The sequence below is a fragment of the Mustelus asterias genome, chromosome 27 (assembly GCF_964213995.1).
Source record: "Mustelus asterias chromosome 27, sMusAst1.hap1.1, whole genome shotgun sequence".
In the NCBI taxonomy this organism is placed as follows: Eukaryota; Metazoa; Chordata; class Chondrichthyes; order Carcharhiniformes; family Triakidae; genus Mustelus; species Mustelus asterias.
The window spans coordinates 588,064-732,242 of NC_135827.1; the positions used below are offsets into that span (position 1 = coordinate 588,064).

General features: G+C 46.7%; 2 protein-coding genes across 2 annotated transcripts; one reads left to right on the forward strand and one right to left on the reverse strand.

The window, feature by feature from the left end:
* Positions 1-398: 398 nt before the first annotated feature.
* Positions 399-89,307, forward strand: endou (endonuclease, polyU-specific). The gene is made up of 10 exons (XM_078198907.1): positions 399-525; positions 16,074-16,197; positions 17,775-17,779; positions 18,832-18,951; positions 29,570-29,735; positions 51,788-51,990; positions 74,854-74,967; positions 84,584-84,690; positions 87,026-87,168; positions 89,193-89,307. The coding sequence occupies exons 1-10, from the start codon at positions 399-401 to the stop codon at positions 89,305-89,307; spliced, it is 1,224 nt and encodes a 407-aa protein (XP_078055033.1).
* Positions 89,308-102,912: 13,605 nt separating this feature from the next.
* On the reverse strand, positions 102,913-113,328 carry birc5b (baculoviral IAP repeat containing 5b). The gene is made up of 4 exons (XM_078198908.1): positions 113,251-113,328; positions 110,596-110,705; positions 103,456-103,573; positions 102,913-103,023 (listed from the first exon to the last, which is right to left on the reverse strand). Exons 1-4 carry the CDS (start codon positions 113,326-113,328, stop codon positions 102,913-102,915), a joined length of 417 nt encoding a protein of 138 aa, XP_078055034.1.
* Between the last annotated feature and the right edge of the window lie 30,851 nt (positions 113,329-144,179).

Here is a 144,179-nt window from a genome sequence, read left to right on the forward strand (position 1 = left end):
TTTATTATCTATTTCTATGATTGTGAGAGTCTAAGGCATTCATTGTAAATTTAACACGTCAGGTGAGGACAGCCGAGCGGAATGTGCAGCTTGTCACATGTGCAGAATCCTGGATGCTGCCAGAGTCCTGGATGTCCACATGTACGGGAAGTGCTCCCAGCTGGAGAAGCTGGAACTCCGGGTTTTGGAGCAGGAGCTGGAGGCACTGTGGCGTATCCGCAAGGCTGAGAGTTACATGGATAGCACATTTAGAGAGTTACTCACAATGCAGCTCAAGGGACGAGAGGACTCACAATAGCGATAGGAGGTTTCATTAGTCAGGGGAACAGACAGGAGTTTCCGCGGCTGAAGACGTGACTCCAGGATGGTGCATTGCCTCCCTGGTGCCAGGGTCAGGGATGTCGGTGAATGGCTGCATCCTGAATGGGGAGGGTGATGAGTTAGAGGTCGTGGTACATGTTGGTACCAATGGTATGGGCAAAGTGAGGAATGAGATCTTGCATCAAGAATTCAAGGATCTAGGCAGTAGATTAAAAAGCAGGACCTTGATCGTTGCAATCTCTGGGTGGCACAGTGGCAAGCACTGCTTCCTCCCACAGTCCAAAGATGTGCAAGTTGCATGGATTGGCCATGCTAAATTGCCCCTTAGTGTCCCAAGATGTGAGGGTTGGGGGATTAGCAGGGTAAATAAATGGGGTTACAGGGATAGGGTCTTGGTGAGATGCTCTGTTGAAGAGTTGGTACAGACTTGATGGGCTGAATGGCCTCCTTCTGCACTGTAGGGATTCTATGACTAGACATATAGCTTCAGCAATATTCAAGAAGCTCAACGCCATCCAAAACAAAGTAGCCCCTTTGACTGGCATATCATCCACTATCTTAAACATTCTGTCCTTCTGCCATGGTGTGCATCATCTACTATGCCCTGCAGCAACTCACCAAGGCTCCTTCAATGTCACCTCCCAAACCCCCGACCTATACCACCTGGAAGGACAAGAGCAGCAGACACATGGGAACACCACCACCTGCAAGCTCACCCCTAAATCATTCACCATCCTGACTTGGAAATACATTGCTGTTCCTTCACTGCCCAGACCACTTGGAGTGCGGTAGATTATGGTGGCAGCTCACCATCCCCAATTGCCCTCAAGAAGGTGGCGGCAATAAATCTCTGAAGGCAGGGACAAGGAATACATTCACTTTTGGGACTGTGCATCTGGACGGGTAGCTGTGGGATGTACTATATGTACTCCATGTATGCACCCTAACATTTTAAGTAGTTATTTATACTTTCTAAGCAACTGTTTGGTGTTTTTATTTTCCCAGAAGCCTGTTATTTTGTCGATGATATGATATTGTTGAGATATTGTCGAGGTTAATGACTGTTTTCAATCGATTACAGACTTGCAATGCTGTTATTGAATCACTTTTCATTTTTCAGTGACAGAAGCACCTGTGGAACTATCAGGTGGAGAGATAAGATGTTAACTTATTAACCAGACTAACTCGAGCTAGGCTCTCTGATTAACCGTATCTTTGTATGTTGCAGTCTATGAGTTGATTTGTGTTACTGAAATAAACATTGCAGAATAACCCTTACTGAGTTTCATTTGAACCTTATCAAAAGTGATTTTTCAAATTAAATGTAACTTGGTTTGATGATGTGTTCTATAGAATATTAATTTAAGGCATGGTGGCACAGTGGTTAGCGCTGCTGCTTCACAGCACCAGGGACCCGGGTTCAATTTCAACTTCAGGTGACTGTCTCTGTGGAGTTTGCATGTTCTCCCCGTGTCTGCGTGGGTTTCCTCCGGGTGCTCTGGTTTCCTACCACGCTCCAAAGATGTGCGGGTTAGGTGGTTTGACCGTGCTAAATTGTCCATTACTGTCTCACATTGTGTAGGTAAGGTGGAGTAGGGGTTACGGGGATCAGGTGTGGGGGTTGCAGGCCTGGGTAAGATGCTGAGTTATAGAAACGCTACAGTGCAGAAAGAGGCCATTCAGCCCATTGAGTCTGCATTGACAACAATCCCACCCTGGCCCTATTTACCCTGATAGTCCCCCTGACATTAAGAATGTCTTCCCACTGCACTGTAGGAATTCTATGATTCTATAATGTCGTTGGCCGGATATATATATATATATATATAAACCTTTTTGAGAATGCTTTTGCTAAGCAAAGGACACTAGTCTACTGGAGCTAATATGTCACATTTGTGAAAGACATAGGTGGAAATTTCCAGCCATGCTCACTGGCCGGAACTTCCAGTCCCGCTGCTGATGATGAGCCCCACCGCGGGTTCCCTGGTAACAGAGGGTGTGAAAAACAGAAGCCCCATTGACAGTGGTGGATCCAGAAGATCCCACCACTGGCCAATGGCGAGCCGCCTCTGCTGCTGTAAAACAGGTGGTGGCAGTACGGAAAGTCCCGGCCATTTATAGAGATCGGGATTTTCCAGCCCCGATGTTGCAGGACTCACTGCAGGAGATTCAGCCACCCAACCAAAAAACAACTGGCTCTCAGTGGACAATCCCAGTGGCAAGCAGAGCTGGAAAATCCTGCCCAGAGTCCAGAGAGCACTCAGAGACAGTGGCAAGGTAAACCCAGACTGGAACAAGAAGGTATGTCACATTCAACAGCTCTTGGGTCTAAAAATAATCTGGATTTGAATCAATAATCAGAGGGGTTTACCCCCGCTGTCTTTCTCAGAAACCTCTGATTGTGCCTTAAAACGTAACCACCAGACCACATTGCTTTTGATCAAGACTTTGTAAAGAAGGCTCTGACATTCCCAGGTACAGTCCCACTCCATTGAATATCTGAATCAAAGCTCTCACTATCAGACATCTTGTTTATTTTCCATTATTTTCAGATTTGTCTCTTCTTTCAGATTTAAATGATAATAATCGGTTCAGTCATTTTCAAACCATTAAAGTTACAAACTCAGACATGTGCTGAGAATGATATAGTCCCTACAGTGCAGAAAGAGGCCATTCGACCCATCAGACCTGCACCAACCACAATCCCACGCGGGCCCTACCCATAACCCTGGAAAGACGGAGGATGAGGGGTGACCTAATAGACGTGTATAAAATTATGAAAGGCATAGATAGGGTGAATGGTGGGAAGCTTTTCCCCAGGTCGGTGGTGACGGTCACGAGGGGTCATAGGTTCAAGGTGAGGGGGGGGAGGTTTAACACGGATATCAGAAGGACGTATTTTACACAGAGGGTGGTGGGGACCTGGAATGCGCTGCCAGGCAAGGTGGAGGCGGACACACTGGGAACGTTTAGGACTTATCTGGATAGCCACATGAATGGAGTGGGAATGGAGGGATACAAAAGAATGGTCTAGTTTGGACCAGGGAGCGGCGTGGTCTTGGAGGGCCGAAGGGCCTGTTCCTGTGCTGTATTGTTCTTTGTTCTTTGTTGTTCTATAACCCCACATATTCACCCTGCTAATCCCCCTGACACTAAGGGGCAATTTAGCATGGCCAATCAGCCTAACCCGGGCATGTTTAGTTTATTAATTAATTTCTGGGAATATTACATCAGGCAGTGATGTGTGGATTCTCACATTAAATCCCCATCTGGCATTGGCCCAATCATTCCAAGCTGCAATCTGATTGGTCTGCTCTATGAATAAATTACCAATGCCAAAGTACTGGAGCCCAATCCTGGGAGCGTACAGCCTCAGCATGATGTTCACTCTTGTCATTGTCACCGTGTTCCTGTGTTCAGCTGCTTCAGGGGACCCCGAAGCCAGTGAGTATCTGCACCTCTGCACAATATTACAGCGTGTCGTTAATTCCCATTCCACGGCTGAGTGAATGAATCTGGGAATGGGAAGAGTTCTTACTTTCTCGGCTGGCTGGGGTCTCTTGTATGGAGCACTGGCGTCTGCGTGCGGGAGAGCAGAGTAGGGTATGGGTTGAAGTTGAAGGTTGATTACACAGCACCAGAGTGTTAGTCACAAAAACACCGGGTCAGTTCATCATCAGAGTTTCCTTATCAGTTGACATTTATATGGAGGATTGTTGGAGATCTAAGTGGGCTGATAGCAGCTACATGAAGGAGATCACAAATGAAATGTATATCAAGCTGGATAATATATCAAGTTCACAACCGATCAGAGTCAATTAGGGCTGGATTTCCCCAGAGGCAGGGGATATTGAATGGACATATGGCCATCAAGGCTCCATTACATCTCGTCTCACATCAGGATGAGGAGAAGGAACTACTGAACCAGTAAGTTCTTTCTCAGAAGCATCCTTGCTGACCTTTCATAAGAGGTATTCGCATTTCTCTATACCTAGCTAAATGCCAAGGTCGACACAGGTATCTATGGAGACTCCCACTTTTACATACCAACCCTCTATTTGACTCCATATCCAGTTATTCCCAACTGTATAAAATAAATATAGGAGTTGCTGTACATTGAATGTCAAGACCTTTAACTTTTAAGGCTACTGCAGTTCACAAATTATCATTCAGTGAAATCCCAAGTGTTACATTCAATGCTGGTGTCATCATCACAGAGTTTGAGGATTTGCCTTCAGCAATCAAAAAGCTTTGAGAGGCTCATCAGTGAGCTCTTTGATGCTCCCAATGTGGTCTCCTCTGTATCAGAGAGACCAAGCGTAGACTGGGTGATCGTTTTGCTGAGCACATTCGGTCTGTGCACAATCAGGACCCTGACCTTCCGGTTGCTGCCATTTTAACACACGATCCTGCTCCCGTGACCACATGTCTGTCCTTGGCCCTGCTGCAATGTTCCAGTGAAGCTCAACGCAAACTGGAGGAACAGCATCTCATCTTCCGGCTCAGCACTTTACAGCCTTCAGGTCTGATGCACTATCAATCAAGCAAAGACTAGTTTGTATGTGTGGTGAACCATCGTTGGTTCCCACTAGATAGTACTGAGCCAGGGTCTGGCCAGTACTACAAGTATGTATATATGTTGCTGTTGGGGTTAGGGATGGGTTGTTCTACTTGTTGCTGTTGGGGTTAGGGTTGGGTTGTTACACCTTGTATTATAGTTATTGTGGTACATCCCAGTTGGGCTCTGCCTCCTGGGAGAGGTATAAAGGTCTCTGCTCTGTCTGGGACCCCTCAGTCTGGGATCGTGTATATAATTAGTAGCTGCCTTGTTACAGCAAATAAAAGCCTTTATTTCCTGAGCATCAAGCCTCGTGTGTGATAACGCGCATCAGTATGCAAGAACAAATAGGCTTTTATTCGCAAAAGACTTGGAGCACACCCATGCCGATGAACTGGTCCAGAGACTGAGGCAGGGGGGTGGGGAGCAGTCACCTTTACACCTGGACCGGGGGGGGGGGTGGGAGAGTCTCAGGCAGGTCCGGCAGGGGCATGCCCAGGCATGGTCACACACACACACAGGCAATAAGCTTAACCGTGGTTTACCACACGGTCTCAACATTGAGTTCAACAGCTTCAGACTATTTAGCTTGACCTCACCTCGATCCCTTTGTTTCCATTTTATTTAGTTTTTAACTGTTCTCTATCTTTTATTTCTTTATTTTTCTTTGATCCTACTCTTCCCCCTATTTTATCCCCTCTTTCCTTATCTTTTCACCCCCTTTGCTTCCCATTTTTCTCAATTTTACCTCTCTCCCACCCATCTCCCCCCCTTCCCCACACCTTTATCTGTCACAGCTTACCCTCTGATTTCAGCTTCTCAGCCGTTTGACCATTCACACCTTCTCTATGGGCCGCCAATAGCAGTCCTTTCCCCTTGTTTCTGTGGCTATGACTCATCTTCCATTCCTTCACCCTGCAGTATAAATATCTCCCACTTTCTATGCATTTCAGCTTTGACAAAGGGTCATCTGGACTCGAAATGTCAGCTCTTTTCTCTCCTTTCATTGCTGCCAGATTTCCCAGCAATCTCCCTTTTGATTTCAGATTCCAGCATCCGCAGTAATTTGCTTTTAGCTTTGAGAAGCCATCGCGCCCCCCCAATCCCCTGCCTTCATAGAACATAGAACATAGAACATTACAGCGCAGAACAGGCCCTTCGGCCCACGATGTTGCACCGACCAGTTAAAAAAAAACTGTGACCCTCCAACCTAAACCAATTTCTTTTCGTCCATGAACCTATCTACGGATCTCTTAAACGCCCCCAAACTAGGCGCATTTACAACTGATGCTGGCAGGGCATTCCAATCCCTCACCACCCTCTGGGTAAAGAACCTACCCCTGACATCGGTTCTATAACTACCCCCCCTCAATTTAAAGCCATGCCCCCTCGTGCTGGATTTCTCCATCAGAGGAAAAAGGCTATCACTATCCACCCTATCTAAACCTCTAATCATCTTATATGTTTCAATAAGATCCCCTCTTAGCCGCCGCCTTTCCAGCGAAAACAATCCCAAATCCCTCAGCCTCTCCTCATAGGATCTCCCCTCCATACCAGGCAACATCCTGGTAAACCTCCTCTGCACCCTCTCCAAAGCCTCCACATCCTTCCTGTAATGTGGGGACCAGAACTGCACACAGTACTCCAAGTGCGGCCGCACCAGAGTTGTGTACAGTTGCAACATAACGCTACGACTCCTAAATTCAATCCCCCTACCAATAAACGCCAAGACACCATATGCCTTCTTAACAACCTTATCTACTTGATTCCCAACTTTCAGGGATCTATGCACACATACACCTAGATCCCTCTGCTCCTCCACACTATTCAAAGTCCTCCCGTTAGCCCTATACTCAACACATCTGTTATTCCTACCAAAGTGAATTACCTCACACTTCTCCGCATTAAACTCCATCCGCCACCTCTCGGCCCAACTTTGCAACCTGTCTAAGTCTTCCTGCAAACTACGACACCCTTCCTCACTGTCTACCACACCACCGACTTTGGTGTCATCAGCAAATTTGCTAATCCACCCAACTATACCCTCATCCAGATCATTAATAAATATTACAAACAGCAGTGGCCCCAAAACAGATCCCTGAGGTACACCACTTGTAACCGCACTCCATGATGAATATTTACTATCAACCACCACCCTCTGTTTCCTATCCGCTAGCCAATTCCTGATCCAATTTCCTAGATCACCACTATTCAGCACTATTGGCCACACATACACTCCTGAGGTTGTCTGGAATGGATCAGCTTGCCCACTCGTCACACCATATACCTCATAGGTGAGGCTATGTTAGGGTGAACTGTGGGAACCCACTTGGTGATATGCTCGACGCATCTCCCCATCAGCATTGTCACACTCCCAATGGAGAACACCGTGCATTCATATACGGAGATATGGTGTCACTTACGGTATGGTTGGACCCCTTGTTTGTGTCGTCACTGCCTCTGGGAACACCAACATGTTCACACATTTCACACTGCTACTGAAGCATCTGCTGCTTTGCTGATGACACCTGAGGATCTCCTTTTGCTTTGAACTGAGCCTTGTCAGGCCATTGCTAACTCCTCAGAGGGGGAGTTGCTAAAGCTGTCACTGTCTCCATTACCTGTGGAGTATCTGTGCAGTGCTGTGTATCTGGGTGATGGAGGGTGCACTGGAATAAAGTGACAATCCATCCTCTGAGTTTTGCAGTGTAGCAGCAGCTCTGCACTGTTCTTTATCTGCTGCTGTACCTGCTGGGGAGATGTGATTTCAGACATACAGTTGTTCCTTTAACCAAGCTCTGGTCCCACCCCTTGGTCAGGTGCTTCCAGTGGCATTAAAGGGCCACAAAGGCAACACAGGCCACACATTGTCTTGTGTGCAGCAATCGCTTTGCTCATTTTCCATAGCTTCCACACTTGATTTGCCCTCAGAGTCAGGTGGCTCTGCTGTGATCCATTAATCGCCAAAGCCTCGTTTACCATCAGTGTGATCATGGCGATGAAAGGCACTCCACTTCAAGTTCATTGATGATATTTTGACAGTGCTTCTCTTACAAGTATAGACATACGCAGTGTCACTCCTGTTTCATGGCTCTTCCATGCTGCTTTCACTCTGACGCACTGTAACTGTGCAGCACACTGTAGCGAGGATACGCCAATTCCAATACAGCACCTATCCCTGATGGAGCATGGGTTTGGCGTCTGTGTGAATTGTGGATGTTGGGACCAGGTGTTACTCCAGGTACGGATCCACCATCTAGCCTCACATTCTATGGGCACCTTTTAATTTATTCTGGGCTTGCAGTTTGCAATTCTAAACACCACTCACCTGCCCAGAAATCTGCACAGGATCCTGCCCCTGCTGTCTGGCCAACCAGGCCTTCTTGCTGAGACTTGCTGGACTCCACTCACATGCTGGAGAGAGGACATCTCTCCTTTTTCGGACTGCCTGCAGAAGCATCTTCAGAGAGGCAGCATTGAACCCTATTGGAAAGGATTATAAGAGATAGGATTAATAATCACCTAGAAAGGAATAATTTGATTAGGGATAATCAGCACGGTTTTGTGAAGGGTACGTCGTGCCTCACAAACCTTATTGAGTTCTTTGAGAAGGTGACCAAAGACGTGGATGAGGGTAAAGCGGTTGATGTGGTGTATATGGATTTCAGCAAAGCGTTTGATAAGGTTCCCCATGGTAAGCTTTTGCAGAAAATACGGACACATGGGATTGAGGGTGATTTAGTGGTTTGGATCAGGAATTCATAGAAATCATAGAAACCCTACAGTACAGAAAGAGGCCATTCGGCCCATTGAGTCTGCACCGACCACAATCCCACCCAGGCCCTACCCCCATATCCCTAAATATTTTACCCGCTAATCTACGCATCCCAGGACACTAAGGGGCAATTTTAGCATGGCCAATCAACCTAACCCGCACATCATTGGACTGTGGGAGGAAACCGGAGCACCCGGAGGAAACCCACGCAGACACGAGGAGAATGTGCAAACACCACACAGACAGTGACCCAAGCCGGGAATCGAACCCAGGTCCCTGGAGCTGTGAAGCAGCAGTGCTAACCACTGTGCTACCATGCCGCCCTAGCTGTAATTGGCTAGCTGTAAGAAAACAAAGGGTGGTGGTTGATGGAAAATATTCATCCTGGAGTTCAGTTACTAGTGGTGTACCGCAAGGATCTGTTTTGGGGCCACTGCTGTTTGTCATTTTTATTAATGACTTGGATGAGGGCGTGGAAGGATGGATTAGTAAATTTGCTGATGACACTAAAGTCGGTGGAGTTGTAGACAGTGCGGAGGGAAGTGGCAGGTTACAGAGGGACATAGATAAGCTGCAGAGCTGGGCTGAGAGGTGGCAAATGGAGTTTAATGTGGAAAAATGTGAGGTGATTCACTTTGGAAGGAGTAACAGGAATACAGAGTACTGGGCTAATGGTAAGATACTTGGTAGTGTGGATGAACAGAGGGATCTGGGTGTCCATGTGCATAGATCCCTGAAAGTTGGCACCCAGGTTGATAGGGTTGTTAAGAAGGCGTACGGTGTGTTAGCTTTTATTGGTAGAGGGATTGAGTTTCGGAGCCAGGAGGTCATGCTGCAACTGTACAAAACTCTGGTGCGGCCGCATTTGGAGTATTGCGTACAGTTCTGGTCGCCGAATTATAGGAAAGATGTGGAAGTGTTGGAAAGGGTGCAGAGGAGATTTACCTGGATGTTGCCTGGTATGGTGGGAAAATCGTATGAGGAAAGGCTGAGGGGCTTGAGGTTGTTTTCGTTAGAGAGAAGAAGGTTAAGAGGTGACTTAATAGAGGCATACAAGATGATCAGAGGATTAGATAGGGTGGATAGTGAGAGCCTTTTTCCTCGGGTGGTGTTGGCTAGCACGAGGGGACATAGCTTTAAATTGAGGGGTGAGAGATATAGGACAGATGTTAGATGTAGGTTCTTTACTCAGAGAGTAGTAAGGGCGTGGAATGCCCTGCCTGCAGCAGTGGTGGACTCGTCAACGTTGAGAGCGTTCAAGTGGTTATTGGATAAACATATGGATGATATTGGAATAGTGTAGGTTAGAGGGGCTTTAGATTGGTTCCACTGGTCGACGCAACATCGAGGGCCGAAGGGCCTGTACTGCGCTGTAATGTTCTATGTTCTATGTTCTATGCTTGTGCTGAAGCCAATTTTCCACAGCCCTTGCTGTTGTTTGCAGGTCTGCTGCAGCCTGACTGACTGCTGCACCTGGGCCTTTACAAATGGCACCTCCCCATTAGCTGCCCACCACCATTCATTGGCTGGCTCCCCCAACCGCAGCTTTTCATTTGTTCTTAGTTGTAAAATCGCAATGTCCTGCCGCCCACCCTTGCCCGCCCCCCCCACCCGCCCGCCACTAGTTCATCACCTGACCTGACAGCACGGTGGCACAGTGGTTAGCGGTGCTGTCTCACAGCTCCAGGGACCTGGGTTCAATTCCCGGCTTAGGAGACTGTATCTGCGTGGGTTTCCTCCGAGTGCTCCGGTTTCCTCCCACAGTCCAAAGATGTGCAGGTTAGGTTGATTGGCCATGCTAAATTGCCCCTAAGTGTCCCGGGATGTGTAGGTTAGAGGGATTATAGGCCGGTTAGCTTAACTTCTGTGGTAGGGAAAATGCTTGAATCTATCATCAAGGAAGAAATAGCGAGACATCTGGATATAAATTGTCCCATTGGTGAGACGCAGCATGGGTTCATGAAGGGCAGGTCTTGTTTGACTAATTTGGTAGAATTCTTTGAGAACATTACATGTGCAGTGGACAATGGGGAACCTGTAGATGTGGTGTATCTGGATTTCCAGAAGACATTTGACAAGGTGCCGCACCAAAGACTGCTACATAAGATAAGGGTGCACAGTGTTATGGGTAATGTATTAGCATGGATAGAGGATTGGTTAACTAACAGAAAGCAAAGAGTGGGGGAAATGGGTGTTTTTCTGGTTGGTGATCAGTGATTAGTGGTGTGCCTCAGGGATCAGTGTTGGGATCGCAATTGTTTACGATTTACATAGATGATTTGGAGTTGGGGACCAAGTGTAGTGTGTCAAAATTCGCAGATGACACTAAGATAGGTGGAAGAGCAAAGTGTGCAGAGGACACTGAAAGTCTGCAAAGGGATATAGATAGTCTAAGTGAGTGGGCGAGGGTCTGGCAGATGGAGTACAATGTTGGTAAATGTGAGGTCATCCATTTTGGTAGGAATAACAGCAAAATGGACTATTATTTAAATAGTAAAAAATTGCAGCATGCTGCTGTGCAGAGGGACCTGGGTGTCCTTGTGCAGGAATCACAAGGAGTTGGTTTGCAGGTGCAGCAGGTAATTAAGAAGGCAAATGGAATTTTGTCCTTCATTGCTGCAGGGATGGAGTTTAAAAACAGCGAGGTTATGTTGCAGCTGTATAAGGTGCTGGTGAGGCCACACCTGGAGTACTGTGTACAGTTTTGATCCCCTTACTTGAGAAAGGATATACTGACACTGGAGGGGGTGCAGAGGAGATTCACTAGGTTGATTCCGGAGTTTAGAGGGTTGGCTTATGAGGAGAGACTGAGTAGCCTGGGGCTATACTCATTGGAATTCAGAAGAATGAGGGGAGATCTTATAGAAACATATAAGATTATGAAGGGAATAGATAAGATAGAAGCAGGGAAGTTGTTTCCACTGACGGGTGAAACTAGAACTAGGGGGCATAGCCTCAAAATAAGTGGAAACAGATTTAGGACTGAGGAGGAACTTCTTCACACAAAGGATTGTGAATCTGTGGAATTCCCTGCCCAGTGGAGCAGTTGAGGCGACCTCATTGAATGTTTTTAAGGCAAGGATAAATAAATTTTTGAACAGTAAAGGAATTAAGGGTTATGGTGAGCGGGCGGGTAAGTGGAGCTGAGTCCACGAAAAGATCAGCCATGTTCTTATTGAATGGCGGAGCAGGCTCGAGGGGCCAGATGGCCTACTCCTGCTCCTAGTTCTTATGTTCTTATGCTCTTATGATTAGGGGGGTAACTGTGTGGGGTTGTGGGGAGAGGGCCTGGGGTGGGATTGTTGTCAGTGCAGGCTCGATGGGCCGAATGCACTGTAGGGTTTCTATGATTCTATGACCTCAGCTTAATGAATTTTATCATCCGCACATTTAACTAAATGTTAACTTGACTGAAATAAGCAGGTTATGACTCTTCAAAAATGAGGCCAGCAGGATTTGATGTTAGGACTTGATGGAATAATAAAGTATCACTTAAGTGTAAGGGGACATCGGCTTAAGGTGTGTGGGGAAGAGTTTGGAGAGGATGTGTGAGGCAAGTTTTTTTTTTACACAAAGGGTGGTGAATGTCTGGAACGCGCTGCCTGGGGAGGTGGTGGGAACAGGTATAATCGCGGCATTTAAGGGGCAACTAGACGAATACATGAATAGGATGGGAATGGAAGGATATGGACTCTGTAAGTGCATACGGTTTTAGTTTAGACAGGCATCATGATTGACGCAGGCTTGGAGGGCCAAAGGGCCTGTTCCTGTGCTGCACTGTTCTTTGTTCGAAACATAGAAAAACTACAGCACAAAACAGGCCCCTTCAGCCCCACAAGTTGTGCCGAACATATCCCTACCTTCTAGGCCTACCTATAACCCTCCATCCTATTAAGTCCCATGTACACATCCAGGAGTCTCTTAAAAGACCCTATTGAGTTTGCCTCCACCACCACTGACGGCAGCCGATTCCACTCGCCCACCACCCTCTGTGTGAAAAACTTCCCCCCAACATTTCCCCTGTACCTAACCCCCAGCACCTTAAACCTGTGTCCTCTCGTAGCAGCCATTTCCACCCTGGGATAAAGCCTCTGAGAGTCCACCCTATCTATGCCTCTCAACATCTTATATACCTGTATTAGGTCTCCTTTCATCCTACGTCTCTCCAAGGAGAAAAGACCGAGCTCCCTCAGCCCATCCTCATAAGGCATGCCACTCAATCCAGGCAACATCTTTGTAAATCTCCTCTGCACCCTTTCAATCTTTTCCACATCCTTCCTGTAATGAGGTGACCAGAACTGAGCACAGTACTCCAAGTGGGGTCTGACGAGGGTCTTATATAGCTGCATCATTCTCCCCGGACTCCTAAACTCAATCCCTCGATTGATAAAGGCCAGCACACCATACGCCTTCTTAACCACCTCCTCCACCTGCGGGGCTGATTTTAAAGTCCTATGGACCCGGACCCCAAGGTCCTTCTGATCCTCTACAGTACTAAGAGTCTTTCCCTTTATATTGTACTCCTTCATCCCATTTGACCTGCCAAAATGGACCACTACGCATTTATCTGGGTTGAAGTCCATCTGCCACTTCTCCGCCCAGTCTTGCATTCTATCTATGTCCCTCTGTAACTTCTGACATCCCTCCAGACTATCCACAACCCCACCAACCTTCGTGTCGTCGGCAAACTTACCAACCCATCCCTCCACTTCCTCATCCAGGTCATTTATGAAAATGACAAACAGCCAGGGTCCCAGAACAGATCCCTTGGGCACACCACTGGTGACCGACCTCCATTTAGAAAAAGACCCATCTGTACACACTCTCTGCCTCCTTTGGGCAAGCCAGTTCTGGATCCACAAGGCAGCAGCCCCTTGGATCCCATGCCCTCTCACTTTTTCTAGAAGCCTTGCATGGGGGACCTTATCGAACGCCTTGCTAAAATCCATATAAACCACATCTACCGCTTTCTCTTTGTCAATGTGTTTAGTCACATTTTCGAAGAACTCCACCAGGCTCGTAAGGCACGATCTGCCTTTGACAAAGCCATGTTGCGTATTCTTGAGCATACTAAACCTCTCTAAATGCTCAGAAATCTTGTCCCTCAGGATCTTCTCCATCAGCTTACCAACCACTGAGGTTAGACTCACCGGTCGGTAATTTCCTGGGCTATCCCTATTCCCCTTCTTGAAAATAGGAACCACATCCGCAATCCTCCAATCTTCTGGCTCTTCCCCCGTCTCCATCGACGACGCAAAGTTCATCGCCAGAGGCTCTGCAATCTCTTCCCTCGCCTCCCACAGTAACCTGGGGTACATCCCATCCGGACCCGACGACTTATCTATCTTGATGCCATTCAAAGATTCCAGCACAACCTCTTTGTTAAAGTCCACATACTCAATCTTTTCAGTCCACCGCAAGCCCGCAGTACATCCACCCAGGTCCTTCTCCTCTGTGAAAACCGAGGCAAAATACTCATTAAGCACCTCTGCCATTTCTACTGGTTCCGTACAGATTTTCCCGCCTTCACCTTTTATAGGCCCTATTCCTTCACGTCTCATTCTTTTACTCTTCACATATTTATAGAACGCCTTAGGGTTTTCCTTAATCCTTCTTGCCAAGGCCTTCTCGTGACCCCTTCTGGCTCTCCTAATTTCCTTCTTTAGTCCCTTCCTACAAGCCGTATACTCATCTAGATCCCTATCTTCGCCAAGCGCTCTGAACCTTTTGTACGCTTTCCTTTTCTTCTCGACTAGGTCCCGCACAGCTTTCGTGCACCACGGTCCCTTTAACCTACCAACTCCTCCCTGTCTGCTCGGAACGTTGTCCTGTAGAACTCCGGACAGAGTTCTACAGAGTTGTCACATCTCACTCGAGTATTGTCCAAAACCGGTGAACCCAAGATCCATTAACATTGTGTTAAAAACAGAAAACGCTGGAAAGACTCAGCAGGTCCAGCAGCACCTGTGGAGACAGAGTTAGGGAGTGGCCCCGCCTCTCTTCACAGAGGCTGCCATACCTGATGACTCTTTCCAAAACTGTTTTTATTTCAGATTTCCACAACATTTTGCTTCTGTTAATACTGCAATCCTGCCGTTATAGATCACTCTTCAGGGAAGATACTCGTTTGACTATTCATTTTTCCACTCAAAATTGGTTCAAAGGAGGAGGTAATAACCTATCAGTATTGTCACTGGACTAGTAATCCAGAGACCCCGGTTCGGGGTGGCAGGGTGGTTAGCACTGCTGCCTCACAGCACCAGGGACCCGTGTTCGATTCCCGGCTTGGGTCACTGTCTGTGTGGAGTCTGCACGTTCTCTCCATGTCTGCGTGGGTTTCCTCCCGGTGCTCCAGTTTCCTCCCACAATCGGGTTTGGTGGATTGGCTATGCTAAATTGCCCCTTAGTGTCAGGGAACTAGCTCGGGTAAATGCATAGGGTTGTGGGGATAGAGCCTGGGTGGGATTGTGGTTGGTGCAGACTCGATGGGCTGAATAGTCTCCTTCTGCACTGCAGGGATTCTATCTATCTATAAAGCTCCAAGGATTGGAGTTCGAATCCCACCACAGCAGATGGTGAAATTTGAATTCAATAAAAATTTTGAATTAAAAGTCTAATGATATCCATGAAACCATTGTCGGTTGTCGTAAAAACCCATTTGGTTCACTTCAGTAGTCTGGCCCACGTGACTCCAGATTTTGTTGACTGTTAACTGCCCTCTGAAATGGTTGAGCAAACCATTCAGTTCAAGGGCAATTAGGGATGGCCTAGCCAGCGGCACTGACAAATAACAAAACAATGGTGTAAACTTCAAACCCATTAGACTCCCATGCTGCTCTACTGCAAGCCCCCTCCCACTCCCACACTTCTCCCACCCTCTCTGTTCACATCCATCCCCACACCACAACCACCCACACCTCTCCCACCGCCCCCATCATCCACCCACCCCCGCAGCCCTTCCAGCCACCCCCCCCGCTCACATCCTCCACCCATTCACTCCCCCCCACCACAACCACAATCACCCACACACCTCTCCCCCACTCATAACCTACTCCTCCGCTCATATCCTCCACCCACACCACAACAACTCCTCCTACTCCCCTATGCACCTCTTCTCACACGCACACACACACATACAGACACAGACACGCACACACACACACATACAGCAACATACTCCATGTGTTCTCTGCTGCCTGCACCAGTTTCTAGGTGTGATATCAAGGCTTCCTTGGTGATGGTGAACAAGCAAGTCACTTTCCCCCACCCAGAAAATGAAAAGGGTAAAAGCAGGAAATAGGAATACTGTTCCAAATTGTTTATTCCTCCTCGGGCACGGAAACAGAGCTCGTTTCCTCAGGAGATGGGAGCAGGAATAGAAGGGAGACTTAGTCATTGTATTAATCTCTATTTTAACAGGAAGCAAGAACTCATGTGTCAATCGATGTGGAGAACGTGTGAACCACAATTACAGCTGTCAGTGCAATCGTGCATGTGTGAAATACGGGGACTGCTGCTCCGATTACAACTTCTGTCGATGTATGTAAAAAAAACTAACAGAATGTTCAACTACTCACATACAGGAAACATAAAGAGTTTTAGTCAGTGCAGACTGGAGGGGCCGAATGGTCTCCTTCTGCACTGTAGGGATTCTCTGATTCTATTGGTGGCTACAACCCTCTCCCTGAGGCTAAAGCTGACTCTGTCTCGGACTGTGACCTGTGACTGTTTCCAATTACATCACTCGATTCTGCCCCTGCCTCAACTGAGCTGAAACCTTCATACATGCCTTTGCTGTCTCTAAATTTAATCATTCCAACATATTCCTGAAAAGCCTCCGCATCCTTGCTGACCAGAATATAACTCACACCAACCCCTCTATTTCCTTCCACACTCTGGCAGTGCCTCCATGTGAAAATTATCCTTTGTTTTCAAACATCTGCACAGCTTCATCCCTCCCCAACTATGGAAGCTCTTTCAACCCCATAATCCACTGAACTCACTCCATTTCCAGCTTCTTGTTCAATCCAGATTTAATCGCCTGCTTCCTGAACTCTAGAATTCCCCCTTTAAATTATTCTGCTTTGCAGCATCACCTACTGGAAAATGCTCCTTAATGTTTACCCAATTTCTTGTCCTGACTTTCTTTCATAGAATCATACAGTGCAGAAGGAGGCCATTCAGCCCATCGAGTCCGCACCGATCACAATCCCACCCAGGCCCTATCCCCATAACCCCATATATTTACCCTCGCTATTCCTCCTGACACTAAGGGGCAATTTAGCATGGCCAATCCACCTAACCCAGACATCTTTGGACTGTGGGAGGAAACCGGAGCACCCGGAGGAAACCAATGCAGACTCGGGGAGAATGTACAAACTCCACACAGACAACTCTTTCTCTGCTTCTGTCTCCCTCTCGCACTGGCTGTATCTCTTGCACTGGCTTTCTCTCTCTCTGTTTCTGTGTCTCTCTCACACTGGCTCTTTCTCTCTCGCACTGGCTGTATCTCTTGCACTGGCTTTCTCTCTCTCTGTTTCTGTGTCTCTCTCACACTTGCTGTATCTCTTGCACTGGCTTTCTCTCTCTGTTTTGGTGTCTCTTGCGCACTGGCTTTCTCTCGCTGTTTCTGTCTCTCTCGCACTCGTAGATAGTATACACTGCTGCTACTGTTCGTCAGTGGTGGAGGGTTTGAATGTTTGTGGATGTGATGCCAATCAAGCAGACTGCTTTTTCCTGGATGGTGTTGAGTTTCTTGCGTGTTGTTGGAGCTGCATTCATCTGAGCAAGTGGGGTATATTCCATCACACACCTGACTTGTGCCTTGCAGATGGCAGACAGGCTTTGAGGAGTCAGGAAGTGAGTTAGTCGCCACAGGATTCCTAGCCTTTAACCTGCTCTGATGATGATGTAATTGAATGTCAAGGGGCGATGGTTAGATCCTCTCTTCTTGGAGATGGTCACTGCCTGGCACTTGTGTGGCGCGAATGTTACTTACCACATCTTAGCCCAAGCCTGGATATTGTTCAGGTCTTGCTGCATTTGGACTGTTTCAGTATCTGAGGAGTGGCGAGTGACACTGAACCAGTGAACATCCCCACTTCTGACCTTGTGGTGAAGGGAAGGTCACTGATGAAGCAGCTGAAGATGGCTGGGCCCAGGTCACTACCCTGAGGAATTCTCTCCGTCCCTCTCTCTCCGTCCCTCTCTCTCCGTGCCTCTCTCTCTCTGTCTCTCTCTCTCTCTGTCCCTCTCTCTCTGTCCCTCTCTCTCTGTGTCTCTCTCTCTGCGTCTCTCTCTCTGTGTCTCTCTCTCTGCGTCTCTCTCTCTGTGTCTCTCTCTCTGTGTCTCTCTCTCTCTCTGTCCCTCTCGCTCTGTGCCTCTCTCTCTGTCCCCCTCTCTCTCTGTCCCTCTCTCTCTGTCCCCCTCTCTCTCTGTCTCTCCCTCTCTGTCCCCCTCTCTCTCTGTCCCCCTCTCTCTCTGTCCCCCTCTCTCTCTGTCCCCCTCTCTCTCTGTCCCCCTCTCTCTCTGTCCCCCTCTCTCTCTGTCCCCCTCTCTCTCTGTCCCCCTCTCTCTCTGTCCCCCTCTCTCTCTGTCCCCCTCTCTCTCTGTCCCCCTCTCTCTCTGTCCCTCTCTCTCTCTGTCCCTCTCTCTCTCTGTCCCTCTCTCTCTCTGTCCCTCTCTCTCTCTGTCCCTCTCTCTCTGTCCCTCTCTCTCTGTCTCTCGCTCTCTGTCTCTCGCTCTCTGTCTCTCTCTCTCTGTCTCTTCCTTTCTCTGTCTGTATCTCGCTCTGACTGTATTTGCTGTTTCTTTATCTCAGTCTCTGTCTCTCTCTCTCTCATCACTCCCAAATTCTGCCTTTTACTATTTCAATCTCCCTCCAGCTTTCTAGCTCTCACTCTCTGCCTGGGTGTTAAAGTCTGTCTTTCTCTCCCTCGGTCCGTCTCTCGTTCCTGATCTCAGTCTCTCCAGAGCTTGGTCTCTTTAACCGAGCTTTTGCTCAGTTGTTCTCACAACTCTAACTCTTTATATGGTTTGATGTTAAATTTTGTCTAATTATTTTGCCATTATAATGTTCAAACTCAGTCTCCCAGGTGTAGGGTTAGGGAGCTCAGAGGATTGGACTGAAGTATTGATCATGGTTAGAATCTAAATGTGGTCTTTTCAATTACTGCAGCAGATTCATCTTGCAAAGGAAGATGCGGTGAAACTTATAATTCCAAGAATCCTTGTCACTGCAACACCAAATGCAGCCGATACCACAACTGCTGCCAGGATTATTCCTCTCAGTGTGGGGGTAAGAGTTAAACACCAATGAAACAGCACATTCCTCATTTTCCATCTGGAAACACCCTCCTCCCTTTCTCTCTCTCTCTGCCTCTGTCTCTTTCTCTCTCTGCCTCCTTCTTTCTCTCTGATTCTCTACCTCTTTCTCTGCCTCTGTCTCTTTCTCTCTCTCTCTGTGCATAAACTTGGAAGTATTGTGAACTGTGAGGAGGACAATGTGTGGCTTTAAAAATATATAATCAGGTTAGTAGGATAGGCAGCCAAGTAACATTTAATGCAGAAAAATATGAAACAGTTGGAAATGCTAATGTATGACATAGATGGTGTATGTCTGAGATCAGATATGGTCATGTGTTAATCTCTCACTCTCTCGCGAGAGAGAGAGAGAGAGGGAGGTTGGAACAGTATGCTCAGGTGCAACATGCCTACTTTATAACCTGTTTAGCTGTAATATTAATAACAAGCATTGAGCCGGTGCCAGAGTATGACTGCACTCTGTCCAGAACCAAGAACACCTCGAGTCCACAGATAAGAAGAACCATCTCAGAACATGGTAACAGCAGTGGAGATATCAATGTACAAAACACATCGGTGCCATTGATGGAATCACAGAGTGAATGAAAACTCATTAACAGCTCATTCTTACTGCTAAACAGAAGGAGATGACAACTAGAAAGAACTAATGATGACTGCACCTGATTAGGAGTCCCTGTCCCTCCTTCTCCTCCTGCCCCTCTCCCTGCCCCTCTCCCTGCCCCTCTCCCTGCCCATGCTCCTCCTCCACCCACTTGACTATCATGGGGACCAGGAGAAACCCAGCAATGGGAGTTATGGAAACACCATTTAAGAACATAAGAACTAGGAGCAGGAGTAGGCCATCTGGCCCCTCGAGCCTGCTCCACCATTTAATAAGATCATGCCTGATCTTTTTGTGGACTCAGCTCCACTTACCCGCCCGCTCACCATAACCCTTAATTCCTTCACTGTTCAAAAATCTATCTATCCTTGCCTTTAAAACATTCTACGAGGTAGCCTCAACTGCTTCACTGGGCAGGGAATTCCACAGATTCACAACTCTTTGGGTGAAGAAGTTCCTCCTCAACTCAGTCCTAAATCTGTTTCCCCTTATTTCGACGCTATGCCCCTTAGTTCTAGTTTCACCCGCCAATGGAAACAACTTCCCTGCCTTCTTATCTATTCCCTTCATAATCTTATATGCTTCTATAAGATCTCCCCTCATTCTTCTGAATTTCAATGAGTATAGCCCCAGTCTACTCAGTCTCTCCTCATTACCCAACCCTCTCAATCAGTCAGATGAGTACAGCACAGAAAAGGCCTTCCAGTCCATTGCGACTGCCTAATTATTCTAATCCCGTTTTCCAGCACTTGGTCCATAAAAACATAAGAACTTGCAAGTGCAAGTCTAAATGCTTCTTCAATGTTATGAGGGTTTCTGCCTCTCCCACCCTTTCAGGCAGTGAGATCCAGACTCCCACCACCCTCTGGGTGAAATAGTTTTTCCTCACATCCCCTCTAAGTCTCCTGTCCATTCCTTTAAATCTATGCTCCTTAGTCATTGACCCTCCACCAAGGGGAAAAGTTTCTTCCTGTCTACTCTATCAATGCCCCTCAAAATTTTATACATCTCAGTCATGTCCCCCCTCAGTCTCCTCTGCTCCAAGGAAAACAACCCCAGTCTATCCAATCTCTCATCATCACAAAAACTCTCCAGCCCAGGCAACATCCTGGTAAATCTCCTCTGCACCTTTTCCAATGCTATCACATCCCTCCTAAAATGTGGATTCCAGAACTGCACAAAATACTCTAGCTGTGGCCTAACCAACATTTTATATAGTTCCAGCATAACCCCTCTGTTTGCACTTTCTCCCAGTGTCTGCATGGGTTTCTTCTGGATGCTCCAGCTTCCTCCCACAGTCCACAGAGCTGTGTAAGTTACATGGGTCAGCTATGGTAAATGTACAGGGTTATGGGGTTGGAGAATGAGGTGATGAACCTGGATAAGATGCCCTTTCAGAAAGTCAGTGCAGACCCGACGGGCTGAATGACCTCCTCAAACAACAAAGAAACTTACAGCACAGGAACAGGCCCTTCGGCCCTCAAAGCCTGCACCGACCATGCTGCCCCTCCGAAATAAAACCCCCTACCCTTCCAGGGACCATATCCCTCTATTCCCATCCTATTCATGTGTCTGTCATCACGTCCCTTAAAAGTCACTATCGTATCTGCTTCCACTACCTCCCCCGACAGTGTGTTTCAGGCACCCACTACCCTCTGTGTAAAAAACTTGCTACTTACTCAACTTCTTACTGTGTTTACCCCAGTCCAACGCCGGCATCTCCACATCATAAAAAACTTGCCTCATACATCTCCTTTAAACCTTGCCCCACGCACTTAAACCTATGCCCCCTAGTAATTGACTCTTCCACCCTGGGAAAAAGCTTCTGACTATCCACTCTGTCCATGACCTCATAATCTTGTAGACTTCGATCAGGTCGCCCCTCAACCTCTGTCGTTCCAGTGAGAGCAAACGAAGTTTCTCCAACCTCTCCTCATAGCTAATGCCCTCCATACCAGGCAACATCCTGGTAAATCTTTTCTGTACCCTCTCCAAAGCCTCCACATCCTTCCGGTAGTGCGGCGACCAGAATTGAACACTATATTCCAAATGGGGCCTAACTAAGGTTCTACAAAAATTGGCAAGTCAGGTTGCAGCTTTAAACTCAATGCCTTGGCCATGAAGGCAAGCATGCCGTATGCCTTCTTGACTTCCTTCTCTACCTGCATTGTGACCTGTGTACCTGTACACCCAGATCCCTCTGTCTATCAATACTCTTAAGGGTTCTCCCATTTACTATATATTTCCAATCTGTATTAGACCTTCCAAAATGCATTACCTCACATTTGTCCAGATTAAACTCCATCTGCCACCTCTCCGCCCAAGCCTCCAACCGATCTATATCCTACTATATCCTCTGACGGTCCTCATCGCTTTCCGCAAATCCACCAACCTTTGTGTCATCCGCAAACTTATTAATCAAACCAGTTACATTTTCCTCCAAATCATTTATATATATATATATATATTATGAACAGCAAAGATCCCAGCACTGATCCCTAAGGAACGCCAATAGTCAACAGCCCTCCATTCAGAAATGCACCCTTCTACTGCTACCCTCTGCCTTCTATGACCAAGGTAAGAGTTTTAACAACACCAGGTTAAAGTCCAACAGGTTTATTTGGTAGCAAATACCATTAACTTTCGGAGCGCTGCTCCTTCATCAGATGGAGTGGAAATTTGCTCTCAAACAGGGCACAGAGACACAAAAATCAAGCTCCAGAATACTGATTAGAATGCCTGTTGGACTTTAACCTGGTGTTGTTAAAACTCTTACTGTGTTCACCCCAGTCCAACGCCGGCATCTCCACTTCTATGACCAAGCCAATTCTGTATCCATTTTGCAGCTCACCTCTGATCCCATGTGACTTCATCTTCTGCACTAGTCTGCCATGAAGGACCTTCTCCTTTAGGGATTCTAAGTGCATCATCTCACACTTATTAGGACTGAATTCCATTTGCCACTGATCAGCCCACTGACCAACCCGTCTGTATCCTCCTGTAATCTAAGGCTATCCTCCTCACTATTTATCACCCCAGCAAATTTCATATTATCCGCGAACTTAATGATCAACCCTCCTATATTCAAGTCTAAGCCATTTATATAAACCACAAACAGCAAAGACCCCAACACTGATCCCTGCAGGATCCTGCTGGACACAGGTGTCCAGTCTGAAAAACACCCCTCAACCATCACCCTCTGCTTCCTGCCACTCAGCCAATTCTGAATCCAATTTCCTTGAATCCCATGAGCTCAGTGGTGTTCCGCAGGGCTCTGTACTGGGACCTCTGCTATTTGTGATATATATAAATGATTTGGAAGAAGGTGTAACTGGTGTAATCAGCAAGTTTGCGGATGACACGAAGATGGCTGGAATTGCGGATAGCGAAGAGCATTGTCGGGCAATACAGCAGGATATAGATAGGCTGGAAAATTGGGCGGAGAGGTGGCGGATGGAGTTTAATCCAGATAAATGCGAAGTGATGCATTTTGGAAGAAATAATGTAGGGAGGAGTTATACAATAAATGGCAGAGTCATCAGGTGTATAGAAACACAGAGGGACCTAGGTGTGCAAGTCCACAAATCCTTGAAGGTGGCAACACAGGTGGAGAAGGTGGTGAAGAAGGCATATGGTATGCTTGCCTTTATAGGATGGGGTATAGAGTATAAAAGCTGGAGTCTGATGATGCAGCTGTATAGAACGCTGGTTAGGCCACATTTGGAGTACTGCGTCCAGTTCTGGTCGCCGCACTACCAGAAGGACGTGGAGGCATTGGAGAGAGTGCAGAGAAGGTTTACCAGGATGTTGCCTGGTATGGAGGGTCTTAGCTATGAGGAGAGATTGGGTAAACTGGGGTTGTTCTCCTTGGAAAGACGGAGAATGAGGGGAGATCTAATAGAGGTATACAAGATTATGAAGGGTATAGATAGGGTGAACAGTGGGAAGCTTTTTCCCAGGTCGGAGGTGACGATCACGAGGGGTCACGGGCTCAAGGTGAGAGGGGCGAGGTATAACTCAGATATTAGAGGGATGTTTTTTACACAGAGGGTGGTGGGGGCCTGGAATGCGCTGCCAAGTAGGGTGGTGGAGGCAGGCACGCTGACATTGTTTAAGACTTACCTGGATAGTCACATGAGCAGCCTGGGAATGGAGGGATACAAACGATTGGTCTAGTTGGACCAAGGAGCGGCACAGGCTTGGAGGGCCGAAGGGCCTGTTTCCTGTGCTGTACTGTTCTTTGTTCTTTGTTCTTACCTTCGTTTTCAGTCTCCCATTTGGGACCTTATCAAAGTCTTACTGAAGTCAAAGAAGATGATGTCAAATGTATTGCCCTCATCTACACATCTGGTCACCCCTTCGAAAAATTATAGAATCATAGAATTCCCTACAGTGCAGAAGGAGGCCAATCAGCCCATCGAGTCTGCACCGACTCTCCGGCAGTATATCTTATCCAGACCCTATCCCCATAACACCATACATTTACCATGGCTAATCCCCTAATCTACACATCTCGAAACATTAAGGGGCAATTTTGCACAGCCAATTCACCGAATCCACACATCTTTAGATGGTGGGAGGAAACCAGAGCATCCAAAAGAAACCCACATAGACAAGGGGAGAATGTGCAAACTCTACACAGTCACCCGAAGCCAGAATTGAACCTGGGTTCCTGGCGTTGTGAGGCAGCAGTGCTAACCACTGTGCCACCATGCCGCCCCCATCAAGTTGGTCAGAGATGACCTACCCTTAACAAACCCATGCTGACTGTTCCTGATTAATCCCTGCCTCTCCACATGCAGATTAATTCCGTTTCTCAGAATTGCTTCCAATAGTTTCCCCATCACCAAGATTAGATTGATTGGCCTGTAGATTCCTGCTTTATCCCTTCCTCAATAATGATACCACATTGACTGTCCTCCAGTCCCCTGGCACCTCTCCTGTGTAAGAAGTTTAACAACACCAGGTTAAAGTCCAACAGGTTTATTTGGTAGCAAAAGCCACACAAGCGACTACCATAAACACCTCTCCTGTGGCCAGAGAGGGAATGAACATTATTGCCAGCGCCAATGCTATTTCCTCACTTGCCTCACTCCTTACGTACATTTCATCCGGCCCTGGGGATTTATCTAATTTCCTCTTTAAGTTCCCCCTTGCACATTCTATACTCCTTTAGGACTTCTGCTGTTTTGAGCCCTCGATATCTGTCATAAACCTCCCTTTTTCTCTTTAGCCACTATTATATATCCCTCAATATCCAGTGTTAACTGGATTTATTGGTCCCCCCCCCCCCCCCCAACACCTTTGCCCTCTTGTAGGATCTTCTACGTATTGAACAAAAAGGCAAAGAGACAAAGAAAAGTACAGCACAGGAAATGGCCCTTCGGCCTTCCAAGCCCAATCATGATGCCCTAACTAAACTACACAAATAACCTGGCTTAAAAAGTTCTCCTGGACACATTTTAAGAATTCCGTTCCTCTAAACCTTTCACACTATGACTACCCCAGCTGATGTTGGGGAAGTTGAAATCCCCTGATATCATTACCCCATTACTTTTACACTTCTCTGAAATTTCCCTCCATATCTGTTCTTCTATTTCTCTCAGGCTGTTGGGAGCCCGGAGAACACTCCCAGCAATGTGATTGCTCCTTTTTAGTTTTTAGGTTCTATCCATTTGGCTTCATTAGAAGAACCTTCTAAGGTGTCATCCCTCCTTATTCCTATAATTGATTCCCTGGTCAAAATCATGACACCCTGTCCTCTTTTACCTTTTTCCCCATCTTGGTTGAAGATCCTATATCCTGGAATATTGAGCTGCCAATCCTGCCCCTCTCTCAACCATGTCTCAGAGACAGCAATGACATCACACCCCCGTGGTTTAACTTGTGCCTCACTCCAAAGATGTGGGGATTAGGTTGATTGGCCATGTTAAATTGCCCCTTAGCATTCCAGGATGCACAGGTTAGAGGGATTAGCGGGGTAAATATGTGGAGTTACGGGGAAAGGGCCTGAGTGGGACTGTGGTCGGTGCAGATTTGATGGGCCGAATGGCCTCCTTCTGCATTGTGGGGTTTCTATGATTTCTATGATTTCATCTGCCATGTTTGTCAGAGTCCTTGCCTTAAAATAAATACTATCCAATCTCGCCAAACTCCCTTGTGTCCTAATTGACCTATAACCTCTATGCCTTCCTGACTCACTTGTGGTCTCTTCTAATTCTGCCTGTCCATCTCCCTCTACTAAACTTTCACTCAGGATTTTTATCCCTTTTTCTACCTATATCATCAGTGCCAATATGTATCACAATCTCCGTCTGTTCTCCCACCCCCTTCAGGATGCCCTGCCACCGTTCAGTGACATCCCTGACCCTGGCATTAGGGAGGCAACACACCATCCTGGAATCTCTTTTGCGGCCACAGAAGCATCTGTCTGTTCCCCTTACAATTGAATCCCCTCCCACTACAGCCCTGCCGTTCTTCATCCTCCTGTCTTGTGCAGCAGACCCACCCATGGTGCCATGATGTTGGCTGCCATTGCTTTCCCCTCACAGTCACCTCCCTTAACAGTATCCAAACCAGTATATCTGTCAGAAAGTAAAAGTAAAAGTTTATTTATTAGTCACAAGTAAGGCTTACATTAACACTGCAATGAAGTTACTGTGAAATTCCCCGAGTCACCACACTCAGGCGCTTGTTCGGGTCGATGCATCTAACCATCTAATCAGACTGGGAGGAAACTGGAGCATCCGGAGAAATCCATGCAGACACGGGGAGAATGTGCAAACTCCACACAGACAGTGGTCCAAGCCGGGAATCGAACCCAGATCCCTGGCGCTGTGAATTTGCAGTGCTAACCACTGTGCCACCATGTTGCCGACAGGGGGATGGCCACAGAGGACTCCTGTACTACCTGCCTTCCTGTACTCATAGAAATCATAGAAACCCTACAGTACAGAAAGAGGCCATTCGGCCCATCGAGTCTACACCGACCACAATCCCACCCAGACCCTACCCCCATATCCCTACATATTTACCCGCTAATCCCTCTAACCTACCCATCTCAAGACACTAAGGGGCAATTTTAGCACGGCCAATCAACCTAACCCGCACATCTTTGGACAAGTAAGGCTTACATTAACACTGCAATGAAGTTACTGTGAAATTCCCCGAGTCACCACACTCAGGCGCTTGACTACCCTGCCTGATAGTCACCCATTCCCTTTCTGCCTGTTCAGTCTTCATCTGCAGTGCGACCACCTCACTGAACGTGCTCTCCACGACTTGTTCAGCATTGGAGATGCTCCACAGTGAGTCCACCCTCAGCTCCAGCCCCGAAACAGGGTTAGCCAGTAGCTGCAGCTGGAGCCACTTCCTGCACACATGCGCCAGAACTCTACCCGTCATGGAATCGGAGCGGGCGATGGTCCGATAATGGAAATCTCTGTTGACCTCAGGCAGGAATTTCCGGTCTTGTCTGAGAGAGGCCATAAAATCCTGTCCGTGGTCACTAGGGACGGCTGAAGCTTCCATGATTTGTCACATCACACCAGAGGAGCTGCAGGTGGCACTCTCTCCTGCCATGACTACCCCTTATTTACTCCCCTTTTTAACAAACTTTATGCTTTTGTAATGAATGCTATCAATTTACTTGCCTTGTGCGAACTTTACTTCCCTCACTTATATTACTTTATTATAATGACCCTGACTTTCACTTATTTTAACCTCCTTCCCATCCCCCCCACCTCACCTCAGAAATGATTCCATTGACTAATTAGGGATCTTTTTACCAAAGCAAGCTTTATTCATAACACAGTTTAAATATACCTCTAACAAAGTGTAACAGTTTAACTCTTAACCATTAAACAATCTTTAAACACGAAAAGAAACAACTCTTAACTTCTAATTTAATACTATTCAGTTCCAATTAAGGAATATTTCTCTTATAGATTTAAACCCTTCCTTAAAAATAGTTAGCAAATCAAGCATGCTTGCTTTGACCTTTAGTCATAACTGTGGATCTTCCAGAGATATTTTATAGAGAGAGAGATAGAGATGGCAGCTTGTAATCTGTTATCCTTAAACAGCCCTCTCCAGCCACTGAACTCACAAAGCTGCTTTTCTCAACTATAAACCTAGCTCTTCCCATTTTGAGAATCACACGACCATATGACTCTGTATACCCCACTCACCTTTCCATTATTTAGTCATGAAAACACACCAAGGGTCCTCTTCTTTGGTGAACAAAAGTTCATTAAGCCTTTTGCTAAATAAACTCTTCCATGGCTAAAATGGGTAATTGTCCTGCTTTGTAGCATCTGCTGCTTTCCTGCCAAACAAACTGAGCATTTGTAACAAAACCCTGAATCTTAAAGGAGTTCCCCCCTCTTAGACATAACATCTATTAGTAGCACAGTATCATCACCATTCCATGATCACATAGGTGATCACAATTCAAGGTAGAAAACATGAGAAAATACTTATGAAACACGCTCCATCCAAGAATTGGAAATCAAGATGAAGACAAAATTTCAGAGTTCCCAGGGAGGTTACTCGCCCACGCCAATGTTTTCCAATGTGGGTGGGTTGCGGAATGTTGAAAAATGGGTCACCAAAAATGACCCCCAAAGATCGCCTGACCTTTATTTCCATTTTCTCTCTGGGTAAATTCTCACTGCAATACCATCTGTGACTACATGAGGCAGAATAAAGAGGTCAGTGCACTTGGCACCGATTTTCTTTAACTTTCTAGGAAGCTGATTGTAGACATGGATCCTTTGGTTACCCGCAAGAGAGGACCAGAGACAAAAATCGCTGATAAACCGATTGGCTGGGATCCCACATCAGAATCTGCCAGAGAGCATTAGCTGTTCCACTGAGTCCACGACAGGACACATCAGTATGAATGTTAGTGACGGACGGAGTGACAGGGCCTCTGGTGAGCAGCCTGCAGAGTAAAAAACTAAAATCAGGAACAAAGCAGTTTAAAGATAATTTCTTGAGGTATGGTTTTTGCAACACATGACCACTTCCATCTAGAAGGACAAGGGCAGCAGATACATGGGAACACCACCACCTGCAAGTTCCCCTCCAAGCCACTCACCATCCTGACTTGGAAATATATCGCCATTCCTTCACAGTCGCTGATTCAAAATCCTTGAATTCCCTCCCTAACGGCATTGTGGGTCAACCCAGTGCACATGGGCTGCAGCGATTCAAGAAGGCAGCTCACCACCACCTTCTAAGGGCAACTAGGGATGGGCAATAAATGCTGGCCAGCCGGCGACGCCCGTGTCCCACAAATGAATTTTAAAAAATTGTACCAACCAAATCAGGATGCAAAGCCCGCGTTAAAAACAAGCCACGAGTCCATGAGGTTGTCATCATTCTGGATTAGCATCTCCTAGGAATCTCCAGTGCTGAGTAGCACCAACATCCACAAGCAAAATAATGCAGATACTGCAGATCTGAAATCCAAACAGAAAATGCTGGAAAAACTCAGCAGGTCTCGCAGAACCTGTGGGGAAAGAGAGAGAGAGAGAGAGAGTGGCCACTGAGTGGCCTCCTGCACTGTGAGGATCACATAGATCCGATAGTTAATGTTTCGAGTCTATTTACCCTTGTACAGAACAGCCTTGCTATGTCTGTCTAACCTGACTTATTTAATGGGTCAATTAGTTATTAATTACACAACTAAAGTAAATGAAAGTTACGCTTACCTAGCTTGGAGACAAGGGAAGAAGATTCATCAGCCACTGGAGGCTGAGAAAAGATAGACCTCTTATCCCGACACCAAATTCCTGACTTTGCACTCAGTCTATGTCGCACTCAGGCATCATCTCCTTTGTGTCTCCACACTCTATCTCAGTGCCTCTTGTTCTCACGTTCTCTCTCTCTCACTCACTCTCTTTCTACCCCTGTCACTGACTGGGCTTGCAGTCTAGAACATGTGAATTTCCTGGTGTTTGAAGATGTGAATTTTATTAACTTACAGAAAGCAATCCTGGAGCCAGTTTTACCGAAAAGGAAATTCTCGTTGTTTCTGAGCAGCTTTACTCCTTGGACACCAACAAAGCAACAGAGAATGAGGTTCACCTAAATCTTCAAGACTCTGTTCCCAACTCCAAGACTGGCGCTAAGATTGATCTAGCTCAGCAACGGTGAGTGCAGGCACGAGCTTGAAATCATCCGAAACTTGATTGTTCCAAGGCCAGACTGTGAAGGGATTTGATTATGAGAATGTGTTTTAAATCTGAGGCTTTCTCAGACCAGGAGCCAATGTGGCCACTTGCCGTGGGTGGCACAGTGGTGGGCGGCACAGAGGCACTGCTGCCTCGCAGCTCCAGGGACCTGAGTTCAATTCCGGCCTCGGGTCACTGTTTGGGTGGAGTTTGCACATTCTCCCCGTGTCTGTGTGGGTTTCCTCCGGGTGATCCGGTTTCCAAAGATGGGCAGCAACAAAAACGGAAAACGCCGCACCCTCAGACAGTGACTCTGTCTCCGCCGCGCACTCAGACAGTGACTCTGTCTCCGCCGCACTCTCAGACAGTGACTCTGTCTCCGCCGCACCCTCAGACAGTGACTCTGTCTCCGCCGCGCACTCAGACAGTGACTCTGTCTCCGCCGCACTCTCAGACAGTGACTCTGTCTCCGCCGCACCCTCAGACAGTGACTCTGTCTCCGCCGCACTCTCAGACAGTGACTCTGTCTCTGCCGCACTCTCAGACAGTGACTCTGTCTCCGCCGCACCCTCAGACAGTGACTCTGTCTCCGCCGCACTCTCAGACAGTGACTCTGTCTCTGCCGCACTCTCAGACAGTGACTCTGTCTCCGCCGCGCACTCAGACTGCGCTCCAACAATGTGGGCCAATTGGGGCCATTAACTGACCAATTAATGTTCACTCATCCTAACACTATTAGTACATTACTGGCCGATATAGTGTCTAGCCCAACAACCTTCCCTGTGTGGGTGGCTGGCTGTAGTGGGGGTCCACCCCCTTAATGGGCCTGCTGCATCCAATGGGGGCCTCTCCAAGGTGCAATGTCTTCAGATTCCCATCTGTCCCTGACCTTTGTACCCCGACACCCATCCCCCACCCCCCACCCCCTCACCTATGCCTGGCATCCTGGCCACAGTGAAATCCTTGGACTCACCGCTGGCCCCTGCAACAAATATTCAGAATCAAATTAATGAGTTAACAGCACAAATAGAGAGAAAGCAGTACGATTTAGTTGTGATTATTCAGATGAGGTCTCTGTCTGCACTGAGTGCTGCCTGGCTGTGTGAGAGTGCTTTTGGAGTTGGGGGGCCAGCAGGGAGTCAAGCGGCAGAGGCCACAAGGGAGAGTGCTGATTGGGCAGTAAGGGAGAGTGCTGATTGGGCAGTAAGGGAGAGTGCTGATTGGGCAGTAAGGGAGAGTGCTGATTGGGCAGTAAGGGAGAGTGCTGATTGGGCAGTAAGGGAGAGTGCTGATTGGGCAGTAAGAGAGAGTGCTGATTGGGCAGTAAGAGAGAGTGCTGATTGGGCAGTAAGGGAGAGTGCTGATTGGGCAGTAAGAGAGAGTGCTGATTGGGCAGTAAGGGAGAGTGCTGATTGGGCAGTAAGGGAGAGTGCTGATTGGGCAGTAAGGGAGAGTGCTGATTGGGCAGTAAGGGAGAGTGCTGATTGGGCAGTAAGGGAGGGTGCTGATTGGGCAGTAAGGGAGAGTGCTGATTGGGCAGTAAGGGAGAGTGCTGATTGGGCAGTAAGGGAGAGTGCTGATTGGGCAGTAAGGGAGAGTGCTGATTGGACAGTTCGTGCTACTCTTGACTCTCTGAAACTGACAGTGAGTTTTTGTCTTTAAAATAACTTAAAGGTGACATCACAGGAGGGCTGTGATTTGATTGGCTGAAAGGGAGCTTTGCTAAATTTGAAAATCCATTCAAATTGCGTTGAGACTGAGGAAATAAGGAGATATATAATAAAAAAAGTTTAAATTTTAAAAAATTAAAACCGAATTTAAAAACTAATTAAATAAAATAGAGATGGAGGGTCAGGTGATATGTTGTTTATCCATGATGTGGGAGCTTGTGGATTCCACTATGATTCCCAGTGAGCATGTCTGTAGGAAGTGTTGGTTGCTTGAGGAATTCTGGCTCAGAGTGGATGAGCTGGATTCTGAGCTTTGGACATGGTGACACATTAGAGAGGGGGAGAGATACCTGGACACTGTGTTCCAGGAGGCTGTCACACCCCCTTAGATTAAATACCTTGAATTTGGCCAGTAGTCAGGGACAGGAGGTTGTGGCTGCAATTGAGGCACATAGAAGGATCCAGGAGGTAGGGTTGCAGGAGCCTCAGTCATAGAACCATACAATCCCTCCAGTGCAAAAGGAGGCCATTCGGCCCATTGAGTTTGCACCGACCACAATCCCACCCAGCCCCTATCCCCCAACCCCACATATTTACCCTACAGGTCCCTCTGAAACTAAGGGGCAATTTAGCATGGCCAATCATCCTAATCTGCACTTCTTTGGACTGTGGGAGGAAACCAGAGACCCGGAGGAAACGCACGCAGACACGGGGAGAAAGTGTAAACTCCACACAGACAGTGACCTGAGCCGGGAATCGAACCTGGGTCCTTGGCGCTGTGAGGCAGCAGTGCTAACCACTGCACCACCACGCCGCCCCAAAGTCTCTTTACTTGTCCAACAGGTTCGAGGTTCTTGCTCTCTGTGTGAACGGGAGCAGGTACTGCAGGGAGGATGAGCAAACTGACCGCAGCGCCGTGGTACAAGGAGCTGTTCAAGTGGGGGGAGAGAAAAGAAATGTAGTCATAATTGGGGATAGTATAGTTGGGGGCATAGACACTGTTCTCTGTGACCAGGATCGAGAATCCCAAAGGTTGTGTTGCCTGCCTGGTGCTTGGGTTCGGGATATCTCATCTGGGCTGCAGAGGAACTTGGAGTGGGAGAGTAAAGACCCAGTTGTCGTGGTCCACGTAGGTACCAATGATATAGGTAGAAGAGGAACAAAGCTTCTGCTAAGGGAGTATGAATAGCTAGGACTAAATTAAAAAGCAGAACCAAAAAGATAATAATCGAGCTAATTGGCACAGGGTCAATAAGAGATTGGTGTGGGAGGAATGGGTTTGAATTCATGGGACATTGGCACCAGTATTGGGGAAGAGGGGACCTGTTCCGATGGGATGGTCTTCATCTGAATCGTGCTGGGACCAGAGACCTGGCGAATCGTATAACTAGGGCTGTAGATAGGGCTTTAAACTAAATAGTGGGGGGGAGCGCTCAGTTGTACGGGAAATTAGAAAATCAAAGATAAAGGAGAGGGTAGAAGTGCAGGTTAATGATGAGGACTTTCAACTAGTTAAAGGAGCCGAGAGCTCAGGAGAGGTTAGTAAAGTTTCCAGACCACGTAATCGAACAGAGAGTATAGAAGGTGGCAGGAATCTAACCTCAGGAAGAGCACAAATGGTATGAGAAGGGAGGTGGCCCATGCAGAACTGAGGGTGTTGTACCTAAACACGATCAGTATACGGAACAAGGTAAATCAGCTTGTTGCGCACATTGAAATTGGCCGGTACGATGTTGTGGGCATCACAGAGACATGGCTGCAAGGGGATCAGGGCTGGGATTTAAATATCCAAGGATATGTGTCCTATCGAAAGGACAGGCAGATGGGAAAGGAGGTGGGGTTGCATTGTTAGTAAGGAATGAAATTAAATCGATGGCGGCACAATGGCACAGTGGTTAGCACGGCTGCCTCACAGTGCTGGGGACCCGGGTTCGATTCCCAGCTTGGGTCACTGTCTGTGTGGAGTTTGCACATTCTCCTCGTGTCTGCGTGGGTTTTCTCCGGGTGCTCCGGTTTCCTCCCACAGTCCAAAGATGTGCGGGTTAATAGAACATAGAACATAGAACATTACAGCGCAGAACAGGCCCTTCGGCCCACGATGTTGCACCGACCAGTTAAAAAAAAACTGTGACCCTCCAACCTAAACCAATTTCTTTTCGTCCATGAACCTATCTACGGATCTCTTAAACGCCCCCAAACTAGGCGCATTTACTACTGAAGATGTGACTAGACACTTAGATGGGGGAAGAGCGGTTTATATGGATTTGGTAGATGTGGTTTATATGGATTTCAGTAAGGCGTTTGATAAGGTGCCCCATGCAAGGCTTATGGAGAAAGTGAAGGGGCATGGGATACAAGGGGACGTTGCTTTGTGGATTCAGAACTGGCTTACCCACAGAAGGCAAAGAGTGGTTGTAGATGGGTCTTTTTCAGAGTGGAGGTCGGTCACCAGTGGGGTGCCCCAGGGATCTGTTCTGGGACCCTTGCTCTTTGTGATTTTTATAAATGACCTGGATGAGGAAGTGGAAGGATGGGTTGGCAAGTTTGCTGATGACACAAAGGTTGGAGGTATTGTGCATAGTGTAGAGGGATGTCAGCAGTTGCAACGAGACATAGATAAGATGCAAGACTGGGCGGAGAAATGGCAGATGGACTTCAACCCAGATAAGTGTGTGGTGGTTCATTTTGGCAGGTCAAATAGGATGGAAGAATATAATATTAAGGGTAAGACGCTTGGCAGTGTGGAAGAACAGAGGGATCTTGGGGTCCGGGTTCATAGGATGCTCAAAGCAGCATCGCAGGTGGAGGCTGTGGTTAAGAGGGCGTATGGAATACTGGCCTTCATCAATAGAGGAATTGAGTTTAGAAATCGGGAGATAACGCTGCAGCTGTATAGGACCCTGGTCAGATCCCACCTGGAGTACTGTGCCCAGTTCTGGTCGCCTCATTACAGAAAGGATGTGGAAGCCATAGAACAGGTGCAGAGGAGATTTACGAGGATGTTGCCGGGATTAAGTGGTATGCCTTATGAGGATAGGTTGAGAGAGCTAGGTCTATTCTCCTTGGAGAGGTGAAGGATGAGAGGTGACCTGATAGAGGTGTATAAGATGTTGAGAGGTATTGATAGAGTGGATTCTCAGAGGCTTTTACCCAGGGCTGAAATGGTTGTCACGAGAGGCCACAGGTTTAGGGTGTTGGGGAGTAGGTATAGAGGAGATGTTAGGGGTAAGTTTTTCACTCAGAGGGTGGTGGGTGCGTGGAATGGCTGCCGGTAGTGGTGGTGGAAGTGGATTCGATTGAGTCTTTTAAGAGACTTTTGGATCGGTTCATGGAGGTTAGTAAGATAGAGGGTTATAGATGAGCCTAGAAGGTAAGGAAATTGTTCGGCGCAACTTGTGGGCCGAAGGGCCTGTTTGTGCTGTAGCTTTTCTATGTTCTCTATGTTCTATGTTCTATTCCCTGCATCAACCTTCTCTGTTACCTCATCAAAAAAATACAATTTGATTCGTGAAACTTGATCTGCCTTTTACAAATCCATGCTCCCTCTCTTTAATTAACTCAAATTTCTCCAAGTTCCTGTTGATTATTTTCCCCAAATAGTTTATAAAACCTTACTGATGTTATACCGACCAGTCTCTAGTTACTAGAAATGTCCTGACATACTTTCTTGAATAAGGGTGCCACAATCCTCTGGCAACTCTCCCATGATCCTTTGCTATTTGCATCATGGCTTCCTTTAGATTTCTGGGATGCAAGCCATCCAAACTAATTTATCCACTCTAAGCAAACACCGTGGGATTTTACCTTGTATATTTACCTTTGGAGCAGCAACTTATTAAATCACAGAATCATTGAGTCACAAAGCAGAAAAGGCCCTTTGGCTCATCAAGTCTGAACTGACATATGAGGAACACCGTGTTTATTTATTCATATTGACCTCTCACCTGTTCGCATATGGCACTTTGCCCATAGCCCTGAATGTTATGATGTGCCAAATGCACATCCAGATACTTCTTAAAGGATGTGAGGCAACTCGTCTCTACCACCTTCCCAGGCAGCGCATTCCAGACTGTCAGCACTCTCTGGGTAAAAATGTTTTTCCTCACATCCCCCCTAAACATCTTGCCCCTCACCTTGAACCTGTGTCTCTTTGTGACTGAGCCTTCAACTAAGTTCCTTATCCAGTCTGTCCATGCCCTTCATAATTTTGTACACCTCAATCAGGTCACCCCTCATAGAACATAGAACATAGAACATTACAGCGCAGAACAGGCCCTTCGGCCCACGATGTTGCACCGACCAGTTAAAAAAAAACTGTGACCCTCCAACCTAAACCAATTTCTTTTCGTCCATGAACCTATCTACGGATCTCTTAAACGCCCCCAAACTAGGCGCATTTACAACTGATGCTGGCAGGGCATTCCAATCCCTCACCACCCTCTGGGTAAAGAACCTACCCCTGACATCGGTTCTATAACTACCCCCCCTCAATTTAAAGCCATGCCCCCTCGTGCTGGATTTCTCCATCAGAGGAAAAAGGCTATCACTATCCACCCTATCTAAACCTCTAATCATCTTATATGTTTCAATAAGATCCCCTCTTAGCCGCCGCCTTTCCAGCGAAAACAATCCCAAATCCCTCAGCCTCTCCTCATAGGATCTCCCCTCCATACCAGGCAACATCCTGGTAAACCTCCTCTGCACCCTCTCCAAAGCCTCCACATCCTTCCTGTAATGTGGGGACCAGAACTGCACACAGTACTCCAAGTGCGGCCGCACCAGAGTTGTGTACAGTTGCAACATAACGCTACGACTCCTAAATTCAATCCCCCTACCAATAAACGCCAAGACACCATATGCCTTCTTAACAACCTTATCTACTTGATTCCCAACTTTCAGGGATCTATGCACACATACACCTAGATCCCTCTGCTCCTCCACACTATTCAAAGTCCTCCCGTTAGCCCTATACTCAACACATCTGTTATTCCTACCAAAGTGAATTACCTCACACTTCTCCGCATTAAACTCCATCCGCCACCTCTCGGCCCAACTTTGCAACCTGTCTAAGTCTTCCTGCAAACTACGACACCCTTCCTCACTGTCTACCACACCACCGACTTTGGTGTCATCAGCAAATTTGCTAATCCACCCAACTATACCCTCATCCAGATCATTAATAAATATTACAAACAGCAGTGGCCCCAAAACAGATCCCTGAGGTACACCACTTGTAACCGCACTCCATGATGAATATTTACTATCAACCACCACCCTCTGTTTCCTATCCGCTAGCCAATTCCTGATCCAATTTCCTAGATCACCCCCAATCCCATACATCTGCATTTTCTGCAGAAGCCTACCATGGTGAACCTTATCAAACGCCTTACTAAAATCCATATATACCACGTCCACTGCCTTGCCCCCATCCACCTCCTTGGTCACTTTCTCAAAAAACTCAATAAGGTTAGTAAGGCACGACCTACCTGCCACAAAACCATGCTGACTATCACCTATCAATTCATTACTCTCCAAATAACTATAAATCCTATCCCTTATAATTTTTTCCAACATCTTGCCGACAACAGAAGTGAGACTCACCGGTCTATAATTCCCGGGGAAGTCTCTGTTCCCCTTCTTAAACAATGGGACAACATTCGCTAACCTCCAATCTTCTGGTACTATACCAGAGGCCAACGACGACCTGAAGATCAGAGCCAGAGGCTCTGCAATCACTTCTCTTGCCTCCCAGAGAATCCTTGGATAAATCCCATCCGGACCAGGGGATTTATCTATTTTCAGACCCTCCAGAATATCCTGCACATCCTCCTTATCAACTGTAATACTGTCTATTCTACTCCCCTGCAACCCAGTGTCCTCCTCAGCTATATTCATGTCCCCTTGCGTGAACACCGAAGAGAAATATTGGTTCAATGCTTCACCAATCTCCTCCGGTTCCACACATAACTTCCCTCTGCCATCTATAACTGGCCCTAAACTTGCCCTAACCAACCTTCTGTTCTTGACATACCTATAGAACGCCTTAGAATTCTCTTTAACCCTATCCGCCAAAGTCTTCTCATGTCCCCTTTTAGCCCTTCTAAGCTCGCTCTTCAACTCCCTCTTAGCCAATCTAAAGCTTTCTAGTGCACTACCCGAGTGCTCACGTCTCATCCGAACATAAGCCTCCTTTTTCTTTTTAACCAACAAAGAAACTTTTTTGGTGCACCACGGTTCCCTAGCCCTACCAATTCCTCCTTGCCTGACAGGGACATACCTATCACAGACTCGCAGTAGCTGCTCCTTGAAAAAACTCCACATGTCGGACGTTCCCAGTCCCTGTAATCTCCTAGTCCAACCTATGTTTCCTAATTCTCTCCTAATAGCCTCATAATTACCCTTCCCCCAGCTAAAACCATTGGCCCGAGGTTCATGCCTATCCCTTTCCATCACTAAGGTGAATGTAACCGAATTGTGGTCACTATCACCAAAATGCACACCAACTTCCAAGTCTAGCACCTGGTCTGGCTCATTTCCCAGCACCAGATCCAATATAGCCTCACCTCTAGTTGGCCTGTCTACATACTGAGTCAAAAAACCTTCCTGCACGCTTTGAACAAAAACTGACCCCTCTAACGAGCTAGAGCTATAACAATTCCAGTCAATATTAGTCAAGTTAAAATCCCCCATAACAATTGCCCTATTACTTTCACTCCTAAGCAGGATTGACTCCGCAATCCTTTCCTCAACCTCTCTAGAACTTTTAGGAGGTCTATAAAAGACTCCCAACAGGGTGACCTCTCCTCTCCTATTTCTAATCTCCGCCCATACTACCTCAACAGATAAGTCCTCATCAAACCTCCTCTCTGACACTGTGATACAATCTCTGACCAATAATGCTACCCCTCCCCCTCTTCTACCTCCTTCCCTACTTCGACTAAAACATTTGAACCCCGGGACCTGCAGCATCCATTCCTGCCCCTGCTCTATCCATGTCTCTGAAATAGCCACAACATCGAAGTCCCAGGTACTGATCCACGCTGCAAGTTCACCCACTTTATTGCGAATACTTAGGTTGATTGGCCAGGTTAAAAATTGCCCCTTAGAGTCCTGAGATGTGTAGGTTAGAGGGATTCGCGGGTAAATATGTAGGGATATGGGGGTAGGGCCTGGGTGGGATTGTGGTCGGTGCAGACTCGATGGGCCAAATGGCCTCTTTCTGCACTGTAGGGTTTCTATGATTCTATGATAGCAAGAAGCGATATAGGGTCAGAAGGCATAGAATCTGTGTGGGTAGAGTTGAGGAATCACAAAGGCAAAAAGACCCTGATGGGAGTTATGTACAGGCCCCCTAGCAGTAGTCAGGATGTGGGGCAGAAACTAAATCAGGAGATAGAAGAGGCAATATTACAATAATCATGGGGAACTTCAATATGCAGGTGCACTGGGAAAATCAAAAAAAGGAATTTGTGGAATGTCGAAGAGATGGTTTTTTGGAGTAGCTTGTGACAGAGCCTACTAGGGAACAGGCAATTCTGGATTTGGTGATGTGTAATGAGGCAGACTTGATTAGGGAACTTAAGGCGAAGGAACCCTTAGGGAGCAGTGACCAGAATATGATAGAATTTACCCTGCAGTTTGAGAGGGAGAAGCTGGAATCAGATGTAACGGTATTACAGTTAAATAAAGGTAACTACAAAGACATGAGGGAGGAGCTGGCCAGAGTTGATTGGAAAGGGAGCCTAGCAGGAAAGACAGTGGAACGGCAATGGCAGGCGTTTTTGCGGGTCATTCGGGAGACACAACAGAAATTCATCCCAAGGAGGAGGAAACATGCTGGGGGGAGGACGAGGCATCCATGGCTGATGAGGGAAGTCAAGGACAGCATAAAAGCAAAAGAAAAAGCATACAAAGTGGCGAGGATTAGTGGGAAACCAGAGGATTGGGAAGCCTTTAAAAGTGAGCAGAGGACAACTAAAAAAGCAATAAGGGGGAAAAAGTGTAAGCTAGCTTGTAATATGCAAGAAGACAGGAAGTTTTTTTCAATATCTAAAAGGTAAGAGAGAGGCAAAAATAGACATTGGACCACTGGAAAATGAAGCTGGAGAAGTAATAGTAGGAAACAAAGCAATGGCAGAGGAACTGAATAGTTACTTTCCATCAGTCTTCATGGTGGAAGACACCAGTGGGATGCCAGAGCTCCAGGAGAATCAGGGGGCACAGGTGAGTGTAGTGGCCATCAGTAAGGAGAAGGTTCTGGGAAGCTGAAAGGTCTGAAGGTGGATAAATCCCCTGAACTGGATGGACTACACCCCAGGGTTCTAAAGGAGATAGCTGAGGAAATTGTGGAGGCATTGATGGTGATCTTTCAGGAATCACTGGAGGCAGGGAGGGTCCCAGAGGACTGGAAAGTAGCTCATGTAACACTGCTGTTTAAGAAGGGAGGGAGGCAGCAGATGGGAAATTATAGGCCGGTTAGCCTGACTTCAGTCATTGGCAAGATTTTAGAGTCCATTATTAAAGATGAGATTGCGGAGTACTTGGAAGTGCATGATAAAGTAGGACTGAGTCAGCACGGCTTTGTCAAGGGGAGGTCAGGTCTGACAAATCTGTTAGGGTTCTTTGAGGAGGTAACAAGGAAGTTAGATAAAGAAGAACATGTGGATGTGATTTATTTAGATTTCCAAAAGGCCTTTGACAAGGTGCTGCATAGCAGACTGTTAAATAAGTTAAGAGACCATGGTGTTGAAGGTAAGATCCTGGCATGGTTAGAGGATAGGCTGACTGGCAGAAGGCAGAGAGTGGGGACAAAAGCATCCATGACTGATGAGGGAAGTCAAGGACAGCATAAAAACAAAAGAAAAAGCATACAAAGTGGCGACGATTAGGGGGAAGCCAAAGAATTGGGAAGACTTTAAAAGTGAGCAGAGGACAACTAAAAAAAGCAAGATGGCAGCTGGTGACTAGTGGTGTGCCTCAGGGGTCGGTGCTGGGACCACAACTTTTCACAATATACATTAACGATTTGGAGGAAGGAACTGAAAGCACTGTTGCCAAGTTTGTAGATGATACAAAGATATGGAGAGGGACAGGTAGTATTGAGGAAGCAGGGGGGCTGCAGAAGGACTTGGACAGGTTAGGAGAGTGGCAAAGAAGTGGCAGGTGGAATGCAACATGGAAAAGTGTGAGGTTATGCACTTTGGAAGGAGGAATGGAGGCATAGACTATTTTCTAAATGGGGAAATGCTTAGGAAATTAGAAACACAAAGGGACTTGGGAGTCATTGTTCAAAATTCTCTTAAGGTTAACGTGCAGGTTCAGTTGGCAGTTGGGAAGGCAAATGCAATGTTAGCATTCATGTTGAGAGGGCTAGAATACAAGAGCAGGGATGGACTTCTGAGGCTGTATAAGGCTCTGGTCAGACCCCATTTGGAGCATTGTGAGCTGTTTTGGGCCCCATATCTAAGGAAGGATGTGCCGGCCTTGGAAAGGGTCCAGAGGAGGTTCACAAGAATGATCCCTGGAATGAAGAGCTTGTCGTATGAAGAATGGTTAAGGACACTGAGTCTGCACTTGTTGGAGTTTAGAAGGATGAGGGGGGATCTTATTGAAACTTACAGGATACTGCGAGGCCTGGATAGAGTGAACGTGGAGAGGATGTTTTCACTAGTAGGAAAGACTAGAACCAGAGGGCACAACCTCAGGCTAATGGGACGACCCTTTAAAACAGAAATGAGGAGGAATTTCTTCAGCCAGAGAGTGGTGAATCTGTGGAACTCTATGACAAAGAAGGCTGTGGAGGCCAGGTCATTGAGTGTCTTTAAGACAGAGATAGATAGGTTCTTGATTAATAAGTGGGTCAGGGGTTATGGTGAAAAAGCAGGAGAATGGGGATGAGAAAAATATCAGCCATGATTGAATGGCAGAGCAGACTTGATGGGCCGAATGGCCTAATTCTGCTTCTATGTCTTATGGTCTAATGAGACCAGGTCTGGGAGTTGAATATCCAAGGGTACCCATAGATGCAGCACGGTGGCACAGTGGTAATCACTGCTGCTTCGCTTCACAGCAGCAGGGACCCGGGTTTAATTCCAGCCTTGTGTTACTATTTGTGTGGAGTTTGCACGTTCTTGCCGTGTCTGCATGGGTTTCCTCCCGCAGTCCAAAGAAGTGCAGGTTAGGTGGATTGGCCATGCAAAATTGCCCCTTAGTGTCCAAAGGTGTGTAGGTTGGTTGAACTGGCCATGGTAAATGTGTGGGGTTATCGGGATAGGACAGAAGGGAGTAACTGGACCTCCAGAAAGCATCTCTACTGGGTCCCCTTTTATTCGTCATTCATATAAACGACACAGATGACTATGTGGATTATTATGTTTGTGGATAACAAAGACTTTGAGTTTCAGAGCAGCTTTGCAGACCTCTGTCTTTAAACAAACCCCAGCCAGAACTAACAGCTGTTGCCCTCCTTAACATACCTAACCCCTCCCATTAACCACATTATCACATGACCCTGTCAATCAAACTAATCAAAAACCTCATCTTCATCTATATATAAAAGCCCATTAGCGCTGTCCAAAGTAAACACGATGTGGAGATGCCGGCGTTGGACTGGGGTAAACACAGCAAGAAGTTTAACAACACCAGGTTAAAGTCCAACAGGTTTATTTGGTAGCAAAAGCCACACAAGCTTTCGGAGCTCTAAGTAAACACTACATGGCTAAAATGAGTAATTATCCTGCTCTCCCAGCATTCCCATTCCCAGCATTCCCATTCCAACTACATTCCCATCAGACAGATTGACTGTCTGCAAAATAAAGCTGCATTCTAAAACATTCCCCTTAAACATAAAATATATCAATAGCACACTATCATCACGTTATGAAGTGAGGCTGGGTAGGCTTGGGTTGTTTCATTGGAACAGAGAAGACTGTTATTGTACATGTGGGGACAAGTTATTGTACATGTGGGGACACACGACATAGGGAGGATAGGGGAAGGGGATATTAGGCAGGGATTTATGGAGTTGGGGTGGAAACTAAAGGCCAAGACTGACAGAGTGGTTATCTCTGGACTCTTGCCTGTACCACGGGATAGTTTAGAGAGGAATAGGGAGAGGGAAGGTTTGAATTCATGGCTGAGGGGATGGTGCAGGAGGGAGGGGTTCAGGTACTTAAGCAATTGGGGCTCGTACTGGGGAAGGTGTGACCTCTATGAGAAGGATGGTCTACACCTTAATCAGAAGGGGACCAATATCCTGGGGGGTAAATTTGCTAAGGCCATGCAGGGAGGTTTAAACTGATTCGGGGGGGGGGAGGGATCCTGAGTAGTGGGGCTGAAAGTGAGGGATGCATGGATGGGGACTGCAATGCACGGCATTGCAGAGGTGGGGTGGAGCAGGGTTTGAAATGTGTATACTTCAATGCCAGGAGTATTCGCAATAAAGTGGGTGAACTTGCAGCGTGGATCAGTACCTGGGACTTCGATGTTGTGGCTATTTCAGAGACATGGATAGAGCAGGGGCAGGAATGGATGCTGCAGGTCCCGGGGTTCAAATGTTTTAGTCGAAGTAGGGAAGGAGGTAGAAGAGGGGGAGGGGTAGCATTATTGGTCAGAGATTGTATCACAGTGTCAGAGAGGAGGTTTGATGAGGACTTATCTGTTGAGGTAGTATGGGCGGAGATTAGAAATAGGAGAGGAGAGGTCACCCTGTTGGGAGTCTTTTATAGACCTCCTAAAAGTTCTAGAGAGGTTGAGGAAAGGATTGCGGAGTCAATCCTGCTTAGGAGTGAAAGTAATAGGGCAATTGTTATGGGGGATTTTAACTTGACTCATATTGACTGGAATTGTTATAGCTCTAGCTCGTTAGAGGGGTCAGTTTTTGTTCAAAGCGTGCAGGAAGGTTTTTTGACTCAGTATGTAGGCAGGCCAACTAGAGGTGAGGCTATATTGGATCTGGTGCTGGGAAATGAGCCAGACCAGGTGCTAGACTTGGAAGTTGGTGTGCATTTTGGTGATAGTGACCACAATTCGGTTACGTTCACCTTAGTGATGGAAAGGGATAGGCATGAACCTCGGGCCAGTGGTTTTAGCTGGGGGAAGGGTAATTATGAGGCTATTAGGAGAGAATTAGGAAACATAGGTTGGACTAGGAGATTACAGGGACTGGGAACGTCCGACATGTGAAGTTTTTTCAAGGAGCAGCTACTGCGAGTCTGTGATAGGTATGTCCCTGTCAGGCAAGGAGGAATTGGTAGGGCTAGGGAACCGTGGTGCACCAAAAAAGTTTCTTTGTTGGTTAAAAAGAAAAAGGAGGCTTATGTTCGGATGAGACGTGAGCACTCGGGTAGTGCACTAGAAAGCTTTAGATTGGCTAAGAGGGAGTTGAAGAGCGAGCTTAGAAGGGCTAAAAGGGGACATGAGAAGACTTTGGCGGATAGGGTTAAAGAGAATCCTAAGGCGTTCTATAGGTATGTCAAGAACAGAAGGTTGGTTAGGGCAAGTTTAGGGCCAGTTATAGATGGCAGAGGGAAGTTATGTGTGGAACCGGAGGAGATTGGTGAAGCATTGAACCAATATTTCTCTTCGGTGTTCACGCAAGGGGACATGAATATAGCTGAGGAGGACACTGGGTTGCAGGGGAGTAGAATAGACAGTATTACAGTTGATAAGGAGGATGTGCAGGATATTCTGGAGGGTCTGAAAATAGATAAATCCCCTGGTCCGGATGGGATTTATCCAAGGATTCTCTGGGAGGCAAGAGAAGTGATTGCAGAGCCTCTGGCTCTGATCTTCAGGTCGTCGTTGGCCTCTGGTATAGTACCAGAAGATTGGAGGTTAGCGAATGTTGTCCCATTGTTTAAGAAGGGGAACAGAGACTTCCCCGGGAATTATAGACCGGTGAGTCTCACTTCTGTTGTCGGCAAGATGTTGGAAAAAATTATAAGGGATAGGATTTATAGTTATTTGGAGAGTAATGAATTGATAGGTGATAGTCAGCATGGTTTTGTGGCAGGTAGGTCGTGCCTTACTAACCTTATTGAGTTTTTTGAGAAAGTGACCAAGGAGGTGGATGGGGGCAAGGCAGTGGACGTGGTATATATGGATTTTAGTAAGGCGTTTGATAAGGTTCACCATGGTAGGCTTCTGCAGAAAATGCAGATGTATGGGATTGGGGGTGATCTAGGAAATTGGATCAGGAATTGGCTAGCGGATAGGAAACAGAGGGTGGTGGTTGATAGTAAATATTCATCATGGAGTGCGGTTACAAGTGGTGTACCTCAGGGATCTGTTTTGGGGCCACTGCTGTTTGTAATATTTATTAATGATCTGGATGAGGGTATAGTTGGGTGGATTAGCAAATTTGCTGATGACACCAAAGTCGGTGGTGTGGTAGACAGTGAGGAAGGGTGTCGTAGTTTGCAGGAAGACTTAGACAGGTTGCAAAGTTGGGCCGAGAGGTGGCGGATGGAGTTTAATGCGGAGAAGTGTGAGGTAATTCACTTTGGTAGGAATAACAGATGTGTTGAGTATAGGGCTAACGGGAGGACTTTGAATAGTGTGGAGGAGCAGAGGGATCTAGGTGTATGTGTGCATAGATCCCTGAAAGTTGGGAATCAAGTAGATAAGGTTGTTAAGAAGGCATATGGTGTCTTGGCGTTTATTGGTAGGGGGATTGAATTTAGGAGTCGTAGCGTTATGTTGCAACTGTACACAACTCTGGTGCGGCCGCACTTGGAGTACTGTGTGCAGTTCTGGTCCCCACATTACAGGAAGGATGTGGAGGCTTTGGAGAGGGTGCAGAGGAGGTTTACCAGGATGTTGCCTGGTATGGAGGGGAGATCCTATGAGGAGAGGCTGAGGGATTTGGGATTGTTTTCGCTGGAAAGGCGGCGGCTAAGAGGGGATCTTATTGAAACATATAAGATGATTAGAGGTTTAGATAGGGTGGATAGTGATAGCCTTTTTCCTCTGATGGAGAAATCCAGCACGAGGGGGCATGGCTTTAAATTGAGGGGGGGTAGTTATAGAACCGATGTCAGGGGTAGGTTCTTTACCCAGAGGGTGGTGAGGGATTGGAATGCCCTGCCAGCATCAGTTGTAAATGCGCCTAGTTTGGGGGCGTTTAAGAGATCCGTAGATAGGTTCATGGACGAAAAGAAATTGGTTTAGGTTGGAGGGTCACAGTTTTTTTTTAACTGGTCGGTGCAACATCGTGGGCCGAAGGGCCTGTTCTGCGCTGTAATGTTCTATGTTCTATGTTCTATGAGGGGTGACCTGATTGAGGTGTACAAAATTATGAAGGGCATGGACAGACTGGATAAGGAACTTAGTTGAAGGCTCAGTCACAAAGAGACACAGGTTCAAGGTGAGGGGCAAGATGTTTAGGGGGGATGTGAGGAAAAACATTTTTACCCAGAGAGTGCTGACAGTCTGGAATGCGCTGCCTGGGAAGGTGGTAGAGACGAGTTGCCTCACATCCTTTAAGAAGTATCTGGATGTGCATTTGGCACATCATAACATTCAGGGCTATGGGCAAAGTGCCATATGCGAACAGGTGAGAGGTCAATATGAATAAATAAACACGGTGTTCCTCATATGTCAGTTCAGACTTGATGAGCCAAAGGGCCTTTTCTGCTTTGTGACTCAATGATTCTGTGATTTAATAAGTTGCTGCTCCAAAGGTAAATATACAAGGTAAAATCCCACGGTGTTTGCTTAGAGTGGATAAATTAGTTTGGATGGCTTGCATCCCAGAAATCTAAAGGAAGCCATGATGCAAATAGCAAAGGATCATGGGAGAGTTGCCAGAGGATTGTGGCACCCTTATTCAAGAAAGTATGTCAGGACATTTCTAGTAACTAGAGACTGGTCGGTATAACATCAGTAAGGTTTTATAAACTATTTGGGGAAAATAATCAACAGGAACTTGGAGAAATTTGAGTTAATTAAAGAGAGGGAGCATGGATTTGTAAAAGGCAGATCAAGTTTCACGAATCAAATTGTATTTTTTTGATGAGGTAACAGAGAAGGTTGATGCAGGGAATAGAACATAGAACATAGAGAACATAGAAAAGCTACAGCACAAACAGGCCCTTCGGCCCACAAGTTGCGCCGAACAATTTCCTTACCTTCTAGGCTCATCTATAACCCTCTATCTTACTAACCTCCATGAACCGATCCAAAAGTCTCTTAAAAGACTCAATCGAATCCACTTCCACCACCACTACCGGCAGCCATTCCACGCACCCACCACCCTCTGAGTGAAAAACTTACCCCTAACATCTCCTCTATACCTACTCCCCAACACCCTAAACCTGTGGCCTCTCGTGACAACCATTTCAGCCCTGGGTAAAAGCCTCTGAGAATCCACTCTATCAATACCTCTCAACATCTTATACACCTCTATCAGGTCACCTCTCATCCTTCACCTCTCCAAGGAGAATAGACCTAGCTCTCTCAACCTATCCTCATAAGGCATACCACTTAATCCCGGCAACATCCTCGTAAATCTCCTCTGCACCTGTTCTATGGCTTCCACATCCTTTCTGTAATGAGGCGACCAGAACTGGGCACAGTACTCCAGGTGGGATCTGACCAGGGTCCTATACAGCTGCAGCGTTATCTCCCGATTTCTAAACTCAATTCCTCTATTGATGAAGGCCAGTATTCCATACGCCCTCTTAACCACAGCCTCCACCTGCGATGCTGCTTTGAGCATCCTATGAACCCGGACCCCAAGATCCCTCTGTTCTTCCACACTGCCAAGCGTCTTACCCTTAATATTATATTCTTCCATCCTATTTGACCTGCCAAAATGAACCACCACACACTTATCTGGGTTGAAGTCCATCTGCCATTTCTCCGCCCAGTCTTGCATCTTATCTATGTCTCGTTGCAACTGCTGACATCCCTCTACACTATGCACAATACCTCCAACCTTTGTGTCATCAGCAAACTTGCCAACCCATCCTTCCACTTCCTCATCCAGGTCATTTATAAAAATCACAAAGAGCAAGGGTCCCAGAACAGATCCCTGGGGCACCCCACTGGTGACCGACCTCCACTCTGAAAAAGACCCATCTACAACCACTCTTTGCCTTCTGTGGGTAAGCCAGTTCTGAATCCACAAAGCAACGTCCCCTTGTATCCCATGCCCCTTCACTTTCTCCATAAGCCTTGCATGGGGCACCTTATCAAACGCCTTACTGAAATCCATATAAACCACATCTACCAAATCCATATAAACCGCTCTTCCCCCATCTAAGTGTCTAGTCACATCTTCAAAAATCTCAATCAGACCCGTAAGGCATGATCTGCCTTGGACAAAGCCGTGCTGGCTACTTCTGATCATATTATTCCTTTCCAAATCCTTTCATAAATCCTGCCTCTCAGGATCTTCTCCATCAATTTACCGACCACTGAGGTTAGACTCACCAGTCTGTAATTTCCTGGGCTATCTCTTCTCCCTTGCTTGAATAACGGAACCACATCCGCCATCCTACAATCCACCGGAACCTCTCCTATCTCCATTGACGACGCAAAGATCATCGCCAGAGGATCAGCAATCTCTTCCCTCGCCTCCCAAAGTAACCTGGGATACATCACATCCGGTTCCCGGCGATTTATCTAACTTTATGCTTTTCAACAGCTCCAACACATCCTCTTTCCTAATGCCCACATGCTCAATCTTCTCAGTCCACTGCAAGTCTGCACTGCAACTACCAAGATCCTTTTCCACTGTGAATACTGAAGCAAAGTATTCATTGAGTACCTCTGCTATTTCAACCGGTTCAATACAGACTTTCCCACCATCACATTTGATAGGTGCTACTCCTTCACATCTTATCCTACGTGGTGGAATGTGGTGGATGTTGTCTCAATGAATTTTAAAGAGTTTGACAAATACCACATAAAAATCTGGTTAACAAAATTGAGGCTCATAAAATTGGAGGGTCAGTATCAGCCTGGATAAAAACAATGGGTGAAGGACAGAAAACAGTGAGTACAAAAGTGTGACAAACAGTGAGTACAATAGCAATCAACTGCAACAGGGCATCAATAGGCTGGAAGTATGGGCAGGCAAGAGGAAGGCACGTCAGAGAGAATTATATTCCATGTCCTGTACCCTGGCTCTGAGCAACTCAACTGAAACCTCCTGAATCAAAGGATCCTTGACATTCATCCTGAGGAGAAACTCGAGGCTCACTCTGGGCCCAACCACCTTCCTATGTGGCCAGGGTGATGTCCACAATCCTCCTCAGTCACTTTATCCACCAATTCCTGCTCTGCTCTTCCCCCGTGATTTATCTTTTTGCAGAGTCCCACCATCCTCAAAGTTCACCTCTCTGGAGGGTCATGTTGGAATGGAGACCTGGCTCAAAGAAGGGCAGAATTAGGAATGAAATATTCCTGGAATGATAGGAAAGAAAAAAAAGGAGGCAGGGGGGCAGAATTGATAGAGGAGAACTTTGCAGTGCTCGAGGGAGAGGTTGTCACAGGGGGGTGTCAAGGATTGAATCAATTTGCCTTGAGCTAATGAATATAAAAGTGCAATAACATTGCTCGGTGCAGACTATAGGCCACCATCCAGTGAGAAAGATGTAGAAGAACAAATTTACAAAGAAATTACAGAGAAGTACAAGATTTATAAAGTTTTTATAATGGGAGAATTTATCCCAATGTAGACTGGAATAATGGGAAAAAATGGAGTACTGGGACTAGTTGGGTACCTCTTGAAGAGAGCTGGCACTGATATGGCCGCATGGCCTCCTTTTGTCTTTTAACCATTTTATATTTCTTTGGCTTGATTTTCGAGAAGCACAATAAGATATAGAATTATTAGAGAGGCTTCAGAGGAGAGATCGTCAGCAGATTCCAGAGCTTGGAAGGAAGAATTAGGAGTGAGGACTATCTACCTCAGGATATTACTGGTTGCAGAAGAGGAGAATGGACATAGAACATAGAACAGTACAGCACAGAACAGGCCCTTCGGCCCACGATGTTGTGCCGACCTTCATCTGAAACCAAGATCAAGCTATCCCACTCCCTACCATCCTGGTGTGCTCCATGTGCCTATCCAATAACCGCTTAAATGTTCCTAAAGTGTCTGACTCCACTATCACTGCAGGCAGTCCATTCCACATGGAGCTGGAATCCTTAAGGGTATGGAGAATTCCTTTGAGCTTAGGATCAAAGGACTTGACATACTGTTTAAAACTGATATTAAGAAATTGTTAGTGGTAATTTACCAAAATTCGCTGGACTCTGGGGTGGTTCCCGCAGATTGGAAAACAGCAAATGTGATGGCACTGTTTAAAAAAGGAGGTAGACAAAAGGCGGATAACTATAGGCCGGTTAGCTTAACTTCTGTAGTAGGGAAAATGCTTGAATCTATCATCAAGGAAGAAATAGCGAGACATCTGGATGTAAATTGTCCCATTGGGAAGACACAGCATGGGTTCATGAAGGGCAGGTCATGTTTGACTAATTTGGTGGAATTCTTTGAGAACATTACATGTGCAGTGGACAATGGGGAACCTGTGGATGTGGTGTATCTGGATTTCCAGAAGGCATTTGACAAGGTGCCGCACCAAAGACTGCTACATAAGATAAAGGTGCACGATGTTACGGGTAATGTACTAGCATTGATAGAGGATTAGTTAACTAACAGAAAGCAGAGTGGGGGTAAATGGGTGTTTTTTTGGTTGGTGATCAGTGACTAGTGCCTCAGGGATCAGTGTTGGGACCGCAATTGTTTACGATTTACATCGATGATTTGGAGTTGGGGACCAAGTGTAGTGTGTCAAAATTCGCAGATGACACTAAGATGGGTGGAAGAGCAAAGTGTGCAGAGGACACTGAAAGTCTGCAAAGGGATATAGATAGTCTAAGTGAGTGGGCGAGGGTCTGGCAGATGGAGTACAATGTTGGTAAATGTGAGGTCATCCATTTTGGTAGGAATAACAGCAAAATGAACTACTATTTAAATGGTAAAAAATTGCAGCATGCTGCTGTGCAGAGGGACCTGGGTGTCCTTGTGCAGGAATCTCAAGGAGTTTGTTTGCAGGTGCAGCAGGTAATTAAGAAGGCAAATGGAATTTTGTCCTTCGTTGCTAGAAGGATGGAGTTTAAAAACAGCAAGGTTATGTTGCAGCTGTATAAGGTGCTGGTGAGGCCACATCTGGAGTACTGTGTACAGTTTTGGTCTCCCTATTTGAGAAAGGATATACTGGCACTGGACGGGGTGCAGAGGAGCTTCACTAGGTTGATTCTGGAGCTGAGATGGTTGGCTTATGCAGAGAGACTGAGTAGACTGGGGCTATACTCATTCAGAAGAATGAGGGGAGATCTTACAGAAACATATAAGATTATGAAGAGAATAGATAAGATAGAAGCAGGGAAGTTGTTTCCACTGGCAGGTGAAACTAGAACTAGGGGACAAAACCTCAAAATAAGGGGAAGCAGATTTAGGACTGAGTTGAGGAGGGACTTCTTCACATAAAGGATTGTGAATGTGTGGAATTCCCTGTCCAGTGAAGCAGTTGAGGCTACCTCATTGAATGTTTTTAAGGCAAGGATAGATAAATTTTTGAACAGTAAAGGAATTAAGAGTTATGGTGAGCGGGCGGGTAAGTGGAGCTGAGTCTACGAAAAGATCAGCCATGATCTTATTGAATGGTGGAGCAGGCTCGAGGGCCAGATGGCCTACTCCTGCTCCTAGGTCTTACGTTCTTATGTTAGGACCATGGAATTAAGCATACAACATCCTGGATTTTGTCAATTGCAGCACAGAGTAAAAAACAAGGAAGTTCTGCTAAACCTGTATAAAGCACTGTTCAGCCCTAATTGGAGGATGGTATCCAGTTCCGGGTGCCGCGCTTTGGGAAGGATGTGAAAGCATCAGAGAGAATAGTGAGGTCAGGAGTTCAGTTATCCTGGCGAAACTCAAACTGGGCGTCACTCAGCAGGTTATTGCTGAGCAGGTTCTGCTTGACAGCGCTGTCGTTGATCCCTTCCATCACTTTACTGATGATCGAGAGTAGACTGATGGAGCTGTAATTGATTGGTTGGATTTGTCCTGTTTTTTGTGTACAGGACATACTTAAACAATTTGTGAATTGTTCCTTCAGAGAAACAGCAGAGGCACAATGGGCTGAATGGCCTCTTTCTGTAACAATTGTATGATTCTATTATTCTATGATTATCAAAGGCCTAACAGTGTGGAATTACAGTCTGCGCTTTAATCATCCTAAACAGTAGCCCAGATAGTAATGCCTACAAATTTCATATCAGACATGGCTCACGAAAAAACTTGACACCTCCCTTTCTAATCTCACAGCTCCTCTTCCTTTTCCTACTTAGACTTTTTGCCTATGTGAATGAAGAGGTCCTGTTCTCAAAACCTACATTTGCTAAATTCATTGCGCTTTTAAACAACTACAACCGCATGACTGGCATTGAGGAAAGGTTCACAATGGAACAACTGGAAGAACAAGATATGTTTATCACAGAGATTATGAAGAGTTCCATCATGGACAAGCTGTACAGGATTCTCCTGACAAAGAGTAAGTTTAAAGTTTATTTATTTATTAGTGTCACAAGTAAGATTACATTAACACTGCAATGAAGTTACTGTGAAGATCTCCAATTCATGTTCAATATCATCACATTCTTTCAGCAGTGATGTAAGTTTCTGTCCCCAAACTGCAGCTCTGTCTTCACCAGGACATCCAGTGTGTGGTGTAGGAAACAGGGAGGTTAGATTCAACACAGCTCCCAGCAGCACTTTCTAAAGAGTTAATACTGTCTTCTTCCCAATGGCCAAATAAGCATGGTGACACATTACCCGGCAATGTGGAAAATTACCCAGGTATGTCCAGTACACAAAAAACAGGACAAATGCAACACCAGTCAACTCTCCATCAGGTTTAACTCCTGCTCTGTCACTCATCATCAGCCAGGATATCAACAGAGCAGCTATGACATGTGACCCAGAAGGAAAACTCCAGCCTGAGAGCCCAGTCCACCCTAACAGGAGGACATGGATAGATTGATGCGGACATGTGGCAGATGAAATTTAATGTATAGAAATATAAATTGATACATTTTGGTAAACAGATGAAGGCAATGTAATAAAAACTCACCAGGGACTTTGGACAAAACCTTCCAAACCTTTGACTTCTGCCACCCAGAAGGACAAGTGCAGCAGATATCTGGGAACACCACCACCTGAAAGTTCCCCTCCAAGGTGCTCACCATCCTGACTTGGAAATGTATCACCATTCCTTCACTGTCGTTCCGTCAAAATCCTGGAATACCCTCCCTGACAGCACTGTGGGTGTACCTACACCTCGGACTGCAGTTGTTCAAGGCAGCGACTCATCACCACCTTCTGAAGAACAATTAGGGATGGACAATAAATTCTGGTGTAGCCAGCGAATTCACATCCTCTGAAAGAATAAATAAAAGTGTAAAGGGCAGAGATGAGGAAGAGGTTCTGAGAAGTGTTTAAGGTAATTTTCGACATGATCTTGTATGCAGGATGACAGGAAAGAGTCACTCTTAAATCAGGATCTGGGGAAATGAGTTAGGACAAATGGAACTCCTGTCAGTCAGGGAAGATTTCGGTGGCAATGATCATTTGTCCTGATTCTATGACGGTAGGTTTTATATTTAGTGCGGGAAAGGACAAGAGCAACCTAAGGTAAAACTAATTAACTGAGGAGGGCCAACTAAGGTCGTTGTACATATTGGTACCAACGACATAGGTAGGAAAAGGGATGAGGTCCTGAAGCGTGAATATAGAAAGTTAGGCAGAAGGCTGAAGCGCAGGACCTCGAAGGTAGTAATTTCAGAACTACTACCGGTGCCACGTGCGAGTGAGAATAGGAATAGGAGGATTAGGCAGATGAATGCCTGGCTTGAGAGCTGGTGCAAGGGACAGGGATTTAGATTTTTGGATCATTGGAATCTTTTCTGGGGAAGGGGTGACCTGTTCAAGAGAGACGGGTTACACCTGTACTGGAAGGGGACTAATATCCTGGTGGGGAGATTTGCTCGAGCCACTCGGGAAGGTTTAAACTAGTTTGGCAGGGAGGTGGGACCCAAAGCAGTCGGGAGACAGAAGAGATGTTTGAGGACAGCACAGAAGTTAAAGAAAGCACACTAAGTAGTAAAGGCAGTGCCAGTAATCCTAGTACCAGACAGATCAGGCAAAAGCAAGACAGAGAGCAAGGGAAGTCCAGATTAAACTGCATTTATTTCAATGCAAGAGGCCTGACAGGCAAGGCAGATGAACTCAGGGCATGGATGGGTATGTGGGACTGGGATGTTATAGCAATTACTGAAACATGGCTAAGGGAGGGACAGGACTGGCAGCTCAATGTTCCAGGGTACAGATGCTATAGGAAAGGTAGAACAGGAGGTAAGAGAGGAGGGGGAGTTGCACTTTTGATTAGGGCAAACATTAAGGCAATACTGAGAGGGGATATATCCGAGGGTTCGGCCACTGAGTCTATATGGGTAGAACTGAGAAATGAGAAGGGGGAAATCACTTTGATAGGATTGTACTATAGGCCCCCAAATAGTCAGCGGGAAATTGAAGAACAAATATGTAAGGAGATTACAGATAACTCCAAGAAAAATAGGGAGGTAATAGTCGGGGATTTTGATGGTATCAGGCAGGAACATTCAAAAGTTAATTGGGGGTGTCTGTGTGAAGGCAAAGTGACGTCTGGTAAGTGGCAGGCTTTCAAAAGTGTGTTAACCAGTGTTCAGGGTAAGTACATTCCTCTTCGAGTGAAGGGCAAGGCTGGCAGAACAAAGAACAAAGAAAATTACAGCACAGGAACAGGCCCTTCGGCCCTCCAAGCCTGCACCAACCATGCTGCCCGACTGAACTAAAACCCCCTACCCTTCCGGGGACCATATCCCTCCATTCCCATCCTATTCATGTATTTGTCAAGACGCCCCTTAAAACTCACTACCGTATCCGCTTCCACTACCTCCCCCGGCAACGAGTTCCACGCACCCACTACTCTCTGTGTAAAAAATCTGCCTTGTACATCTCCTTTAAACCTTGCCCCTCGCACCTTACACCTATGCCCCCTAGTAATTGACTCTTTCACCCTGGGAAAAGGTTTCTGACTATCCACTCTGTCCATGTCTCTCATGATCTTGTAGGCTTCTATCAGGTCACCCCTCAACCTCAATCGCTCAAGTGAGAACAAACCAAGTTTCTCCAACCTCTCCTCATAGCTAATGCCCTCCATACCAGGCAACATCCTGGTAAATCTTTTCTGTACTCTCTCCAAAGCCTCCACATCCTTCTGGTAGTGTGGCGACCAGAATTGAACACTATATTCCAAGTGCGGCCGAACTAAGGTTCTATAAAGCTGCAACATGACTTGCCAATTTTTAAACTCAATGCCCCGGCCGATGAAGGCAAGCATGCCGTATGCCTTCTTGACGACCTTCTCCACCTGAATTGCCACTTTCAGTGACCTGTGTACCTGTATAGCCAGATCCCTTTGCCTATCAATACTCTTAAGGATTCTGCCATTTACTGTATATTTCCTATCTGTATTAGATCTTCTAAAATGCATTACCTCACATTTGTCCAGATTAAACTCCATCTGCCATCTCTCCGCCCAAGTCTCCAACTGATCTATATCCTGCTGTATCCTCTGATGGTCCTCATCGCTATCCGCAAATTCACCAACCTTTGTGTCGTCCACAAACTTACTAATCAATCCAGTTACATTTTCCTCCAAATCATTTAAATATATTACAAACAGCAAAGGTCCCAGCACTGATCCCCGAGGAACACCACTTGTCAAAGCCCTCCATTCAGAAACTCACCCTTCTACTGCTACCCTCTGTCTTCTTTGACCGAGCCAGTTTTGTATCTACCTTGCTAGCTCACCTCTGATTCCATGCGACTTCACCTTCTGCACCAGTCTGCCATGAGGGACCTTGTCAAAGGCCTTACTGAAGTCCATGTAGACAACATCCATTCCCCTACCCTCATCAATCATCTACGTCACTTCCTCGCAAAACTCGATCAAGTTCGTGAGACACGACCTCCCCTTCACAAAACCATGTTGCCTCTCACTAATACGTCCACTTATTACCAAGTGGGAATAAATCCTGTCTCGAAGAATCCTCTCCAATAATTTCCCTACCACTGAAGTAAGGCTCACCGGCCTGTATTTATCTGGATTATTCTTAGTACCCTTCTTAAACAAGGAACAACACTGGCTATTCTCCAATCCTCTGGGACTTCCCCTGTAAGAAGTCTCACAACACCAGGTTAAAGTCCAACAGGTTTATTTGGTAGCAAATACCATAAGCTTTCAGAGCACTGCTCCTTCGTCAGATGGAGTGGAAATGTGCACATTTCCACTCCAACTGACGAAGGAGCAGCGCTCCGAAAGCTTATGGTATTTGCTACCAAATAAACCTGTTGGACTTTAACCTGGTGTTGTGAGACTTCTTACTGTGTTCACCCCAGTCCAACGTCGGCATCTCCACATCATGACTTCCCCTGTAGCCAGTGAGGATATAAAGATTTCTCTCAAGGCCCCAGCAATTTCCTCCCTTGCCTCTCTCAGTATTTTGGGGTATATCCCATCAGGCCCTGGGGACTTGTCTGCCTTAATGTTTCTCAAGAACCCAATACCTCCTCCTTTTTGATCTCAACATGACTCAAACTATCTACACACCCTTTCCCAGATTCATCATCCACCAAGTCCTTCTCTTTGGTGAATACTGACGCAAAGTACTCATTTAATACATAGAACATAGAACAGTACAGCACAGAATAGGCCCTTCGGCCCACGATGTTGTGCCGAGCTTTATCTGAAACCAAGATCAAGCTATCCCAATCCCCATCATCCTGGTGCGCTCCATGTGCCTATCCAATAACCGCTTAAATGTTCCTAAAGTGTCTGACTCTACTATCACTGCAGGCAGTCCATTCCACACCCCAACCACTCTCTGCGTAAAGAACCTACCTCTGATATCCTTCCTATATCTCCCACCAAGAACCCTATAGTTATGCCCCCTTGTAATAGCTCCATCCACCCGATGAAATAGTCTTTGAACGTTCACTCTATCTATCCCCTTCATCATTTTATAAACCTCTATTAAGTCTCCCCTCAGCCTCCTCCGCTCCAGAGAGAACAGCCCAAGCTCCCTCAACCTTTCCTTATAAGTCCTACCCTCCAAACCAGGCAGCATCCTGGTAAATCTCCTCTGCACTCTTTCCAGCGCTTCCACATCCTTCTTATAGTGAGGTGACCAGAACTGCACACAATATTCCAAATGTGGTCTCACCAAGGTCCTGTACAGTTGCAGCATAACCCCACGGCTCTTAAACTCCAACCCACTGTTAATGAAAGCTAACACACTATAGGCCTTCTTCACAGCTCTATCCACTTGAGTGGCAACCTTTAGAGATCTATGGATATGGACCCCAAGATCTCTCTGTTCCTCCACAGTCTTCAGAAACCTACCTTTGACCCTGTAATCCACATTTAAATTAGTCCTACCAAAATGAATCACCTCACATTTGTCAGGGTTAAACTCCATTTGCCATTTTTCAGCCCAGCTTTGCATCCTATCTATGTCTCTTTGCAGCCTACAACAGCCCTCCACCTCATCCACTACTCCACCAATCTTGGTGTCATCAGCAAATTTACTGATCCACCTTTCAGCCCCCTCCTCTAAGTCATTAATAAAAATCACAAAGAGCAGAGGACCAAGCACTGATCCCTGTGGCACTCCGCTAGCAACCTGCCTCCAATCTGAAAATTTTCCATCCACCACCACCCTCTGTCTTCGATCAGACAGCCAGTTACCTAACCGATCGGCCAACTTTCCCTCTATCACACACCTCCTCACTTTCATCATAAGCCAACCATGGGGGACCTTATCAAACGCCTTACTAAAATCCATGTATATGACATCAACTGTCCTACCTTCATCAACACACATAGTTACCTCCTCAAAAACTTCTATCAAATTTGTGAGGCACGACTTCCCCTTCACGAATCCGTGCTGACTATCCCGGATTAATCCGCATCTTTCTAAATGGTCGTAAATCCCATCCCTCAGGACCTTTTCCATCAATTTACCAACCACCGAAGTAAGACTAACCGGTCTATAATTACCAGGGTCATTTCTATTCCCTTTCTTAAACAGAGGAACAACATTCGCCATTCTCCAGTCCTCTGGCACCATCCCCGTGGACAGCGAGGACCTAAAGATCAAAGCCAAAGGCTCTGCAATCTCATCCCTTGCCTCCCAAAGAATCCTAGGATCCATTTCATCAGGCCCAGGGGACTTATCGACCTTCAGTTTATTCAAAACTGCCAGGACATCCTCCCTCCGAACATCTATTTCCTCCAGCCTATTAGCCTGTAACACCTTCTCTTCCTCAAAAACATGGCCCCTCTCCTTGGTGAACACTGAAGAAAAGTATTCATTCATCACTTGCCTACCTTAACTGACTCCATACACAAGTTCCCACTACTGTCCTTGACAGGCCCTAACCTCACCCTGGTCATTCTTTTATTCCTCACATACGAGTAAAAAGCCTTGGGGTTTTCTTTGATCCGACCCGCCAAGGACTTCTCGTGTCCCCTCCTAGCTCTCCTAAGCCCCTTTTTCAGCTCATTCCTTGCTAACTTGTAACCCTCAATCAAGCCATCTGAACCTTGTTTCCTCATCCCTACATAAGCTTCCCTCTTCCTTTTCACAAGACATTCCACCTCTTTCGTGAACCATGGTTCCCTCACTCGGCCATTTCCTTCCTGCCTGACAGGGACATACCTATCAAGGACATCCAGTATTTGTTCCTTGAAAAAGTTCCACTTTTCATTAGTTCCTTTCCCTGACAGTTTCTGTTCCAAACTTATGCCCCCTAATTCTTGCCTAATTGCATCATAATTACCTCTCCCCCAATTGTAAACCTTGCCCTGCCGTACGGCCCTATCCCTCTCCATTGCAATAACAAAAGACACCGAATTGTGGTCACTATCTCCAAAGTGCTCTCCCACAACCAAATCTAACACTTGGCCTGGTTCATTTCCCAGTACCAAATCCAATGTGGCCTCACCTCTTGTCGGCCTATCCACATATTGTGTCAGGAAACCCTCCTGCACACACTGCACAAAAACTGCCCCATCCGAACTATTTGACCTACAAAGGTTCCAATCAATATTTGGAAAGTTAAAGTCCCCCATGACAACTACCCTGTGACCCCCACACATATCCATAATCTGCTTAGCAATTTCTTCCTCCACCTCTCTATTACTATTTGGGGGCCTATAGTAAACTCCTAACAACGTGACCGCTCCTTTCCTATTTCTAACCTCAGCCCATATTACCTCAGTGTGCAGATCCCCCTCGAAGTGCCTTTCCGCAGCCGTTAAACTATCTTTGATTAACAATGCCACTCCTCCACCTCTTTTACCAGCTTCCCTACACTTAGTGAAACATCTATCCCCCGGAACGTCCAACAACCATTCCTATCCTTGTTCTACCCACGTCTCCGTAATGGCCACAACATCGTAGTCCCAAGTACCAATCCACGTCCCATGTTCATCTACCTTGTTCCGCATGCTCCTTGCATTGAAGTAGACACACTTCAACCCACCTTCCTGTCTACCGGTACCCACCCTTGACCCTGATACCTTCCCCAATACCTCACCACCCTCACTGACTTCTGGACTACAACTCCTTTTCCCATTCCCTGACAAATTAGTTTAAACCCCCCTGACGAGCCGTAACAAATTTCCCTCCGAGGATATTGGTGCCCCTCTGGTTCAGGTGCACCCCGTCCTGTTTGTACAGGTCCCACCTTCCCCAGAATATGTTCCAATTATCCACGTATCTGAAGCCCTCCCTCCTACACCATCCCTGCAACCACATGTTTAACTGCACTCTCTCCCTGTTCCTCAACTCGCTATCACGTGGCACCGGCAACGTACCAGAGATGACCACATGTTTTGTCTTGGCTCTCAGCTTCCAGCCCAGCTCCAGAAATTCCTGCTTTAAATCCCCGTCCCTTCTCTTACCTATGTCATTGGTACCAATGTGTACCACGACTTGTGGCTGTTTCCCCTCCCCCTTCAGAATCCGGAAAACACGGTCTGAGACATCACGGACCTTGGCATCCGGTAGGCAACATACCATCCGTGCGTCTCTTTTGCTGCCACAGAACCTCCTATCTATCCCTCTAACTAACGAGTCCCCAATAACTATTGCCCTCCCGCTCTGCCCCTTACCCTCCCGAGCCACAGAGACGGACACAGTGCTGGAGATCCTCTCACTGCGGCTCACCACTGGTATGTCATCCCCCTCAACCGTATCCAAAGCGGAATACTTGTTGCTAAGGGGAACGACCACCGGGGATCCCTGCACGGACTGCTTCCTCCCAGCCCCTCTCACCGTCACCCATCTGTTTTCATTCCTCGGAGTAACTGTATCCCTAAAGTTTCTGTCTATGGCCATCTCTGCGTCCCTGATGATCCTAAGTTCATCCAACTCCAGCTCCAGTTCCCTAACACGGTTTTGGAGGAGCTGCAGATGGGTGCACTTCTCACAGGTGTAATCAGCAGGAACACTGTCGTCGTCCCTCACCTCAAACATAGTGCAAGAGGAACATAGCACTGCCTGCACACCCATCCCCTCTAGATACCTTGCCAGTACCAGGTAGAAAGTGCAGAAACGAATTTAAACTCACCTCTGCTCGCCCTTTCTGCCTAAGCCCTGTGAGCCAAAGCCTTATAGCTCACACTCTGCTTCCCACGCACTCCACTGCCCGCTCCCGATGCTGCCCGCTGTATACTGCAGCCTACCTTTGATACTTCACGTGCTTAAAAACACTTCCCAGACTCCTTAGCAGCCCACTTCCAGTTTTCACTTTAAACTTAAAATACTGCTGCAAAAGTAAAGGCCAAAATCAAACACACACTAGCTGACTAATTAAATAAATAAACAATTCAATTAATCTCTCACCAGCACTGCTGCCTCCAATCACTCCCTCTCAGCTTGCTCCAGTGGAACAATGGAACAGTACCTCACCCATTTCCTCTGGCTCCACGCATAGATTCCCTCCCTTGTCCTTGAGTGGGCCAACCCTCTCCCTGGCTACCCTCTTGCTCTTTATATATGTATAAAAAGCCGTGGGATTTTCCTTAATCCTGCTGGCCAATGCTTTTTCATGACCCCTTTTAGCTCTTCTTACTCCTTGCTTAAGTTTCTTTCTACTTTTCTTGTATTCCACGCTTGCTTCGTGTGTTCCCAGCCTCCTAGCTTTGACAAATGCTTCCTTTTTCTCTTTGACTAGGCTCACAATATCTCTTGTTATCCAAGTAGGGGATCCTGGATGACTCGGGATATTGAGGCCCTGGTCAAGAAGAAGAAAGAGGCACATGACATGCATAGGCAGCTGGGATCAAGTGAATCCCTTGAAGAGTCTCGGGGGTATAGGAGTAGAGTTAAGAGAGAAATCAGAAGGGAAAAAAGGGACACGAGATTGTTTTGGCAGATAAGGCAAAGGAGAATCCAAAGAGCTTCTACAAATACATAAAGGGCAAAAGAGTAACAAGGGAGAGAGTAGGGCTTCTTAAGGATCAACAAGATCATCTATGTGCAGATCCACAAGGGATGGGTGAGACCCTAAATAAATATTTCTCATCCATATTTACTGTTGAGAAAAGCATGGTTGTTAGGGAACTTGGGGAAATAAATAGTAATGTCTTGAGGAGTGTACGTATTACAGAGAAAGAGGTGCTGGAAGTCTTAAAGTGCATCAAGGTAGATAAATCCCCAGGACCTGATGAAGTGTATCCCAGGACATTGTGGGAGGCCAGGGAGGAAATTGCGGGTCCCCTAGCCGAGATATTTGAATCAGCGATAGTCACGAGTGAGGTGCCTGAAGATTGGAGAGTGGCAAATGTTGTGCCTTTGTTTAAAAAGGGCTTCAGGGAAAAGCCCGGGAACTGCAGGCCAGTGAGCCTCACATCTGTGGTGGGTACGTTAGAAACATAGAAGAAACATAGGAAAATTACAGCACAAAACAGGCCCTTCGGCCCCACAAGTTGTGCCGAACATATCCCTACCTTTTAGACCTACCTATAACCCTCCATCCTATTAAGTCCCATGTACTCATCCAGGAGTCTCTTAAAAGACCCTATTGAGTTTTCCTCCACCACCATTGACGGCAGCCGCTTCCACTCACCCACCACCCTCTGTGTGAAAAAAACTTCCCCCGAACATTTCCCCGGTACCAAACCCCCAGCACCTTAAACCTGTGTCCTCTCGTAGCAGCCATTTCCACCCTGGGAAAAAGCCTCTGAGAGTCCACCCGATCTATGCCTCTCAACATCTTATATACCTCTATCACGTCTCCTCTCATCCTACGTCTCTCCAAGGAGAAAAGACCGAGCTCCCTCAGCCTATCCTCATAAGGCATGCCACTCAATCCAGGCAACATCCTTGTAAATCTCCTCTGCACCCTTTCAATCTTTTCCACATCCTTCCTGTAATGAAACAACCAGAACTGAGCACAGTACTCCAAGTGGGGTCTGACGAGGGTCTTATATAGCTGCATCATTATCCCCAGACTCCTAAACTCAATCCCTCGATTGATAAAGGCCAGCACACCATATGCCTTCTTAACCACCTCCTCCACCTGCGGGGCCGATTTTAGAGTCCCATGGACCCGGACCCCAAGGTCCTTCTGATCCTCTACAGTACTAAGAGTCTTTCCCTTTATATTGTACTCCTTCATCCCATTTGACCTGCCAAAATGGACCACTACGCATTTATCTGGGTTGAAGTCCATCTGCCACTTCTCCGCCCAGTCTTGCATCCTATCTATGTCCCTTTGTAACTTCTGACATCCCTCCAGACTATCCACAACCCCACCAACCTTCGTGCCATCGGCAAACTTACCAACCCATCCCTCCGCTTCCTCATCCAGGTCATTTGTGATAATGACAAACAGCAAGGGTCCCAGAACAGATCCCTGGGGCACACCACTGGTGACCGACCTCCATTTAGAAAAAGACCCATCTATACTCACTCTCTGCCTCCTTTGGGCAAGCCAGTTCTGGATCCACAGGGCAGCAGCCCCTTGGATCCCATGCCCTCTCACTTTTTCTAGAAGCCTTGCATGGGGGACCTTATCGAACGCCTTGCTAAAATCCATATAAACCACACCTGCCGCTTTCCCTTCGTCAATGTGTTTAGTCACATTTTCGAAGAACTCTGATAAATGTGAGGTGATTCATTTTGGTAGGACTAATTTAAATGTGGATTACAGGGTCAAAGGTAGGGTTCTGAAGACTGTGGAGGAACAAAGAGATCTTGGGGTCCATATCCACAGATCTCTAAAGGTTGCCACTCAAGTGGATAGAGCTGTGAAGAAGGCCTATAGTGTGTTAGCTTTTATTAACGGGGGTTGGAGTTTAAGAGCCGTGGGGTTATGCTGCAACTGTACAGGACCTTGGTGAGACTACATTTGGAATATTGTGTGCAGTTCTGGTCACCTCGCTATAAGAAGGATGTGGAAGTGCTGGAAAGAGTGCAGAGGAGATTTACCAGGATGCTGCCTGGTTTGGAGGGTAGGACTTATGAGGAAAGGTTGAGGGAGCTTGGGCTGTTCTCTCTGGAGCGGAGGAGGCTGAGGGGAGACTTAATAGAGGTTTATAAAATGATGAAGGGGATAGATAGAGTGAACATTCAAAGACTATTTCCTCGGGTGGATGGAGCTATTACAAGGGGGCATAACTATAGGGTTCATGGTGGGAGATATAGGAGGGATATCAGAGGTAGGTTCTTTACGCAGAGAGTGGTTGGGATATGGAATGGACTGCCTGCAGTGATAGTGGAGTCAGACACTTTAGGAACACTTAAGCGGTTATTGGATAGGCACATGGAGCACACCAGGATGATAGGGAATGGGATAGCTTGATCTTGGTTTCAGATAAAGCTCGGCCTGTTCTGTGCTGTACTGTTCTATGTTCTATGTTCTAACTCCACCAGGCTCGTAAGGCAAGATTTGCCTTTGACAAAGCCATGCTGAGTATTCTTGAGCATACTAAACCTCTCTAAATGCTCATAAATCTTGTCCCTCAGGATCTTCTCCATCAGCTTACCAACCACTGAGGTTAGACTCACCGGTCGGTAATTTCCTGGGCTATCCCTATTCCCCTTCTTGAAAATAGGAACCACATCCGCAATCCTCCAATCCTCCGGCACCTCTCCCGTCTCCATCGACGATGCAAAGATCATCGCCAGAGGCTCTGCAATCTCTTCCCTCGCCTCCCACAGTAACCTGGGGTACATCCCATCCAGACCCGGCGACTTATCTATCTTGATGCCATTCAAAGATTCCAGCACAACCTCTTTGTTAAAATCCACATACTCAATCTTTTCAGTCCACCGCAAGCCCGCAGTACATCCACCCAGGTCCTTCTCCTCTGTGAAAACCGAGGCAAAATACTCATTAAGCACCTCTGTCATTTCTACTGGTTCTGTACAGATTTTCCTGCCTTCACCTTTTATAGGCCCTATTCCGTCACGTCTCATCCTTTTACTCTTCACATATTTATAGAACGCCTTAGGGTTTTCCTTAATCCTACCTGCCAAGGCCTTTTCATGACCCCTTCTGGCTCTCCTAATTTCCTTCTTTAGTCCCTTCCCACAAGCCGTATACTCATCTAGATCCCTATCTTCGCCAAGCTCTCTGAACCTTTTGTATGCTTTCTTTTTCTTCTTGACTAGATCCCGCACAGCTTTCGTGCACCACGGTTCCTTTAACCTACCAACTCCTCCCTGTCTGCTCGGAACGTTGTCCTGTCGAACTCTAGACAGACATTCCTTGAAAAACTGCCACCTCTCTTCAGTACATTTCCTCGAGAATACCTCCTTCCAATTTACTCCTCTAATTTGCTGCCTTCTGTCTTCATATTTCCCCTTACTCCATATAAATGCTTTCCTCGCGTTGGAAGGTATTTTGAGAGACAGGATCTGAAGGCATTTAGAGACGCAAGGACTGATTAGGGACAGTAAGCATGGCTTTGTGAGTGGAAAATCATGTCTCACAAATTTGATTGAGTTTTTTGAAGGGGTAACCAAGAAGGTAGATGAGGGCAGTGCGGTTGATGTTGTCTACGTGGACTTTAGCAAGGCCTTTGACAAGGTACTGCATGGTAGGTTGTTGCATAAGGTTAAATCTCACGGAATCCAGGGTGAGGTATCTAAATGGATACAAAATTGGCTTCTTGCCAGAAACCAGAGGGTGATTGTAGAGGGTTGTTTTTCAAACTGGAGGCCTGTGACCAGCGGTGTGCCTCAGGGATCAGTGCTGGGTCCACTGTTATTTGTCATTTATATTAATGATTTGGATGAGAATATGGGAGGCATGGTTAGCAAGTTTGCAGATGACACCAAGATTGGTGGCATAGTGGACAGTGAAGAACGTTATCTCCAATTGCAACAAGATCTTGATCAATTGGGCCAGTGTGCTGACGAATGGCAGATTAAGTTTAATTTAGACAAATGCAAAGTGATGCATTTTGGTAGATTGAACCAGGGCAGGACTTACTCAATTAATGGTAGGGCATTAGGGAGAGTTACAGAACAAAGAGATCTAGGGGTACAGGTTCATAGCTCCTTGAAAGTGGAGTCACAGGTGCACAGAGTGGTGAAGAAGGCATTCAGCATGCTTGGTTTCATTGGTCAGAACATTGAATACAGGAGTTGGGACGTCTTGATGAAGTTGTACCAGACATTGGTAAGGCCACACTTGGAATACTGTGTACAGTTCTGATCACCCTATTATAGAAAGGATATTATTAAACTAGAAAGAATGCAGAAAAGAACGAAAGCAAAAAAGGAACACTAATGCACCATCTTCATGGTGCTCGGTGTGAGTCACTGTAGCAGGACAGAGCCAAGAGTCAACCACTGCCCAGGGGAGACTACAGGTCCCAGCTGAGGGACAGCATGGAACTGAGGAGTGGCCCAAGAACCAAAAGCAGAACCATGGACTGTGGGAGAGAGACAGAATGGATTAGTGGGACTTTGGAACGATGCAGGTCTGAGGCTGAGAGCGGCATTAAGGCCTGGGACCAAGAGCAAGGGTCTGGTGATCTAAGGTCTGATGTGGGAGTGAGGCCGGTGGGGGAAGGGATGGGAGCTTTCCCCCATCAGGGCAAGTTGGAGAAATCGCAATGAATCATAGGAACCCTACAGTGCAGAAAGAGGCCATTCGGCCTATCGAGCCTGCACCGACAACAATCCCACCCAGAGTCTATCCCCTCACGCATTTACCCTAGCTAGTCCCCCTGACGCTAAGGGGCAATTTAGCACGGCCAATCCACCTAACCCACACATCTTTGGACTGCGGGTGGAAACCGGAGCACCCGGAGGAAACTCACGCAGACACAGGGAAAAAGTGTAAACTCCACACAGATAGGGACATGAGGCTGGAATTGAACCTGGTGTCCCTGGTGCTGTGAGGCAGCAGTGCTAACCACTGTGCTACCATGGTGGAATGATAGAATAGGGGGAGGGGATGAGTGAGTGAGGGGCAGCATGGTGGCACAGTCATTAGCACTGCTATCTAACAGCGTTAGAGACCCAGGTTCAATTCCGGCCTCAGATCACCGTCTGTGTGGAGTTTTCACCCTAGTGTCAGGGGATTAGCAGAGTAAATATGTGGGATTATGTGAATAGGGCCTGGGTGAGATTGTGGTTGGTGCAGACTCGATGGGCCGAATGGCCTCCTTCTGCACTATAGGGATTCTATGGAGATTCTATGGTGGGCTGAGGGAAAGGAGGGGATGAGTGAGTTTTTTATTCATTTACAAATGACTAGTAATTATTGCCAATCACTAATTGCTCTAGATAAGATGGTGAGCTGCCTTCTTGAACCACTGCAGTCCGCTGTGATGTAGGTACACTCACAGTGCTGTTAGAGAGGGAATTCTAGGATTTTGACCCAGTGAGTGGGTGAGGCCGAATGATCACTTTTGATGCCAGTGTTTGCTTTTGGTCACATTTGATGGCCACAGATGGCAATGCATGAAAATCTTGTTCCAAATTACACATTTCTGAGCTACAACTCTACAGAGGATGCAGCAGCAGAGGGAGCTGTGCACAAATCATTAAAGGTGGCAAGGCAGGTTGAGAGAGTGTTTGGTAGTTTTATAGCATCCTAGCCTTTATAAATAGGGTAAGAAGTTTAACAACACCAGGTTAAAGTCCAACAGGTTTATTTGGTAGCAAAAGCCACACAAGCTTTCGAAGCTCTAAGCCCCTTCTTCAGGTGAGTGGGAATTCTGTTCACAAATAGGGGCAGCAATACAAAAGCAAATAAATTATGGTCAACTTTTACAGAACCACTGGTTCAGCCTCAACTGGAATATTGCATCCATTTCTGGGAATCACAATTTAGGACGGATGTGATGATTTCATCATCATAGAAACCCTACAGCACAGAAAGAGGCCATTCAGCCCATCGAGTCTGCACCGACCACAATCCCACCCAGGCCCTATCCCCATATCCCTACATATTTTACCCACTAATCCCTCTAATCTATGCATCCCAGGACACTAAGGGGCAATTTTAGCATGGCCAATCAACCTAACCCGCACATCTTTGGACTGTGGGAGGAAACCGGATCACCCGGAGGAAACCCAGGCAGACACGAGGAGAATGTGCAAACTCCACACAGACAGTGACCCAAGCCGGGAATCGAACCCAGGTCCCTGGAGCTGTGAAGCAGCAGTGCTAACCACTGTGCTACCGTGCCGCCCCATCAGACATCAGAGAGTGTAGGAAAGAATCGCGGGAGCAGTTCCAGGGATGAGGAACTCCAGTTATATAGATTGGAGAAGTTGATACTATTTTTCTTATGGAAGAGAAGGTTGGGAGGAGTTTCATCAAACTTTCACACCACAAGGGGGTTGGACAGAGTAGACAGCGAGAAACTGTTCCCATTGCTGAAAAAATTGGCAACCAGAGGACACAAAGGGTAGAGAAGAAATGCTGACAAGGGAAATATTCTTACGTCTGAGTGGTTAGAATGTGGTGGAGGGAGATTCAATCAGAGCTTTAATGAGGAGTTGGACGACTATCTGAAGAGAAATGATTTCACAGACTGCGGAGAACAGCCAGTGGATTGGGAATTGCTGAGTAACCCTTAAAGAGGGCAAGCATGGACATGACGGAAAATTCTCTGCTGTAATTATTCAATAATTCTCTTGTATTTAAAGATACAGGTTCCCAAACTGCAGCCAGGTCCACAAATTGCAGCCAGGTCATTTTTTTGGAATTTTACCTCTTGCAGACTCTCTGGATTTCTCTGCAATGTTGGAGAATTCCAGAAGGTGTCACATTGCAATTCCAGCACATCACATGTAACTTTATCTCAGACTCTGATAATCACACAAAGCCTGTAACACAGTCAGATACACACTAGCAGTCATAGAATCATACAGTGCAGAAGAGGCCCTTTGGCCCATTAAATCCACATTGAACCATTAGAAATACCAAAGCTCCCACCTAATCCCATCTGCCATCACTTGGCCCATAGCCCTGAATGTTATGGTGTGTCAAGTGCTCATCCAGGTACTTTTTAAAGGATGTGAGGCAAACCGCCTCTACCACCCTCCCAGGCAGCGCATCCCAGACCGTCACCACCCTCACATCCCCCCAAATCTCTTGCGCTTCATCTGAACCTATGTCCCCTGTGACTGACCCTCCAACTAAGGGGAACAGCTGCTCCTTATCCACCCTGTCCAAGTCTCTCATAATCTTGAACACCTCAGTCAGGTCGTTCCTCAGTCTTCTCTGCTCCAATAAGAACAACCCAAGCCTATCCAACCTCTCTTTATAACTTAAATGCTCCATCCCAGGCAGCATCCTGGTGGAACTCCTCTGTACCCCTTTCAGTGCAACCACATCCTTCCAATAACATGGTGAGCATTACTCTAGCTGTGGCTTCACCAAAGTTCTGTATAACTCCAACATGACTTCCCTGCTTTTGTAATTTATGCTTCAGTTGATAAAGGCAAGTGTCCCATATGCCTTTTTCACCACCATACCCTTCCGCTTTCAGAGAACTGTGGAGAAACACGCCAAGGTCCCTTTGTTCCACAGAACTTCCTCATGTCCTACTATTCATTGAATACTTTCTTATCAAATTACTCCTTCCAAAATGTATCACCTCACACTTTTCAGGGTTAAATTCCATCTGCCACTTATCTGCCCATTTGACCATTCCATCTATATCTTCTTATAACCCAAGACACTCCGCTTCACTGTTGACCACCCGTCCAATCTTTGTGTCTTCAATGTCATTATATATATAAGTAATAGGGGACCCAGCAAAGATCCCTGTGGTACGCCACTGGACACTGGTTTCCAGTCACTAGAGTCATAGAGTGATAGAGGTTTACAGCATGGAAACAGGCCCTTCGGCCCAACTTGTCCATGCCGCCCTTTTTTTTTTAAACCGCTAAGTTAATCCCAATTGCCCGCATTTGGCCCATATCCCTCTATACCCATCGCACCCATGTAACTGTCTAAACGCTTTTTAAAAGACAACATTGTACCCGCCTCTACTACTACTTCTGGCAGCTTGTTCCAGATGCTCACCACCCTGTGTGTGAAAAAATTGCCCCTCTGGACACTTTTGTATCTCTCCCCTCTCACCTTAAACCTATGCCCTCTAGTTTTAGACTCCCCTACCTTTGGGAAAAGATATTGACTATCTAGCTGATCTGTGCCCCTCATTATTTTATAGACCTCTATAAGGTCACCCCTCAGCCTCCTACGCTCCAGAGAAAAAAGTCCCAGTCTATCCAGCCTCTCCTTATAACTCAAACCATCAAGTCCCAGTAGCATCCTAGTAAATCTTTTCTTCACTTTTTCTCGTTTAATAATCTCCTTTCTATAATAGGGAGACCAGAACTGTACACAGTATTCCAAGAGTGGCCTTACCAATGTCTTGTACAACTTCAACAAGGCGTCCCAACTCTTGTGTTCAATATTCTAACCAATGAAACCAAGCATGCGGAATGCCTTCTTCACCACTCTGTCCACCTGTGACTCCACTTTCAAGGAGCTATGATCATGTATCCCTAGATCTCTTTGTTCTGTAACTCTCCCCAACGCCCGACCATTAACTGAGTAAGTCCTGCCCTGGTTCAATCTACCAAAATGCATCACTTCGCATTTATCTAAGTTAAACCCCATCTGCCATTCGTCAGCCCACTGGCCCAATTGATCAAGATCCCGTTGCAATTGGAGGTAACTTTCTTCACTGTCCACTGTGCCATCAATCTTGGTATCATCTGCAAACTTACTAACCATGCCTCCTATATTCTCATCCAAATCATTAATATAAATGACAAATAACAGTGGACCCAGCACTGATTCCTGTGGCACACCGCTGGTCACAGGCCTCCAGTTTGAAAAACAACCCTCTACAACCACTCTCTGGCTTCTGGCAAGAAGCCAATTTTGAATCCATTTAGATACCTCACCCTGGATCCCGTGAGATTTAACCTTATGCAACAACCTACCCTGCGGTACCTTGTCAAAGGCCTTGCTAAAGTCCCCTAAAGCAGCCTTCTGTCATCACCCTCTGTCTCCTACAACTGAGCCAATTTTGAATCCACTTTATCAAATTACCCTGTATCCCAAGTGTAATTGTCTTCTTTATAAGTCTCCCATGTGGAACCCTGCCAAAGGCTTTGCTGAAATCCATATAAACTACATCGACTGCACTACCCTCATCTACACACCTGGTCACCTCCTCAAAAAAATCAATCAAATTTGTTAGGCATGACCTCCCTCAGTTGAAGCCATGCTGACTATCCCTGATCAAGCTTTGCATCTACAGGTGGAGATGGATGCTCTCCTTCAGAGGTTTCTCTGATAGGTCCCCTACCACTGACATGAGATTCACTGGTCTGTAGTTCCCTGGTTTATCTCTACAACCCTTCTTAAATAGTAGAACCACATTAGCTGCTCTCCAGTTATCTGGCACCTCCCCCGTGGCCAAAGAGGAATTGAAAATTTGGGTCAGAGCCCCTGCAATCTCCTCCCTTGCCTTCCACAGCAGCCAAGGGCACAATTCATCTGGACCTGGAGATTTATCCATTTTAAAGGCTGCCAAGACCTCCAATACCTTGTAGAATCATAGAATCATCATAGAAACCCTACAGTGCAGAAGGAGGCCATTCGGCCCATCGAGTCTGCACCGACCACAATCCCACCCAGGCTCTATCCCCACATATTTACCCGCTAATCCCTCTAACCTACACATCTCGGCGGCACGGTAGCACAGTGGTTAGCACTGCTGCTTCACAGCTCCAGGGTCCCGGGTTCGATTCCCGGCTCGGTACACTGTCTGTGTGGAGTTTGCACATTCTCCTCGTGTCTGCGTGGGTTTCCTCCCACAGTCCAAAGATGTGCGGGTTAGGTTGATTGGCCAGGTTAAAAAAAAAAAATTGCCCCTTAGAGTCCTGGGATTGCCTCCTTGGTCCCGAAAGGACCCTATTCTTTTCCTGGTTATCCTCTTGGGATCTTTCCTACTTCTACTAGTCAGAGCTTTCTCATGTCCCCTCTTTGCACTCCTAATTGCTTTCTTAAGCTCCACCCTGCATTTTCTATACCTCGCTAATGTCTCCACTGATTTACTCCCCTTGTACTTTTTAGAAGCCTTTCTTTCCTTCTCGTTGGATCCTGAATATCTCTGGTCATCCATAGTTCTCTGGGCATGTATTTCATACCTATCACCCTAGAGGGAAAATGCCGGGCTTGCACCCTTCCCATTTGCTTTTTGAATGTCCCTCCCCCACTTCTCCTCTGTAGATTTTCCCATTAGTAGCTGTTCCCAGTCTACCTTGGGCAGATCATGTCTTAATTTACTAAAATCTGCCCTCCCCAAATCCAAAACCTTTTTTTCTTTGCAGCTTGTCTATTTCCTTGTCCATAACAAACTTAAATTGAATCATGTTGTGATCGTTATCACTAAAGTGGTTGCCCACCACCACCTCAACCACCTGTCCGGCTTCATTCCCTAGAATCAGGTCGAGCACAGCGCTATCCCTTGTTGGACACTCCACATTGTGATTTACAAAGTTCTCCTGTACACATTTCAAGAAATCTACTCCATCCAAGCCCTTAACACTGTCTATATCCCAGTTAATGTTGGGAAAGTTGAAACCACCTAATATAATAACCCTATTGTTATTGTTTATACACACTTCCACAAACTGAGCACATATTTGCTCCTCAATATCCCTCTGACTATCTGTGGGTCTATAATAAATACCTAACAATGTGGCTGCCCCTTTTTTATTCCTAAACTCTACCCACAAAGCTTCATTTGATGCCCTCCAAGATATCATCTCTCCTTCCTGCAGTTACTGACTCCTTAAGTATTAATGCAATGCCTCCTCCTCTTTTATCTCCTCCCCTGTCTCGCCTGAAGATTCTATATCCCAGAATGTTGAGTTGCCAATCGTGTCCTTCATTCAACCATGTCTCTGTGATGGCTACTATATCACAATTCCATATGTTAGTCATTGCTCTCAACTCATCCATTTTACCTGCAATACCCCTGGCATTAAAGTAGAGGCCATCCAGCCTGGCCTTACTCCCTTGAAACTTAATACAGCTGCACTCCCTCTGACTTGTTTATTTTGCTGTATGATTCCGTGCCCTTATTCTGCTAATTGTCTGTGTCCCTCCCCCTGCCAAATTAGTTTAAACTCTTCCCAAAAGCACCAGCGAAACTTCCTGCAAGGATGTTAGTCCCGTTCTGGTTCTGATGTACACCGTCCCGCTTGTACAGGTCCCACCTTCCCCAGAAACGGTCCCAATGATCCAGGAATCTAAAACCCTCCCTCCTGCACCAACTCTTAAGCCACACATTCATCTGTACTGTCCTCCTATTTCTGTGCTTGCTAGCACGCCGCACTGGGAGTAATCCTGAGATTTTTAGTCTACTGCCAAACTCCCTGAATCTTTGATGCAAAACTTCATCATTCTTTTTACCAATATCATTGGTACCAACATGTACCATAACCTCTGCCTTATCACCTCCCCCTTCAGAATGCCCTGCAGCCATTCAGTGACATTCTGGACCCTAGCACTAGGGAGGCAACACACCATCCGGAGTCAAATTGACAGCCACAGTAGCACCTATCTGTACCCCTGACTATTGAATCCCCTATTGCTATTGCCTGCCTCTCTCTCTCTCTCCCCCCCCCCCCCCCTCCCCCCCTGTACAGACAGGCTGTTTGTGGTGCCAGAAGCTTGGCTCTGTCTGCACTCCTTGAACGAACCAGCGCCCTCATCAGCCTCCAAAATGGAATACCAATTTCTGAGCGAGACCCCAGGGGACTCCTGAACTACCTGCCTATATCTCTTGGACTGCCTAGTGGTCATCCACTCTCTTCCTTCCTCGGGTCCTTTCATCTGTGGTGTGACCACTTCTCTAAATGTGCTACTCACAATGCTCTCAGACTCGTGGATGCTCCACAGAGACCCCAGCTGCCGTTCCAGCTCCGAAACTTGAGCTTCCAGGAGCTGCAGCTGGACACACTTCCAGCACACATGCTGGTCCTGGGCACTGGAAATGTGCCCAGCCTCCCTCATGGAGCATACACAGTCAGACACAGTTACACACAGTCAGACACAGTCAGACACAGTTACACACAGTCAGACACAGTTACACACAGTCAGACACAGTCAGACACAGTCAGACACAGTCAGACACAGTTACACACAGTCAGACACAGTCAGACACAGTTACACACAGTCAGACACAGTTACACAGTCAGACACAGTTACACACAGTCAGACACAGTCACACACAGTTACACACAGTCAGACACAGTCAGACACAGTCAGACAGTCAGACACAGTCAGACACAGTTACACACAGTCAGACACAGTCAGACACAGTCACACACAGTCACACACAGTCAGACACAGTCAGACACAGTTACACACAGTCAGACACAGTCAGACACAGTCAGACACAGTTACACACAGTCAGACACAGTCAGACACAGTTACACACAGTTACACACAGTCAGACACAGTCAGACACAGTTACACACAGTCACACACAGTCACACACAGTCACACACAGTCACACACAGTCACACACAGTCACACACAGTCACACACAGTCACACACAGTCACACACAGTTACACACAGTCACACACAGTTACACACAGTTACACACAGTCAGACACAGTTACACACAGTCAGACACAGTTACACACAGTCAGACACAGTCAGACACAGTTACACACAGTCAGACACAGTTACACACAGTCAGACACAGTTACACACAGTCAGACACAGTTACACACAGTCAGACACAGTTACACACAGTCAGACACAGTCAGACACAGTTACACACAGTCAGACACAGTTACACACAGTCAGACACAGTTACACACAGTCAGACACAGTTACACACAGTCAGACACAGTCAGACACAGTTACACACAGTCAGACACAGTTACACACAGTCAGACACAGTCAGACACAGTTACACACAGTCAGACACAGTTACACACAGTCAGACACAGTTACACACAGTCAGACACAGTTACACACAGTCAGACACAGTTACACACAGTCAGACACAGTTACACACAGTCAGACACAGTCAGACACAGTCAGACACAGTTACACACAGTCAGACACAGTTACACACAGTCAGACACAGTTACACACAGTCAGACACAGTTACACACAGTCAGACACAGTCAGACACAGTCAGACACAGTCAGACACAGTCAGACACAGTCACACACAGTCACACACAGTCACACACAGTCACACACAGTCACACACAGTCAGACACAGTCAGACACAGTTACACACAGTCAGACACAGTCAGACACAGTTACACACAGTCAGACACAGTTACACACAGTCAGACACAGTCAGACACAGTCAGACACAGTCAGACACAGTCAGACACAGTCAGACACAGTTACACACAGTCAGACACAGTTACACACAGTCAGACACAGTTACACACAGTCAGACACAGTCAGACACAGTCAGACACCCTCCCCATTCAGAATGCCCTGCAGCCGTTCAGTGACATCCCGGACCCTAGCACCAGGGAGGCAACACACCATCCTGCAGTCACACAGTCAGACACAGTTACACATAGTCAGACACACTAGCGTTCACACACTGTTACACACAGTCAGATACACTCACAATCACACATTGTTACACACAGTCAGACACTCGCAGTCACACACTGTTACATACAGTCAGAGGCACTGATACACACCATGTCACAGTCTTTTGGAATGTTTTAGTGGTTTATATTTCTGATATCAGTTCCCTATTCACAGAGATGTACAATTCCATGGTGGAATTTGAGGAGGACCTGAAGAAGATGTGGTTTGGTCTCTACTCCCGGTCCAACAGCGTTCTTGATTCCAGTGGTTTCGAACATGTCTTTTCAGGTAGGTGATGGTTTTGAAAAGCCTATGTAAACTCCTGACAAGTTTTGCACCCAGGAAATCTGCAGCACCCATGGTTAAAAGTTGCCACCGCACCTCAACATCTATGCATTGCCTGGGTCAGCACTGTAATGTGGCTGAACCTTGTGATGTGGCTTAACAAGATTCACCATGACACACTTACCACTAGCTTCTCCTTTCACATTGTCACCATCAATTCTCAGTGACAGAATCTCATTGAGTGTCTCACCATCACACACTAACCATTAAACATCCCCTCCACATTCATCCTGTTTCAAAGAAGTCGTCTTTTACTCTTCTAAACTCCAGCAGATACAAGCCTTGCCTGCCCAACTTTCCTCATTAGGCAACCAACCCATTCCATGTATTAGCCTGCTAATGCTTCTCTGAACTGCTTCCAACACATTTACTTGCTTCCTTAAATGAGGAGATCAATATTGTACATAATACTCCAAATGTGATCGCACTGGTGCCCTGTACAACTGAAGCATTACCTCAACATAAAATGCTGGAAAAACTCAGCAGGTCTGACAGCATCTGTGGAGATAGAATAGAGCCAATGTTTTGAGTTCTGTCCACACAGATGCTGTCAGATCTGCTGAGTTTTTTGATTATTTTCTGTTTTTGTTTCAGATTCCAGCGTCGGCAATATTTTGCCTTTATTTTATTGAAGCATAACCTCTTTACTTTTGTAATCAATTTCCCCCATAATAAATGATGCCATTCGATTAGCTTTCCTGATTGCTCGCTGTTCCTGTATATCAGCCTTTTGTGATTTATCCACTAGGACACCCAGATCCCTTTGTACCTCAGAGCTCTGCAACCTCTCACGATTTGGATAATAAGCTTCCTTTTTATTCTTCCTGCCAAAATGGACAATTTCATACTTTCCCACATTATACTCCATTTAACAGATCTTTGCCCATTCACTTAACCTGTTTATTGCTTTTTGTGCCCTTCATATATCCTCCTCACAACTTACTTTCCTATCTATCTTGGCATTGTCAGTAAATTTAGCAACCATCATTCCTATCCCTTCATCCAAGTCATTTACATAAATTGTAAAAAGCTGAGGTCCCAACGCTTTCCCCTGTGGCACAACTACTTGTTACATCTTGCCAACCTGAAAAAGACCCATCCATGCCTACTCTGTTTCCTGTTAGCCAGTAAGAAGTCTCACAACACCAGGTTAAAGTCCAACAGGTTTATTTGGTAGCAAATACCATAAGCTTTCGGAGCATGGTACATTGGGGAAACCATGCAGACGCTACGACAACGGATGAATGAACACTGCTCGACAATCACCAGGCAAGACTGTTCTCTTCCTGTGGGGGAGCACTTCAGCAGTCACGGGCATTCAGCCTTGGATCTTCAGGTAAGCGTTCTCCAAGGCGGCCTTCACGACACACGGCAGCGCAGAGTCACTGAGCAGAAACTGATAGCCAAGTTCCGCACACATGAGGACGGTCTAAACCGGGATGTTGGATTTATGTCACATTATCAGTAACCCCCACAGCTTGCCTCCTGGGCTTGCAGAATCTCACTAGCTGTACTGTCTGGAGACAATACACATCTCTTTAACCTGTGTTTAATGCTCCCTCCACCCACATTGTCTGTACATTTAAGACCTGGCTGGCTGTAGAGATTTGCATTCTAATCAGTATTCTGTAATTTGATTTCTGTGTCTGTGCCCTGTTTGAGAACAGAGACCACTCCATCTGACGAAGGAGCATTGCTCCGAAAGCTTATGGTATTTGCTACCAAATAAACCTGTTGGACTTTAACCTGGTGTTGTGAGACTTCTTACTGTGCTTACCCCAGTCCAACGCCGGCATCTCCACATCCTGTTAGCCAGCCAACCTTCTACCCATGCCAATGTGTTCCATCCTATAACATATTTTATTTTCTGCAATAACCTTTGATTTATCGCTTTATCAAATGATTCAAGCTGAGTATATACCTTTGAAAACGCACAACAAATTGAAGTCTTCAAGAGTCAAGCCTGTTCCAATGGGACGGCCTTCATCTGAATCATGCTGCGACCAGGGTCCTGGCGAATCGTATAACTAAGGCTTTAAACTAAATAGTGGGGGGGAGGGTTCAGTTTTATGGAGAATTAGAAAATCAAAGTTAAAGGAGAAGGTAGAAGTGCAGGTTAACGATGACTTTCAACTAGTTAAAGGAGCCGAGGTTAGTAAAGTTAGTAAAGTTCCAGGACCATGTAATAGAACAGAATATTCTATAGAATATTCTATAGAAAGTGGCAGGAATCTAACCCCAGGCAGAGCAAAAAAGGTGACAAGTATAAGAAGGGAGGTGGTCAATGCAGGACTGAGGGTGTTGTACCTAAATGCGTGCATCATACGGAACAAGGTAAATGAACTTGGTAAATGCACATTAAAATTGGCCGGTACAATGTGGGCCTCACAGAGACATGACTGCAAGGGGGGTTAGGGCTGGGATCTAAATATCCAAGGATGTGTGTCCTATCGAAAGGACAGGCAGATGGCAAAGGGGGCGGAGTTGCATTGTTTGTAAGGAATGAAATTAAATCGATAGCAAGAAGCTATCGGGCGGCACGGTAGCACAGTGGTTAGCACTGCTGTTTCACAGCTCCAGGGACCTGGGTTCAATTCCCGGCTGGGGTCACTGTCTGTGTTGAGTTTGCACATTCTCCTCGTGTCTGCGTGGGTTTCCTCCGGGTGCTCCGGTTTCCTTCCACAGTCCAAAGATGTGCGGGTTAGGTTGATTGGCCATGCTAAAATTGCCCCTTAGTGTCCTGAGATGCGTAGGTTAGAAGGATTAGTGGGTAAAATATGTAGGAATATGGAGGTAGGGCCTGGGTGGGATTGCGGTCGGTGCAGACTCGATGGGCCGAATGGCCTCTTTCTGTACTGTAGGGTTTCTATGATTCTATATAGGATCAGAAAGCATAAAATCGCTGTAGGTAGAGTTGAGGAATCACAAAGGTAAAAAGACCCTGATGGGAGTTATGTACAGGCCCCCTAGCAGTAGTCAGGATGTGGGGCAGAAAATAAATCAGGAGATAGAAGAGGCAATATTACAATAATCATGGGGAACTTCAATATGCAGGTGCACTGGGAAAATCAAAAAAAGGAATTTGTGGAATGTCTAAGACATGGTTTTTTGGAGCAGCTTGTGACAGAGCCTACTAGGGAACAGGCAATTCTGGATTTGGTGATGTGTAATGAGGCAGACTTGATTAGGGAACTTAAGGTGAAGGAACCCTTAGGGAGCAGTGACCACAATATGATAGAATTTACCCTGCAGTTTGAGAGGGAGAAGCTGGAATCAGATGTAATGGTATTACAGTTAAATAAAGGTAACTACAAAGACATGAGGAAGGAGCTGGCCAGAGTTGATTGGACAGGGAGCCCAGCAGGAAAGACAGTGGAACAGCCAATGGCAGGAGTTTTTGCGGGTCATTCGGGAGGCACAACAGAAACTCATCCCAAGGAGGAGGAAACATGCTAAGGGGAGGACGAGGCATCCATGGCTGACGAGGGAAGTCAAGGACAGCATAAAAGCAAAGGAAAAAGCATACAAAGTGGCGAGGATTAGTGGGAAAACAGAGGATTGGGAAGCCTTTAAAAGCGAGCAGAGGACAACTAAAAAAGCAATAACGGGGGAGAAGATGAAATATGAGTGTAAGCTAGCTAGTCATATAAAAGAATATAGGAAGAGTTTTTTTCAATATATAAAAGGTAAGAGAGAGGCAAAAATAGACATTGGACCACTGGAAAATGAAGCTGGAAAAGTAATAGATCAAAAAACAAAAAATTACAGCACAGGAACAGGCCCTTTGGCCTCCAAGCCTGCACTGACCATGAACTAAAGCCCCCTAGCCTTCCGGGGACCATATCCCTCTATTCCCATCATATTCATGTATTTGTCAAGACGCCCCTTAAAAGTCACCATCGTATCTGCTTCCACTACCTCCCCTGGCAGCGAATTCCAGGCACCCACCATCCTCTGTGTAAAAAACGTGCCTCGTACATCTCCTTTAAACATTGCCCCTCGCACCTTAAACTTATGCCCCCTAATAATTAACTTTTCCACCCTGGGAAAAATAATAGGAAACAAAGAAATGGCAGCGAAACTGAATAGTTGCTTTGCATTAGCCTTCACATTAGAAGACACCAGTGGGATGCCAGAGCTCCAGGAGAATCAGGGGGCACAGGTGAGTGTAGGAGAAGGTTCTGGGGAAACTGAAAAGTCAGAATGTGGATAAATCACTTGGACCGGATGGACTACACCCCAGGGTTCTAAAAGAGATAGCTGAGGAAATTGTGGAGGCTTTCAGGAATCACTGGAGGCAGGGAGAATAGCAGAGGACTGGAAAGTAGCTAATGTAACACCGCTGTTTAAGAAGGGAAGGAGGCAGCAGATGGGAAATTATAGGCCGGTTAGCCTGACTTCGGCCATTGGCAAGATTTTAGAGTCCATTATTAAAGATGAGATCGCAGAGTACTTGGAAGTGCATGATAAAGTAGGACTGAGTCAGCATGGCTTTGTCAAAGGGAGGTCATGTCTGACAAATCTGTTAGAGTTCTTTGAGGAGGTAACAAGGAAGTTAGATAAAGGAGAACCAGTTGATGTGATGTACTTAGATTTCCCGAAGGCCTTTGACAAGGTGTCGTATAGGAGACTGTCGAATAAGTTAAGAGCCCATTGTGTTAAGGGTAAGATCCTGGCATGGGTAGAGGATTGGCTGACTGGCAGAAGGCAGAGAGTGGGGATATAGGGATCTTTTTCAGGATGGCAGCCGGTGACTAGTGGTGTGCCTCAGGGGTCAGTGCTGGGACCACAACTTTTCACAATATATATTAACAATTTGGAAGGAATTGAAGGCATTGTTGCTAAGTTTGCAGATGATACAAAGATACGTAGAGGGACAGGTAGTATTGAGGAAACAGGGGGGGGCTGCAGAAGGACTTTGACAGGTTAAGAGAGTGGGCAAAGAAGTGGCAGATGGAATACAATGTGGAAAAGTGTGAGGTTATGCACTTTGGAAGGAGGAATGGAGGCATAGACTATTTTCTAAATGGGGAAATGCTTAGGAAATCAGAAGCACAAAGAGACTTGGGAGTCATTGTTCAAGATTCTCTTAAGGTTAACGTGCAAGTTCAGTCGGCAGTTCGGAAGACAAATGCAATGTTAGCATTCATGTCGAGAGGGCTAGAATACAAGAGCAGGGATGGACTTCTGAGGCTGTATAAGGCTCTGGTCAGACCCCATTTGGAGTATTGTGAGCAGTTTGGGCCCCGTATCGAAGGAAGGATGTGCTGGCCTTTTGAACGGTCCAGAGGAAGTTCACAAAAATGAGCCCTGGAATGAAGAGCTTGTCATATGAGGAACAGTTGAAGATTCTGGGTCTGTACTCGTTGGAGTTTAGAAGGATGAGGGGGAATCTTATTGAAACTTACAGGATATTGCGAGGCCTGGATAGAGTGGATGTGGAGAGGATGTTTCCACTCGTAGGAAAAACTAAAACCAGAGGGCACAACCTCAGGCTAAAGGGACGTTCCTTAAAACAGAGATGAGGAGAAATCTCTTCAGCCAGAGAGTGGTGAATCTGTGGGACTCTTCGCCACAGAAGGCTGTGGAGGCCGGGTCATTGAGTATTTTTAAGGCAGAGATAGATAGGTTCTTGATTAATAAGGGGATCAGGGGTTATGGGGAAAAGGCAGGAGAATGGGGATGAGAAAAATATCAGCCATGATTGAATGGCAGAGCAGACTCGATGGGCCAAGTGGCCTAATTCTGCTCCTATGACTTATGGTTTGAGATGTGAACAAACAGATTTCAGAGATAACACAAAGGTACTGAGGAAGAATGACCCTCAACTCCGTAGATGGCAAATCAAAGCAGGAGTTGGGAAAAATCAACCAGACGTGCCATAATGTACACATACATTGCAACCCTGAAAGACTCCTAGAAGAATCAATATGTAGTCATGGAAAAGAATGAGGAGTTAAAATTATCTTTAACATTACTTCAGAAGAATGTATGTTGAACTATCAAGAACAAGAAAACAATGCATTGAAGCCTAGAGTGAGTTGACAAAAGGTCAACAAGAAAATAAACAACTTGAAGAACAGATCATTGTCCTTCAAGATTTTGTTTTAATGTATTATTGTTACGTGTATTGGGATACAGTGAAAAGTATTGTTTCTTGCACGCTGTACAGACAGCATACCGTTCGTTGAGTACAAAGGGGAGAAGGAAAGGAGACGGTGCAGGATATAGTGTTACACTTACCGATGGGGTGAAGAGATAACATTAACATTAAAGAAGCTAGCGATAAGTTTTAAGAGCAAAAAAGAGAGAATTAGAGGGTATGGTAGGGCCAGCTCGGAAGAAGTCCCTCGCTCTGGTTCAGCAACATGAAGAAATGAGGACTGTGTTATACAGCAGAATGGAAGAACAACAGAAGATACTCGAGGCTGAGGACAGAGTCAGAGTGGAGCAGAGAATAAAGTGATTGGAAACTCTAGTTTACACTTGTGGACTGACAGAGGTTTTCCACAAAGCAGTTACCCAGGAGCAATGATTACAATATACTAAATTGCATATTCCGTAGCTCATTTATCTGGCAAGGTTCCTGACTAGCTGCAATGCAAAAATCAGTGTGCCAATCCCAGCTGATGTTACTCATGGACAGGTCCAGTCCCAAGATGGAAGTCACCTTGATAGATCCTAACGTTTATATTTTGTTTCGAGATGTGGAAAACTCTGCCAATGAACTTTTAACACAAGAATAAAACATTGATTAAACAAGAAAAGATGAAAAATCATACTCTTCCTTAACCCCTATACTGTTTTATATTTATCTTACACTCTCAGTAAGTACATAGTCTATGTAAACCAATAGGCAAAAGGTGGCCAGACACTCCACATTCTTTAAACAAGTGCCCCTTTCGCCCATCTGCACCGACATGTGAGAAACACCTGACGTCCCACCTAATGCCCTCTGCAGCACTTGGTCCATAGCCCTGAATGTTATGATGTCCCAAATGCTAATTCAGATGCCTTCTAAAGGATATAAGGCAACTCGCCTCCACCACCCTCCCAGGCAGCGCATTCCAGACCATCAGCACCCTCTGGGTAAAAAGATTTTTCCCCAGGTCCCCCCTAAACCTCCTGCCCCTCACCTTGAACCTATGTCCACTCGTGACTGATCCTTCAGTAAGGGGAGCAGCTGCTCCTTATCCACTGTTCATGTCTCACATGATCTTGTACACCTCGATCAGGTCGCTCCTCAGTCTTCTCTGCTCCAACAAAAACAACCCAAGCCTACGCAACCATTCTTCATTACTTAAATGTTCCATCCCAGGCAGCATCCTGGTGAATCTCCTCTGCACCCCCTCCAGAGCAATCACACCCTTCCTATAATGTGGTGAACAGAACTTCTTTTTAATTCATCCATAGACATGTGTGTCACTGATTGGCCAGCGAGTCAACCACATTGCTGTGGCTCTGGAGTCACATGTAGGCCAGACCAGATAAGGATGGCAGATTTCCAGAACTGCATTCAGTACTCTTGCTATGGCCTCACCAAAGTTCTATACAACTCCAACATTTTGGGACCTGCTCTCTCCAGTCTCCTTTCATGTCTTCTCTGTTCCAGTAGTTGCGTAAATGCTACTTGCTCCTGCACTATCATCTTCCAACTGAACTAACTGCTTCTGCTTTTCTATGTGGGCTCTGGTGGCTAAACAACTGCGTAGTTTTTTTGATTTCATGTATTTGTTTTAGGGTGTCATAAAAACCTAATTAAATGCAAGCATCTAAACAGACCCACAGACATACAGGCAACTTAAAAAAAATAAAATCAATGCCAAAGTTCTTCATCCTTTCTTAACAAACAGATACAGAAAGATAAATTAAACTTAAACCTAAAGCCGGAACTTATTCTGAAACACTCTTAGGCCTATTGCTACTTCCTTATATTAGTGAGACTCATGTTTAAAGCTCTGAGAAATCACAGATTTTCTTTGTCAAGGTTGAAGAGAGTAAAGATTTTGGACTCAGTGCCACAGGGACAATTTGAACCACCCTCGAGGATCTCCCAAATCCTCCAGCATTGAACAAAGAACAAAGGACAGTACAGCACAGGAAACAGGCCCTTCGGCCCTCCAAGCCTGTGCCGCTCATTGGTCCAACTAGACCATTTGTTTGTATCCCTCCATTCCCAGACTGCTCATGTGACTATCCAGGTAAGTCTTAAACGATGCCAGCGTGTCTGCCTCCACCACCCTACTTGGCAGCGCATTCCAGGCCCCCACCACTCTCTGTGTAAAAAACATCCCTCTGATATCTGAGTTATACCTCGCCCCTCTCACCTTGAGCCCGTGACCCCTCGTGATCGTCACCTCCGACCTGGGAAAAAGCTTCCCACTGTTCACCCTATCTATGCCCTTCATAATTTTGTACACCTCTATTAGGTCTCCCCTCATTCTCCGTCTTTCCAGGGAGAGCAAGCCCAGTTTACCCAATCTCTCCTCATAGCTAAGACCCTCCATACCAGGCAACATCCTGGTAAACCTTCTCTGCACTCTCTCTAAAGCCTCCACCTCCTTCTGGTACTGCGGCGACCAGAACTGGACGCAGTACTCCAAATGTGGCCTAACCAGCGTTCTATACAGCTGCATCATCAGACTCCAGCTTTTATACTCTATACCCCGTCCTATAAAGGCAAGCATACCATATGCCTTCTTCACCACCTTCTCCACCTGTGCTGCCACCTTCAAGGATTTGTGGACTTGCACACCTAGGTCCCTCTGTGTTTCTATACTCTTGATGGCTCTGCCATTTATTGTATAACTCCCCCCTACATTAGTTCTTCCAAAATGCATCACTTCGCATTTATCTGGATTAAATTCCATCTGCCATTTCGCCGCCCAATTTTCCAGCCTATCTATATCCTGCTGTATTGTCCGACAATGTTCATCACTATCCGCAAGTCCAGCCATCTTCGTGTCATCCGCAAACTTGCTGTCAACACCAGTTACACCTTCTTCCAAATCATTTATATATATCACAAATAGCAGAGGTCCCAGTACAGAGCCCTGCGGAACACCACTGGTCACAGACCTCCAGCCGGAAAAAGACCCTTCGACTGCTACCCTCTGTCTCCTGTGGCCAAGATGTGGAGATGCCGGCGTTGGACTGGGGTAAACACAGTAAGAAGTTTAACAACACCAGGTTAAAGTCCAACAGGTTTATTTGGTAGCAAAAGCCACACAAGCTTTCGGAGCTCTAAGCCCCTTCTTCAGGTGAGTGGGAATTCTGTTCACAAACAGAGCATATAAAGACACAGACTCAATTTACATGAATAATGGTTGGAATGCGAATACCCACTCACAGAATTCCCACTCAACTGAAGAAAGGGCTTGGAGCTCCGAAAGCTTGTGTGGCTTTTGCTACCAAATAAACCTGTTGGACTTTAACCTGGTGTTGTTAAACTTCTTACTGTGGCCAAGCCAGTTTTCATTGTGGATTGACTAACTGCTGATTGGTTCTGTTTTTATAGTTAATCCTGGGATTAATTTACACCAAATTCTTTTGGAAACAGGTGAAATAAAGAGGGGGAAAGTGTCCGGATTTCACAACTGGGTCCGATTCTACCTGGCGGAGAAGAATGGCGAGTTGAATTATTACAGTTACAACTACAATGGGCCAGTAAGTCTAGAGACAGCAACTCATGAGCTGTTACACCATCATCATATTCTCCCAACCTCACCTCCTCTCCTCACCCTTAACTACTTGTGTGTGTATGCTCGCAACACTCAGCTCACCCATTCGCTAACCTCTCCAATTTCATTGGAGTCCTTTAATAATGCAGCTAGCAGGGTGGGTAAAGGGAACAATAAATGTATTATTAAATCCTGAAGTCATTCTGGACATAAAGTGTCACACAAAAGGTTACTAAATGAGGTTAGGTTCTATAGTGTTCAGGGTTTTAAATCATTCATTTATGGCAGGACTTCCCAAACTGGGGTCCACGGATCTCAGGAGTCCCCAAGGTAAATGTATGGGGATATGGGTATAGGACGGGGGGGGGGGGGGTTGTAAGATGCTCATTTGGAGAGTCTGTGCAGACTCAATGGGCTGAATGGCCTCCTTCTGCGATGTAGGAATTATATGGTTCTATACTTTCAATCCCTTCATTCAAGCCATTTATAGAAATTGTAAAAAGTTGAGGTCCCAGCACAAATTCCTGTGGCACATTGCACATCACATCCTGCCAACGAGAAAAAGATCCATTTATTCCAACTTTGTTTCCTGTTCGCGAACCGATCTTCTATCCATGCCAATATATTACTCCCTACACCATGAGTTCTTATTTTCCACAATAACCTTTGATGTGGCACTTTATCAAATGCTTTCTGACATCTAAGTACAGTACATCCACAGGTTCACCTTTATCCACAGGATATGTGACTCCTTCAAACAACTCCAATAAATTGGTTAAACATGATTTATTTATTGATAGAGGTATTGTCATGGAGAATACACCTGTTGATGGTGACTGGCAGTTAACTGCCGAGCATTGTTTTGAAGTTTAAATAGGTCAGCTTGACCCTGATTAGTCAAGGCATTGCCCCGAGGAATGAGCCTGTGAATGGCTGTCGCTTATTTTCTTTAGCTGAAACATGTTATTTTCCTCTTATACAGGTATTGCTGCAAGGTGTCTCTTTTTTCAGCAAGACTCAAGTTCTGGGTGTTTTTCTGGTTGGCGATCAGTGACTAGTGGTGTGCCTCAGGGATCAGTGTTGGGACCACAATTGTTTACAATTTACATAGATGATTTGGAGTTGGGGACCAAGTGTAGAGTGTCAAAATTCGCAGATGACACTAAGATGAGTGGCAGAGCAAAGTGTGCAGAGGATATTGAAAGTCTGCAAAGGGATATAGATAATCCAAGTGAGTAGGCAAAGGCCTGGCAGATGGAGTACAATGTTGGTAAATGTGAGGTCATCCATTTTGGTAGGAATAACAGCAAAATGGACTATTATTTAAATGGTAAAAAATTGCAGTATTCTGCTGTGCAGAGGGACCTGGGTGTCCTTGTGTATGAATCACACAAAGTTGGTTTACAAGTGTAGCAGGTAAAGGAATATGGAATTTTGTCCTTCATTGCTAGAGGGATGGATTTTAAAAATAGCGAGATTATGTTGCAGCTGTATAAGGTGCTGGTGAGTCCACACCTGGAGTACTGTGTACAGTTTTGGTCTCCTTACTTGAGATAGGATATACTGGCGCTGGAGGGGGTGCAGAAGAGATTCACTCGGTTGATTCCAGAATTGAGAGGGTTGGTTTATGAGGAGAGACTGACTAGACTGGGGCTATACTCATTGAAATTCAGAAGAATGAGGGGAGATCATATGGAAACATATAAAATTATGAAGGGAATAGATAAGATAGAAGCAGAGAGGTTGTTTCCACTGGCGGGTGAAACTAGAACTAGGGGGCATAGCCTCAAAATAAGGGGAAGCAGATTTAGGACCGAGTTGAGGACAAACTACTTCACCCAAAGAGTTATGAATCTGTGGAATTCCCTGCCCAGTGAAGCAGTTAAGGCTATCTCCATTGAATATTTTTAAGGCAAAGATAGATTTTTGAACCGTAAAGGAATTAAAGATTATGGTGAATGGGCGGGTAAGTGGAGCTGAGTCCATGAAAAGATCAGCCATGATCTTATTGAATGGCGGAGCAGGCTCAAGGGTCCAGATGGCCTACTCCTGCTCCTAGTTCTTACGTACCAAACGTCTATCTCAGAGGATTGTCAGTTTATAGATTCTCTTCCTCAGAGAGCACTGGAGACTGGGTCAAGTCTGAGTTAGAGGCACAGAAAAGTAGAGTTCAGGGCACAAGCAGATCAGCCATAATCTAATGAATGGTGGAGTAGGCTGTTGTGACAGGAGCCATTGGACATGATTGGAAGAAGTTGTACAGATGTTGATTTTGCAGCTGTTCTTTTGCAGTGGGTTCAATGGTTTTCTTGTCTCCACAGTGGATCAACTATCCAGATGTTCTGGCAATGCAGTTTAACTGGAATGGATACTTCAAGCAAGTGGGTTCAGAGTTCATCGGCTCCAGTCCCGAGTTTGATTTTGCCATTTATACTCTTTGCTTCATTGCAAAGCCAAATTCTCAGTAAGTCTTCATCAATTCCTGGTCAGAGATATGAACAATGACAGATATTTTCAATCGTATAGATGGGAACTCACCAGATGAAGCAAGATTTAATTAATGTTCAAAATCATGTTAGGATGTGAAATGCACTGTCTGAGAGCATGGTGGAGACAGATTCACACAGCGAGTGGTTTGATGTGGAATGTACTGTCTGAGAGCACGGTGGAGACAGATTCAATTGAGGCTTTCAAAAAGAGATAAACCCCTGAAGGAATGAAATTGGTAAGACTCTGGAGAAAGGGCTGCGAGTGGAGCTCAGAGTTATTCTTGCTGAGAGCTGTCATGTTTACAAAGAGCTAAATGACCTCTTTTGGTGCTGTGACCATTCTGTGATACTGTATCATAAGCAAGGCTCACTGCAGTTACCAAACTTTAAAGCACCCTTACCTGCCCTTGACAATTGCATTGAAACCTCCATTGGCCAGAGATGCATTGAAAGAATTCCACAGGACCCAGCATAGTCCAGCTGCATCGGATTCAAGGAGACATGCTCCCTTTTTTACTGCAAGTTTAAAATGCCCAGAGAAATCCATAGTGGAGGGGTCCAACCAAGATGGTGGAAGCGTGTTGCGGGGGGGTGGGGGGTAGAGTCCTGAGCAGCAATTTAAAATAGTTCCACTGAAGTTTGGAAAGGCCAAATGATCTGTTTGTGATGTGTGATTCTATTCCCATTTCACTGGGCTGGATTCTCCAACCTTGCCCGCAGCTGGGATTCTCCAGTCCCACTGCAGTGAATAGAGATTGGCTGAGCGCCAAATTCTCCATTCTCACTGGCAGTGGCGATGGGGTGTGAACAGCTGGAGGATTCATAGAATCATAGAACCCTACAGCCAAAAGGAGGCCATTCGGCCCATCGAGTCTGCAGCGACCACAGTCCCATTCAGGCCCTATCCTCGTAACCCATGTATTATCCTGCTAATCCCCCTGACATTAAGGGGAAATTTAGTATGGCCAATCCACATCACCTGTACATCTTTGGACTGTGGGAGGAAGCCGGAGCACCCGAAGGAATCCCACGCAGACACGGGGAGAAGATGCAAACTCCAAATTCTGGCGGAGGTTTCTGGAAAGGATTCTCACTTCACATTTACAGTTAGAATGTGACAAAGCCTGAATCCAGTGTCAGAAACCAAGATGACCACAGGTGCAAGGAGCTATCCAGGTGGAAGTTGCTTCACTTCAATTTGCTTCAGAGTCAGTTCAAGTCTTGAGGAATCCAAAACCTGTGCTGCAAATCCCTTCAATCTTCCAGGTCAACCCAGGAGACAAGGGTCAGGATCTCAGACAGAACTTTCCAATTGGTTGCTCACTCTTCCCCACCACCTCACCCTTGGAATTTCTATAACTAAATTCCCGCAGCTCGGCAAACCTGAATGTTCAGTTTACAAGAGGCAATAAAATACAACACCTCCAACAGCAACCTGCCTTTACATAGCACCTCTAATGCAAAACAAAAAGTCCCGATGCCTCCCACAGTGATGTAATCAAACAGGGACAGAATGTCAAACTAAAAATGGAGATATTGATTGACTCAATGAGTTTCGGGCTCAGCTGCTGAGTGGTCAGTGATGTGAAAAGGGCGGTAGATACAAGGTAGAGATCAATAGTAAGTTGTAGATTTCGGGTCTGAGGGCTGGAAGAGGTTACAGAGAGAGAGAACAAGCGAGAGAAAGAGAGGTGGGGCTATGGAGGGATTTACAAAAATGATCATTTGAAACTGGAAGTGTTATTGGATAAAGAGTCATAAGTTAAAAAGGGTAGGGTTGGTGGATTGATGGGTCTTGGTGTGGGATAGCAAACCTTTAGATGGGCTGAACTCCATGGAGAGTGGATAATCAATTGGTTTACCTGCATTACCTAGTCCCAAAGTTCTGCCACATTGAATGTGCTCAGCCAATCAGAGTGGCCCAGCTAGGTTGTCTTGGGTTGCCTAGGTGATGATATCAGGATTCAACAAGGATTGTGTTTCTGCTATTTCCTGCCAGGTGCACGGTGAGTCTTGGCGGGAACATCATGAAAATTCAGACCTACACCTGGACCAAGACCACATATGGAAATGGCAAGAAATACGTGGCATCAGCTTTCCCACTGACTCCGTGACAGGAGTAGAATTCTTTAACAAGGCAAACTGATATAAAATAAAAGTGATTGCTCTGCAATGTCTCTGTGTTGATGATTGGATTCGATTCAATTCCTGGAATGGATTTCTGTGCACTCTATGGTGGCCATGCCACTCTGCACTCTATGGTGGCCATGCCACTCTGCACTCTATGGTGGCCATGCCACTCTGCACTCTATGGTGGCCATGCCACTCTGCACTCTATGGTGGCCATGCCACTCTGCACTCTATGGTGGCCATGCCACTCTGCACTCTATGGTGGCCATGCCACTCTGCACTCTATGGTGGCCATGCCACTCTGCACTCTATGGTGGCCATGCCACTCTGCACTCTATGGTGGCCATGCCACTCTGCACTCTATGGTGGCCATGCCACTCTGCACTCTATGGTGGCCATGCCACTCTGCACTCTATGGTGGCCATGCCACTCTGCACTCTATGGTGGCCATGCCACTCTGCACTCTATGGTGGCCATGCCACTCTGCACTCTATGGTGGCCATGCCACTCTGCACTCTATGGTGGCCATGCCACTCTGCACTCTATGGTGGCCATGCCACTCTGCACTCTATGGTGGCCATGCCACTCTGCACTCTATGGTGGCCATGCCACTCTGCACTCTATGGTGGCCATGCCACTCTGCACTCTATGGTGGCCATGCCACTCTGCACTCTATGGTGGCCATGCCACTCTGCACTCTATGGTGGCCATGCCACTCTGCACTCTATGGTGGCCATGCCACTCTGCACTCTATGGTGGCCATGCCACTCTGCACTCTATGGTGGCCATGCCACTCTGCACTCTATGGTGGCCATGCCACTCTGCACTCTATGGTGGCCATGCCACTCTGCACTCTATGGTGGCCATGCCACTCTGCACTCTATGGTGGCCATGCCACTCTGCACTCTATGGTGGCCATGCCACTCTGCACTCTATGGTGGCCATGCCACTCTGCACTCTATGGTGGCCATGCCACTCTGCACTCTATGGTGGCCATGCCACTCTGCACTCTATGGTGGCCATGCCACTCTGCACTCTATGGTGGCCATGCCACTCTGCACTCTATGGTGGCCATGCCACTCTGCACTCTATGGTGGCCATGCCACTCTGCACTCTATGGTGGCCATGCCACTCTGCACTCTATGGTGGCCATGCCACTCTGCACTCTATGGTGGCCATGCCACTCTGCACTCTATGGTGGCCATGCCACTCTGCACTCTATGGTGGCCATGCCACTCTGCACTCTATGGTGGCCATGCCACTCTGCACTCTATGGTGGCCATGCCACTCTGCACTCTATGGTGGCCATGCCACTCTGCACTCTATGGTGGCCATGCCACTCTGCACTCTATGGTGGCCATGCCACTCTGCACTCTATGGTGGCCATGCCACTCTGCACTCTCATTTCAAACGCTGCACTGCTGCTCGCTGGTGTGGGTTTGGGTCCTGCCACAATCACAGCTTGGGCCCGGACACTGTAACACATCAGTCCCGGGGAAAGATACTTTGTTCCGGAGCCAATAATATCCCTTGGCTTAGGGTCTTCTGATTTCCTCAGTGTCAGGGACAACAGCGTGTGTGATTGATCAAAGCCAAATACTGCGGACCATAGAATAGAATCCTACAGTGCAGAAGGAGTCCATTTGGCCCATTGAGCCTGCAGCGACCACAATCCCACCCAAGCCTTATCCTCGTAACCCCACATATTTACTTCGCTAATCCCCTGACACTCGTGTCAATTCAGCATGGCCAATCAACCTAACCCACACATCTTTGGGCAGAGAGAAAACCGGAGAGGAAACCCACACAGACACGGATGCTGGAATCTGAAACAAAAACATGAAATGCTGGAAAAACCATCAGGTCTGACAGCATCTGTGGAGAGAGAATAGAACCAATATTTTGAGTTTGGATGGACCCTTCGTCAGAGCAGCCTGACATTCGTCGAGGTGAGGATGTAAATGCATGAATCCGGGTCCTTTGCTGAGTACGGCACGCTCAGCCTCAGAGGGGAGGGTCAGAGGGTATGGTAAATACATGGCAAGGGCTGGTGCTCGAGTAGAGATGGGGTCCAAGGGATGGGAAGGTGAGGAGGGCCCTGAATGGGTGTGGACATGGTTGAGTTGTTGCAGCTTGTGTTCCTTAACACGTGAAAGGCAGAGAAAATATTTCTTGTTAAGGTGTCGGATGAGATGAAGAATGAAATGAAACTGGGGATAAGGGCAGAGAAGTGGCAGTGAGTCGGTGCTGCTGGAGAGAGATATTGTGTGTGCATATGGCAGCACTGAGCGTAGATCTCAGGATGCGGCGAGAACAGCAGTCCGAGGGGCGTTGTATGCCCTGGAGATACCTGTAATCTTGGGTGGGTTCAAAAGATCATAGAATCCCTACAGTTCAGAAGGGGGCCATTCGGCCCATTGAGTCTGTACCGACCACAATCCCACCCAGGCCCTATTCCCGTAAGCCCACGCATTCATCCTGACCCTGACACTAAGGGGCAATTTAGCATAGCCAATCAACCTAACCTGCCCATCTTTGGGCTGCGGGAGAAAACAGGAGCACCCAGAGGAAACATATGCAGACACAGGGAGAATCTGCAAACTCCACACAGACAGTCACCCAAGGCTGGAATGTTACCTGGGTCCCTGGTGCTGTGAGGCGGCAGTGCTAACCACTGTGCCACCGTGCTGCCCCTATGAGGGGTGGAACTTCATTTGGAATCCACGTGGGGTGAGTCAGAGACAGTCGCTGAGGAAGGGAATCGGGCTGTGACGGCGAGTTTTGATAAATGCTTTGTCAAACACCAGAAGGGAAATAGAAAGCAATACGGTGCAGAGAGTGAAAAAGATAAATGGAAATTCTGTCAGAGAGAAGAGCAGTACTTCCACAGAGGAGGGATTCCTGGAAGAGAACTGGCAGAGAGTTAAACCTTAAAATAAAGAAAAATTACTGCAGATGCTGGAATCTGAAACAAAAACAGAAAATGCTGGAAAATCTCAGCAGGTCTGACAACATCTGTGGAGACGGAATAGACAGTAAGAAGTTTAACAACACCAGGTTAAAGTCCAACAGGTTTATTTGGTAGCAAAAGCCACACAAGCTTTCGGAGCTGCAAGCCCCTTCTTCAGGTGAGTGGGAATTCTGTTCACAAACAGAGCATATAAAGACACAGACTCAATTTACATGAATAATGGTTGGAATGCGAATACTTACAACTAATCAAGTCTTTAAGAAACAAAACAACGTGAGTGGAGAGAGCATCAAGACAGGCTAAAAAGATGTGTATTGTCTCCAGACAAGACAGCCAGTGAAACTCTGCAGGTCCACGCAACTGTGGGAGTTACAAATCGTGTGACATGAACCCAATATCCCGGTTGAGGCCGTCCTCGTGTGTGCGGAACTTGGCTATCAGTTTCTGCTCAGCGACTCTGCGCCGTCGTGTGTCGCGAAGGCCGCTTTGGAGAACGCTTACCCAAATATCAGAAGTTCCGCACACACGAGGACGGCCTCAACCGGGATATTGGGTTCATGTCACACTATTTGTAACCCCCACAGCTGAGGCTAGGGGAGAAAAAAACCAGAGGGCATGGGTTAAGGGTGAAAGGAGAAAAGTTTAAAGGGAATATTAGGGGGGGCTTCTTCACACAGAGTGGTGGGAGTGTGGAATGAGCTGCCGGATAAAGTGGTAAATGCTTTTAACATTTAAGGAAAACTTGGATGGGTTCATGGATGAGAGGGGTGTGGAGGGATATGGTCCAAGTGCAGGTCAGTGGGACTAGGCAAAAACTGGTTTGGCACAGACAAGAAGGGCCAAAAGGCCTGTTTCTGAGCTGTAATTTTCTATGGTTCTATCAATAGGAATGTAGCGATAGTGGGGACAGTATAGTCAGGGGACGGATAGTGTCCTGCAGCTGTGTGCAGGCTGGAGAGGTGCTTACAGTGGGAGGGGGAGGATCCAGTTACTATGGTCCACATTGGTGCCAATGATATAGATTGGACTAGGAAAGAGGTTCTGCTTAGGTGCAATGAATAGCTAGGGGTTAAATTAAAAAGAACCTGAGCCATGAGAAAATTGGTGTAGGGTAAATAAGATGAGAGATTTAAATGCCAGGTTCAAAGATTGGTGTGGGAGAAATAGATTTGAATGGTGACAGTGGTTAGAAGGCCTGGATAAGATACTCTGTTAGAGAGTTGCAGAATTGATGGGCTGAATGGCCTCCTTCTGCACTGCAGGGACTCTATAATTCTATGGATCATGGGCACTGGCATTGGGGAAAGTGGGAGCTGTACCACTGGGCTGGTCTTTACCTGAACCATGTACTGCTGAGCTATATAACTGGGCTGTAGAGAGGGTTTAAAAACAAAATAGTGGGGAAAAGGGATCAGTGTGGGAAGATGTGATCAATTAAAGAGAGAAGAGAGAGCAAGGTAACGGGCGGCACGGTAGCACAGTGGTTAGCACTGCTGCTTCACAGCTCCAGGGTCCCGGGTTCGATTCCCGGCTCGGGTCACTGTCTGTGTGGAGTTTGCGCATTCTCCTCGTGTCTGCGTGGGTTTCCTCCGGGTGCTCCGGTTTCCTCCCACAGTCCAAAGATGTGCGGGTTAGGTTGATTGGCCAGGTTAAAAATTGCCCCTTAGAGTCCTGAGATGCGTAGGTTAGAGGGATTAGCGGGTAAAAAAAAAAGGGATTAGCGGGTAGGGCCTGGGTGGGATTGTGGTCGGTGCAGACTCGATGGGCTGAATGGCCTCTTTCCGCACTGTAGGGTTTCTATGAAAATAAGAAGTTCTAGCCAGAGCGCGCGGCCGGATGGGGCAGAGCGCGCGGGTTTCAGCGCACACCAGTAGATAAAGCTCGAAATGACAAACAATTGGAACAAGACAGAGTTAAAGTCGCTCGATCTGAACATATCGTCCTTATAATAAAACAAATAAATTGACAATTCAAACAGAAATCAATCTATGATTTAATAGCCATTAGAGTCATGACAAATCCTGGGACCTTAATATGAAGGACATTTTAGAAGGAAAAAAGGGGTAGCTCTGTTAATTAAAGGTAGCATTCGTACAAGAGTGAGGTGATCTTGGCTCTAAAGATCAAAATATAGAAGCAGATTGAAGAAAGATAAGAAATAGTAAAGGTAAGAAGTCATTCGTAGAAATTGTTTAATGAACCCCATCAATACGGCATGGTGGCACAGTGGTTAACACTGCTGCCTCACAGCGGCAGGGAACCAGGTTCAATTCTGGCCTTAGGTGTCTGTCGATGTGGAGTCTGCATATGCTCCCCGTGTCTTGTGGGTTTCGTCCGGGTGCTCTGGTTTCCTCTCAGTCCAAAGATGTGTGGGTTAGGTTGATTGGCTATGCTAAATTGACCCTAGTGTCAGGGGATTAGCAGGGTAAATGTGTGGGGTTATGGGAATATCTGTGATGGGTGTGTCGAGCTGCGGTTCCTAAGGGACCATGTTAGAGAACTAGAACTGCAGCTCGAGGATCTTCGTCTGGTTAGGGAAAATGAGGAGGTGATAGACAGGAGCTATCAGAAGGTGGTCACACCAGGGCCACGGGAGGCAGACAAATGGGTAACGTCCAGGAAGGGGAAAGCTCGGGTGATTGAGAGCACCCCGGTGGATGTGCCCCTTCACAATAAGTACTCCTGTCTGAGTACTGCTGGGGGGGACAGCCCACCTGGGGGAAGCAACAGGGGCCGTGTCTCTGGAGCAGACTCCTGCCCTGTAACTCAGAGCTAAGGAAAGGAGGAGGAAGGCAGTATTAATCGGGGACTCAACAGTAAGGGGGTCGGACAGGCGTTTTTGCGGAGGCAGACGGGAGTCTCGGATGGTGGTCTGCCTCCCTGGTGTCAGGATCCGGGATGTCTCTGATCACATCCCAGATATCCTGAGGTGGGAGGGAGAGGTGCCAGACGTCATGGTACATATTGTTACCGCTGACATAGGTAGGAAGAGGGAAGGGGTCATGAAAAGAGAATATAGGGAGTTAGGTAGACAGTTGGGAAGGAGGAATGCAAAGGTAGTAATCTCAGGATTGCTGCCTGTGCCACGGGAAAGTGAGAGCAGGAATGGAGTGAGGTGGAGGATGAATGCGTGGCTGAGGGACTGGAGCGGGGGGCAGGGATTCAGGTTCCTGGATCATTGGGACCTCTTCAGGAGAAGGTGTGACCTGTACAAAATAGACGGGTGGCACTTGAATCCCTGGGGGACCAATATCCTGGCAGGAAAGTTGGCTAAGGCTACTGGGGAGACTTTAAACTAGAAAGGTTGGGGGGAGGGAATCATGATGAGGTGACTGAGAGCGAGGAGGTTAGCCCGCAAATAGAGGATTGAACACAGTGTAAGAGGGAGAATAGATGGGTGATGGAGAAGGAGAGAGCTCAGACCAAAGGTTTGAGATGTGTCTATTTTAATGCCAGGAGTGTAGTGAATAAAGTGGATGAGCTTAGAGTGTGGATCGGTGCTTGGAAGTGTGATGTGGTGGCCATTACGGAGACTTGGGGACAGGGACAGGACTGGATACTTCAGGTGTCGGGTTTCAGAAAGGAGAGAGAGGGAGGCAAAAGAGGGGGTGGGGAGGAGTGGCACTGCTGATCAGGGATAATGTCACAGCTGTAGAGAAGGTGGAAGCCGTGGAGGGATTGTCTACGGAGTCTCTGTGGGTGGAAGTTCGGAGCGGGAAGGGGTCGATAACTTTGCTGGGTGTTTTCTACAGGCCGTCCAGTAGTAACATGGATGTTGAGGAGCAGATAGGGAAACAGATCCTGGAGAGATGTACTAATGATGTGGAGATACCGGCGTTGGACTGGGGTAAACACAGTAAGAAGTTTAACAACACCAGGTTAAAGTCCAACAGGTTCATTTGGTAGCAAAAGCCACACAAGCTTTCGGAGCCCACTCACCTGAAGAAGGGGCTTGCAGCTCCGAAAGCTTGTGTGGCTTTTGCTACCAAATAAACCTGTTGGACTTTAACCTGGTGTTGTTAAACTTCTTACTGAGATGTACTAATAACAGGGTTGTCGTGATGGGAGACTTTAATTTCCCAAACATCGATTGGAATATCCCTAGGGTAAGGGGTTTGGATGGGGAGGAGTTGTTAGGTGTGTTCAGGAGGGTTTCCTGACACAGCATGTGGGTAAGCCGACAAGAGGAGAGGCTGTACTCGATCTGTTACTGGCTAATGAGCCTGGACAGGTGTCAGATCACTCAGTGGGGGAGCATCTTGGGGATAGTGATCATAACTCTATCTCCTTTACGCTAGCATTGGAAAGAGATAGGATCAGGCAAGCTAGGAAAGTGTTTATCTGGAGTAAGGGGAAATATGAAGCGATGCGGCACGAGATTAGAGGCATAAATTGGAAGGAGGCATTCTCAAGGAAAAGTACCGAAGTAAGGTGGCAGATTTTCAAGGAATGTTTGTCTGGAGTTCTGCATGACAACGTTCCGATGAGACAGGGAGGTGTTGGTAGGTTACAGGAACCGTGGTGCACGAAAGCTGCGCTGAGCCTAGTCAAAAAGAAAAGGAAAGCGTACAAGAGGTTCAGAGAGCTCGGCGATGATAGGGATCGAGATGAGTATACGGCTTCTAGGAAGGGACTTAAGAAAGAAATTAGGAGAGCCAGAAGGGGTCACGAGAAGGCCTTGGCAGGTAAGATTAAGGAGAACCCTAAGGCGTTCTATAAATATGTGAAGAGTAAAAGGATCAGATGTGAAGGAATAGGACCTATAAAAGGTGAAGGTGAGAAAGTCTGTACAGAACCAGAAGAAATAGCAAAGGTGCTTAATGAATATTTTACCTCAGTATTCACGGTGGAAAAAGACCTAGGTGGTTGTACTACAGGATTGAGGCGGACTGAAAAGATTGAGTATGTGGACATTAAGAAAGAGGATGTGTTGGAAATTTTGAATAGCATCAAGATAGATAAGTCGCCGGGACCGCATGGGATGTACCCCAGGTTACTGTGGGAGGCGAGGGAAGAGATTGCAGAGCCTCTGGTGATGATCTTTACATCGTCGATGGAGACGGGAGAGGTTCCGGAGGATTACGGATGTGGTTCCTATATTCAAGAAAGGGAATAGGGATAGCCCAGGAAATTACTGACCGGTGAGTCTAACCTCAGTGGTTGGTAAGTTGATGGAGAAGAGCCTGAGGGACAGGATTTATGAACATTTAGAGAAGTTTAGTATGCTCAAAAGTAGTCAGCACGGCTTTGTCAAAGGCAAATCATGCCTTATGAGCCTGGTGGAGTTCTTTGAAAATGTGACTAAACACATTGACGAAGGAAAAGCGGTAGATGTGGTTTACATGGACTTCAGCAAGGCATTCGATAAGGTCCCCCATGCAAGACTTCGAGAAAGTGAGGGGGCATGGGATCCAAGGGGCTGTTGCCTTGTGGATCCAGAACTGGCTTGCCTGCAGAAGGCAGAGAGTGGTTGTAGATGGGTCTTTTTCTGAATGGAGGTCGGTCACCAGTGGAGTGCCCCAGGGATCTGTTCTGGGACCCTTGCTGTTTGTCATTTTCATAAATGACCTGGATGAGGAAGTGGAAGGATGGGTTGGTAAGTTTGCCGACGACATGAAGGTTGGTGGTGTTGTGGATAGGTTGGAGGGATGTCAGAAGCTGCAGCGTGACATAGATAGGATGCAAGACTGGGTAGAGAAGTGGCAGATGGACTTCAACCCGGATAAATGTGTAGTGGTCCATTTTGGCAGATCAAATGGGATGAAGGAGTATAATATCAAGGATAAGACTCTTAGCAGTGTAGAGGATCAGAAGGACCTTGGGGTCCGGGTCCATAGGACTCTAAAATCGGCCTCGCAGGTAGAGGAGGTGGTTAAGAAGGCGTATGGTGTGCTGGCCTTCATCAATCGAGGAATTGAGTTTAGGAGTCGGGAGATAATGATGCAGCTTTATAAGACCCTCGTCAGACCCCACTTGGAGTACTGTGCTCAGTTCTGGTCACCTCATTACAGGAGGGATATGGAAATGATTGAAAGGGTGCAGAGAAGATTTACAAGGATGTTGCCTGGATTGGTTGGCATGCCTTATGAGGATAGGTTGAGGGAGCTCGGTCTTTTCTCCTTGGAGAGACGAAGGATGAGAGGTGACCTGATAGAGGTGTACAAGATGTTGAGAGGTATAGATCGGGTGGATTCTCGGAGGCTTTTTCCCAGGGCTGAAATGGCTGCTACGAGAGGACACAGGTTTAAGTGCTGGGGAGTAGGTACAGAGGAGATGTCAGGGGTAGGTTTTTCACTCAGAGGGTGGTGGGTGAGTGGAATCGGCTGCCGTCAGCAGTGGTGAAGGCAAACTCGATAGGGTCTTTTAAGAGACTTCTGGATGAGTACATGGGACTTAATAGGATTGAGGGTTATAGGTAAGCCTATATATAAGCCTAGGTAGGTAGGGACATGACCGGCGCAACTTGTGGGCCGAAGGGCCTGTTTGTGCTGTATTTTTGCTATGTTCTATGAATAGGGCTTGGGTGGGTGTGTGGTTGGTGCAGGCTTGATGGGCTGAATGGCCTCCTCCTGTACTGTAGGGATTCTATGATTCCATGAATAACCAGACAATGGGAATAGTATCTAGGAAGAAATATGGGGCTTGGCAAAGAGCTGGGGAGATGAGTTCATTGTATTTTTGGAACAATTTCTTAGAATCACACGTGCTCAAGCCAATGAGAAAGCAGCCACCATCTCAGCCGAGTTTATTTTGTTCTGATAGCACACAGTTGTGCTACAAGACAGTTGGACCTCGGTATTTCTGATCCTAATACACAAAGTCTGCACAGACTGAATATTTCAAGTCTGTGTATGGTGATGATGTTAAAAATCCAGGCCAACACTCAAAAGTAAATTTCAATGAAAGACAGAGCAGACCTCAGTGCAAGTCATTCAAGCCAGGTCCATTCAAGAGTCAATAAGTTACAACAATGCATCTTTTCAGGAAATCAGAGCCATCTATGCCCTTCATAATTTTATACACCTTTATTAGGTCGCCCCTCATCCTCCGTCTTTCCAGGGAGAACAACCCCAGTTTACCCAATCTCTCCTCATAGCTAAGACCCTCCATACCAGGCAACATCCTGGTAAACCTTCTCTGCACTCTCTCCAAAGCCTCCACGTCCTTCTGGTAGTGCGGCGACCAGAACTGGACGCAGTATTCCAAATGTGGCCTAACCAACGTTCTACACAGCTGCAACATCATATGCCAACTTTTATATTCTATGCCCCGTCCAATAAAAGCAAGCATGCCATATGCCTTCTTGACCACCCTCTCCACCCGTGTTGCCACCTTTAAGGATCTGTGGACTTGTACTCCCAGGTCCCTCTGTGTGTCTATACTCCTGATGGTTCTGCCATTTATTGGATAGCTCCCCCTTACATTAGATCTACTGAAATGCATCACTTCGCATTTATCTGGATTAAATTCCATCTGCCAATTCTCCGCCCAATGAAATCATAGAAGCCCTACAGTACAGAAAGAGGCCATTCGGCCCATCGAGTCTGCACCGACCACAATCCCACCCAAGCCCTACCCCCATATCCCTACATATTTTACCCACTAATTCCTCTAACCTACGCATCTCAGGACACGAAGGGACAATTTTAGCACGGCCAATCAACCTAACCCGCACATCTTTGGACTGTGGGAGGAAAACAGAGCACCCAGAGGAAACCCAATGTTCCAGCCTACCTATATCCTGCTGTATTCTCTGACAATGTTCATCACGATCCGCAACTCCAGCAATCTTCGTGTCGTCCGCAAACTTACTGATCACACCAGCTACATCTTCCTCCAAATCATTTATATATATCACAAACAGCAGCGGTCCCAGTACAGAGCCCTGCGAAGACAGACAAGAGCACTTGAAGATTGTAAAGAAAGGAAAGAATTTAAACAAGAAGTTAAGGCTAAAAGGGGCCATGAAATGTCCTCAGCAAATAGGACTGAGGAAAATCCCAAGGCATTTTATACATATATAAGGAGCAAGAGGGTAGCTAGGGCATGGGTAGATTTACTCAAGGACAAAAGGAGGAATTTATGTGTGGTGCCAGAGAAAGTGGGTGAGGTCCTTAAAGAAGATTTTACATCAGTATTCACAAAGGAGAAGGACCTGGTGGGTCAGTCTGGAGAGGAGTATGTTGATATTCTAGGGCATGTCAATATAAAAATGGTGTTGGGTATTTTGAAAAGCATTAAGGGAGACAAGTCCCCAGGACCTGATGGGATCTATCCCAGGATACTGAGACATGAAGGAGGAAATTGCTGGGGCCTTGTACGAAATCTTTGTATCCTCTTTAATCATAGGAGAGGTCCCAGAGGACTGGAGAAAAGCCAATGTTGTTCCTTTGGTTGAGATGGGTAACAGGGATAATCTGGAAAATTACAGGCTGGCGAGTGCCAGGGAAATTATTGGAGAAGGTTCTTGGGGACAGGTTTCATCCACATTTGGAAACATGTAGACTTATGAGCAATAGACAGCATGGTTTTGTGCAGGGGAGGTCATGACTCACAAACTTGATTGAGTTTTTTGAGGAAGAAGTGACAAAGATGATTGATGATGGCAGGGCGCTGGATGCTGTCTACTTGGACTTTAGCAAGGCCTTTGACAAAGGCCCTCATGGCAGGCTGATACCAGCTCACCACAGATCCCATGTGACTGTAAGATGGATACAGAGCTGACTCGGTCATAGAAGACAGACAGTAGCGGCGGGTGTTTTTCTGACTGGAGATCTGTCATTCGGTGTTCTGCAGAGATTAGTGCTGGGAGCCCTGTTCTTGTAATATATAAATGAGTTGGAGGAGAATGTAAGTGGTAAACTTGGTGGTTGCCAATCCGTCAAGCTAGCACAAGAGAGTAGTTTAAAAAATGGGTCTTTTTCAAAGTGGCAGGCAGTGACTCGTGATATCCAACAGGGATCAGTGCTTACACCCCAGCTATTCACAGCATATATTAATGATTGGATCAGGGAACCAAAAGTAATATTCCATCTTTGGAATTTGATGGTGTACAGTGAGGAGGATACCAAGAGGCTTCAAGGTGATTTAAACAAGTCCAGTGAATTGGCAAATACATGGCAGATGAAATATAATGTGGATAATTGTGAAGTCATCCAATTCAGACAGAGAAATAGGATGACAGAGTATTATTTAACTATGCACCAGTCACAAACAGGTAGGCAAATGGTATGTTGGCCTCCATTGAAAGAGGAGTTGAGTACAGGAGCAAGAATGCCTTACTGCAGCTGCACAGGTTTTGGTGAGACTACACCTGGAGTATTGTGTGCTGTTTTGGTGTCCTTACCCAAAAAAAAGTATATACTTAGTGCATTGAATGTTCTCCAGACTGATTCCTCGATAGCAGAATCGTCATTGTAACAGGAGTGATTGGGTCGACTGGGCCTGCATTTACCAGAAATGAAATAGTTGAAAAGAAATGGATAAAATTCTGAGAAGGTGGCACACTGCTGCCTCACCAGGGACCCAGGTTCAATCCCAGACTTGGGTGAAAATATGGAGCTTGCACATTCTCCCGGTGTCTGCGTGGGTTTCCTCCCACAGTCTGACGATGTAGGTTAGGTGGATTAGCTGTGATAAAGGTGTGGGGTTATAAGGATAGGGTGGTGGGAAGATCCTGGGTGGGATGTTCTTTTGGAGAGTTGGTGCAGACATAATGGGCTGAAGGGCCTCTGCACTGCAGAGACTGGATACAGAGATGTTGTTTCTTCCTGCTGAAGGCTTCAAACAAGGGATCATAGTCTCATGTTAGAAGGTAGCACATTTAGGGCGGAGGAGAAATTTCTCATTCAAGAGTGGTGGAGCTGTGGAACTCTCTGCCATGGAAGGCCAAATCACTGAATAAATTTAAGAAAGAAATCAATAGATTTCTAGAGCAAGGATATCAAGGGGCATGGGGAGAGCATGAGTGCACAGTGTTGGGACATTGTGAGATAGAGGATCAGCCATGATCATATCAAATGGCAGAACAGGTTCAAGATCCTAGTAGCATATTCCATGTCAGTGTCCTAGGCCCAATCACCTTCAACTGTTTCATCTGCATCTGACCTTCACCCCACCATGAAGGTCAGATGTTGGAATGGTCAGAATGTTCACTGATGAATGCTCAGCACCATTTGGGAAGACCTGTACAACATTCAAACTCGAGTTAGTGGCAAATAATATTTATACCACACAAGTGCCAAGCCCCGACCATCTCCAAGAGAAAATCTAACATCTCCTTTTGACACTACCATCATTGAATCCCCCACACTCTGGGGTTACCATTGACCAGAAACTGGACCAGTCCTATAAATACTGTGATTACCAGAGCAGGTTAAAGGCTCGGAATCCTGTAGCAAGTAACTCTCCACCTTATTATACAAATTAGCATCTATTTTATCCAATTGCCGTTTACACATTCAGATTTATTTTGAACAGTAAATCACCAGGGGAAAAAGGTGCAGAGATCTGCAGAGTTTAATGAGGGCATTCTAACACAAATTGTAAAATATCCCTTTATTACAAAGTTACAGAAACACAGATCCAGGAATTTGATGTGAATTTCAGGATTGTCAGATTACTTATTGCGACCGGCACTCTTGGGATTTGTTAAGTTTTCCAGAACCTTCACCCTGGCAGCTTTAACCGATTCCCGATATGCACTCACATACTCTGCAGCAACTTTCTTCTACAAAAAGATTTTTAAAATGCGAATAAATAACTGGCCAGTGCTGACATCTTGTGCACGAGACACGGAGAGTACCTTCTCAGATTGCTTTAGTCTAGAGTCTGGCTCCGTAAGAAAATACATTTCCTACTTCAGGCATCAAAAGAATAAAACTCCCTCTACATTGTCCCGATCACACAAACCCAGGACAGGTACAGCATGGGGTTAGTTACAGAGTAAAGCTCCCTCTACACTATCCCCAAACCCTCCCAGGACAAGTACAGCACATGGTTAGATAGAGTAAAACTCCCCCTACAATTTCCTCAAACATTCCCAGGAAAGATACAGATAGAGTAAAGCTCCCTCTACTCTGCAATCTAGTTTTATCAAATCTCTGGTGAATAAATCTCCTCCCATGCCCCAGCTCGTCCTGTGCAATAAATGCGCATTCACCATGTACAACTGCAGCCGCTCCATTTCCAATCGGAAGAACTCTTCCACTGTCAAATCTAAAACATCCACTTTCAAAGCAAGGAATGCACAAGCTGGAGAATGGCGTTGATGTTCCAACCTGTTGGGAAAGGTAGAGTGGGGAAAAAGGAAAAAAGTAAAGTATTAGTCAGGAGAACACATGAAGGAGGGAAAGAGGAACTTGTTTCCATGGGAAGAAATTTGGGAAGTGTAATCACAATAGCCAGTTGAGAGGAATCATTTCGGGGGAGATGGACAATCCATTGTGAAAATGCTGAAGAGTAGGCATGAGGCAGAAAATGAGCCATGATCACACTGGTTAGAAGGCCAGACTCAAGGGATCAGTGGTCTACTCATATTCTTAATTTCACAGGGCCAATTGGAATGATAAACACAGGCAGAAAGCAACAATTGCATGATAGCCCTCCAAAAAGGAGATAGTTTGAGAGCAGACCAGACACATTCACCAAAGGCAAGAGGACAACCAAAGCTCCAGCTTCTGGGTGACTGAAGATAAAGATGAAACAGAAAAGGAGGCTTAACGAGTGCAAGGTTGATGATACGATGGGAACTAAGCCAAGTATGGGAATCAGAGGAAATCTAAACATAGACCAAAAGAGGAAGAGATCAGAATACATTACCAGCTAATACAAGGCAACCCTAAAGGCTTTTCAAAGTATCATTGCAGTGTTAATGTAAACCTACTTGGGACACTAGGTTCAAAGGAAAGATGGGTCCAATTGGGGCTGAAGAGAGCATGGCTGGGGACTTGATATTTAGCAAATGCACATCTCTAAAGGCAAGTGATAGCCTTTACATTTACTGAGTTTCAAGGTGATTACACTCCTTACTAATGTACAGCATTGTCATTGTACAAGTACATAGGGGTTTGTACGGAGGTCCCAGTGGTGTGGGTTGGCTGCACAGGGGCCTCAGCCGGTCTTGAACTGTTCACCAGTGACCACTGTCATTATGGCACTTTAGACCCTGCCTTTTGACAAATGGCGTTTGTCAGTGACTTCCAGTGTTTCCCATTCCTTAGCCCACAGAATGAAAGAATCAATGGGAATTGATGCTGGGAGATCTTGTTCAGGGAGGGTGAAGGGTGAGCCATATGGGGTGCCCAGATGGAACGCAGGCAGGTGTGTTGAACAGATCATGGACTGGTGAACAAGGTGCAGCTTGTCATTTACAACCATGTGTCTGCATGCACATGCATGGTGGAGGGGGAAAGAGTTACATTTGCAAAGACAGGAAACTAGTGGAGGGGGGGTTGCTGCACTCAATCTAACTACTTTGTTCAGGGGATTATTTTTGTCACTAGATGTATACTTCGCATCTGTGCAAGTCCAGCAGTGTTACGCTGAGGAGGCAATACTGATAAAGAATAAGGTAGGATTCCCAGTGTAAAAAGTCACCTGTCCAGTTAGGAAGGTTACAAGGGTGCAGTACAAGTTGCAGAGCTTCTGGCTGCTAACACAATTCCAGAGGATTGCTAATGTTCCACCCAGTTTGAAAACAAGATAAACCCAATGCAGCTGGGAAATTCTAGACATCTTGATTATTTATAAATCATGGAAAATAATCAGCATGTATTTTAAAGAGAAATGGAGTTTGACTTGCTATTCAGTGGGTTCTGTATGATGTTGTACATATGGCCAATGAAGGTGTTGTACTTATAGACCATGTGTATGGAATGACACTTCACTCTGCTCCCAATAGCTCACTGAATACGCCAGGCTGACCTTTGACCCAATGAGAATAGTACAGCAGCATCAACGCCATGCCTTCTTTATATGAACAGCACTCGCTGCCAGAAAGCAGGCAAGTATCAAGGTCAGAGTCATATTGACTCGGATGGGGATAGTCAGCACTCAGGAGGGTAGACTATGCAAGGGTGGGGTGGGGGGAGGGGGAGAGCGGGGCGGGTGGTGGAGGCTTCAGTACTGCAGCGACCCAGGAAATAGAAGCAGCTTTAATCCTTCTGACTTCTCCTGGGTAAAATGTTCCTACAGGACTGTTGGAACTATCCGAATTCACCAAATTCAACTGGGGCTCAGATGGTTCCCACAGTTGGGCAATTGCCCAGAACAAAGAACAAAGAACAGTACAGCACAGGAAACAGGCCCTTCGGCCCTCCAAGCCTGTGCCGCTCCTTGGCCCAACTAGACCAATCGTTTGTATCCCTCCATTCCCAGGCTGCTCATGTGACTATCCAGGTAAGTCTTAAACAATGTCAGCGTGCCTGCCTCCACCACCCTACTTGGCAGCGCATTCCAGGCCCCCACCACCCTCTGTGTAAAAAACGTCCCTCTGATGTCTGAGTTATACTTCGCCCCTCTCAGCTTGAGCCCGTGACCCCTCGTGATCGTCACCTCCGACCTGGGAAAAAGCTTCCCACTGTTCACCCTATCTATACCCTTCATAATCTTGTATACCTCTATTAGATCTCCCCTCATTCTCCGTCTTTCCAAGGAGAACAACCCCAGTCTACCCAATCTCTCCTCATAGCCAAGACCCTCCATACCAGGCAACATCCTGGTAAACCGTCTCTGCACTCTCTCCAATGCCTCCACGTCCTTCTGGTAGTGCGGCGACCAGAACGGGACGCAGTACTCCAAATGTGGCCTAACCAGCGTTCTATACAGCTGCATCATCAGACTCCAGCTTTTATACTCTATACCCCGTCCTATAAAGGCAAGCATACCATATGCCTTCTTCACCGCCTTCTCCACCCGTGTTGCCACCTTCAAGGATTTGTGGACTTGCACACCGAGGTCCCTCTGTGTTTCTATACTCCTGATGACTCTGCCATTTATTGTATAACTCCTCCCTACATTATTTCTTCCAAAATGCATCACTTCGCATTTATCCGGATTAAACTCCATCTGCCACCTCTCCGCCCAATTTTCCAGCCTATCTATATCCTGCTGTATTGCCCGACAATGCTCTTCGCTATCCGCAATTCCAGCCATCTTCGTGTCATCCGCAAACTTGCTGATTACACCAGTTACACCTTCTTCCAAATCATTTATATATATCACAAATAGCAGAGGTCCCAGTACAGAGCCCTGCGGAACACCACTGGTCACAGACCTCCAGCCGGAAAAAGACCCTTCGACCACTACCCTCTGTCTCCTATGGCCAAGCCAGTTCTCCACCCATCTAGCCACTTCTCCTTGTATCCCATGAGCCTTAACCTTCTTAACCAACCTGCCATGTGGGACTTTGTCAAATGCCTTACTGAAATCCATATAGACGACATCCACGGCCCTTCCTTCATCGACCGTTTTTGTCACTTCCTCAAAAAACTCCACCAAATTTGTAAGGCACGACCTCCCTCTTACAAAACCGTGCTGTCTGTCACTAATGAGATTGTTTCCAACTTCCCAGGCAATAGCAGTGCAGCCCTTACATGTCGACCTCTGGGGAAATCAGGGTAGGGGGAGTCCCCCAGAACATCTTTGGGGTACAACACAGGGGATAGAGAGTTACGGGCTTGTTCCATGTACCAGCCTTTTGAAAATCCATAGTATTAAAAAAGGAACAGTGAGAGAAAGGATACACAAACATCCAAAGGACAGAAGACCATAGCACCAATGGCTTTCCAGAGGAGGACAATATACTGTGGTGTTACTCAGTGGTCAGTGTGTTCGAAGTGCTGCTGTTTTTGTGCAAGGATAAACAGGAGGATGTGGACAGATGTGAAGTTCTGCACCTTGGTAAGAGGTATGACGAGGGATCCACGGTTAAAGGGAGAGACTGAGGATGTACACAGACATCTGCCCAACAACAGGACAGGTCAATATTTAAAACATTGATCTTGGCTAGAAATAATTCAGGCAAATAGAATCCCTACAGTACAGGAGGCGGCTATTTGGCCAATCAAGCCTGCACCAACAACAATCTCACCCAGGCCCTGTGAATCCATGACGGTCGTAAATGTAGCCCAATCCATCACGCAAACCAGCCTCCCATCCATTCATTCTGTCTACACTTCCCGCTGCCTCGGCAAAGCAGCCAGCATAATTAAGGACCTCACGCCCCCCCAGACATTCTCTCTTCTACCTTCTTCCGTCAGGAAAAATATACAAAAGCCTGAGGTCACGTACCAACCGACTCAAGACCAGCTTCTTCCCTGCTGGAATTAGACTTTTGAATGGACCTGCCTTGCATTAAGTTGATCTTCCTCTACACCCTAGCTATGACTGTCACACTACATTCGGCACTCATTTCTTCCTCGATGAATGGTATGCTCTGTCTGTTTCGGGCACAAGAAGCAATACTTTTCACTGTATACTAATACGTGACAATAATAAACCAAAAGCGTATTTACCCCACTAGTCCCCTAACACCCAGGGGCAATTCAGCACAGCCAATGCACCCAACCAACACATCTTTGGAAGGTGGGAGGAAACTGGAGCACCCGGAGGAAATGCATGCAGGCATGGGGAGAACGTGCAAACTCCACAGTCACCCAAGGCTGGAATTAAACCCAGGTCCCTGGCACTGTGCCAGCACGGTAGCACAGTGGTTAGCACTGCTGCTTCACAGCTCCAGGGTTCGATTCCTGGCTCGGGTCACTGTCTGTGTGGAGTTTGCACATTCTCCTCGTGTCTGCGTGGGTTTCCTCCAGGTGCTCCGGTTTCATAGAACATAGAACATAGAACATTACAGCGCAGAACAGGCCCTTCGGCCCACGATGTTGCACCGACCAGTTAAAAAAAAAAAAAAACTGTGACCCTCCAACCTAAACCAATTTCTTTTCGTCCATGAACCTATCTACGGATCTCTTAAACGCCCCCAAACTAGGCGCATTTACTACTGATGCTGGCAGGGCATTCCAATCCCTCACCACCCTCTGGGTAAAGAACCTACCCCTGACATCGGTTCTATAACTACCCCCCCTCAATTTAAAGCCATGCCCCCTCATGCTGGATTTCTCCATCAGAGGAAAAAGGCTATCACTATCCACCCTATCTAAACCTCTAATCATCTTATATGTTTCAATAAGATCCCCTCTTAGCCGCCGCCTTTCCAGCGAAAACAATCCCAAATCCCTCAGCCTCTCCTCATAGGATCTCCCCTCCATACCAGGCAACATCCTGGTTTCCTCCCACAGTCCAAAGATGTGCAGGTTAGGTTGATTGGCCAGGTTAAAAATTGTCCCTTAGAGTCCTGAGATGCATAGGTTAGAGGGATTAGCGGGTAAATATGTGGGGGTAGGGCCTGGGTGGGATTGTAGTCGGTGCGGTCTCGATGGGCCAAATGGCCTCCTTCTGCACTGTAGGCTTTCTATGATTTCTATGAGTGCTAACCACTGTGCCACACTGTCAAGACATCTTTGGGAAAATAAATGATTTGCCAGAATGGCATCAGGGATGAAAACTGTCAAGTTACTGGAGAAGCTGAAATGATCTTTTCCACTTTAAAGCAGAATAAGTTTGAAGTTTCCTCCTCTTTAACATTGCCAACAGCAGAAGGGTCAGAGGTTTAAAGGAGCAAAGGAAACGGCAAACTGGAAGTTATCTGGAATGCACTTCCTGAACAGGGGCGTCTGATTGGTAGATTCTATGTGAGCTTTCAAAAGGAACATTGGAAAAGTAGCTGAAGGGAAAGAGAGAGAGAGAGAGAGAGAGAGAGAGAATGACTCTGGGGAAAGAATCACAGAATCTTTGTTCACAGCAAAGGAGACCAATCAGCCAGTCATATCTGTGGCAGCTCTGTGTTCGGAGCAATTCATCATTCCCCTTCAACCCAAAACCCTGTAAGATTTTCCTGAATAATCAAATTATTCAATGCCTCAGTTGAACCCACCTTTGCTACCTCTCAGACAGCACGTTCTGGATCCTAACCACTCTGCCACAAGGAGCAATGGCGACAGCATTTCCACGCAATCATCTCAATCCGGTGTCTTCATTCCCCTCCCTACTCTGTCCAGAATCCACAATTTTTAATACCCAAGTTTCCTCAGCCGAGAATCCCAACTTCTGCAAATTTACACAATTGGCTCCAGTGATGAGGAACTTCATTCTTGTGAATCCTTTCTGCACTAATGCCTTCATATCTTTCCCAAAACTAGACAATAGAGTATAAAACACTGGTTTGGTCTCGACAAGTTTAACAACTACCCCCCACCAGGATGGCATATACTTTATTAGCCACAACTTTACCTTCAAAATAAAGTTAATGCACATTTAAAATCTGCCCTGCATTGTACCCTTCAGTGTTTTACCAACGCAAATCACTTCACTTTTTAAACATGCTGCCTGCTCATCCATTTGAAGTTCTACATTATCCTGCATGGTTCACAATGCTGGTATATGGAGATCACACCCAGTACAGCAAGCTCTGCATCACATGTTAGGAACAAAGGTCCCAACACCTGACCCCTGTGAAACTCTACAATGAACCTTCCTCCCATGTGGGGGAAAAAAGCCAGTTTTGTATCCACGGTGCTTCTGTCCCATTTATGAACTGAGCTGCTACATGACACTGCCAATGGTCTTCTAGAATCCATTTAACGGCGTTACTCATTACCCTGTTGTACCGTATCCATAGAATTCCCACAGTGCAGGAAGGCATTCAGCCCTATCGAGTCTACAACAACCCACCAAGAGCACTCGACCTAGAGTTCATTCCCCCACCCAATCCTGGTGCCCACTTCTTTGATCAACAAGGGATAATTTAGCATTGCCAACTCTCCTAACCTGCACATCAGCATGATGACATCAGTAGAAGGGAAATGTGTTTCACTGTTGCCAGGAGCGCACATGCACAGCTTGCTCTTCAAGCTTTATACCCAATAAAAACTGTTCTCATGAGCCTGGTCTTAATAAATGAACCCACATGTTCACCCAATCCCCAATGAGTAATTGGTATCTTTTTTTTTTAAAAAGGTCCAAGGTATTATAACATGACATTACATCAAAATTCTCCCTCAAGAGCAGAGGTACAATTAGATAACTGCAAGGTGACAGCAGAGATAATGGGCCAAATGGCTGCCATGTGTTAAATGACACCTTAGCACAAAGTCTTAGCACTGGACCCCAGTTACCCTCAACTTCAACTAAAAACCAAGTTCATTCCAATAGAGTTAATGAGAAATAAATCCCCATCTACCAGGGTTCATCTTCAGGCTCCCAGCTTTCCAGTTCTTTCAGACAAAAAAAGCAGCTAGCCACATCAGGTCCATTCTCAGTTGGGCAGTGTAGAAATCCAGCCTTGGCCATCTGGAGAGGAACCACAAATCAAAGCATCAACATCTGGAGACAAAGCAGTCTAATGTCACAGACAGCTGGAAGAAAGCTGCCCATAAATCTCCAGTGAGTTTCATAGCAACAGTGTCTCCTAGGAGGAAGAGGAGGGGCAGCTGGAAATTACTAGTGCATTGATTTCCAATTCCAACTAAAGTTTCCAGTCATTCCAGAGGAATAACAGCAAGTTTCCTCTCATTACAGCTACAGATCCCAGAGTACATTAAATCCTCCGTATAATCCATCTGGCAGCTTACTTGTGACTAATAAATAAACTTTAAAGTAAGGTTTACATTAACACTGCAATGAAGTTAGTGAAATTCCCCTAGTCGCCACACTCCAGCACCTGTTTGGGTCACTGCACGTCTTTCAGACTGTGGGAGGAAATTGGAGCACCCGGAGAAAACCTATGCAGACACGAGGAGAACGTGCAAACTCCACACAGATAGTGACCCAAGCCGGGAATCGAACCCGGTTCCCTGGTGCTGTGAGGCAGCAGTGCTAACCACTGTGCCAATATGGCAACCTCCTTTCTCTTTCAAAAATTCTAAACTATTTTCAGAGGAGATGAATCATCAAAATCTAGATTTGCCTCTTGTCCTTTTAACCCCGAATGCTGCTTCTTTGGAACAGCTGCTCAGCTTTAATATCTGTCCATTTTCACCTCAACTAATGGCAAACTCCCTCTGGGCAGTTATTGAATCTGTAGCCATTACTTGTGCAATATTGAAAGTTCCATTGCGGGGGGGGGGGGGAATCTCCACTCCCACAACAGATAGGAGGAAAACTGAAAATAGCAAGATAAAGGTGTTTCACCCTAGGTTGGAAACCTATCCCCATCCCGCTGTAATGAACAGAGATTTGGCTGGGTGCCAATTCTCCAACTCAGATGCATTTTGGTAGATTGAACCAGGACAGGACTTATTCAGTTAATGGTAGGGCATTGGGGAGAGTTTTAGAACAAAGATCTAGGTTACAGGTTCAAAGCTCCTTGAAAATGGAGTCACAGGTGGACAGAGTACAAAGAATAACTGTGCTCAGTTCTGGTCGCCTCATTACAGGAAGATGTGGAAAAGATTGAAAGGGTGCAGAGGAGATTTACAAGGATGTTGCCTGGATTGAGTGGCATGCCTCATGAGGAGAGGCTGAGGGAGCTCGGTCTTTTCTCCTTGGAGAGACGTAGGATGAGAGGAGACCTAATAGATAAGATGTTGAGAGGCATAGATCGGGTGGACTCAGAGGCTTTTTCCCAGGGTGGAAATGGCTGCTACGAGAGGACACAGGTTTAAGGTGCTGGGGGGTAGGTACAGGGGAAATGTAATTGACTCTTCCACCCTGGGAAAAAGCTTCTGACTATCCACTCTGTCCATGCCTCTCAATCTCGTAGACTTCTATCAGATCTCCCCTCAACCTCCGTTGCTCCAGTGAGAACAAATCAAGTTTCTCCAACCTCTCCTCATAGCTAATGCCCTCCATACCAGGCAACATCCTGATTTACTAGCATGCTACCGGGACTTGATGGTCTGAGTTATAAGGAGGGGCTGGATAAACTGGAACTTTTTTCTCTGGAGCATAGGAGGCTGAGGGGTGATCCGATGGAGGTCTATACAATAATGAGGGGCACAGATCAGCTAGATAAATCAATATCTTTTCCCAACGGTAGGAGAGCCTACAGCGAGAGGGCAGAGATACAAAAGGGTTCGGAGCGCACGCACACAGGATGGTGAGTGTCTGGAACAAGCTGCAAGAGGTAGCAGTAGAGGCGGATACAATTTTGTCTTTTAAAAAACATTTAGACAGTTACATGGGTTTAGAGTGGTATGGGCCAAACGCAGGCAATTGGGACTGGCTTAGTGGTTTTAAAAACAGGGCAGCATGGACAAGTTGGGCTAAAGGGCCTGTTTCACTGCTGTAAGCCTGTATGATTCACTGCAACAGATGCATGGCATGAACAGCCAGTAAGGTCACACCCCACCCCTAGTGTTTACTAACCGACAGGCCACCTGTGAACTCATCACTGAATAATTATTATTCTAAATGAGCACAGGAACCTATTTGCAAACAATTAAATTTAATACTCTTGATTTGTCTGACTTTTGTAACTTGTACATTAATCATTCAACATAAGCAACTGGGTAAAGATGCTAAAAATGTAGCCAATATTCAGAAGTTTTACCTGACATCTAGGTCACTTGACAAAATAAAAGCAGCTGTGGCAAGACTCACCTGGTTCGGTCAAACCCAAATTTAGAGTTAACACAGAAACAGTTAGCTTCACATTAAAATACATGAGTCTATAATCTCGTGGAGAATGATTACTGAGGCAGCCCTCAAGTCAGAGAAAGTCCCAGCTGAGCTTTTCCACCTCAGGAGTTGTTCTGAGGGTTTCTGTTCTGTTTTGGAAAGAGGCAGTTTAAACTATCACAGATACAAAACAGATCAGCAGTCAGTCTCACCTCTTACTGTCATAGTCATAGTCCCCACAATGTACATTCTTACACTCACCAGTTCCCACACTTACATTTTTAGGTGTACATCGACAGTTCTCAGTAAATGGCCAGTTTCTGAAAGTGGCCAGCCTGTTCTCATAGGAATACATTAACTTTGACTCCAAGAGCCAACTGCTGTGATCAACCATCTTAATAAAAATACACACACACACAGCCCCTTCCAGCAAACTACAGCCCACTGCTGAGAACAGCAAAATAATCAGCTGTTAAACAAATGAACCACTAAAACTGGGCCCTAAAGGCTGTATTAGTTTAAACCAAATATCATTGAATACTCTTCAAGTACCAATAAAATACAATTGGGCAGAGGCTCAGTGGACAACTCTTGTTCAATGATTAAGTGGAATCATATTTGTTGATGAGAGAGTGTGGGTATAATTAATTACATTGATTAGACAGAGGAACACCAACAGAGTTTCAATGCTAACTGTTAACCACTGACCAGCAGCCCCCCACACCCTGAAACTCTGGTCAGGAGCTTCCTGTTTGCAGTTGTGCAAATCCCATTATGGCCGCTAGAATTATAGAATCCCTACAGTGCAGAAGTAGGCCATTCTGCCCATCGAGCCTGCTCCGACATCGATCTCACCCAGGCCCTATCCCTGTAACTCCACATATTTGTAACTGTACATATTTACCCTACTAATCCTCCTGACATCCCTCTAACACTAAGGAACAATTAGCATCGCCAATCAACCTAACCCGCAAACAATTGAGTGTGGGAGGAAACCGGAGCATCCGGAGGAAACGCATGCAGACACAGGGAGAACACGCAAACTCTGCACAGACAGTGACCCAAGCCGGGAATCGAACCCGGGTTCCTGGCCCTGTGAGGCAGCAGTGTTAACTAACCACTTTGCCACTAGCATTAGCGAGAGGGCCATGAATCTGGATTTGTGCCAGGGTGATCTGAGAATGAAACCTACCTACGTCTGGTTCACGGCCATTATGAGTATTAATTTAAACATATTTAAATATGCAGGTGTGGGGGGGGACGACGGTGGGGGGGGGGGGGGGGGGGGGGGGGGGACGGACGGGGTGGGGGGGGGGGACGGACGGTGGGGGGGGGGACGGACGGGGGGGACGGGGGACGGTGGGGGGGGGGGGGACGGGACGGTGGGGGGGGGGGGGACGGGACGGTGGGGGGGGGGGGACGGGACGGTGGGGGGGGGGACGGGACGGTGGGGGGGGGGACGGTGGGGGGGGGGGACGGTGGGGGGGGGGACGGTGGGGGGGGGGACGGTGGGGGGGGGACGGTGGGGGGGGGGACGGGGGACGGTGCGGGAGGGGGGGGGACGGTGGGGGGGACGACGGTGGGGGGGGGGGACGGTGGGGGGGGGGACGGTGGGGGGGGGGGACGGTGGGGGGGGGGGGGGACGGTGGGGGGGGGGGGGGACGGTGGGGGGGGGGGGACGGTGGGGGGGGGGGACGGGGGACGGTGCGGGAGGGGGGGGGACGGTGGGGGGGGGGGGACGGTGGGGGGGGGGGACGGTGGGGGGGGGACGACGGTGTGGGGGGGGGACGGTGGGGGGGGGACGGTGGGGGGGGGGGGACGGTGGGGGTGGGGGGACGGTGGGGGGGGGGTGGACGGTGGGGGGGGGGACGGTGGGGGGGGGGGGGACGGTGGGGGGGGGGGGACGGTGGGGGGGGGGGGACGGTGGGGGGGGGGGGGACGGTGGGGGGGGGGGGGGACGGTGGGGGGGGGGGGGACGGTGGGGGGGGGGGGACGGTGGGGGGGGGGGGACGGTGGGGGGGGGGACGGTGGGGGGGGGGGACGGTGGGGGGGGGGGGACGGTGGGGGGGGGGACGGTGGAGGGGTGGTGGGGGGGACGGTGTGGGGGGGGACGGTGGGGGGGAGGCGGTGGGGGGGGGGGGGGACGGTGGGGGGGGGGACGGTGGGGGGGGGGGCGGTGGGGGGGGGACGGTGGGGGGGGGGGACGGTGGGGGGGGGGGAGACGGTGGGGGGGGGGGGGGACGGTGGGGGGGGGGACGGTGGGGGGGGGGGGGGGGGACGGTGGGGGGGGGGGGGACGGTGGGGGGGGGGGGGGACGGTGGGGGGGGGGGGGGGACGGTGGGGGGGGGGGGGGACGGTGGGGGGGGGGGGGACGGTGGGGGGGGGGGGACGGTGGGGGGGGGGGGGACGGTGGGGGGGGGGGGGGACGGTGGGGGGGGGGGGGGACGGTGGGGGGGGGGGGGGACGGTGGGGGGGGGGGGGGACGGTGGGGGGGGGGGGGACGGTGGGGGGGGGGGGGACGGTGGGGGTGGGGGGGGACGGTGGGGGGGGGGACGGTGGGGGGGGGGGACGGTGGGGGGGGGGGACGTTGGGGGGGGGGGACGGTGGGGGGGGGGAACGGTGGGGGGGGGAACGGTGGGTGGGGAAACGGTGTGGGGGGGACGGTGTGGGGGGGACGGTGTGGGGGGGACGGTGTCGGGGGGCCGGGAGGGGGTGGTGGGGGGGGGGGGGGACGGTGGGGGGGGGAACGGTGGGAGGGGGGAACGGTTGGGGGGGGGAACGGTGGGGGGGGGGAACGGTGGGGGGGGGGAACGGTTGGGGGGGGGAACGGTTGGGGGGGGAAACGGTTGGGGGGGGAACGGTTGGGGGGGGAACGGTTGGGGGGGGAACGGTTGGGGGGGGAACGGTTGGGGGGGGAACGGTTGGGGGGGAACGGTTGGGGGGGAACGGTTGGGGGGGAACGGTGGGTGGGGGTAATGGTGGGGGGGGGGAATGGTGGGGCGGGAATGGTGGCGGGGAATGGTTGGGGGGGAATGGTGGGGGGGGGAATGGTGGGGGGGGGAATGGTGGGGGGGGATTGTGGGGGGGGAATGGTGGCGGGGGCGGAATGGTGGGGAGGGGAATGGTGGGGGGGGGAATGGTGGGGGGGGGAATGGTGGGAGGGGAATGGTGGGGGGGGAATGGTGGGAGGGGAATGGTGGGGGGGGAATGGTGGGGGGGAATGGTGGGGGGTGAATGGTGGGGGGGTGAATGGTGGGGGGGGAATGGTGGGGGGGGGGTTGAGGGGGGGAATGGTGGGGGGGGGAATGGTGGGGGGGGCAGAATGGTGGGGAGGGGAATGGTGGGGGGGGGAATGGTGGGGGGGGAATGGTGGGTGGGGAATGGTGGGGGGGGAATGGTGGGAGGAGAATGGTGGGGGGGGAGTGGTGGGGGGGAATGGTGGGGGGGGAGTGGTGGGGGGGGGAATGGTGGGGGGGGAATGGTGGTGGGGGGAAGGTGGGGGGGAATGTTGGGTGGGAAAGCTGGGGGGGTAATGGTCGGGGGGAATGGTGGGGGGGGAATGGTGGGGGGGGAATGTTGGGGTGGGAATGGTGGGGGGGAATGGTGGGGGGGGGAATGGTGGGGGGGGATTGTGGGGGGGGAATGGTGGGGGGGGCGGAATGGTGGGGAGGGGAATGGTGGGGGGGGAATGGTGGGGGGGGGAATGGTGGGAGGGGAATGGTGGGAGGGGAATGGTGGGGGGGGAATGGTGGGAGGGGAATGGTGGGGGGGAATGGTGGGGGGGGAATGGTGGGGGGGAATGGTGGGGGGGGGGAATGGTGGGGGGGAATGGTGGGGGGGGGATTGAGGGGGGGAATGGTGGGGGGGGAATTGTGGGGGGGGCAGAATGGTGGGGAGGGGAATGGTGGGGGGGGGAATGGTGGGGGGGGAATGGTGGGGGGGGAATGGTGGGAGGGGAATGGTGGGGGGGGAATGGTGGGGGGGAATGGTGGGGGGGGAATGGTGGGGGGGGGAATGGTGGTGGGGGGAAGGTGGGGGGGAATGTTGGGTGGGAAAGCTGGGGGGGTAATGGTCGGGGGGGAATGGTCGGGGGGGAATGTTGGGGTGGGAATGTTGGGGTGGGAATGGTCGGGGGGAATGGTGGGGGGGGTAATGGTCGGGGGGGAATGGTCGGGGGGGAATGTTGGGGTGGGAATGTTGGGGTGGGAATGGTCGGGGGGAATGGTGGGGGGGGTAATGGTCGGGGGGGGAATGGTCGGGGGGGAATGTTGGGGTGGGAATGGTCGGGGGGAATGGTGTGCGGAATGGTGGGGGGAATGGTGGGCGGAATAGTGGGGGTAATGGTGGCGGTGGGGGGTATTGGGGATGGAGGGTGGGGGGGTGGCTCTTGTAGAAAGATAGAAAAGAAAGGGCTACTATAAAATTGCCAGACTCCGCTCGGGTTTTTGTTTCATCAACTTAGATGTCAAATTCACTTTATCAATGGGGAGTAAGTTTGTTCGTAATTGTAATTAGGTATTTTAAATAGTTTGTCGTTTTAAAGGTACATGTAATACCTTTAATTAATCCATACATATAAATATATCTTCTATATATTTTGAGAAGTTAAACAAAGAAACTTTGATATTCAGTTGCAGAGTGCCCCTTTGATACTAAACACATGTTAGATACATTCCTTTAAAGCACCCAACTGTTGGAACCACAAGGCCATAAAAGAGACTTAATTGCCTCGCCAGACACCTTATCAGAAACAACTGATCCAAGAATGAGTTTTAATGAAGCTGCCTTCACAGTTTCTAATCAAAACAGAGTCAGAAAGACATTAATGTCTTAGCCAATGAAAGAGTTATGGTAGGGGACTTTGTGGGAACTGACAAGAATTAATGGTAACATAATGTAGGGCGGCACGGTAGCACAGTGGTTAGCACTGCTGCTTCACAGCTCCAGGGTCCCGGGTTCGATTCTCGGATCACTGTCTGTGTGGAGTTTGCACATTCTCCTCGTGTCTGCGTGGGTTTCCTCCGGGTGCTCCGGTTTCCTCCCACAGTCCAAAGATGTGCGGGTTAGGTTGATTGGCCAGGTTAAAAATTGCCCCTTAGTGTCCTGAGATGCGTAGGTTAGAGGGATTAGCGGGTAAAATATGTGGGGATAGGGCCTGGGTGGGATTGTGGTCGGTGCAGACTTGATGAGCCGAATGGCCTCCTTCTGCACTGTAGGGATTCTATGATTCTATGAATGATACTCCTTGAATTTGTAGGTAGTGATAAAAAGCTCAGCCATTGAATTGATAAGCAACATATACACGTATTTCATTATGTGGCAATGAACAATCTTATCAGGGCTATAATTGGGAAATATCCTGAAGGCAAGATGAGTTGACCACATCCCTTGGAGATTCAGTTAACTTCACTGATACGGTCATAAAATACTAATGGCTTTTGTCGGCCCCCTTTATGCCCATGTGAGACGGTTATAGTGAAGATGCTTTTGTGAGGCTGCTATCAAAATAGAGACATGATGTGTACAATTCTGGTCACCCTATTAATTCTGGTCACCCTATTATAGAAAGGATATTATTAAACTAGAAAATGGAGAAAAGATTTACTAGGATGCTACCGAGACTTGATGGATTGAGTTATAAGGAGAGGCTGGATAGGCTGGGATGACTTTTTCCCTGGAGTGTCGGAGGCTTAGGGGGTGATCTTATGGAGGTCTGTAAAATAATGAAGGGCATAGATCAGCTAGATAGTCAATATCTTTTCCCAAAGGTAGGGGAGTTTAAAACTAGGGGGCTTAGGTTTAACACGAGGGGAGAGATGCAAAAGAGTCCAGAGGGGCAATTTTTTCAGAGGGTGGTGAGTGTCTGGAATGAGCTGCCAGAGGAAGTAGTAGAGGCGGGTAAAATTTTGTCTTTTAAAAAGCATTTACAGTCACATGGGTACGATGGGTATAGAGGGATATGGGCCAAATGTGGGTAATTGGGTGGTTATAAACTGGGTGGCATGGACAAGTTGGGCCGAAGGGCCTGTTTCCATGCTGTAAAACTCTATATGTCTGACTAAGAGACTAGAGCAGGTGTTTCCAAACTTTTCAGTCCGAGGGCCACATTGTATATTTTACACATTTTCGGGGGCCAAAGAAAAAAAAATAGTTTTATAAATGAATGAATAACATTTAAATGAATGAATAAGTTTTATTTGGATCATCTTTGTAATCAGCATGATATGATTCAGAACAAAAGAGAAATGTGACAATTACAAAGAAACAATGCCGTGCTTACACTGAGAAATGATATATAATGAGTAACAATGTCAAACATTAGCAAATGCTCTGACAAAATAATCAATTACTTCACTGCAGGTGAGAAAAGCAGGCTATTCATTTTTAAATTAATTTTATTGACTGAAATTTTACAAATGTTTACTTGAAATGAGAATTTGCCCAATTTTGTGGCACACAGTAAGAAAAATAAACTCGCCCCAAGAAAGAACTTCAGTAAAGCAAAGCAAAGAAATTCAAAATAAACTTGAACCATTAATAAAGGTCGAACAAAAATAAATTCAGTCTGCACCTTTCTACACAATTCTGGCAATTGGAGTTTTCAATCGTAATCAACAAATCATGAAGTTTTGCACAAGATTAATGGGAATGATGGAACTGCTTTTTAATTTCAAAATATTGCTGAACTGAGGTTTCAAGCTTGAAATTTTTGAAAATGTTTGTTTACACAGGTACGTTGTACCAAAAACTGATACAAATCCACAAGCAAATCACTTCAAATTTGGAAACTGCTCAGGCTGCAAAGATTTATAAAATTGGATCAGATTTCCTTCTTTATACTTGTCTTTCAGCATGTCATCTGATTGGAGATCAATAATTTCCATTTGAAACTGACTTGGGAGTGTTTCAATATTGCAGCCAAATGGATTTTGAAATAGCTTTATTGCATCTGTGTTTCCATCAAGATCAGATAATCATTCCTGAAATTGTTTTTGCAAGTCCTTAATGATTTCTGTTGCAAATGAAGAAGGAAAGACGGAGAATGAGGGGAGATCTAATAGAGGTATACAAGATTATGAAGGGTATAGATAGGGTGAACAGTGGGAAGCTTTTTCCCAGGTCGGAGGTGACGATCACGAGGGGTCACGGGCTCAAGCTGAGAGGGGCGAAGTATAACTCAGACATCAGAGGGACATTTTTTACACAGAGGGTGGTGGGGGCCTGGAATGCGCTGCCAAGTAGGGTGGTGGAGGCAGGCACGCTGACATCGTTTAAGACTTACCTGGATAGTCACATGAGCAGCCTGGGAATGGAGGGATACAAACGATTGGTCTAGTTGGACCAAGGAGCGGCACAGGCTTGGAGGGCCGAAGGGCCTGTTTCCTGTGCTGTACTGTTCTTTGTTCTTTGAAATTCTGCTTCACTTTCTTCATGAAATTTTTCACAACATGGAAAATGAACCAAGTTATGAACTTTCAGCTGTCCTTGAAATAGCATCAGTTTTGCCCAGTTTTTGGGCGGCACAGTAGCACAGTGGTTAGCACTGCTGCTTCAAAGCTCCAGGGACCTGGGCTCGATTCCCGGCTTGGGTCACTGTCTGTGTGGAGTTTGCACATTCTCCTCGTGTCTGCATGGGTTTCCTCCAGGTGCTCCGGTTTCCTCCCACAGTCCAAAGATGTGCGGGTTAGGTTGATTGGCCATGCTAAAAAAAAATTGCCCTGAGTGTCCTGAGATGCGTAGGTTAGAGGGATTAGTGGGTAAACCTGTAGGGATATGGGGGTACGGCCTGGGTGGGATTGTGGTTGGTGCAGACTCGATGGGCTGAATGGCCTCTTTCTGTACTGTAGGGTTTCTATGATTCTATGATTCTATGAATGCCTTGACATACGCGAATAGATCACAAATCAAATTTGTTTCACCTTGCAACTTCAGATTCAATTGATTCATATGGCCTGTCACGTCTGCAAAAAATGCCAATTTCCAAAGCCAGTCAGTGTTTGATAAAAGTGGTTCGGGTCAATTCTTGTCTGTGAGAAAGGAATCAATTTCCTCTCTGAGCTGAAAGAACTGTGATAGAACCTTTCCACAACTAAGCCATCGAACTGCTGTATAATAAGGCAAGTCGCCAAACTCAGAATCAGTTTCTTTCAGAAAATCATGAAACTGGCGATGATTAAGCCCATGAGATCAAATGAAATTCACTGTTGAAACAACAGGTTTCAGAACGCAAGACATATCCACATATTTTCCGCACAATGCTTGTTGATGGATAATGCAATGCAGAAACATGGGCTTTGAGAATCCACCAACCTCACAAGCTTTTATGATTTGTCCCACCAAACCTTTCTTCACCCCAGACATGTTCTTTCCTCCATCAATTGTCACACATTGCAGTTTATTCCACTCCAGGTTATATTCTAACACAGTTTTTTGCAATTCTTTGAAGATGTCTTCTCCAGTGTGGTGATATAAACAGGGCCTAGTTTTAAGGCTGATAAAATTGGATATCCTAAATTAAAGAATTGGGCACATTGAAATCAAACACAGTCACACCTCAGGCAGGCCAATTGTACCCATCAAAGGTCGTTACACTCTACTTGAGACTTAGCAGGAGATCATGGCACCTCATTGAAATGCATCGGTCTATTGTTAGAAGCCCAGATCGGGCCAGACTTTCTGTCACCAAGAGATCCTGTAGAAAGCTTACCTGATAAAAAGTTCAACAACATGGAGATGGACACCTGGGGGGCGGACCCTGGTGTCCTGTCAGGCAGACATCAAGAAACCCACTGTGTATTGGAACCCCCTCCTGGGACCTCATTGGCCGGAAGCCAGAGAAGTTTCTGGAAAGGCAAGCAGGCTGGGGATAAAGGGACACACTCAGAGGCACACAGCAGCGAAGACTCGACAGGGGAGGCGGCTGTGACCATTCGGAAGACTGACCAGAGAAGGAAGGAAGGAAGGAAGAAGCGGCCATCGAGACTCACCTTCGTGACGACAGACCAGAGGGACTCAGAGAATCGGGCCTGCAGTTTAACCAAGCCATCTTTACGGGTAGTATACTTGAATCTGCTGGGGTATCCTCTTGTTTTATGTGGGTAATTTAAGGGTTAATAGTGTTATTTAATAAACTTGTTGAATCTTTACTTGTGTTTGTCCTTTATCCACCTTGCAAATAAGGGCACCGGGGTAAAACCTTGGAGTAAGTAAACTGGTTGAAAGTATCTGAGATCAACAGGTACAACACCAGTTACTGTGCTGTGCATGCTATGCACTGATGCTAATTCTTGTGTCACATTAAATTCACTGTCGATGCCACGGATGAATACTAGGAGTTGTGATGTGTCACACACATCAGTCGATTCATCAAGTGCGAGAGAATACAACTGAAAATTTCTTGCTTTGTCAGCAATTTGATGAAATATATTGCTTCCTATATTCTCAATTCTACGAGCAACAGTATTTGGCGCAAGACTGATGATTTTGAACAGATTTGCTTTTTCTGGGTATAACTCTTCCACTGCTTCCATTATACACTCTTTGATGAGATCTCCATCGGTGAATGGCTTTCCTCTTTTAGCCAACACATAAGCTAGTTTGTAACTGGCCCTGGTTAAAGCTTCATTTTCAGTTCTCTTCTGCCTTATAAAAGCTTGTTGGGAAAGCAACTGTCGTGGTTCCCCAGGACGACAATTCGTTCACATCGGTTTAAAACAGAGAGTCTGAGCAGCGATCTTTCAAGCAATAGACTTTATTTCTCAGCACAAGAGATAAAGTCGGGAACGTCCGGAACACTCCAAAGAGCCCTTGGGCTTACACTCTTTTATGTACATTTCAGCCTCATATCTCAAGATCCTCCTCTCCCTTTTACAGCCTGTCCTTGGTTGTTATCTTACCCTACAGCCCTATCTTTCTTTGGCCACCATTAGTTTTAGTTGACCCTTTATCTGTTTTCTTTGCATTTGGTCGTTCCCTGTTATATCTCTTCGTTTCTTAAACCATGGTGGTTATAACTCTTGCTCTTATCTGAACTTTTCTGTTTGTACAATAATCGTGGTTTTGTAAGCTAAGGCGAATGTGTTTAGAAGAAAAGACATCCCCCTGCTGATTTATGGTCCACTAATGTGTTTAGCAGAAAAGACATTCTCTCTGCTGGTTTATGGTCCACTATTAAGTTGAACCACCGAGCAGTCTTCCTTGTTTTCTTAAGTGACTATTGTCTGCTTTCCTTAATTAGTGATTGCTATATTACTTCTCTAGTTCCTCCACTTTGATCATATCGACTACACTTGATTATATTAGGTCACACGAAGTTACTTTAGGTTATATACCCATCTCACTACTCACCTAAATCTGCTATATCATTTTACTAAAACCTGTGAATCTGAATTTCATACCTAGCTCATACAATATCTAATACAATTTCCCTTACAATCCCCCCTTTGAGGCTTCCCTAGCCTCATCCCAATTATCAAGTTCAAATAATCCCCTTGCTCAATCCCATTTGTATTTTATTTTAATCACTTTTCCCAGGCGATGTGGAGGAGCCGACTATTTTGGTCAGGGATCAGTGTCCCTATTCTAACTTTATCATAATTTGTCTATCCTGGTTCTGATTTTTGGGTTGCTCCTCCAGATTGCCTGCCCCTGACAGTCATCAGCCAAAAACCTTCCCACTCTTGTCTAGGGAAGGGAAAAAGACTGATTCCTGTGTACAGACTAAGTTCTCCTGGTTTCGTGCGGACTTCAGCAAGGTGCTGTTGTTTCCACAAGGTGATCTTCCACTATTGTAGTTATTTTACAGAGTGACGAGTTTCAACTTCGACCAAGGTCATTGTGAATCCACTCAGCGGGGGCGGCTCAAGATTTTCCCATTCCTCTGTTTTTTCTCTTGAGCGTGAGCTGCTTAGCACCCGCGTCACCATCTGCCGCGCTGCCATTCTGGTAAGGAAGGATCTCAGGGCGGGTAAAAAACAACAAAATATCAATCCCAGAATGATTATTGTTGCGATTGCTACAGCTCCAGCTTTGGCAAACCACGCCCCCCATCTTCCTAATATTCTGTCCAGCCAACTCCACACCTCATGCCCAAACCCAGCATTTTCTTTCACTTCTTTCTTAAGATTTTTTAACTTATTCATGGCTTGTGTAAATGACCCCTCTGGATTAGTGTTATTAGGGATAAATGTGCAGCACTGATCCCCAAACATAACACACACCCCTCCTTTCTCTGCCAGGAGCCAATCTAACGCCTGTCGATTTTGCCACGCCATTTTGCTGGTCGCATCCAACTGCTCTCCTAAGGCCTCCAGGGCATCATTCGTATAATTAATAAACCTCTGCTGATTATAATAGATGTAATTGATCCACTCAGTATTCTTGCTGGGTGTGATCCAAACAAAGAGGGATTCAAACCCTGCAGCTATTTCGTTCCTAGCTTTGAACTCATTCGGGATGCCGCGAGGCTGTCCGATTGCGTCCAATTTTATCGTAGGGTCAGGGGTATATGCCCTCTTAATTCTTTGTGATTTAATTTTTCTTTCCACCGGTAGTATCACAGTGCTCTGGGCAAGCATAACTCGGGCACATAGTCCCTTCCAATTCTGTGGTAGTTTTGCCAATAGCCCTTTCTCCGGGCCACAAAGCCACCAGAGATCGGCCAGTTGATTTTCTTGATAGTCTAACACATAAGGAGGGGGTGTCCATCCCCCTTCTGAGATGATCAGACTAAGAACATTGGTTATATTCCAAATCCTTTCACACTCTCCTGTGTAATTTCCCACACTACTTCCTGTGCTACTTTCCCTCCAATGGCAATCTTGGATTTGTAAGTTGGGCTCTACACTCCATTCCTTTGGGACCGCGTCCACTGCCGTTTTTGGCCACTTTGGACATCTGTGGGTCAAGTTGTAGATGCCCTTTTTTACCCCAGCAAACAGGATGCAGTGGTATTGACACAACGGCGGCTCACCTTTACAAAGGTTATCACATGCGGATCCGGAACAGTCTATCTTCTCATACGAGTAGTTCCGATTCCCTATCATATGATACCGTATATATGTGGTATATGGACGGCAATTTTCCTTTCTCCAGCTTTGTTTCCTGGTTCTACAGTCTCCTGATCCCCATGGTATATCAGTTACTTGGGTGTTAGGTTTCTCTGATGCACATACTACACACTCTTTCCCATCACTGTTTCTCTGACCTGTATACTTTGCCCATTTCCACCATTTGTTTTTCTGCGCTTTTCCCCAAATAGTATTTGTGCTCACTAATCGTTCACGTTTTGTTCGTCTTAATACTCTATCTTCCTGATTCTGCACCCTTATGTCTTCTGTATCCCATTCTCCTTTTCTATGGGTCACGGAAGTCCCTAAGGGAAATAGTTTCCAAGTCCCAGGTGGGGAATGGGGCCCCTTCCCTGTCCTCACCTCCCTCGGCACCTTGACTAATAGGCTCAGGCTGGGCATTTGTATCATCAGCCAGCTCATGTACAGAACTACTTTCATCATCCTCTATTCTTTTTGTTCTTCCTTGGCTCTGTTCCTCCTCCCCACGATTCTCCCCGTGTATTTCTATCTCTTCCTCGCTATCACCTCTATCCACTCTGTGTACTTCTTCAATTTCCCTTCTCTCCCCTACCCCTGGTACTGTTCTGGTACAATGGTTCAAGTGATACCACAGTGTACTGCCTTCTACTTGCAACGCCGTGGGAGACACTTTGGTGACTTCAAACGGTCCTTCTCGTCTCGGTTCGTTCCAACGTCTCCGGAACTTTCTGATGTATACTCGATCTCCAGGCTTGATCTGATGTTCTGTTACCGGATTCTCCTCCTCCTTGGCTTTTTCCTGTTCAAATATAGTTCTATGTATAACAGTTAATTGTTGTATATATTCTTTTGTGCTTTGATCTAAACATTCTAGCGTAGGACCTCCTGATCCCCTGATCTTAGGTACCGGCATTACTCTTCCTGTCATCATTTCATGTGGGCTCAAATGTGTGATTCTGTTTTCCTGACTCCTGTATTGCATTAGAGCCAATGGCAGAGCATCTATCCAGTTTTTCCCTGTTTCATTGCAAATTTTGCTTATTTTAGCCTTAAGGGTCCCGTTTGCTCTCTCCACCATTCCTTGGGATTGAGGGTGATATACGCATCCAAACTTCTGCTTTATTCGGAGTGCCGAGAGTGTCTCTCTCAGTGCCCTTCCTATAAAAGCAGATCCATTGTCTGAACTTAATTGCGTGGGTATGCCAAATCTTGGGATAATTTCTTTTGACAGGAAGTTAATCACCGTTCCAGATCCTTGATCTTTGGATGGCGTTGCTTCTATCCATCTGCTGAATCTATCAATAATCACTAGCATGTATCTTTTCCCTCTTACCACCTTTCCCATATCCACATAGTCCATGCATAGATGTTTAAATGGTCCTTCAGGAATGGGTATATGCCCTATTGGGGCAGTAATGCCCTTCCTGATGTTATTCTGAGCACACACCTCACACTGACTCAGTATGTAGTCAATCGAGTTTTGCAGGTATGGTGACCAGAATCCTTCCTTCTTGATCTTTCTAGCCACTTCTCCTCTTGCACAGTGGTCCACTCCATGCGCTTCGCTAATTAGTACGGTTAGTAATGATGTGGGTGCTATGACTAATCCCTCCCCATTTCTCCATATCCTGTCCTGTTGTCCCTGTAGTGCTCCTCTATCTTTCCACATTGCCTTTTCAGCTACAGAGGTTTCCTCCTTTAACTGTGCTACATCCTCTAATGTGATATGAGGTTCGATATCCCCCGTACCTGGCCCTGGGTGCGGCCTTGCTATTTCTACTGGGGCTATCGTAGCCTCAATGCATCCTGACGCTTCTTTAGCTGCCTTGTCGGCTTTGGTGTTTCCCTGTGTGATGCTGTCTGCTCCCTTTTTATGCGCCTGACACTTAATTATGGCTAATTCCCTTGGACCCATCATGGCCCTTATTAAAGCCCTGATTTGACCTTCGTGTCGTCTTGGTCCTCCTCCGCTTTTCATAAATCCCCTTTGCTTCCATATTGCCCCGAACAGATGGCAGACCCCGTGGGCATAGGCCGAATCAGTATAAATTTCCAATGCTTCCCCGTTTGCTAGCTCACATGCTCTGGTCAATGCTTTAAGTTCTGCCAGTTGGGCTGAACAGGGCTGTTCACATTTCTCTGCTTCTATGACTTCAAGTGTTTCCCCTTTCTGTTCAACTATGGCATAGCCTGCGTGGTTTCCTAAGTGATCCCTGTAACATGAGCCATCTACATACAGTATCCTTTTCCCTTCTGTCACTAGTCCCTCTGCTCTTAAATCTTTTCTCAGTTTCATAAATGTTTTTGCTTCTCTTAAGCATTCATGTTCTTCTCCCTCATGAGGTAATGGCATGTAATCAGCTGGATTTACTCTGTTGCACTTTATTATCGTGATATCTGGAAATGTGGTTAGCATTCGATAATGATGGATCCTAGCAGGTGTCAGCACAAATTTTCCTTGCTCAATCAATTCAGCTACCTTATGGTGTACATGTATGTTTATCGGATATCCCATTGTGACCGTGGCTGCCTTTTCGTACGCCCACCAAGCTGCTGCCAGACCTTGATAGCACGGAGGGTATCCCATCGCTACGTCGTCTAGCTTGGTACTGTAATATGCTACAGCCTGCCTTCGTCTACCCTTGCAATTTTCCTGCATTAACATTGCTGTAGCAAATCCGGCTTCTCTGTTACTCACAAATAAGTCAAAGGGCTTGTCATAGGTCGGTAAAGCCAATGCTGGTGCCTGTGCCATTTCTCTTTTCACGTTTTCAAATGCGTCTGAAGCATCTTTATCCCATTTTAGTTTGGCTTTTAATTCGTCACACCCTGCCTCCTTCATTATCTTTCGTAGTGCATGCGTTTTTTCGGCATAGCTTTCCACCCATTCTGAACTGAATCCTGTCATTCCCAAAAATGTCATCATTTGTCCCACCGTCTGTGGTTTCGGAACTTTTAGTACTGCTTCTATTTGCTGTGAAGCTATCTCCTTCTGTCCTGCTGATATTTCTCTTCCCAAGTATTCTACCTTTTTCTGGCACAGCTGCAGCTTTTTCCTGGAAACTTTATGACCCCCTTCTGCTAGTCTTTCCAATAGTTTTAAACTATCCTTCCTGCACTGTTCTTGTGTTCCTGTGCATAATAATAAATCATCCACATATTGTATCAGTGTTCCTTCCAACTGTATTCCTTCTAAATCTGCTCTCAACACCTGATTGAATACATGTGGGGAATGTTTAAATCCTTGGGGCATCCTGTTGTATGTGTATTGTTTCCCCTCGTACGTAAATGCAAAGAGATACTGACTTTCTTGAGCTAGTGGCACACTAAAAAATGCCGAACATAGGTCTATTACAGTAAACCATCTACTTTCAGGTGGTATATTTGTCATCAAGGTATAAGGGTTTGGAACCTCTGCTGGCATATCTTCCACTACCTCATTAATTGCCCTTAGATCATGCACCAATCTCCATTTTTCTCCGTCCGCCTTTTTCACTGGTAGTAGCGGTGTATTACACCTGCTCCGGGTTTCTTTTAATACCCCTGCTTCTATCAATCCCTTAATTGTCCCTCTAATTCCTTCAATTGCTTCTGTCTTGATTGGGTATTGCGGCCTATACGGCCCCTGACGTCCTATCTTTAATCTGACTTCAACTGGATTAGCGTTTTTGACCCTCCCTACATCCGTGTCCTGTCTGGACCACAACTCCTGCGGGAGGGAGTTCAAATCCTGCTCTAACCTCTCTCTCCACTCCAGTTCCTGTTTCTCGATTTGCACTCCTATTGTTATCTGCTTCGGTTTCCCAAGCATTTTAACATCCAAAATTATTTTCGTCATTTGTCCATTCCTGGACGTCCAAATATCTACATTGTCTGTCTGGACAAATTCTAAATCTTGTGCTCTCAACACCATTGGTCCTAGGTCTTTTGATCTGTATCCTGGATTCACTTTCAATGTGACATGTGGCTCCGCCCCAGATACAGAGAACCATTTGTTAACCCATTCATTCCTAACAATGGTGAGGGCTACTCCCTCTAGTCCGATTAAAATACTTCCTGACTTTATTTCCTGTTCTCGTCCTGCCTCCCTTTCCCATTTCTCCTGTATCTCAGGTTCCTGTCCTTCATCAAATATCATTGTACTGTGTAATTCTGTTCTTGGCCATTTGGCTTGTGGAACCCAAGTGTTTATAAGCTTTCCCCAAACTTCCCATATCTGTTTTTTAACTTGTTCCTCTATATCTCCCAACCAATATACATTAACCCCTTCCTTTCCTGGTATTTCAAGTGGATACATTCCCATCAAATCAATTCCTTGTTCAGTGCATTCTAATTTCAGTCCTAAACCTAGGATTGCATCCCTTCCCAATAGATTTAAAGGAGTTTTATCACATACTAAAATAGGTACATGGGTTGTCTTATTTCCAATGGTAACAGGCACCGGCGTCGTCATTCGAGCTAATGTTACTTTCCCCGAGAACCCCACAGTTTTTACAAACTGGTTTGACAATGGTAAGTGATCCGCATACTTCGTTTGCATGCACGTACATGTGGCGCCGGTGTCTATCATCATGGGGACCTCGATCCCTCCTACTCTAACGTTAACTATAGGTTCCTGCTCTGCAGTTTCTGTTATCTGTACGTGCTGTCCTACCATTTTGGGGTTCTCTGGGCCTCCCTATGGGGAATTCTGATGGTTTACCGGCCCTTGAAACATCGGGATGCTGTTTGGCGATCCTTGGATCAGTTGTTGGCCTGTCTGCTGCTGGTTTTCTCCCTGTCTGGGGAAATTCCGCGGGCAATTCCTTTTTATGTGCCCTGCCTCCCCGCACCCCCAACACACACCTGAAGGGCCAGGCAGTGGTCCCTGTCTCGGAGTCTGATGATTAACCTGTCCCTGTCCTCTCTGATTCTGATAGGGTGACCTACCACCTCCCTGTCCTTTCCCATTTCTATTCCAGTCAGTCTGACTTTGCAGGGCGTATGGGTTTTGATAATTTAGGCCATAGGCTCCTGGGTTCATGGACAGTGGGAAGGCAGAAATGTTATAGGTTATGACGGGCTGGCCTCCATCTCCGCTCCCCCCTTTGATTAGTGCAGGTGTTTCCTCTGGCTTTTGCTCCACCATCATTGGTGCTATTTTTCTGGGTGCGAGATCCTCTTTTGCCTTTAGCTTATCCTTGCTTTTGATCTCCTCCAACTGTGCCTGAAGGAGTTTACGTTGTACCTCCTTCAGCTGTTTGTCTGCATTCTTTTCATCTTTGCGATGTCTCTCTACTGCATGGGCAACATAATCCACAAACTCTCGGTAATTTTTTGAGTCCAAGCCCACCACTTCCTCCAGCCTTGTCTTAGCTGGGGCTGGCAAGCCCTCTAGGATTGCAGCCCGGAACATGGAGTTGGTCAGTGGGTCTATTAGAATGTCCCTCTCCGTGTCCCTTCTCCACCTTTTTAATTGATTCTCCACATACACCGCTGCATTCTCCTCCTCACCCAGTGGCTCTCCCTTTAGGGTTTTTACATCCATTCGATTGGGGTACATATCCCGCAGTGCCTGCCAGATGACTTGGCGGTACTGGTCCATTAGTGTCCCATCCACCGCTGGGTCATAAGCTGCGGTCGGGATGCCAGCACGTCTCATTACTTCCGCCATTTGGTCCATTCCTAGCACCTTTGTCAGGAGAGCTTTGATGTCGCCCAGTGCCATCCTTTTTCCCACCATTCCCGCCTCCAACTGTCCAATCCACCTTCCAGCCCCATCCAAAATATTGGGTAATTCATTAATTAAATTAGGCAAATCCTGACCTGACCAAGGGATATACTGCGGTCTGCCACCCTTCAGAATCACCGGGAATACCCTTTTCCCTCTCCTATCCACATCTGGAAACTTTACAGGTGGGTGCCTTTCCCGCCTTGATTTTCTTTGCACCCCTAACATTGATTGCCTCCCTTCGTCTTCACTACTCTCTTCTGTTTCTCCTTCCGTCTCTCTCGCCATTCTACCTTCCTCTGGGTGCTTCCACCTCCATCCTTGTGATGTCTCACTTGCATACTCGCAAAAATCATTTCCTGTTTTCCCCTCATATTTATTTCTAACATTTTCTCCTCCCTCTTCTCGTTCTTTTTCCTTTTCCATTACCCTCTTTGCCCATTCCAAAAGTTCTACCACCTTTACTTCAACCTCTAACTCCTTCCTCCTGAGATTCAGCTCCTCCAAAACCTCTTCTGTTTTCCTAGCTGCTTCCTCTATACCTTGTTTCTTTTCTCCCTCCTTTCGTGCCCATTCCTCCTTCGTCATCTGTTCTATGTCATATTCTCCCTCAAAATTCATTTTGCCTGATATAACTGGGTACAGTCCCGTGAAGCTCTGTTTCTCTAAGTATGGGGGTGGGGCTACGTTTGGATCTTCCAATTTTGCTTTTTCCTCAAGTTGTACTGGCATCTGCATCCTACCTCCCCTCCATACCCCTCTTCTCTCTTTCCCTTCTTGTTGGAATAGGGCTAATATCTCTAACTCCTTTTCTCGCTTTTCCCTTCTTTTGCTCGTTTTATCCTTAATCTTATAGTTCTTTATCATTCCCTTCTGGTCCTCACACCTCTCTATGGACCATGTGCCTTCCTCCGGCCACTGTGTATTGGTCTTATTTGTTCTTTTGGCCCATTTTTTAGAGACGTGTTCTATATCTCCCCTAAGGGCTGGGAACTTATCCCCTAACATCTCCACTGGTGTCTTAACTTGGTGCGCCATTACTCATCTTTTTGGATCACTGTCGCAATTTTTGTCACTTAGTCTGTCAGAGTTAGGTATTACAGTGATTATTACTTGCTGTATTGTTTTTCCGTGCTCAGTCCCCTGTTTACCTTTCCTTTGGATTTCTTTTGCCAATATCTGTAATTCTAACCGGGGTCCTGATATCCACTTCCCCGTAGTCCCCTGTCCCGGCACTATTTTCCTCTCCCGGGCCAGAGGGTAGTAGGTTTTCACTTGCTCGTCTATGTGTATAAGAATCCTGTATTGGTCAGATCCCTTTATTAATTTCTCTAGGGTTTCCAATTTTATTTCGTCTATCCAATTCCTATCGACTACTCTTTCCCATTTTACATACGGCCACTCATTCTTTATCTCCTCTAAGTTAATTATGTGTGTAATCTTTTTCCAATCCAGTGTTGCTTCCGTTTTTTTTTTTATTATTCAAAGATTAGTTATTTTCAATCTTGTCACCAGGCAGTTTTGTCAGGGTAATTTTTCAAGTTGTTAGTTATTACCCTACCTATATTCCGACTCTCTCTCTTATTTCTGTCCTTCACGCTGTTTTCTCAGACCAGTTTGTTCAAATTGGTCTTTTACTTCCTCTATTCTAGCTGCTACTCCCCTTTCCTGTGGTTAAAATCCACTCCTGTGCTTTTGGCTACTGTATTAGGTCCTGGAGCGATCTCTCACTGATCTCTCTCCCTCTCGGTTGACGTCCCTTACCCGAGGTCCTGGGTAGGTTTGGACTGGCAGATTTTCCCACACTTACTCTCTTCTGGGCAAGTCGTGACCTGAAAAACCCGCTCCAAACCGCTTGACTTAACCTAATTGCATTACTTTAGCTTTCGGCCTTTTTCCCGTCTCACTTTTTACCCATTCACAGACAATACAGTATTCGCAGCGCGCTTTTGCATGCAAAAATTCTGCTCTTCGGATCAGACTCAGTCTCTCAAAATTTTTACACAATTTGGTTTTACCTGTGCAGGATATCTTTTTGGGTTGGGGAGATCCAGGACCAGCAGAGAGCCGGGCGCACCGGGCCTCGAGAAAACCCCTTTCTGACAACAAGGATTTACATGCATGCAAGTCTGCTTACCTTGTTGACAGAAGGCCGGCTGGGGACCTCTCGGTTCCGGTTGGACCACCGTCTCCGCCACTCCTTCCAGATGCTTTTCTGGGCGATCTCTCACCAACCCTGCTCGCAGCGCCAATTTTGTCGTGGTTCCCCAGGACGACAATTCGTTCACATCGGTTTAAAACAGAGAGTCTGAGCAGCGATCTTTCAAGCAATAGACTTTATTTCTCAGCACAAGAGATAAAGTCGGGAACGTCCGGAACACTCCAAAGAGCCCTTGGGCTTACACTCTTTTATGTACATTTCAGCCTCATATCTCAAGATCCTCCTCTCCCTTTTACAGCCTGTCCTTGGTTGTTATCTTACCCTACAGCCCTATCTTTCTTTGGCCACCATTAGTTTTAGTTGACCCTTTATCTGTTTTCTTTGCATTTGGTCGTTCCCTGTTATATCTCTTCGTTTCTTAAACCATGGTGGTTATAACTCTTGCTCTTATCTGAACTTTTCTGTTTGTACAATAATCGTGGTTTTGTAAGCTAAGGCGAATGTGTTTAGAAGAAAAGACATCCCCCTGCTGATTTATGGTCCACTAATGTGTTTAGCAGAAAAGACATTCTCTCTGCTGGTTTATGGTCCACTATTAAGTTGAACCACCGAGCAGTCTTCCTTGTTTTCTTAAGTGACTATTGTCTGCTTTCCTTAATTAGTGATTGCTATATTACTTCTCTAGTTCCTCCACTTTGATCATATCGACTACACTTGATTATATTAGGTCACACGAAGTTACTTTAGGTTATATACCCATCTCACTACTCACCTAAATCTGCTATATCATTTTACTAAAACCTGTGAATCTGAATTTCATACCTAGCTCATACAATATCTAATACAATTTCCCTTACACAACCTGCGCAGCATTGATTCAAATTTTTCCGAACACTGTGTTCCTGTGAATTGGGAATAACTTGGTTCATGTTTGGTCTCATAGTGCCGACGTACATTGTACTCCTTCAAAACTGCAACAGTTTCGTTGCATATGACACACAAGGCTTTATCACCTGTTTGTACAAAGAAGTACTTTACACCCCATTCTTCATGAAACAGGCGGCACTCACTGTCCACTTTTCTTTTCTTTTTTCTTTCCATAACTGAATTGGTCTGAATTGCCGCCATCATTGTCATTGTTCTCACTCATTTCAGACAGATGGAGCTCACGGATTGGATAAAGCAGCTGTCACTCAGTCAATGCAGAGTGGCAATTGGATAACAGATGTCTCAATTGCTGATTCGTTTAATGAACTGTCAGTCACAGGACGGCAGCTCTGATTGGACAATAGGCCGGTAAAGAGGGCGGGGATTCCCATGGGTCCATCAGACACCGCGCGGAGCGGCAGCAAATGTCCGGCCTGTGGCTTCCGTCCCTGCGTCCGGATCCTGAGTCAGCGGCGGAGTTCCGGATGCGGGAGTGTTTTCGGCAGCGGGGAATCCCGTCCCGCCCCACTGGCTGCGGGCCAGATGTAGCCCGCTGCAGGCCGGATGTGGCCCGTGGGCTGTAGTTTGGAGACCCCTGGACTACAGGATGGGCTTAGGGATGATATATTGGAGTACCCACGAGGTATTGTGATCTCAGAGATCAGGGTGGTTCAGTATTTGTTTCCATTGAATCAATATAAGGATAGATCTGGTCCTCGGGTTGAAGTTCTGAACTGGAAAAAGGCCAAATTTGATGAAATGAGAAGGGATCTGGGAAGTGTGGATTGGCACGGGCTGTTCTCTGGTAAGGATGTAAATGGAAAGTGGGAGGCCTTCAAAGGAGAAATTTTGAGAGTGCAGAGTTTGTATGTTCCTGTCAGGATTAAAGGCAAAGTAAATCGGAATAAGGAACCTTGGTTCTCGAGGGAGATTGTAACACTGATTAAGAGGAAGAGAGAGTTGTATGAAATGTACAGGCAGCAAGGAACACATCAGATGCTCGATGAGTATAAAAAGTGCAAGAAGCTACTTAAGAGGGAAATCAGGAGGGCTAAAAGAAGACATGAGGTTGCTTTGGCAGACAGAGTGAAGGAAAATCCAAAGAGCTTCTATAGGTATGTTAGGAGCAAAAGGATAGTGAGGGATAAAATTGGTCCTCTTGAAGACCAGAGTGGTAGACTGTGTATGGAACCAAAAGAGATGGGGGAGATACTAAATGGTTTTTTTGCATCCGTATTTACTGAGGAAACGGGCATGGAGTCTACGGAAATAGGGCAAACTGGTAGGGAGGCCATGGAACCTTTACAAATTAAAGGGGAGGAGGTGCTCGCTGTCTTGAGGCAAATCAGAGTGGATAAATCCCCAGGACCGGACAGGGTATTCCCACGGACCTTGAGGGAAGCTAGTGTTGAACTTGCAGGGGCCCTGGCAGACATATTTAAAATGTCAGTATTCACGGGGGGGGTGCTGGATGATTGGAGGGTGGCTCATGTTGTTCCGTTGTTTAAAAAAGGTTCCAAAAGAAATCCGGGAAATTATCGGCCAGTAAGTTTGACGTCGGTGGTGGGCAAGTTATTGGAAGGTGTGATAAGGGATAGGATCTACAAATATTTGGATAGACAGGGACTTATTAGGGAGAGTCAACATGGCTTTGTGCGTGGTAGGTCATGTTTGACCAATCTATTGGAGTTTTTCGAGGAGGTTACCAGGAAAGTGGATGAAGGGAAGGCGGTGGATGTTGTCTACCTGGATTTCAGCAAGGCCTTTGACAAGGTCCCTCATGGGACGTTAGTTAGGAAGGTTCAGTCGCTAGGTATACATGGGGAGGTAGTAAATTGGATAAGACACTGGCTCAATGGAAGAAGCCAGAGAGTGGTTGTGGAGGATTGCTTCTCTGAGTGGAGGCCTGTGACTAGTGGTGTGCCGCAGGGATCGGTGTTGGGTCCATTGTTGTTTGTCATCTATATCAATGATCTGGATGATAATGTGGTAAATTGGATCAGCAAGTTTGCTGATGATACAAAGATTGGAGGTGTAGTGGACAGTGAGGAAGGTTTTCAAAGCTTGCAGAGGGATTTGGACCAACGAGAAAAATGGGCTGAAAAATGGCAAATGGAATTTAACGCAGACAAGTGTGAGATATTGCACTTTGGAAGGACAAACCAAAGAAGAACGTACAGGGTAAATGGTAGGACTCTGAAGAGTGCAGTTGAACAGAGGGATCTGGGAATACAGGTACAGAATTCCCTAAAAGTGACGTCACAGGTGGATAGGGTCGTAAAGAGTGCCTTTGGTACATTGGCCTTTATAAATCGGAGTATCGAGTATAAAAGTTGGAGTGTTATGGTATGGTTATATAAGGCATTGGTGAGGCCGAATTTGGAGTATTGTGTACAGTTTTGGTCACCTAGTTACAGGAAGGATGTAAATAAGATTGAAAGAGTGCAGAGAAGGTTCACAAGGATGTTGCCGGGACTTGAGAAGCTGAGTTACAGAGAGAGATTGAATAGGTTGGGACTTTATTCCCTGGAGCGTAGAAGATTGAGGGGAGATTTGATAGAGGTGTATAAGATTTTGATGGGTATTGATAGAGTGAATGCAAGCAGGCTTTTTCCGCTGAGGCTAGGGGAGGAAAAAACCAGAGGGCATGGGTTAAGGGTGAAAGGAGAAAAGTTTAAAGGGAATATTAGGGGGGGGCTACTTCACGCAGAGAGTGGTGGGAGTGTGGAATGAGCTGCCGGATAAAGTGGTAACATTTAAGAAAAACTTGGACGGGTTGATGGATGAGAGGGGTGTGGAGGGATATGGTCCAAGTGCAGGTCAGTGGGACTAGGCAAAAAATGGTTCATAGAACATTACAGCGCAGAACAGGCCCTTCGGCCCACGATGTTGCACCGACCAGTTAAAAAAAAAAACTGTGACCCTCCAACCTAAACCAATTTATTTTCGTCCATGAACCTATCTACGGATCTCTTAAACGCCCCCAAACTAGGCGCATTTACTACTGATGCTGGCAGGGCATTCCAATCCCTCACCACCCTCTGGGTAAAGAACCTACCCCTGACATCGGTTCTATAACTACCCCCCCTCAATTTAAAGCCATGCCCCCTCGTGCTGGATTTCTCCATCAGAGGAAAAAGGCTATCACTATCCACCCTATCTAAACCTCTAATCATCTTATATGTTTCAATAAGATCCCCTCTTAGCCGCCGCCTTTCCAGCGAAAACAATCCCAAATCCCTCAGCCTCTCCTCATAGGATCTCCCCTCCGGCACAGACAAGAAGGGCCAAAAGGCCTGTTTCTGAGCTGAGCAAAGTGTCACAAGATCTGGAGAGAAAACCTCTGGGGAGAAACACACCAGTTTTCAGTTAAAACCTGACACTTTGCCACTTCTGAGAAAGTTCCGTCCTGTGGGTGGAAATCCCGTCCAAGGTCAACGGACCTATCCGTTGTCTGCCCCTTGCCTGCTCCGATTCCCGTGGCAGGTGAGGTGGTAAAATTCCAGCCTGTATGTCTGTGGCCCACGCTCGGGATTGATTTAATCTTGCTTTTATACAGTTTTATTCACAAGTGTGGCACTGAATCAAATGCCCTTTGAAAGTCACGTACACCACATTACCCTCATCCACCCTCTTTCTTACCTCTTCAAAAAACTCCAGCAGATTAGTTAAAGACATTTTCTCCTTTTGAAATCCATGCTGACTCATCCTAATCAGCCTACATTTTTCTATGTGACTATGGGCAGCACAGTGGCTCAGTGAATAGCCCTGCTGCCTCACAGCACCTGGGACCTGTCTTGGGTCACTGTGTGGGGTTTGCACATTCTCCTCATGTCTGCGTAGATTCCTCTGGGTACTCTGGTTTCCTCCGACAGCCCAAAGATGTGCAGGTTATATGCCTGCCACTCGGAAAAACACCCATTTATTCCCGCTCTATTTCCTGTCTGTCAACCAATTCTCAAGTGGCTTTTGCTACCAAATAAACCTGCTGGACTTTAACCTGGTGTTGTTAGACTTCTTACTGTGTTAACCAATTCTCAATCCATGCCAATACATTATCCCTATTTCAAACACCTTAATTTTGCCCATTAAACCTTTTATGAGGGATCTTATCTAAGGCCTTCTGAAAATCCAAATACATCTTATACACTTGTTCTCCCTTATCTATTCAGCTAGTTACGTACTGAAAATACTCCAGTCGATTCATTAAGCACTATTTTCCTTTCATAAACCCTTGCTGGCCTTGTAAAATTCCATTAATACTTTCCAATTGTCCTGTTATCATATCTTTTATAATAGACCTTCACATCTTCCCCACAACTGATGTCAGGCTAACTGCTCTGTAATTCTCTCTTTTATCTCTCCTTTCAAAGCACAATGAACAAAGAAAATTACAGCACAGGAACAGGCCCTTCGGCCCTCCAAGCCTGCACCGACCATGCTACCTGACTGAACTAAAACCCCCTACCCTTTCTGGGACCATATCCCTCTATTCCTATCCTATTCATGTATTTGTCAAGACGCCCCTTAAAACTCACTATCGTATCTGCTTCTACTACCTCCCCAGGCACCCACCACCCTCTGTGTAAAAAACTTGCTTTGTACATCTCCTTTAAACCTTGCCACTTGCACCTTAAAACTATGCCCCCTAGTAATTGACTCTTCCACCCTGGGAAAAAGCTTCTGACTATCTACTTGGTCCATGCCCCTTATAATCTTGTAGATTTCTATCAGATCACCCCTCAACCTCCATCGTTCCAGTGAGAACAAACCAAGTTTCTCCAACCTCTCCTCATAGCTAATGCTCTTCCTCTAATGCTAATCCTAATGCTAATGCTCTTTAAATAGTGGGCTTATATTTGCCAGGTTGATACTTTGTTCTAAGCGTAGTGGAAATGCCCTAAGCTCTAGAATTCCCTCCCTAAACCATTCAATTTCTCTAACATACTCTTTTTTAAGACACTCCTTCAAACCTGCCTTAACTATCTTTATACTTATGGGGCTCAGTGTCAAATTCTGTTGGATATTTGCTCCTGCGAAATGCCCTTGGGACCATTTATGACATTAAAGGCGCTATATAAATGCAGGTTGATGTTGTTGCTGCATTGTTTCCATGGATCTTTAGAAAGTTTTTGTGAAGTTGTCATGAATGAGATGGAAACACTGGGAGTAATGTTGACCCAAAAACAGAAAATGCTTGAAAATCTCAGCAGGTCTGACAGCATCTGTGGAGAGAGAATAGAGCCAACGTTTCGAGCCTGGATGACCCTTCGTCAGAGCTGAGGGCCAAGAAAATCGAAAAGATTCATACTCTGAGGGTGGTGGAGGGTTGGGGGGAGAGGGAGGCATCAAAGAACAAAGGGAATGTAAATGAGGATTACATTCCACATTACATTTACATTCCCTTTGGCCGTTTACCCTCATCGTATCAATCTTTCCTGATCTACTTTGCCCTCAGCTCTGACGGAGGGTCATCCAGACTTGAAACATTGGCTCTATTCTCTCTCCACAGATGCTGTCAGCCTTGCTGAGATTTTCCAGCATTTTCTGTTTTTGTTTCAGATTCCAGTATCTGCTGTATTTTGCTTTGATCAGAATTCCAAGTCCAAGATCTATTCATTGGTGGTTACGTTTCTGACTGAAACCCCCTCCTCTTAACAAGGCATTGAGTTAATATCCTCCATTCACTCCTGCGTCCTGTGATGATACACTTGATGGCAGTTAAGGAATGGAGTTGGACTATCTGCTGCAGGTGATTTGCGATGAAGTGCAATGCTCCTGGTGTGATGGTAGAACTGGCAGCATCTCCCAGTGGCCGAGCATGCTCTCACATTGCCAACAGTGGACTAATAAGAACAAGAACAAAGAACAATACAGCACAGGAACAGGCCCTTCGGCCCTCCAAGCCTGCGCAGCTCATGTGCCCAACTAGACCATTCGTTTGTATCCCTCTATTCCCAGTCTGTTCATGTGGCTATCTAGATAAGTCTTAAACGATCCCAGCGTGTCCGCCTCAATCACCTTGCTTGGCAGTGCATTCCAGGCCCCCACCACCCTCTGTGTAAAATACGTCCCCCTGACATCTGTGTTGAACCTTGCCCCCTTCACCCTGAACCCCTTGTGTTCGTCACCTCCGACCTGGGAAAAAGCTTCCCACCGTTCACTCTATCCATGCCCTTCATAATTTTATACACCTCTATTAGGTTGCCCCTCATCCTCTGTCCTTCCAGGGAGAACAACCCCAGTTTACCTAATCTCTCCTCATAGCTAAGACCCTCCATACCAGGCAACATCCTGGTAAACCTTCTCTGTACTCTCTCCAAAGCCTCCACGTCCTTCTGGTGGTGTGGCGACCAGAACTGGGCGCAGTATTCCAAATGTGGCCTAACCATCATTCTATACAGCCGCAACATCATATGCCAACTTTTATATTCTATGCCCCGTCCAATAAAGGCACGCATGCCATATGCCTTCTTCACCACCCTCTCCACCCTCTGAGTGGTGTCCCAAGGGTAAGGTGTTGGATTGGGGGAAGGCTAACTTTAGTGGGATTAGGCAGAAATTGGCAGCTCTTGATTGGGAGAGGCTGTTTGAGGGTAAATCCACATCTGGCATGTGGGAGTCTTTTAAGGAACAGTTGTTAGGGCTGCAGGATAGGCATGTGCCTGTAAAAAAGAAGGATAGGAAGGATAGGATTCGAGAACCGTGGATAACCAGGGAAATTGAGGGATTGGTCAAAAAGAAAAGAGAGGCGTACGTTAGGTCCAGGCAGCTAAAAATGGAGGGAGCTCTGGAGGAATACAAAGAAAGTAGGAAAGAACTCAAACGAGGAATTAGAAGGGCAAAAAGGGTCACAAAATGTCCTTGGCAGACAGGATTAAGGAGAATCCCAAGCATTTTATTCATACGTTAGGAACAAAAGGGTTGTCAGGGAAAAAATCGGACCTCTCAGGGACAAAAGTGAGGAATTATGCTTAGAGCCCAAAGAAGTAGGGGAGATCCTAAATGAATACTTTGCGTCGGTATTCACAAAGGAGAGGGATGTGTTGACTGGGAGTGTCTCGGGGGGGAGTGTTGACCCGTTAGCGAAAATCTCCATTACAAGGGAGGAAGTGTTAGGTTTTTTAGGGAATATAAAGACTGACAGATCCCCAGGGCCTGATGGAATCTATCCAAGGCTGCTCAGGGAGACGAGAGATGAAATCGCTGGACCTCTGACGCAAATCTTTGTCTCGTCACTGGACACAGGTGAGGTCCCAGAGGATTGGAGGATAGCTAATGTGGTCCCGTTATTTATGAAGGGTAGGAAGGATAACCCGGGAAATTATAGGCCAGAGAGCTTGACGTCCGTGGTCGGGAAGTTGTTGGAGAGGATTCTTAGAGATTGGATATATGTGCATTTAGAAAGGAATAAACTCATTAACGATAGTCAGCATGGTTTTGTGTGAGGGAGGTCATGCCTCACTAACCTGGTGGAGTTTTTTGAAGAAGTGACTAGAATGATTGACGAGGGAAGGGCCGTGGATGTCGTCTATATGGACTTTAGTAAAGCGTTTGACAAAGTCCCTCATGGTAGGTTGGTGCAAAAGGTTGGATCTCATGGGATAAAGGGGGAGGTGGCTAGATGGGTGGAGAACTGGCTTGGTCACAGAAGACAGAGGGTGGTAGTGGAAGGGTCTTTTTCCAGCTGGATGCCTGTGACTAGTGGTGTTCCGCAGGGCTCTGTATTGGGACCTCTGCTGTTTGTGATTTATATAAACAATCTGGAAGAAGGTGTAACTGGGGTGATCAGTAAGTTTGCAGATGACACGAAAATGGCTGGACTTGCAGATAGTGAGGAACATTGTCAGAGGCTACAGAAGGATACAGATAGGCTGGAAATTTGAGCAAAGAAATGGCAGATGGAGTTAAATCCTGATAAATGCGAAGTGATGCATTTTGGTAGAACTAACGTAGGGGGGAGCTATATGATAAATGGCAGAACCATAAAGGGTGTAGATACGTAGAGGGACCTGGGTGTGCAAGTCCACAGATCCTTGAAGGTGACGTCACAGGTGGAGAAGGTAGTGAATAAGGCATATGGCATGCTTGCCTTTATAGGACGGGGCATAGAGTATAAAAGTTGGGGTCTGATGTTGCAATTGTATAGAACGTTGGTTCGGCCGCATTTGGAATACTGCGCCCAGTTCTGGTCGCCACATTACCAGAAGGACGTGGAGGCTTGAGAGAGAGTGCAGAGGAGGTTTACGAGGATGTTGCCTGGTATGGAAGGGCTTAGTTATGAGGAGAGATTGGGTAAACTGGGGTTGTTCTCACTGGAAAGACGGAGGATGATGGGTGACCTAATAGAGGTGTATAAAATTTATGAAAGGCATAGATAGGGTGAATGGTGGGAAGATTTTTCCTAGGTCGGTGGTGACGTTCACGAGGGGTCATAGGTTCAAGGTGAGGGGAGGGAGGTTTAACACGGATATCAGAAGGACGTATTTTACACAGAGGGTGGTGGGGACCTGGAATGCGCTGCTGGGAAAGGTGGTGGAGGCGGACACACTGGGAACGTTTAAGACTTATCTAGATAGCCACATGAACGGAGTGGGAATGGAGGGATACAAAAGAATGGTCTAGTTTAGACCAGGGAGCGGCGCGTGCTTGGTGGGCCGAAGGGCCTGTTCCTGTGCTGTATTGTTCTTTGTTCTTTGTTCCACCTGTGCTGCCACCTTCAAGGATCTGTGGACTTGTACACCCAGGTCCCTCTGTGTGTCTATACTCCTGATGGTTCTGCCATTATTGTATAGTTCCCCCTTACATTAGATCTACCGAAATGCATCACTTCACATTTATCTGGATTAAATTCCATCTGCCATTTCTCCACCCAATGTTCCAGCCTATCTACATCCTGCTGTATTCTCTGACAATGTTCATCACTATCCGCAACTCCAGCAATCTTTGTGTCGTCCGCAAACTTGCTGATCACACCAGCTACATCTTCCTCCAAATCATTTATATATATCACAAACAGCAGTGGGGTAAAGTGGTGCTTCCCTTCAAATCTGGTATTATGGGTTATCCAGAACCTGAGAGGATTTTGAAGAGTAATGTTATGATCACAGCTGGTGTTACTACTGGACAAGACAGATCCTAGGCTGGAGGTAGGCCTAATAAATCTTACTGAACAGAATCACAGCCGGGATTTTCCCAGATATCGGCAAAGGCCACTGTCGAGCGGGAAAGGCGGTGTTGCTGATGTCAATAACGGTTCTCTCCACGAATGACTGGTCCCACGATGCATTGCTGCTGTGGCAGCCTCTGATTCGTCCACCCTGCCAGCAATTTAGAAACTGATAATCCCTAAAGGCAGATGTTCAAGTAGACAAGGTCATAAAGAAAGCATAAGGAATATAGAATCCTACAGTGAACAAAGAGGCCATTCGGCCCATCAAGTCTGCACCGACCACAAATCCACCCAGGCCCTATCCCCATAAGCCCATGCATTTACCCAAACTAGACCCCCTGACACTAAGGGTCAATTTAGCATGGCCAATCCACCTAACCCGCACATCTTTGGACTGCGGGAGGAAACTGGAGCACCCGGAGGAAACCCACATAGACACGGGGAGAATGTGCAAACTCTACACAGACAGCGACCCAAGCCGGGAATCAAACCAGGGTCCCTGGTGCTGTGAGGCAGCAGTGCTAACCACTGCACCACCGTCCTTCATTGGCAGAAGTATACAATATAGAAGTAAGGATATGTTGGAATTGTATAAAACACTGGTGAGGCCACAACTGGAATATTGTGTGCAGTTCTGGTCACCCTATTACAGGAAGGATGTAATTGCTCTGGAGAGAGTGGAGAGGAGGGTTACAAGAATGTTGCCAGTAGCTATGAGGAGAGATTGGATAGGTTGGGGTTATTTTTCTTGGAACAAAGAAGGCTGAGGGGTGACTTAATTGAGGGGAAGAGATAGAGTATACAGGATAAAATTGTTTCCCTTAGTGGAGAATTCTAGAACCAGGGGACTCAAGATAAGCGGCAAAAAGTGTAGAGGAGACATGAGGAAGAATGTTTTCTGCAGAGGCTGGTGGGTGTTTGGAATTCACTGCCCGAGTTGGTGGTGGAGGCAGAGACCCTAAACTCTTTTTTAAAAAGTACTTGGATTTGCAGCTTATGTGTTGTGTTGGAGTTAAAGTGAGAAACTGCCAGAGGGAATCCCGAAAATTAGAAAATACAAGATGGTTCTCTGGTACAAAATGGACACTGTGGAAAGACATTAAAATGTGCTGACTTAGACATAGACATTGCACTAGACACAGTCTGGGTAGGACACCAACTGCACTTAAGGGATATACACCAACTA

Excerpts from the sequence above, each read along its gene's own strand:
- endou (XM_078198907.1), top strand. The coding sequence starts at position 399 with ATGTCGGTGAATGGCTGCATCCTGAATGGGGAGGGTGATGAGTTAGAG. Across the intron at positions 29,736-51,787 it reads ATTGATCTAGCTCAGCAACG|ACTTTTTGCCTATGTGAATG; the intron begins GTGAGTGCAGGC and ends TTTCCTACTTAG. Across the intron at positions 74,968-84,583 it reads TTTCGAACATGTCTTTTCAG|GTGAAATAAAGAGGGGGAAA; the intron begins GTAGGTGATGGT and ends TTTTGGAAACAG.
- birc5b (XM_078198908.1), bottom strand. The coding sequence starts at position 113,328 with ATGTATTCCTATGAGAACAGGCTGGCCACTTTCAGAAACTGGCCATTT. Across the intron at positions 110,706-113,250 it reads GTCGATGTACACCTAAAAAT|ATGGCCAAGGCTGGATTTCT; the intron begins GTAAGTGTGGGA and ends GTTCCTCTCCAG. Across the intron at positions 103,574-110,595 it reads GAGCCTGAAGATGAACCCTG|GTTGGAACATCAACGCCATT; the intron begins GTAGATGGGGAT and ends CTTTCCCAACAG.